Source organism: Pseudophryne corroboree (genome assembly GCF_028390025.1).
Source record: "Pseudophryne corroboree isolate aPseCor3 chromosome 3 unlocalized genomic scaffold, aPseCor3.hap2 SUPER_3_unloc_23, whole genome shotgun sequence".
Classification (NCBI taxonomy): domain Eukaryota; kingdom Metazoa; phylum Chordata; class Amphibia; order Anura; family Myobatrachidae; genus Pseudophryne; species Pseudophryne corroboree.
In genome coordinates this window covers 801,048-939,495 of record NW_026967512.1, presented here as the reverse complement: position 1 = coordinate 939,495, position 138,448 = coordinate 801,048, and the positions used below count along the sequence as shown (strand labels likewise).

At 47.7% G+C, this 138,448-nt stretch overlaps 1 protein-coding gene across 1 annotated transcript; it reads right to left on the bottom strand.

Moving 5' to 3' along the window:
- Positions 1-16,872: 16,872 nt before the first annotated feature.
- On the bottom strand, positions 16,873-83,167 carry LOC134983750 (zinc finger protein 268-like; the record flags this gene model as incomplete). The annotated part of the gene is made up of 3 exons (XM_063949393.1): positions 83,158-83,167; positions 81,631-82,766; positions 16,873-17,877 (listed from the first exon to the last, which is right to left on the bottom strand). Coding segments are annotated over exons 1-3 (2,151 nt in total), but the record flags the coding sequence as incomplete, so codon positions are not given.
- Between the last annotated feature and the right edge of the window lie 55,281 nt (positions 83,168-138,448).

Sequence of the window (138,448 nt, the reverse complement as noted above, 5' to 3'; positions counted from 1 at the left end):
CAAAAGAAAATACCTTGCCTGTCCGGCACTAACTAAACATAAGACGTTCCTAACTATCACTAAACAAAAACACAGAGTTCTCCAGTAAACACTGTATAGCTCACTTGTATAAGGAAGCTCCTTTCACAGAGATTCTGCAGTCTCTCCCCAGGCAATCTCTCTACACTAATCAAGCTAGCAGCCCTAAAAGGCTCTTACACAGCTGAAAGCCCTGATTAGCCCTCTGTGAGGCAAAAGACCCGAACTGGGCCCAATGTCTGGAACTTGCCCTATCTCTCTTTCAGGGCCCTTATCCAGCTTTTCCAATACACTGAAAAGGTTCTGACAAAACAAAACATTTTCCTAGAAGTTTTCTAATACATATAAGACAAGAACCTGGGACAAACATACCTGCCCTCAAACACTATTCCAGTGTTCTTGTCACAATGTGTATGTGTCTTGTCCAGATTCCAAGGTGTCAAATCTGCTAATAGTAAAGCTCTAATACCATAAGTACACTTAATATATTGAACTATTTTGTTCCAGAATTTCTTTATAACTCCACACTCCCAGAAGTTGTGAAAGAATGTAGCTGAAGAGTGAGAACACTTCAAGCATCTTCCAGATTCTTCCGGAACAAAATGTTTCCTCTGAGCATGTAAGATGTATGCTCTGTAACTTGTTTTAATGTGTACCTCCTGTAAATAGGAAGCTTGTAATAATCGTAACGTCTTGTCAGACTGATCAAATATACCTGTTGAGTCACCTATAGTGGGAATAAACTGTGTCCATGACAGCACGACCTGACTTTGTATTTTTACATTATTCGTAGCAACCAGCTTATGATGTAACAGTCTTGTTTTGTATGGTCGAGTCCCTGCTCCTTGCAGTGTAGAGAACAAAGGGTCTGAGCGTGACAAATTAGTCATATCTACTGACAGTGATAAAATATAATGCCTAATCTGTAAGTATGCGTATAGAGAGGATCTATGTACACCATACCGTTCCTGTACACCTATAAAGGAAAGCATAACCCCTCCTGGACCGAACACGTCTGTTATCTTTTTAATACCTTTTAGTTGTAGACGGTAAAAGACCGCATCACCCAATCCAGGCAGAAACATAGGATTACCCCACAAGGGTAACAAATGAGAATACTTAGGATTGCTATTTAATCTCTTGTTTAGAGCCTTCCAGGAAGCGTATGTGTCCCGGAACAGCAAATGGTTGCGGGCGGTAAGGGGGATTTTAGATTCGGGCATATGCAGTAAAGCCCCTGGGGAAAATGGAGCCATCACAGCGCAATCCAAGGGATACAATGTGTACACACTTCTCTGTAATATGTATGGATAATGGACAGAGTGTGAAAATGGCAGAACATCTGGCAAGCCGATCCCCCCTATTGCACGTGGTCATTTCAGATGCGCATTAGAAATCCTACTCTTTCCTCCCTTCCAGATACATTTACTAAATCATTTCTGGACGAATATGACATCCGCTGTGAACAGACGTATCGGTAACATCTGAATCAGATATGATAGCTGGGGGAAGAGTACCGATTTAATCACTGCGTTCCGTCCTGACATTGACAACGGCAGAAATCTCCATGTGTGAATTTCTCTGGACATGGAAGTATTGTAGGGGTGTAGTTGAGACTATATAAGTCATGTATATTTACAGGGATCTGAATACCCAAGTATTTTATTGCTGTAGTGGCTACCCTTAGATTGTGGAGTGGACCCAGTGAGGCCAGATATGTGGGTTCTCCATTTAAAGGGATGAGTTCAGATTTTTGATATTTACTTTATAACCCGAGAATTTACCAAAGTCAGTAATCAAACTAAATGCCACAGGCAATGTTTCATGAGGATTCCAGGCGAATAGTAACAGTGGCATCATGAAGCGGGTACGGGGGGTGCGCCCGGGTGTCACCCTTCCATGGGTGACATCCGGGCAGCGCAGCACAGCGCACTCAAACCCGCACCCCCATCACATCTACTGGGACATGTCCGCGGCAGCGGCACAATCACGCCGGCAGCCCCGCCGACTGTACACACCTACAATCACCATCGCGGCCAGGTTCGTCCGATGGCCACACAGACAAAAGCAGTGGCTCTTCCTGCTTCAGCGCTGCGTGCTGAGAGACAGAATGAAGGGGTGGGGGGGGGGTAGAATGCAGGCTGAGAGACAGAATGAAGGGGTGGGGGGAGAATGCAGGCTGAGAGACAGAATGAAGGGGTGGGGGGAGAATGCAGGCTGAGAGACAGAATGAAGGGGTGGGGGGAGAATGCAGGCTGAGAGACAGAATGAAGGGGGGGGGGAGAATGCAGGCTGAGAGACAGAATGAAGGGGTGGGGGGGGGAATGCAGGCTGAGAGACAGAATGAAGGGGTGGGGGGAGAATGCAGGCTGAGAGACAGAATGAAGGGGTGGGGGGAGAATGCAGGCTGAGAGACAGAATGAAGGGGTGGGGGGAGAATGCAGGCTGAGAGACAGAATGAAGGGGTGGGGGGAGAATGCAGGCTGAGAGACAGACTGAAGGGGTGGGGGGAGAATGCAGGCTGAGAGACAGAATGAAGGGGTGGGGGGGGAATGCAGGCTGAGAGACAGAATGAAGGGGTGGGGGGAGAATGCAGGCTGAGAGACAGAATTAAGGGGTGGGGGGAGAATGCAGGCTGAGAGACAGAATGAAGGGGTGGGGGGAGAATGCAGGCTGAGAGACAGACTGAAGGGGGGGGGGAGAATGCAGGCTGAGAGACAGACTGAAGGGGTGGGGGGAGAATGCAGGCTGAGAGACAGAATGAAGGGGTGGGGGGAGAATGCAGGCTGAGAGACAGAATGAAGGGGGGGGGGAGAATGCAGGCTGAGAGACAGAATGAAGGGGTGGGGGGGGGAATGCAGGCTGAGAGACAGAATGAAGGGGTGGGGGGAGAATGCAGGCTGAGAGACAGACTGAAGGGGTGGGGGAGAATGCAGGCTGAGAGACAGAATGAAGGGGGGGGAGAATGCAGGCTGAGAGACAGAATGAAGGGGTGGGGGGAGAATGCAGGCTGAGAGACAGAATGAAGGGGTGGGGGGAGAATGCAGGCTGAGAGACAGAATGAAGGGGTGGGGGGAGAATGCAGGCTGAGAGACAGACTGAAGGGGGGGGGGGAGAATGCAGGCTGAGAGACAGACTGAAGGGGTGGGGGGAGAATGCAGGCTGAGAGACAGAATGAAGGGGTGGGGGGAGAATGCAGGCTGAGAGACAGAATGAAGGGGAGGGGGGAGAATGCAGGCTGAGAGACAGAATGAAGGGGTGGGGGGGGAATGCAGGCTGAGAGACAGAATGAAGGGGTGGGGGGAGAATGCAGGCTGAGAGACAGAATGAAGGGGGGGGGGGAGAATGCAGGCTGAGAGACAGAATGAAGGGGTGGGGGGGGAATGCAGGCTGAGAGACAGAATGAAGGGGGGGGGGGAGAATGCAGGCTGAGAGACAGAATGAAGGGGTGGGGGGGGAGATGCAGGCTGAGAGACAGAATGAAGGGGTGGGGGGAATGCAGGCTGAGAGACAGAATGAAGGGGTGGGGGGAGAAAGGCTGAGAGACAGAATGAAGGGGTGGGGGGAGAATGCAGGCTGAGAGACAGAATGAAGGGGTGGGGGGAGAATGCAGGCTAAGAGACAGAATGAAGGGGTGGGGGGAGAATGCAGGCTGAGAGACAGAATGAAGGGGTGGGGGGGGGAATGCAGGCTGAGAGACAGAATGAAGGGGTGGGGGGGGAATGCAGGCTGAGAGACAGAATGAAGGGGTGGGGGGGGAGAATGCAGACTGAGAGACAGAATGAAGGGGTGGGGGTAGAATGCAGGCTCAGAGACAGACTGAAGGGGTGGGGGGAGAATGCAGGCTGAGAGACAGAATGAAGGGGTGGGGGGAGAATGCAGGCTGAGAGACAGAATGAAGGGGTGGGGGGAGAATGCAGGCTGAGAGACAGAATGAAGGGGGGGGGGAGAATGCAGGCTGAGAGACAGAATGAAGGGGGGGGGAAGAATGCAGGCTAAGAGACAGAATGAAGGGGTGGGGGGAGAATGCAGGCTGAGAGACAGAATGAAGGGGTGGGGGGGGGAATGCAGGCTGAGAGACAGAATGAAGGGGTGGGGGGGGGGAATGCAGGCTGAGAGACAGAATGAAGGGGTGTGGGGGGGGAGAATGCAGACTGAGAGACAGAATGAAGGGGTGGGGGTAGAATGCAGGCTCAGAGACAGACTGAAGGGGTGGGGGAGAATGCAGGCTGAGAGACAGAATGAAGGGGTGGGGGGAGAATGCAGGCTGAGAGACAGAATGAAGGGGTGGGGGGAGAATGCAGGCTGAGAGACAGAATGAAGGGGTGGGGGGAGAATGCAGGCTGAGAGACAGAATGAAGGGGTGGGGGGAGAATGCAGGCTGAGAGACAGAATTAAAGGGGGGGGAGAATGCAGCAGAATGAAGGGGTTGGGGAGAATGCAGGCTAAAAGACTGAATGAAGGGGTGGGGGGAGAATGCAGGCTAAGAGACTGAATGAAGGGATGGGGGGAGAATGCAGGCTGAGAGACTGAATGAAGAGGGGGACGCAGACTGAGAGACAGAATGAAGGGGGGACGGACGCAGGCTGAGAGAGACAGAATGAAGAGGGGGACGCAGACTGAGAGACACACAGAATAAAGGAGGGGGAACGCAGACTCAGACACAGAATGAAGGAGGGGAGGAACACAGGCTCAGAGACACAAAATTAAGAAGGGGACACAGCTGGCATGTATCTGGCTGAACCTCTGTTATATTCCTACACAAACAGGCATCTTGCGGACCATATGATTTCCTAAAGACAATGGGGGTCATTCCGAGTTGTTCGCTCGTTATTTTTTTATCGCAACGGAGCGATTAGTCGCTAGTACGCATGCGCAATGTCCGCAGTGCGACTGCGCTAAGTAAATTTGCTATGAAGTTTGGTATTTTACTCATGGCATTACGAGGATTTTTCCTTCGTTCTGGTGATCGTAATGTGATTGACAGGAAGTGGGTGTTTCTGGGCGGAAACTGACTGTTTTATGGGTGTGTGAAAAAACGCTACCGTTTCTTGGAAAAACGGGGGAGTGCCTGGGCGAACGCTGGGTGTGTTTGTGACGTCAAACCAGGAACGACACTGACTGAACTGATCGCAATGGCAGAGTAAGTCTCGAGCTACTCAGAAACTGCTAAGAGAGGTCTAATCGCAATATTGCGAATCTGTCGTTCGCAATTTTGCTATGCTAAGATTCACTCCCAGTAGGCGGCGGCTTAGCGTGTGCAATGCTGCTAAAAGCAGCTTGCGAGCAAACAACTCGGAATGAGGGCCAATGTCTGACCAGGGAGGATACACTTCTTCAGAGGGTCCCCATTTCAGAGAAACCACCATAAAGGTAAGATGCATATGGAATGTAAATTAATGTTCCCAGAGTGACGAGAAATGGAGGCGTGTTAAATGTTATATCTGCCCCACATGCAGTGCACATTGGCCCTCATTCCGAGTTGATCGCTCGCTAGCTAAAAGCAGCAGTGCACACGCTAGACCGCCGCCCTCTGGGAGTGTATCTTAGCTTAGCAGAAGTGCGACCGAAAGGTTAGCAGTTCTGCTACTTAAAAATGTCATGCAGTTTCAGAGTGGCTCAAGACTTACTCCTACCTTGCAAAGACTGCAGTCTGTTTAGTTCCTGGTTTGACGTCATAAACACGCCCTGCGTTCAGCCAGCCACTCCCGTTTCTCCAGCCACTCCTGCGTTTTTACCTGACGCCTGCGTTTTTTAGCACACTCCCGGAAAACGCTGAGTTGCCGCCCAGAAACACCCACTTCCTGTCAAACAAACAACGAACACTCGAGCGACTGAAAAGCGTAGCTCGAGCTTGTGTAAAACTACAACGTTTTGTGTGAAAGTTCTTAGCGCATGCGCGCTGCATACCATGCGCATGCGCAGAATTGCCGTTTTTCCACCTGAACGCTGTGTTGCGAAAATCGGCAGCTAGCGATCAACTCGGAATGAGGGCCATAGTTTTGCCCGTTAGAGAAAACATTTGCTGTTGCGATCAGGTCTGAATTAGGCCCTTTGTTCGCAGCGGGAGGCTACGGCAGCAAGAATGTTAGAGGACACATCTGTAAGTGCGAGTCTGCAAATGCATTTTTTTTGTAATGAAACAGACTTCCGCATGAATGTGCATACCTGAAGGTGGCCATACATCAGAAAGATAAATCGCATGTGATAATCGCATGCGATTTCTCTTGAACTCCCCAGAAGCTCCCCGGCAGTTCTGAACTCACAATACCGCTGCTGAACCTGGACGAGCTGTGTGAAAAAATCCTGTGTGAGGCCGGCCCGGATGACGGATGTTGAAACAATGGGAGTTGCGGAAGAGTGGTTATTGTGAGCCGGAAGAAAACAACGAGAGGGCATCGGCCTTGGTGTTCTTAGAACCGGACCTGTAGGTGATGATGAACTTGAATCGTGTAAAACACAGAGCCCAATGCGCCTGCTGAGCATTTAGCCGCTTTGCTGATTAAATATACTGTAGATTCTTGTGGTCAGTGAACACAGTAATGATATGCTTAGCTCCTTCAAGCCAATACCTCCACTCCTCAAAAGCCCATTTGACTGCCAGCAACTCTCGATTACCAACATCATAGTTGGATTCTGCGGAGGAGAATTTCCTGGACATGAAGGCACAAGGGTGTAACACCAGAGACTTGGGGTCTTCCTGAGAAAGAATGGCTCCCACTCCAATCTCTGAGGCGTCCACCTCGACAATAAAGGGAAGATCAGGGTTGGGGTGTCTGAGAACTGGAGCTGAGACAAAGGCCTGTTTTAGGGCCCAGAAGGCAGACTCGGCTTGAGGCGACCAGTTGGACGGATCAGCTCCCTTTCTTGTTAACGCCACAATAGGAGCAACTAAATCTGAAAAGGCATGAATAAAACGCCTAAAATAATTTGCAAACCCAAAAATCTCTGAATAGCCTTCAAGTTAGTGGGTTGCATTCAGCTTAGGATAGCCTGGAGCTTCTTAGGTTCCATAAAAAAACCCTTAGGAGAAATAATATACCCTAAAAAGGACACCTCAGTAATGTGGAAATCACACTTCTCCAATTTAACATACAAATGGTTGTCCCGCAACCTTTGAAGCACTTGCCGCACATGGACAACATGCTGTTCAGGAGACTCTGAGAAAATCAAAATGTTGTCTAAATAAACAACCACGAATTTCCCTAGAAAGTTGCAGTGAACGTCGTTAATAAGATCCTGAAACACAGCAGGAGCGTTAGACAGACCGAACGGCATCACAAGATATTCGTAATGTCTGGACTTTGTACTGAAAGCCGTCTTCCACTCATCCCCAGAACTTATTCGGATGAGGTTGTAGGCTCCTCTGAGATCGATTTTAGAGAAAATAACCGCAGTGCGGAGCTGATCAAACAACACCGAAATCAACGGCAAGGGGTAGGTGTTTTTAATCTTATTCAAGGCCCGATAGTCTATGCATGGCCTTAGAGATCCGTCTTTTTTTTTTTCAACAAAAAAACCCTTACACTTAACGGAGATTTCGAGGGTCTAATAAACCCCTTCTTCAGGCTTTCCTGCACATAATCATCCAGGGCCCAGATAGTGCATAAAGTCTCCCTTTTGGCAGAGTGGCACCAGGGACAAGGTCAATTGTGCAGTCATATGACCGGTGGGGCGGCAGGATATTAGCATTACCCTTAGAGAAAACATCAGCAAAATCCTGAGATGCTGAAGGTATTAGTTCTGGAGTGACAGCCGCGACCCGGACTGGACGAGACATACATCCTTTAACTCAGAAGGAACCCCACCAGGAAATTTCCCCAGACCGCCAATCTATGGTGGGATTATGAAGGGCAAGACAGGGGTGACCTAAGACGACAGGTACAGCCGGACAATGGGTGAGGAAAAACTAAATTTTTTCGGAATGTAATGCCCCCACTGTCAATTGTACTGAAGGCGGGTGGGGGTTCGATGGGTTATTAACCCATTAGAAAGTGAACCACCATCTAGTCCATGCATAGTGATAGGTCTATTCAATTGAAGCTGTGGAACCCCTAGAGCCTGAGCCCAAGAACGATCCATAAAGTTCCCGGCAGCTCCACTATCAATGAAGGCTGAAACAAATTAACTGAGATTTCCTGAAGAAATTTTTTACTGGAACTAACAAAGAATCATTTGAGGAGATTAACTGCAGACCCAAGTGAACGCCCTCACCATTCACTTGGTAAGAGCGTTTCCCTGTTTATTTGGGCAGTTACGCGCAACATGTCCCTTGCCACTACAATATAAGCAGAGCCCAGAATTTAGCCTTCTGGCTCTCTCTTCTGGGGACAGCCGGGAGAGACCCACTTGCATGGGCTCCTCCACGTCTTCAGGGAGAGCATACACACATGGACTAGACCTGAAATTAGCACCTCTTTCAACCCTCCGCTCTCGGAGACGGTGATCAATCTTGATAGCAAGCTCCATGAGCTAATCTAAAGTCTCCAGAACTGGGTACTGAATGAGACTATCCTTGATTACTTCCGACAGACTGAGGCAAAACTGACTGCACAGGGCACGATCATTCCAGCCACAGTCGTTCGACCAACAGCGAAACTCTTCTACAATACGCCTCAGCGGGATTTTTACCCTGTTTAAGTGCACGTAGGTGGCTCTCGGCCGACGCTTCCCTATCTGGGTCATCATACATAAGGCCTAATGACTTAAAGAAGGCATCTACTGTTAGCAAGGCTGCCTAATAAGATTTCAACCCAAAAGCCCAGGTTTGTGGATCGCCTTGAAGCAGAGACATCACAATGCCCACCTGCTGAGACTCTGTACCTGAGGACTGGGGCCTTAAACGAAAATAAAGTTTACAGCCTTCCTTAAAGTTAAAGAAATCTTTTTGGTTACCCGAAAAGCGGTCAGGAAGGTGCATCTTAGGCTCAGGAATCATACCCAGGGAGGCTCGTAAAAGATCTTCCTGTGACCTCACCCGAAGGGTAAGATCCTGCACCATCTGAGTGAATTCCTGAATCTTATTGGCTAAAAGCTGGCTGGAATTCTGTCCTAGTACTGCCGGATTCATGAGGACAGAATTTCAAGGACACCCTGGTTTGAGTATCAGATTTAGTTTGTTTTTTGTTTGGTTTTTGGGCCGGTGATAATGTTACGTTCTCTGTGCTCTGAACGTAAGATTCTGAGTGGGTAAGTCCCGGGCACAGGAACGTGATGCTGTACTAAGAGGGAAGTTCAACAGCAACCCCTAGGACCCTAACTCCGTTGTTCCACCCGTGTGGTCAGTCTACGCATGTGAGACTATGTTTTCTTGTGCCCGCGGCAGCCGTGTTTGAAGGGCGGATTAAGTCTGCCCACCTCCGATGCCCCCCGGTCTTGAGGTCTTAATTGGAGACAAGGTGTTAACTGAGAAGGGGTGAGAACAAGGGGACCTCTAACTAAATAAAACACAGAGCTAGGGGCTACTACAGAACTCAAACATAATGTATGTGTGGCACGGCCGCCAATGGAAAAAGAGAACAAAGGTAACTCTGTCCACACCCTACACGGCACCTTCGTGTACCAAGGAGGACAGCTAGGGCGGAAAACATCCGCAAAAGCACCTGCAACAAGCATAACGTAAATACTACGGCCGCTACTCACAACACCGGGGGGAACTACCGCAGGTTCACGAGAACCCCAACATCACAGACACTGGTTTCTACTGACTGGAGGACTGGAAGGACTCCAACGACAGACTTCTGAACACCAGGACACAGGACCACTGGAACCAGGTAGACCAGATCACAGAACACCGAATAGGGAATTCTCCAGAGCAGGAACAGCTCACAGGAAGCTATCACCAGCGTCTGTATAAGGCACTGAGGGAGAATATAACAGGTATCTGCACCAATCACTGCAGAGAACCTAATTTGATAATGCCGTGCAGCTGCCCTGCTGCACAACCACACGCTGACAGGTGATAATTAATTATATGGCAACGGGGAACGCGGCCCACCTGTGGCATCCCCATTGCCAAGGGCCCAGCAGCTTAGTGCACACAGCGTCCTGGCGTTGCCAAGCGCCGTGCGGGGAGCAGGAGCTGCCGCGCCTAACACTGTGGTGTACCTATGCTGTGTTAGGAGTGCTGTCCTGGCTGTCACTGGTGTTTCATGTGCTGCAGCTGTACATGGCTGTTGCTGTCCTGGCTGTCACTGTGTTGTACAGGGTATAAGGGCACTGTCCTCCTGTATGCTGGAAAATATAGGGGTGCTGCTGTTCAAATAACATTACACTGGCCCTGTATGCTATAAAATTAAGCGGTACAGTTGTTAAAAATTAAAATCACACTGCTGTATGCTGTAAAATATAGGGGTGCTGCTGGCTATATATGTTGTTAAACCTCAGGGGTGCAGTTGTTAAAAATTAAAAGCCCACTGCTGTATGCTGTAAAATATAGGGGTGTTGATGTTCAAATAACATTACACTGGTCCTGTATGTCATAAAAATTCAGGGGTGCAGTTGGTAAAATTAAAAGCCCACTTTTGTATGCTGTAAAATATAGGGGTGTTGCTGGTCAAATAACATTACACTGCCTTTCTATGCTGTAAGTATACAGGGGTGCTGTGAAAATAAATGGGCACTGTTCTGTGTGCTGTAATAATAAAGGGTGCTGTCCTGTGAAATGGAGAACAATTTGGAGTAAAAAATTGTGCAAGATCAGGAGCCACTTCCAGTTCCTAGTACTAGTGCTTCATCTGCTAAGGTAGATGCCCAATGTTATAGATGGTGTGTAAAATCCAAGAAGCAAAAATTAATAATCAGAAGAATAAAAAAATTGACGAGAAACGTAAAATTGGCAGAATTTGCAATATGCCATTCACGACACGAAGTGGCAAGGTAAGGCTAAGGCCTTGGCCTATGTTCATGACTGGTGGCTCAGCTTCTCATGAGGATGGAAGCCCTCCAGCCTCTCGAATAAAATTAAGCTTGTTAAAGCACAGGAAAACACATCTGTGAGTTCAGAGATATCGCAAATACCCAAGGAGAGTCCAAGTGTGTCCGCGGTTGCGATATCTAGGCCTGACCTTCCCAAGACTGTATGTAAATAGGATACTACCATCATTTGCACGCCCCCTGCAAGTGCTGGGAGGAGCACCACCAGTCCAGTTGCTGATATTGAGATTGAGGATATCACTGTAGATGTACACCAGGATGAGCAGGATATTGGTGTAGCTGGCACTGAGGAGGAAGTTTATTATAAGGATTCTGATGGAGATGTGGTTGGTTTGAATAAGGCACCAGTGGAGACAGTTGTTGTCCATGGGATGAGAAAGCACATTGACATGCCTTGGAAAAATACAAGAAAGCCACCTCTTCGGTGTCAAATTATTTCTCCACAAATGTGGACAACAGGTGTCAAGCCATATGTTGCCTTTGTCAATCTGTAATAAGTCGGGGTAAGGATGTTCACCACCTAGGAACATCCTCCCTTATACGTCACCTGCTGCGCATTCATCTGAAGTCATTGTCAAGTTCAGAAACTTTGGGTAATAGCGTAAGCAGTCCACTGACACCTAAATCCCTTCTTCCTGTTGTTCCCAAGCTCCTGCAAGTCACACCACCAACTCCCTCAATGTCAATTTCCTCCTCAGTCAGGAACATCAGTAGTCCTGCAGGCCATGTCACTGGCATGACTGACGAGTCCTCTCCTATCTGGGATTCCTCCGGGGGATCCTTGAGTGGTACGCCTACTGCTGCTGCCGCCGCAGCTGTTGTTGCTTTTGGGAGCCGATCGTCATCCCAGAGGGGAAGTCAGAAGACCACTTGTACTACTTCATCTAAGCAATTGACTGTCCAACAGTCCTTTGCGAGGAAGATGAAATATGACAGCAGTCACCCTGTTGCAAAGCGGATAACTGAGGCCATAACAACTATGCTGGTGGCAGACGTGCGTCCGGTATCTTCCATTAGTGCAGTGGGATTTAGACAGCTGATGGACATTCTGTGTCCCCGATACCAAATTCCGTCTAGATTCCACTTCACTAGGCAAGCGATTCCCGGACTGTACAGAGACATTAAGAAAAGTGTCCTCAGTGTCCTGAAAAATGAGGTTGTACCCAGTGTCCACTTAACCATGGCCATGTGGACTAGGGCAGACTAAGAACTACATGACTGACAGCCCACTGGGTAGATTTATTGCATACTGCAGCAACAACAGCGGCGGCACCACTAGCAGCATCTCACAAACGCCAACTCGTTCCTAGGCAGGCTATGCTATGTATCACCGACAATCTCTTACGGAAACAGAGGGACATCATCACACAATGGCTTACACCACTTAGACTCTCCTAGAGATTTGTGATATCTGACAACGCCGCCAGTATTGTGCGTGCATTACATCTGGGCAAATACCAGCACATCCCATGTTTTGCACATACAATTAATTTGGTGGTGCAGAATTTTTTTTAAATGACAGGCGTGTAGGAGATGCTGTCGGTGGCCCGAAAAATTGCGGGCCACTTTCGACATTCAGCCACTGTGTGCCAAAAACTGGAGCGCCAGCAAACACTCCTGAACATGCCCTGTCATCACCTGAAGCAAGAGGTGGTAAAGAGGGAGAATTCAACACTCTATATACTTCAGAAGATGGAGGAGCAGCAAAAGGCCATTCAAGCCTATATGTCCACCTACGATACAGGCAAAGGAGAGGGAATACACCTGACTCAAGCGCAATGGAGAATGATTTCCGTGTTTTGCAAGTTTCTCAAACCCTTCAAACTTGCCACACGTGAAGCCAGTTCAGACTCTGCCAGCCTAAGTCAGGTCATTCCCCTCATCAGGCTTTTGCAGAAGCAGCTGGAGAAATTGAAGGAGGAGCTAAGATGGAGCGATTCCATTAAGTATGTGGGACTTATGGATGGAGGGTTTATATCTAAAGAAGCCTTAATGTGTGGCACACTCTTTTTTGTTTCATGAATAAATGAAAACCTAACTTTTATTATTTTAATTTAAGATAGATTTTTCAGTAGGCATGACATAAGGCAATTGATTGTCAGCTGGGAAAGACAAATTAATGAAAGATATAAAATAATTTATATACCAGCACTACCTATGGGTAAGTGGGTAGAGCAATAATTGATATAAGCAAGTGAAATATAAAAAGGATTTAAACACAGGTTTTATTTATCAAATTTATGAGATCCTTTCACAACGGGATTGTGATCTCAGAAAAAAACTCTTTTAAAGCTGCTCCCTGCAGAGCGTTACTACTGCATACAACCTAAGTGCTCCCTGCAGAGCATTACTACTGTATACAACCTAAGTGCTCCCTGCAGAGCGTTACTACTGCATACAACCTAAGTGCTCCCTGCAGAGGGTTACTACTGCATACAACCTAAGTTCTCTCTGCAGAGCGTTACTACTGCATACAACCTAAGTGCTCCCTGCAGAGTGTTACTACTGCATACAACCTAAGTGCTCCCTGCAGAGCGTTACTACTGCATACAACCTAAGTGCTCCCTGCAGAGTGTTACTACTGCATACAACCTAAGTGCTCCCTGCAGAGGGTTACTACTGCATACAACCTAAGTGCTCCCTGCAGAGCGTTACTACTGCATACAACCTAAGTGCTCCCTGCAGAGCGTTACTACTGCATACAACCTAAGTGCTCCAGTTGTGAAAGGATCTCATAAATTTGATAAATAAAACCTGTGTTTAAATCCCTTTTATATTTCACTTGCTTATATCAATTATTGCTCTACCCATATACCCATACATAGGTAGTGCTGGTATATAAATTATTTTATATCTTTCATTAATTTTTTGTCTTTCCAGGCTGACAATCAATTGCCTTATGTCATGTCTATTGAAAAATCTTTCTTAAATAAAAATAAAGTTGTTTTAATTTATTCATGAAACATAAAGAAAAAAGAGTGCACCACACATTAAGGCTTCTTTAGATATAAGTCCACTAGCGTTTTTTTCTAAACCCCCTAACCAGTCATTGCAATTTGCTTAATGGCGCACCTCCAACCAGATTAGCTAATCTTTGGTATTAACACTTTCGGATTATTCCCTCTATCGGTTGGTTCATACATAGAAGGATCATAAAACAATTATCATTTGGGCATGTGCATAGTCCCTCAGACTTAACGTCTTCCCTGGAAATACTTGTGGATGGAGCCCTTCATTCGCTTTGCCAGGATTCAAGGGTGGTCAATCTGTTGAAATCAGAGCACTACATTTTGGCCACTGTGCTCAATCCTAGGTTTAAAGCCTACGTTGTATCTCTCTTTCCGGACACAAGTCTGTAGAGGTGGAAAGACCTGCTGGTGAGAAAATGGTCTACTCAAGCGGAACGTGACCCGTCAACAGCTCCTCCTTCATTTTCTCCAGCAACTGGGGCTGCGAGGAAAAGGATAACATTTCCGAGCCCACCCGCTGGACACAAAAGTAACAATACAAGTGACACATTAACAGGAAATTGTTTCTGTCATCATAGCGACAATTATCTGGAAATAAGATAATACACAGACACATAAAAAGACTCAACGGAAATCTTTTGTTTTTAAACAACTTTATTTCATATATTTAATACACAGATTTTTCTCTATTTTTTAAACTTAAAAAATACTTTACTCTGCACAACATGGATAAAATGTCCTTTAAAGAACAGAAACTATTCAAGTTACATTGTAGTATTGCAGGTAAGTAAAACAGATGCATATCAGGAGAGCCAAAGGTCTATGCGGGTCATTGAGACCCAGCAACAATAGCGGCCCGCAGCAGTTTGCTGGTGGTGACAAAATTCACATGCGCAGCAGCCGCGCAGACACTCATTGTGGCCGCATCCCTGAGGTGTGAACGCAGGGGGGCCGGGACCATTTTCCGGGGGGGGGGGGGGGGGGGGGGGCTGTGTGATGTCACATCTGTGTTCATCTCTGATTAACCCCCTATAAGCTTCCAGAGTGCACCTCATATCTCATCTTTTCCAAGTTACTACAAATGATATGAGATCGGTAGCAGCACTACTTTCAGGATTATTACACAGAACACACATAAAGGCTGACACAGCAAATAACAGTAACACATACAAGGGATTCATTAGAAATAAGGAAGTATAATCATCATTAAGTCTAATTATCAACTAGTTCTGTGCGGCACCCATACACCTCTTTACAGCCTCCAGCATCCCCTGGTACTGCACTGCAGCCATCAGCCTTGTCCCCCCCCCCCCTACTGCCACCACCGTCTACTTCCACTACGGCCACCGCCCTGTCTCCCCCCACTACTGACACAACCGTCTCCCCCCACTACAATCACCACCCTGTCTCCTCCCCACTACTGTCACCGTCTCTCCTCACTATTGCCACCATCTCCCCCACTATTGCCACCACCTTATCTCCCCCCACTACTGCCACCACCCCATCTCCAACTAGCCCCCCACCTCCTCCCACTACTGCCACTACCCAGTCTCCCCCAACTGCATCTGCTGTCTCCCCCCACTACTGCCACCACCGTTTCCCCCAATACTGCCACTGACATGTCTCTCCCCCACAACAGCATCTGCCCTGTCTCCCCCCACTACTCCCACCACCGTCTCCTTCCACTACTGCCACCGCCCTGTCTCCCATACTACTGCCACCCACCCTGCCTCCACCCACTACTGCCTTGTCTCCCCACTGACACCTCAGCACTGCTTGGGGACAATATTACCCACAGACAGCGCCTCCGGCAGCCCCCGCTACAGCACTAGTGCCACCACCCTGTCTCCCCCTCTGACATCTCAGCACTGCTTGGGAATTCTTGGTACTGCTGGTAACAATCCATCTGCAGCTGGAAGTAAGAAAGCAGGGCAGTAAGGAGGCAGAAGCTGCTTCTGGTACCATGGACTCTGGTCATGTAGGGCTGGGAGAGTCAGTAAGATTATGTAGTCACCATCTTACAGGCAGCCGGTGAAGGGAGTAGAGAATGGGTGTTATGTGGCTGGAACAGGCTGGTTAGGTAACAGCCTGGCTGCTGCATTCTGTACAAGCTACAAGCGGTGCAATTCTTTGGCTGGGAGACCCAGGTAGATGACATTGCAGTAGTCTATGTGTGATGATACAAATACATGTATGACTGTAGGTAGATCTTCTGAGGGAAATAAGTGCTGGAGTCTGGCTATGTTCCTCAGATGAGGATCCAATTGTGGCAGATACCTGATGTCTAAGTTCCACTCCACCATCCATGACACCAAGATTCCACACAGGATCAGCATTTTGTAACTCTGACCCCCCAAGCGTAAGTCTGGTTGGTTTGCAAAGCTGAGCTGTAGCCCTGCCATTTGTTGGTGAGCTTCTACCATAAGGACCTGTTTCACCAGGACTGAGTCACAACCAACTGGCATCACCCACACCTGGAGCTCAGCTAGACAACCATTTAGGATTGGTACTGGGTTCTCAGTACCCGGAGCAAAAGACAGGTCATCTGCACAGCAGTGGTAGATGATGGCATAACATCTGATTATTTCACCCTGCGGTAGTATGTATATTGCAAAAAGCAACGGAGATAGGATAAGAACCTTGAAGAACAATGCATGGCAATGATAAGTATACTCCAGAAGATTAAAATGGTTCCTCACCTGAGTGATGTCTATTGTGTGTAACAAGAGCTGATTTATTTCTCAGAGTGTAGAAATGGCCTCTCACCTGTGTGAGTTCGCTGATGTCTAACAAGATGTGATTTTTGTGTAAAACATTTCCCGCACACAGAGCAAGAAAACAGCTTCTCACCTGTGTGACTTCTGTGATGTATAACAAGATGTGATTTACTTACACAACATTTCCCACACTCAGAGCAAGAAAACAGCTTCTCACCTGTTTGACTTCTCTGATGTATAACAAGATCTGATTTGTGTGCAAAACATTTCCCACACTCAGAACATGCAAATTCCTTCTCACCTGTGTGACTTCTCTGATGTGTAACAAGTTGTGATTTCTGTGTAAAACATTTCCCGCACTCAGAACATGGAAATGGCTTCTCACCTGTGTGACTTCTGTGATGTCTAACAAGATCTGATTTCAGTGCAAAACATTTCCCGCACTCAGAGCAAGAAAATGGCTTCTCACCTGTGTGACTTCTGTTATGTATAACAAGATGTGATTTGTGTGCAAAATATTTTCCACACTCAGAACATGGAAATGGCTTCTCACCTGTGTGACTTCTGTTATGTCTAACAAGAACTGATTTGTGTGCAAAACATTTCCCACACTCAGAACATGGAAATGCCTTCTCACCTGTGTGACTTCTCTGATGTATAACAAGTTGTGATTTCTGTGTAAAACATTTCCCACACTCAGAACATGGAAATGGCTTCTCACCTGTGTGACTTCTCTGATGTGTAACAAGTTGTGATTTCCATGTAAAACATTTCCCACACTCAGAGCAAGAAAATGGCTTCTCACCTGTGTGACTTCTGTGATGTATAACAAGATGTGATTTGTCTGCAAAATATTTTCCACACTCAGAACATGGAAATGGTTTCTCACCTGTGTGACTTCTGTTATGTCTGACAAGAACTGATTTGTGTGCAAAACATTTCCCACACTCAGAACATGGAAATGCCTTTTCACTTGTGTGACTTCTCTGATGTGTAACAAGTTGTGATTTCTGTGTAAAACATTTCCCACACTCAGAACATGAAAATGCCTTCTCACCTGTGTGACTTCCCTGATGTGTAACAAGTTGTGATTTCTGTGTAAAACATTTCCCACACTCAGAGCAAGAAAATGGCTTCTCACCTGTGTGACTTCTGTTATGTATAACAAGATGTGATTTGTGTGCAAAATATTTTCCACACTCAGAACATGGAAATGGTTTCTCACCTGTGTGACTTCTGTTATGTCTAACAAGAACTGATTTGTGTGCAAAACATTTCCCACACTCAGAACATGGAAATGGCTTCTCACTTGTGTGACTTCTCTGATGTGTAACAAGTTGTGATTTCTGTGTAAAACATTTCCCACACTCAGAACATATCAGTGGCCTTTCACTTAACTTACCTGTGTGTGGGTTAATAGGCTTTGTGTTCTGTGTAAAACATTTGGCATCTATAGAACAGTGAAACACTGTATCTACTCTCAGAGCTGTAACAGATGCACCAATATCAAAGTGATCAGGAGAACATTTCCCAGGATCAGGGGGATCAGCTGATAGAGCTGGATGTATAACTGGGGTAATGGGTTTATCTCCTGGAGAATCCTGTCTACTGTCATTATCTCTTATGTCACAATCCGGGGATAACATTAGATGTCCTTCTGAGATATTCCTGCTTGTGTGTCCATCTGCTGGAAATAAAATACATTATGGAAATGTGACATTTTCTGTAACAATATTAATCTTGTAAACAATAGGAGAAGACGACTCTCTGGGACACTTAATTGTAAATGTGTGTATAATGGCCCTCATTCCGAGTTGTTCGCTCTGTAAATTTCTTCGCATCGCAGCGTTTTTCTGCTTAGTACGCATGCGCAGTGTTCGCACTGCGACTGCGCCAAGTAATTTTGCTATGAAGTTAGGATTTTTACTCACGGCTTTTTCATCGCTCCGGCGATCGTAGTGTGATTGACAGGAAATGGGTGTTACTGGGCGGAAACACAGCGTTTTAGGGGCGTGTGGATAAAAACGCTACCGTTTCCGGAAAAAACGCAGGAGTGGCTGGAGAAACGGGGGAGTGTCTGGGCGAACGCTGGGTGTGTTTGTGACGTCAAACCAGGAACGACAAGCACTGAACTGATCGCAGATGCCGAGTAAGTGTGGAGCTACTCAGAAACTGCTAAGAAGTTTGTAATCGCAATATTGCGAATACATCGTTCGCAATTTTAAGATGCTAAGATACACTCCCAGTAGGCGGCGGCTTAGCGTGTGCAACTCTGCTAAATTCTCCTTGCGAGCGATCAACTCGGAATGAGGGCCAATAAAACATAACTTAATGAAGGCTTTATAATAATGTGTCTCAGATGATCATTGTGTCCACCCTCCTGAGAACACTCACAATAACAAATGTAATATTATAATAAGACTTAGATATCTCTCTCTCTTGTACTGGTAACTAACCATGAAGTAAAAATGGAGATGTAGTCACTCGCCAAGTCCTATGTCAGCACCAATGTAAAACAATGGATGGGGAACATATCGTATGAATTGGAGATTCTAGATGAATAATAACATCAGTCATATGAGTTGATGGATCAGAGAAATGTCTCCTAACGTTACTCCTGGAAGCATTGGTAAGGTAGTATTCCTTTATGTGTGCGCTCATACGCTGGTAAGCCTGTACATGTGTTACTCACCCTTATAAAAGGTATATTGCTACAGCAGAGTAGGTGTGGAACAAGGTACTTTACATGCAATACACCATATGATACCCTGTAATCATCATCTGCTAGTTTATAATCTACTTTCTCTTACGTCCTAGAGGATGCTGGGGTCCATTTAGTACCATGGGGTATAGACGGGTCCTTTGGGAGCCACTGGCACTTTAAGAGTTTAATAGTGTGGGCTGGCTTCTCCCTCTATGCCCCTCCTACCAGACTCAGTTTAGAAAATGTGCCCGGAGGAGCCGGTCACAGCTAGGGGAGCTCCTAGGAGTTTTCTTAGTTTTTTATTTTCTAGAGTTAGTTAGGTTACAGGAAGGCTAATGGCAACAGCCTCCCTGCTTCGTGGGACTTAGGGGGGTTCGGGAACAGGAACCAACTTCCTATAGAGTTAATGGTTCTCTACTCCGCTGACAGGATACTGAGCTCCTGAGGTTGCTGATCGCAAGCCCACGAGGCGACTACTCACTCCTGCAGCACGGCCGCCACTCCCTAACAAAGCCAGAAGAAAGAAAAGTGGTGAGTACAGCGCCAGCGTCTCGGTTAGCGGCAGGGTATGGCGGCACAAGGGTGGGAGCGCAGCTGACAGGCTACGCTCCAGGAAGGGTCAGCAACACACAGTGTAGGTGCTTTGAGGGGCGTCCTGAGCCAGCGCGGATAAACCTTACACTGGTCACACAGCTTCAGAACTATTGTGAGGACTAGCCTCAAAGAAAATTCCTTTTTTGGAGCACTCTTTTAAAATAATAAATAAATAATATATAATATGATATATTGTGAATTAATGATTAAATATTAAAACTTAACTTTTATTTCTATACCAATCTAAAATAGAGAGGAGAGAAGAATGTTCACACACATTGCATGTCAGACACTATCATAAGTATCATATGAGTTCAAAGATGTTTGATATCCAGTGCAGGATAACCCTTTCAGCTTTCTACTGGTCACACAGCTAACAGGCGCTATTCCCCCTGTTATCACTAAAATCCTCAGACCAGTATAAACAATTAGTGCGGGAAGCCACTCGCCATTACAATGGGTGGGGCTTCCTCTCAGGGCGGATTCAGCACTCACCAGCGCCATTTTCTCCCTGCAGATCATAGGAACTAGGACATTGACAGGGAGCGCTGCCCTCCATATTAAGGTCAGTCAGCGCCGGGCTTTTATCATAATAGCTGCCTACAGGGGCGCTGTGTGGCTGCTCCTTATACTCTGTGACTCTCTGAAGGTACTCTGGGGGAAACTGTGTCTGACATTTTCCTGTGTGTGTGTGTGTGTGTTTGTGTGTGTATATCCACATTACTATGTCTAAGGACTCTGTCTCCTGTGCTGCAGAGTGTGTATCTTCTCCTGAGGAGTCTATTCCATGTACTCAGGACTGCAATGTGCTGTCTCAGCCTTCTGACTCCGAACCCCCATGGGTGGATTCTTTAAGGGGAATGATATCCCAGATTTCAACAAGGATGTCACATACTGAGAAAGAGACGCAGGTTTTGAGACAATCTGTAGTGGGTTTGAAGTATTCAGCTCCCACTACTTCATGTAAAACCCCACCTACATACCCCAAAAAACGTACACTTGCCCAGATAATGCAAGCTGACACTGATACCGACTCTGATACAGGGGACGGTGATGGGGATATGCAGGGGGGGGGGGGATGCATCCCTTGCTAAAGGGTTGCAGCTAAAGATTGAAGCCATTAGGGATATTTTGCATATTTCTGAGAAGGTTCCGGAACAAGTAGAGGAATCTTATTTTACAGTAAATAAGAAGTCCTCGCTTACCTTCCCTGCTTCTAAGGAGTTAAGCTCCTTGTTTGAAAAATCCTGGAAAAACCCAGAGAAAAAATTCCAGATCCCTCTAAGAATTCTCATTGCTTTCCCTTTCCCTGAAGAGAATAGGAAGAAGTGAGAAAACCCACCTATAGTAGACGCTTCTGTATCTAGGCTGTCTAAAAAGGTGGTTTTACCTGTCCCTGGTTCAACGGCCTTAAAGGAGCCGGCTGATCGCAAGATTGAGACTACACTCAAATCACTATACATTGCTACAGGCGTGGTTTTAAGGCCCACTATTGCTTGTGCGTGGATTTCTAAAGCCATAGTAAAGTGGTCAGGCACCTTACTAGAGGACTTAGATACTATGGATAGGAGTGACATTGACTTGTTTTTGTCACATACAGGATACTGCAGGTTTCATGGTGGAGGCCATGAAGGACATTGGCCTGCCACTTCCATGGCTCTCTCGGCATGCAGAGGTCTCTGGCTACGCCAATGGACTGTGGATGCAGAATCCAACAAAAGTGTGGAGAACCAGGTCAGGCAGTATTTGGGAACGCATTGGATGCATGGATTTCCACGGCGACTGCGGGTAAGTCGACATTTCTTCCCTCCGCAGCAGCCTCAGCTAGGAAATCTTATCCTACACCTACACTGCAGTCCTTTCGAGCCACAAAATGTAAAAAATCCAAACCCCCTCCCACCTTCTTTAGAGAAGGTCGGGGAAGATCTAAAAAACCTGCACCAACAGGTTCCCAGGAACAGAAACCAGGTTCTGCTTCCTCCAAATATTCAGCATGATGGTGGACCTCTCAGCCTGGAGATCAGGCAGGTGGGAGCAAGACTAAAAGATTTCAGTCACGTCTGGGCGTCATCATGCCTAGACCCCTGGGTGATGGATATTGTTACCCAGGGGTACAGACTGGAGTTTCAGGAATTCCCACCTCACAGATTCTTCAAATCAGGCTTACCAGCGACGCTGACATAAAGTGCTATTCTACAGGAAGCCATTCAAAAATTGGTACGAACAAATGTCATTGTTTCAGTTCCACTTCACCCAAAAACCAAGGGTTATTACTCAAACCTGTTTGTGGTACTGAAACCAGATGGTTCGGTAAGGCCTATATTGAACTTGAAGTCGTTGAACTCCTACTTGAGGGTTTTCCAATTCAAGATGGAGTCCCTGAGAGCGGTGATCTCAGGTTTGGAGGAGAGGGAATTCCTAGTATCCCTAGATATCAAGGATGCGTACCTTCATATTCCGATCTGGCCGCCTCACCAGGCCTATCTACGGTTTGCACTACAGGACTGTCACTATCAGTTCCAGACGTTGCCATTTGGCCTCTCCACAGCTCTGAGGGTGTTCACCAAGGTTATGGCGGAGATGACGCTCCTCCTATGCAAACAGGGAGTGAACATAATTCCATATCTGAATGATCTGCTGATAAAGGCATCTTCCAAGGAGAAGCTGTTGCAGAGTATTGCGCTCTCAACTCAACTACTCTGAGATCATGGGTGGATCCTGAATCTTCCAAAGTCACATTTGGAACCGACAAGGAGACTGACCTTCCTGGGGACGATACTCGACAGGGAAGTGCAGAGGGTGTTTCTACCAGTGGAGAAAGCGTTGTTGATCCAATCAATGGTCCGGGATGTCTTGAAACCTCCCCGGGTATCGGTTCGTCGGTGCATTCGCCTTCTGGGGAAGATGGTAGCCTCCTACGAGGCTCTACTATATGGAAGATTCCATGCACGGTTCTTCCAGCTGGATCTCTTGGACAAGTGGTCGGGATTGCATCTTCACATGCACCAGCGGATACGCCTGTCGCCGAAAAGCCAGAATTTCACTACTCTGGTTCCGGCAAACTTCTCACCTGCTGGAGTGCCGTAGGTTCGGGATTCAGAATTGCATTCTTCAAACCACGGATGCAAGCCTCAAAGGTTGGGGAGCAGTCACCCAGGGGGAAAACTTCCAAGGAAAATGGTCAAGCCGGGAATCAGTCCTTAAAATAAACATTCTGGAACTAAGGGCCATATACAATGGCCTTCTACAAGCGGCTCATCTTCTGCAAGATCGAGCTATTAAGGTTCAGTCAGACAATCTAACGGCGGTGTCCTACATAAAATGACAGGGCGGAACGAAGAGCAGGGCTGCAATGTCAGAGGTAACAAGAATCCTCCTCTGGGCAGAAAAAAACGCGCTGGCGGCGATCTTCATTCCGGGAGTGGACAACTGGGAAGCGGACTTCCTCAGCAGACACGATCTCCATCCAGGAGAATGGGGCTTCCACCCAGAGGTATTCGCAGAGGTAACGTGCCGATGGGGTGTACCTCAGATAGACATGATGGCCTCTCGTCTCAACAAGAAGCTTCGGAGGAACTGTTCCAGGACACGAGACCCACAGGCAGTGGCGGTGGACACCCTGGTGACTCCGTGGGTGTTCCAGTCAATGTATGTGTTCCCTCCACTTCCACTGATCCCAAGGATTCTCAAACTAATAAAAAGATCAAGAGTTCCGGCGATCCTCATTGCTCTGGACTGGCCAAGGCGGGCTTGGTACGCACATCTTCTGGCTTTACCGCTGGAGGATCCGAGGCCTCTTCCTCTTCGCGAGGACCTTCTACTACAGGGGCTGTTCACCTATTAAGACTTACAGCGGCTACGTTCGACGGCATGGAGGTTAAACGCCAGATCTTAGTTCGGAAGGGTATTCCGAATAAGGTTATTCCTACTCTGATCCAAGCTAGGAAGGGGGTAACGTCTAAGCATTACCATCGGATTTGGAAAAAGTATGTGTCTTGGTGTGAATCCTAGACGTTTCCTACGGTGGAGTTTCAACTGGGACATTTTCTCCTCTTTCTGCAAGCAGGTGTGGATGTTGGCCTACGCTTGGGCTCCATCAAGGTCCAGATTTCGGCCTATTTTCTTTCAGAAACAATTGGCTGCTATCCCTGAGGTTCAAACTTTCTTGAAAGGAGTTCTGCACATCCAACCACCCTTTGTGCCTCCTATGGCATCTTGGGATCTAAATGTGGTGCTGCAGTTCCTGCAATTGGATTGGTTCAAACCTTTACAGGAGGTGGACGTAAAGTTTCTTACTTGGAAGGCGGTCACGTTGTTGACCATGGCTTCTGCCAGATGTGTGTCAGAATAGGGGGCATTGTCGCACAAGAGCCCCTACTTGATTTTCCATGAGGATAGAGCGGAGCTCAGAATGCGTCAGCAATTTCTCCCTAAGGTTGTGTCGGCTTTTCATATCAACCAACCTATTGTGGTGCCAATGGCTACTGACACCTCAATTACCTCAAAGTCCTTGGATGTCGTGCGGGCTTTGAAAATCTATGTGAAGAAAACTACTCGTCACAGGAAGTCAGACGCACTATTTGTACTTTATCATCCCAACAAGATTGGGTGTCCTGCTTCTAAGCAGACAATTTAACGCTGCATCAGGCTTACTATCCAGCATGCTTATTCCATGGCAGGATTGCCAATTCCAAAATCTGTTTATGCTTACACTACCCGTAGAGTGGGTTCTTCCTGGGCAGCTGCCTGGGGTGTCTCGGCTATTCAGCTTTGCCAAGCAGCTACTTGGTCAGGGTCGAACACATTTGCTAAGTTTTACAAGTTCGATATTTTGGCTTCTGAGGACATCAAGTTTGGTCAATCAGTTCTGCAGGAAACTCAGCACTCTCCCTCTTGTTCTGGGAGCTTTGGTACATCCCCTTGGGACCAAATGGAACCCCAGCATCCTCTAGGACGTAAGAGAAAATAGGATTTTAATTACCTACCGGTAAATCCTTTTCTCGTAGTCCGTAGAGGATGCTGGGTGCCCGCCCTATGCTTCGTATTTCTGCAGTGTTACTTGGTTCAGTATTGTTGGTTCAGCCGTTGCTGAATTGTTCCAAGTTGGTTAGTTTGGCTTTCCTTTTTGTTATGTGTGAGTTGGTGGGAATCTCACCACTATCTGTGTATTTCCTTCTCTCGAAGTATGTCTGTCTCCTCGGGCACAGTTTCTAGACTGAGTCTGGTAGGAGGGACATAGAGGGAGGGGCCAGCCCATACTATTAAACTCTTAAAGTGCCATTGGCTCCCAAAGGACCCATCTATACCTCATGGTACTAATTGGACCCCAGCATCCTCTACAGGCTACGAGAAAAGGATTTACTGGTAGGTAATTAAAATCCTATTTTTACATCCCCATCATCAGTGTCTTATTTCTATATTCTCAATATTAATAAGGATGATGTGTGTACAGTAAGTATGATATAGAGAATTACATATCAGAATCTATACAGCTGCCGCCATACTTCTGCTTCTCATACGTGTGCTACTGGCAGCAGTGAACATCTGAGTGAGAGTGCAGGTAACACAGCAGAGTCTGATGAGAAAGAGATTGGATCTGCCTTTGCAGGGATGTACCACACCTGTCACCCCTGTTAGTATATAAAATAATAAATAAGAGGGGTGTGGTCCATCCAGACATGCTTTCTGGAGATCTCCTCACTAAGTGGCTTCTTATCTACCTGTTAGGGTCTCCTGCCCTGTGCTACCACGTCGTCATGGCAACCGGGAGACAAGTGCTAGCGGAATAACCTGAGCACAGCTGATACTCCGGTTCGGGTCTTTTGCTGTGCAGTGGTTACAGGCTCTGTGCACGGCAGGGGATCCGGTGCTGGTTTTTGTGCTCACAGTCTGTGAGGTCTGAGTGGGGCGTGGACAGCACCTGGTTTATAAACCCTCTTCTCAGGTTAAGCAGATGCTGCTGAATCTTTGTTGGTTAGTCAGTTCCTGAAAGTTAGCCAGTACTGTGTAGCTTTGTATTTGTTGTTGCTTACTGCAAATAGGCCTGGGGATTTGGTACTACACTCTGCCAATCCAGACCTAGCAGTAAGACTGGAGTCAGTCGTTTAACTTGCTGGGGTTCTTTTGCTACTCTGTGAACTTAGCGGCTGTATTCTCAGACTTGCCTGCCTAAATCCTTTCTCACTGTGCAAGGTGTTCAGGTATCAGTTTAGTGGAAGTAAGCTGAACCTGTGAGGATTAGGATTGTGGAGAATCTCCTTGTGTCTATTATTCCATCTCTGACCAAGGAGTTTACTGCCACACCCATTGGTAACCCTTTAGGCTTTTGCTGTTGCCCTTAGCAACAGCATTTTGGGTTCTCTACGTATTAAAACACAACATCTTGCTTTTTCCATCTGATCATTCCTAATACTAGGGAGACACCCAGTTTCTTAGCCTCTGGGCTTCTCTGTTCACTTTGTGTTTATTTTGTTACCTTATCGCCTTCTGTGTATGTAATGTCATATTCCCCCGTCTGTCTGTGAGTTCATTTGTTTTGCATCCCTCTCCGTTCAGACACCAGTGCATTCCTGCAGGCACTGGTGTGCATAACAGTTCAGACACCAGTGCATTCCTGCAGGCACTGGTGTGCATAACAGTTCAGACACCAGTACATTTCTGCAGGCACTGGTGTGCATAACATATTCAGCAGCCTAATACTCCTGTTGAAATTTTGTGGGAATATGGAGCATACCCCTCAAAATACGTTGCAACAGGTGGTCGATCAGGTGCAGGTCCTGACTCGACAATTTAATGATTTGTCCATTAAAATGCACACCTCCCAGGCCGCTGGCGGAGCTCCCGCAGCAGCAGCACCTTCAGGGGTTAAGGAGCCGAAAGTAAATCTTCCGGATCGTTTTTCTGGAGATCGCTCGCAGTTCTTTTGTTTCAAGGAGAGCTGCAAGCTATATTTCCAGCTTAGGCCCCAGTCTTCTGGGTCGGAGATTCAGCGGGTGGGCATAGTGATTTCCTTGCTACAAGGAGACCCACAGGTCTGGGCATATGGGTTGCAGCCTGACTGTCCATCGCTTAAAAGTGTTGATGCTTTTTTTACGGCACTGGGCATGTTGTATGATGACCCTCACAAGACGGCCTCAGCCGAGGCTCAGATTTCGATCCTTAAGCAAGGGCGAAGGCCAGTTGAGGTTTACTGTACGGAGTTTCGGAGGTTGGCCCATGACACCCAGTGGAATGACCCAGCCCTGAGACACCAGTACCGAAGAGGTCTTTCTAACCAGATAAAAGACCAACTGGTACAATATCCCTTGCCTGATAGCTTGGATCAGCTCATGCAGTTATCCATCCGGGTGGATAGACGGCTGAGAGAGCGTAGGCTTGAAAGGGAGACCGAGGTTTCCTTCTTTCCCAAGGGAACCTCGGACTCTGAGGATTTTTCCGAGGAGCCTATGCAGATTGGGGCTACCCGCCTCTCCTCGCGTGAGAAGACGCGGAGGAGACAGCAGGGGTTGTGTTTGTACTGTGGGAATAAGGGTCATGTGGTAGTATCATGCCCAGAAAAGCCGGAAAACTTCAGGGCCTGAGGGTGATGGGAAATATCCTGTCAGGCCAGAAGTCAGAATTTCCCAAGAAGACTTATCATTCCGGTGACCTTGAAGATCCTCGGTCAAACTGTCAAGACTGAGGCCTTTGTGGACAGTGGGGCCGACGGGGTTTTTATGGACCGCCAATTCGCCCTGAAACACTCTGTTCCCTTAGTACCCTTGGCATCGGAAATTGAGATTTGTGGGTTAAACGGGGAACCATTATCCCAGGGTAAAATTACCTCTTGCACTAGCCAGATTTCTTTGTTTATTGGAGCCACACACTCTAAAGAATTGTCCTTTTATGTGACTGTCTGTACTTTTGCCCCATTGGTGTTGGGGTTACCCTGGTTAAGGGCCCACAATCCTCAATTTGACTGGGTCTCTGGGGAGATTCTTAGTTGGGGTACTGATTGTTTCAGGAGTTGCTTGAGCCTTCCAGTCAGGCTCTCGCAGCTAAGTTTGCCAGGATTGCCAGGGTGTTATGCAGATTTTGCGGACGTGTTCTCCAAAAAAGTTGCAGAGGCACTACCTCCCCATCGCCCCTATGACTGTGCCATTGATTTGTTGCCGAATGCTAAGCTTCCCAAGAGCAGGTTGTACTCCCTGTCACGTCCTGAGACTCAGGTTATGGCAGAGTACATTCAGGAGAACCTGGCTAAGGGATTTATCAGACCTTCACAGTCTCCAGTTGGGTCGGGGTTCTTCTTCGTGGGTAAAAAGGAGGGTTCGTTGCGACCCTGCATCGACTTCAGGGAATTGAACCGTATCACGATTAAAAACTCATACCCACTGCCTCTCATTTCGGTCTTGTTTGACCAGCTTCGTACTGCCACCATTTTTTCTAAGATTGACCTACGTGGTGCGTACAATCTAATCCAAATAAGAGAGGGGGATGAATGGAAGACTGCCTTTAATACCCATTCAGGGCATTATGAATATTTGGTGATGCCTTTTGGGCTCTGTAATGCCCCGGCAGTCTTCCAGGATTTCATGAACGATGTGCTCAGGGAATATTTGGATAGATTCTTAGTTGTATACTTAGATGACATCCTAATCTTCTCCCATTCCCTGGAGGAACATCGGAAGCATGTACGCTTAGTCCTCCAGAAACTCAGAGACCACCGGCTTGGGGCGAAGCTGGAGAAGTGCGAATTTGAAGTTCAGCAAATCGCATTTCTAGGATATATTATCTCCCCAGAAGGTTTCCAAATGGAGGGTTCCAAGGTACAGGCAGTCCTGGATTGGGTGCAGCCCACTAGTTTGAAGGTGCTTCAGCGTTTCCTGGGCTTTGCGAATTTTTATAGACGATTTATCGCTGGATTTTCGTCTATAGTGGCGCCCTTGGTGGCACTCACTAAGAAAGGGGCGGATGTTGCTCACTGGTCTTGTGAGGCCAAAGCGGCTTTTGCCCGTCTCAACAGGGCATTTGTCTCGGCCAAGGTGCTGCGACACCCAGATCCAGAGCGTCCTTTTGTGGTGGAGGTGGATGCCTCTGAGATGGGTACTGGGGCAGTGCTCTCTCAGATGGGAGTGTCTGATAATCGCCTTCATCCCTGTGCTTACTTTTCCCGTAAATTTTCGCCTGCCGAGATGAATTATGACGTGGGTAACCGGGAATTGTTGGCTATTAAGGATGCACTCGAGGAGTGGAGACACTGGCTTGAGGGGGCTAAGTTTGTGGTCTCAATTCTCACGACCATAAGAATTTGGCATATTTAGAGTCAGCGAAGCGTCTCAATGCCAGGCAGGCACGATGGGCTTTGTTTTTTGCTCGCTTTAATTTTTTGATAACATATCGCCCTGGGTCAAAAAACATCAAGGCTGATGCGCTCTCGCTGAGTTTTGCACCAATCCAGGAGACCACCGAGGAGCCGTTGCCCATTGTGTCCCCATCATGTATTAAAGTGGGCAATACCCAGGACCTCTTGTCATTAGTCCTTAGAGCACAGGAGCAGTTTCCTCCAGACCTTCCGGTAGGTCTTTTGTTTGTGCCTCCTAGGTTAAGACAGCGAGTGTTCCTGGAATTCCATGCCAAGAAGTCGGCAGGTCACCCGGGTATTGCCAGAACTCGGGAGTTGCTATCTAGGGCGGTGTGGTGGCCCTCGGTGGCTAAGGATGTGGATCAGTGGGTTCGGGCATGTGACATCTGTGCCCGAAATAAGACTCCTAGAGGGGTTCCTGTTGGCCCATTACATCCACTCTCTATTCCATCTAAGCCATGGACCCACATTTCAATGGATTTTGTGGTGGACTTGCCCAAATCCTCGGGGATGACAGCCATCTGGGTTGTCGTTGACAGGTTTTCGAAGATGGCGCACTTTGTTCCACTGGTTGGGCTGCCATCGGCCAGACGCCTGTCTGAATTATTTATGCTGCATGTTGTGCGTCTCCACGGGTTGCCACTTGATGTGGTCTCTGACCGCGGATCCCAGTTTGTGGCCAAATTCTGGAGGGCATTTTGTTCCGATCTCCAGATTTCTGTCAGCTTGTCGTCAGGCTACCATCCGCAGTCTAATGGGCAGACTGAAAGGGTGAACCAGTCCTTGGAGCAGTTCCTCAGGTGTTATGTCTCCAAGTGTCAGACTGACTGGGTTGCTCATCTGTCCATGGCGAAGTTTGCCTATAACAACGCGGCTCACTCTGCTACAGGGATCTCTCCCTTCCTTTGTGTGTATGGGCATCATCCTAAGGCCAATTCTTTTGACCCCCTGGACTCCACGCCTGGTGGTTCCTCTGTGGCTTCTGTCCTTAGAGGTATTTGGAGGAAAGTGAAGAAAGCCCTTGTGTCTGTGTCATTAGTGACCAAAAGGGTTTTTGATAAGCGGAAAAGACCCTGCAGCTTCAAATTAGGGGAGGAGGGTAACTATCTGGTCACTGCAGATGTGACCTCCCTTTATACCATTATAGACCATAAACAGGGTATAGAGGCAGTCGATCCTTTTCTAAGCCTATCTGAGCATTCTGATGAGATTAAAGAATTCATCATAGAGGGTGTGCAATTTATCCTTGAGAACAACTTTTTCCTTTTCAAGGACCAGTTCTACCTCCAAAAAACGGGGACAGCGATGGGCACCAGGTTCGCCCCGAGCTACGCCAACCTATTTATGGGTTTGTGGGAGGCCGAAGCCATCTGGTCTTCCGACGTGCTCGGGTCGAGCCTAGTGTCCTATGTCCGCTATATTGATGACGTCTTTTTTGTTTGGCGTGGTAATGTAGAGACTCTACACGCTTTTTGTGATAGACTCAATTCCAATGATAAGAATATCAATTTATCATTTCAAATAGATCAACTTACGGTCAACTTCCTTGATATTACAATCTATATCAAGGACGGACAAATTAACACTAAGACCTTTTCCAAACCTACAGATTCCGGTACTTATATTTCTACAGATAGTTGCCACCATGACAGTTGGCTTAATTCTATTCCAATAGGCCAATTTAAGAGATTAAAAAGGAATTGTAGCGATAATGTTATGTTCCAACAACAAGCAGAGATTCTAACTAAAAAGTTTGAAGCCTGTGGCTATGGAAAAGACAATATCAATAGGGCTATGGAGGCGGTTAATACAATAGACCGTCAAGAACTGTTAAAAAAAAACACCACAAGAAAAGAAAAAGATGAAAAATATGAATGGGCGTTCGTCACAGAATATACTACCCAACATAGAAATATTGAAAGGATCATGAAGAAGCACTGGAATCTTATTAAACATGATCCGGTAATAGGGCCACTTGCCCCAGATAAACCGGTTCACATTTACCGGAGGGCTCCTAACCTTAGATCAAAATTAGTCTCCAGTGCCATACAGACCATTCCAAACACACCGAGAATAATGTCAAAGGGCTTTTACAGATGCGGCAGTTGTATGGCCTGTCGCAACATTAAAAGTATGGGCTGTAGCAAAATTGAAAAAATACAAATTAATGAAAAAACTGTGGAAATAAAAGATTTTATCACTTGTGACACAAGCAATGTCGTTTACGCCATTAGTTGCAAATGTAACTTGACATATATAGGACGGACATCTCGTCCCCTAAAAACAAGACTAGGGGAACATATCCGAAATATAAAAAAGGGACTTGAAACCCATTCCCTGTCCGCTCACTTTAAATTGAAACATGACTGCCGGATTTCTGAAATTAGTGGTTTCTATGGTCTAAGACATATAAAAAGTAATAAACGCCACAACAATACGGCCAATTTGTTGGCAAAAACAGAGATGAATTATATCTTTAATTATAGCACTTTAGCCCCCACAGGCCTAAATGGTGATTTCGAATTAAAATGGTTCATGTAAATCACTCCAATCTCCTGATACCATGTGGGTTTCCACATAGTATTCTGCACTATTTTTACTTAGACACTTTATATTCCATATAGATTCATTGTAATATTTTAAAATTTGATTTATTCATTGCGATTTATTCATTACAGCATCACTTATATGTATTGCTTATCCTAATTTGTCCTGATTCACCAATTATATTAGGGATATATGTTCCTCTTGTAATTCATATCACTGCTCGTTGCACTTTAGATAACTTAAACGATCACTCTTAAGTTGTAATTAAACTTATTTATTGCTAATTCTTAATTATTAACTTATTAAGACACCATTAAGGTTTCACTTATGTAGACTATTTTTTTCAGAATTATTTTTTTCAAACTACATTTCCCATGATTCCCGGTTTTTGACTTTAACAAACATCGGCATACTATGTTGCCGTGGCGACTGTTTGCGTGTCCCACAGTCACTGTGACATCGTGATGCTGCAGAGGACGGCCCTGCATGAGAGATGTGCTGCAGAGAAGGTTTAAACTACATCTCCCATGAACATCGGTATCCGCGATGACAACTTCCGGTTTCAAGTGACGAGTTCCGGTCTTTGCTCGAATTTATGGAATCACAAAACTACAACTCCCATAAGCATGATGGACTCTCCTCCAAGTGTTATCTCCGGCGGAACTTATGGCAAAGTGGATCAATAAAAGACTACATCCCCCATAAACACCAGACAAACGGCGTCACTTCCGCCGGAAGTCCACGGCCGCAATTATTTTTATAGTTTTGTTTAAAATACAACCTTTTCACAGTTAGAATTTTGTTAAATATAATGTGATTGTATAGTTCATTTAATTATTATGGCCCTAACATGTCTTTGGTATGAAAATGGCAAGACAAACCGTTTTAATAATTAATTAATAATTAATTAATATGTCACTTCCTGCTCTCTTTTGATTGGCTCCTAGCCTTTTAAATACCAAGCTACCAACACACTCCATTATGTCTTGATAAAGGCCCTGGTGAGGGCTGAAACATGTTGACAGCAGGAGTGTGAGTAGCTTACCACCATCTGGATTTTATCTTTATTTTTTTTATTTTTTATATTTATTCTCTTTGTGCAAGTGATTTTCAAAAGAAATTCCTCTTTGCCATTTTTATCCCATTGTTACATGTGCGGCTGCATATGTTTTTTTCATATGTTTTTTTCATATTTTGTATTTTTTGTCATCGTGTTTCCCATGTACTGTGAATAAAAATTGTAACCCCCTTCCTCTATTTTTGTTGTGGGAGTTACAATTTTTTTTCTGGAGAACCACTAAACCAAAGCAAGAAAGATTCTCCTATTCTGGAACCTAAAAGATACCTTTATGGGAGTCACTCAGTACCTCAAACTGTGAGTTGGGGTACGCTACATTTTGATAAATCTATTGTTTGGCTAAAGGAGAGAAAGATACCTTGATGGGTTTCCCACCTTCCTTCTGAGTGTGAGTGTTGGGTACGCATCTGTATGGTTTATCACATCTTTGAGTGGCTGTAGCGCTATAAGACTAACACCGGGTGTAATACAAGGGAAAAAGTCTGCATCCTTAAAGAAACCCTGATGTGCTTTATAGTCCCAGTTCAAGGTGCGAGTGGGGTACGCTTTGGAATCATTTTTAGTTAATCAGAGGTACTTAAGCCACACCTCACCTAAAACTTCCAATAGGGTTAAACAGAACATACTACACATTGGTTTTTTTCTTTGCCATTTTATTCCATGTTATCCTGTTTGGAGCTGTTGTGGTCAGATCTGTGATTTGGAATACACTACACCAGGACCGCGACTTCTTCTTTAAGAAGATAAAGATACCTTGATGAGTTTCATATCCGCCTTTCCAGTGTGAGTGTTGGGGTACGCATCAACTTCTCACACCTAACTCATCTATAGTCTTACTTGGTTGAACTCCTTGAGATCTGCACTGGGTGTTTGGAAAACGGTAGAAGCCACCACTCTTATAAAGAAACCCTGATGTGCTTGTATATCCCCGCTTAAAGTGTGAGTGGGGTACGCTTTGGATTCTATATAGTTCCCTAGAAGATTAAACAATTCTCTATAAAAGGCACTTATATTTACCTTGGTTTTTACAAAAGCTTACTACTCATTGGTTTTTTTATTATATCTGTTTTTTTCATACCACCTTTGTTGGAGTCCCTAGACCTAAATGGTCTGAATCTAAGAAGAATACCAGATAAAAAGAACATTCCATCCAACCCAAAAAGGAACGTTCGGGTGATGTTGTATTAATGTTTTCAGCGCTTGTGATGTATTGCAGTTTTCTAAATTCTGTTTTTTGTATCAAATTAGGAGACTTCGTCTGGTTGTCTACCAAGAATTTGAAGTTGAGACAGCCATCTCATAAGTTAGGCCCCCGGTTCATCGGCCCTTATAAGATCACCAGGGTTATCAATCCGGTGGCATTTCAGTTAGATCTGCCCCGTTCTTTGGGTATCAATAAAACATTTCATTGTTCCCTTTTAAAATGGGCGATTAGTAATCCTTCTTCCAGTGGAAGACCTTCCCCTCTTCTGATACGTGGCCAAAGGGAGTTTGTTGTTGAAAGGATTCTTGACTCCAAGATGGTTCGGGGTCGGCTGTCATTTTTGGTGCACTGGAAGGGGAATGGCCCGGAGGAGCAGTCGTGGGTGCGCAGTTGTGATCTTCATACCCCAGACTGATACGCTCTTTCTTCTCGCAGTTCCCCGATAAACCCGGTGGTAGGGGTTCTTTGACCCCTCGTCAGAGGGGGGGTACTGTAAGGGTCTCCTGCCCTGTGCTGCCACGTCGTCATGGCAACCGGGAGACAAGTGCTAGCGGAGTAACCTGAGCGCAGCTGATACTCCGGTTCGGGTCTTTTGCTGTGCAGTGGTTACAGGCTCTGTGCACGGCAGGGGATCCGGTGCTGGTTTTTGTGCTCACAGTCTGTGAGGTCTGAGTGGGGCGTGGACAGCACCTGCTTTATAAACCCTCTTCTCAGGTTAAGCAGATGCTGCTGAATTTTTGTTGGTTAGTCAGTTCCTGAAAGTTAGCCAGTACTGTGTAGCTTTGTATTTGTTGTTGCTTACTGCAAATAGGCCTGGGGATTTGGTACTACACTCTGCCAATCCAGACCTAGCAGTAAGACTGCAGTAAGACTGGAGTCAGTCGTTTAACTTGCTGGGGTTCTTTTGCTACTCTGTGAACTTAGCAAGTTTGCGGCTGTATTCTCAGACTTGCCTGCCTAAATCCTTTCTCAATGTGCAAGGTGTTCAGGTATCAGTTTAGTGGCAGTAAACTGAACCTGTGCACTGCAAGTGAGGATTAGGATTGTGGAGACTCTCCTTGTGTCTATTATTCCATCTCTGACCAAGGAGTTTACTGCCACACCCGTTGGTAACCCTTTAGGGTTTTGCTGTTGCCCTTAGCAACAGTATTTCGGGTTCTCTACGTATTAAAACACAACATCTTGCTTTTTCCATCTGAGCATTCCTAATACTAGGGAGACACCCAGTTTCTTAGCCTTTGGGCTTCTCTGTTCACTTTGTGTTTATTTTGTTACCCTATCACCTTCTGTGTATGTAATGTCATATTCCCCAGTCTGTCTGTGAGTTCATTTGTTTTGCATCCCTCTCCGTTCAGACACCAGTGCATTCCTGCAGGCACTGGTGTGCATAACAGTTCAGACACCAGTGCATTCCTGCAGGCACTGGTGTGCATAACAGTTCAGACACCAGTACATTCCTGCAGGCACTGGTGTGCATAACACTACCATACCTGATAACTCTCAGCCACCGCTGGGACCAAGACCCAATCTATTAATTCCACCACGCCTACTGCCCTACAGCTGCTCGCTCCACTCACTCCGGGCACCGTTCACTGCCGCAGCCTAGTGAAGCCTATGAAGCCAAGAGCTGTATTCTGGGGCTAAGTGCGCCCAGTCTTTCCTGCACGCTCCAGACACCTGACTTGGAGGCACTTTTGGCTCAGGTGGGAGTACTTGCTCTCCAGATAACACTGGTGCGCAGCTCCCGCTACTGCTGGGGACAGAACGGGCTGTACACAGTCACCGAAGCCCAGCGGTGATATTGGGAAGTGAGATGGCTGCCATTTTGGATCCTGGTCCTTGCCCATTGCATGGTTTGCCTTCTGCCTTCAATAAGGTTTAATATAAATAAGTGTCCTGACGGCTGGACCGGGGTCATTACACTAAATTGCAGCATTTGCCTGGAGGTGAAACTACCTTCTATTTATATGGTACCACTATAATCTACTTCCTTTCAGTCTACATGCAGAGCCCAGTAACAAGTATCATCTGAGTACAGCTCATTACACTCTGATTACAACCTCACAGTATATTATTTTGTGGATTTATCCACTGAATATATTTTGCCATTTGTGTCTCTCTGTGCTGAGTACTTCACGTCTGTGATCACACTGACCTCTAGTGGAATTTCTCAGTCATTACTGTTATTTGAGTTGCATTACATCATGTTTACTTGTCACCCCGACTAAGAATGTCATTTTGAACTGATTCATCTTGATGTAACCTCCTGACAGCGTACTACTGCTCCTTTTATTTATAGATCGTTTGTATTTTCCTATCTCTGAGAGGTCAGTCTCTTTGTAGCTGGCTTACCATGCCTCAAAAAAAGGTTAAAAGGTACCAATTCGGCCCCGCCTGTCCATCTCCTTGGTACCTCAAATTCAGGTGGTCCTTCTGAGACCGCTACATCATCTGCTTCTTCTTGTCAGACGCACAACCCAGCTGTAATGGCTGAAGACGTTTTAAGACACTCTAGATTAGGGGTGGGCAAAATATGGCCCGCGGGCTGGATGCGGCCCGCAAACCAATCCTGTCTGGCCCACTGCCTCCCACCAGCAAGCAATGACAAGCGGCCCGAACGGCTGAGCTGCTTGTCATTGCTCTGAGCTGCAGTACCTCCAAGCTGCCGGCGGCCAGTGTCAACGGCTGGGTTAAGCCAAAAAGGGGCGGAGCTACGTGCCGAGGAGGGGGCGGGGCTACATGGGACCTAAGGGGGTGGGGCTACACGGGACAAGAGCCAGACTTGTACAGAATAGATCCATCCTTCCTGCCACTGCCAGCCAGCCAGATCAGTAAAGTTAATGGGAAAAGTGAGTGAGAGAAAGAAAGAAAGGGGTGTGTGTGTGATAGTGTGTGTATATTTGTGTGTGCAGGCAGTGGCGTCAGTCTGTTTTTAGGTTTGGGGGAGAGATCTTTAGCTCTCGCTGTGCCAACCCCTCCCGTGTTCTGTCACCCCCAAAGTGTTCTGTCATCGTGTCACCCCCCCTGTTCTGTCACCGTGTCACCCCCGTGTTCTGTCACAGTGTCATGTTCTGTCACCCCCCGTGTTCTGTCACCATGTCACCCCCACCGTGTTCTGTCACCCCACATCCCCGTGTTCTGTCACTGTGTCACACCTTTCCCCAGGGGCCATAAGACACTGGATAATTTGTTTTCTGCACAATAATTATCCTAAATAGAATGTTAATGTGTAAAAGGGGACTCTACCTGCTGTAATGTGTAAAAGGGGACTCTACCTGCTGTAATGTGTAAAAGGGGGCTCTACCTGCTGTAATGTGTAAAAGGGGGCTCTACCTGCTGTAATGTGTAAAAGGGGCTCTACCTGCTGTAATGTGTAAAAGGGGACTCTACCTGCTGTAATGTGTAAAAGGGGGCTCTACCTGCCGTAATGTGTAAAAGGGGGCTCTACCTGCTGTAATGTGTAAAAAGGGGCTCTACCTGCTGTAATGTGTAAAAAGGGGCTCTACCTGCTGTAATGTGTAAAAGGGGGCTCTACCTGCTGTAATGTGTAAAAGGGGGCTCTACCTGCTGTAATGTGTAAAAGGGGACTCTACCTGCTGTAATGTGTAAAAGGGGGCTCTACCTTCCATACTGTGTAAAAGGGGCTCTATCTGGTGTAATGTGTGTAAGTGGCGCTGTGTGGCGCAATTTGAATAATGGAGACTATTGTGCATCCTAATATGAATCTGTATTATTTTTTACCCACACCCCTTCCGCATGAAGCACGTCCCTATATTTTTGGCAAGTGGGGAGATCAGCTATTTTGTATGTGGCCCTCGGATACTGAAAGGAAATGTCAAGTGGCCCCTCAGCTGAAATAATTGCTCACCCCTGCTCTAGATGGTCCTGTTGCTCTATGCTCTATACATTCTATGCTATCTGCATTTAAGTGCTGAAATAACCTCAGAACTTAACTCTAATATTCAAGCTTTGAGGTCCAGTATCAGTGAGATTGGCACTCGTACAGACTAAGATGAAAGAGATTGTTGTCTCTCACACAGATCTGATTTCAGCACATGACACCCTTCAGAAAGACATGGGCCCTCATTCCGAGTTGATCGCTCGCAAGGCGAATTTAGCAGAGTTGCTCACGCTAAGCCGCCGCCTACTGGGAGTGTATCTTAGCATCTTAAAATTGCGAACGATGTATTCGCAATATTGCGATAACAAACTACTTATCAGTTTCAGAGTAGCTTCAGACTTACTCGTCATCTGCGATCAGTTCAGTGCTTGTCGTTCCTGGTTTGACGTCACAAACACACCCAGCGTTCGCCCAGACACTCCTCTGTTTCTCCGGCCACTCCTGCGTTTATTCCGGAAACTGTAGCGTTTTTATCCACACGCCCCTAAAACGCCGTGTTTCCGCCCAGTAACACCCATTTCCTGTCAATCACACTACGATCGCCGGAGCGAAGAAAAAGCCGTGAGTAAAAATCCTATCTTCATAGCAAAATTACTTGGCGCAGTCGCATTGCGAACATTGCGCATGCGCACTAAGCGGAAAATCGCTGCGATGCGATGAAATTTACCGAGCGAACAACTCGGAATGAGGGCCATGGTCTCTATTTGTGATAAAGTCATTGATTTAGAAGACAGGTCTCGGTGAAATAATATCAGAATAAATAGGATTTTAATACCTACCGGTAAATCCTTTTCTCCTAGTCCGTAGAGGATGCTCGGGTCCACTTCAGTACCATGGGGTATAGACGGTTCTGCAGGAGCCATGGGCACTTTAAGACTTTTCAAGGGTGTGAACTGGCTCCTCCCTCTATGCCCCTCCTCCAGACCTCAGTTATAGGAACTGTGCCCAGGGAGACAGACATTTAGAGGAAATGATTCACTTTTATACTAATGGTGAGATTTATACCAGCTCACACCTCAACCATGTAGCACAACATGGCATTCAACATGACACACGCCAACAGGCATGAACCATTTACAGCAACATGCTAAAAACAAATGAAACACAACTTGTGTAACTATAAAGAACAAACTGCAGGTAAAGTATGCACTGGGTCGGGTGCCCAGCATCCTCTACGGACTAGTAAAAAAGGATTTACAGGTAGGTATTAAAATCCTATTTGCTCATACGTCCTAGAGGATGCTGGGGTCCACTTCAGTACCATGGGGTTATACCAAAGCTACAGTACGGGCGGGAGAATGCGGATGACTCTTCAGCACCGACTGACCAAACTTGAGGTCCTCATCGGCCAAGTGTCAAACTTATAAAATTTAGCAAATGTGTTTGACCCTGACCAAGTAGCTGCTCAGCAAAGTTGTAAAGCCGAGATGCCCCGGGGAGCAGCCCAGGATGAGCCCACTTTCCTAGTAGAATGGGCCTTCACCGACTTCAGTATCAGCAATCCTGCCGTGGAGTGAGCGTGATGAATCGTACCTCTGATCCAGCGCGCAATAGTCTGCTTAGAAGCAGGACACCCAATCTTGTTGGGAGCATACGGGGCAAACAGAGCCTCTGTTTTCCATATCTGAGCTGTTCTTGCGACATAAATCTTCAAAGCTCTAACCACATCTAGAGACTTTGACTCAGTGAAAATGTCAGTAGCCACTGGCAACACAATAGGTTGGTTTATGTGGAAAGATGAAACCACCTTTGGAAGAAATTGTTGGCGAGTTCTCAACTCTGCCCTACCTTCATGGAATATAAGGTAAGGGCTCTTGTGAGACAAAGCCCCCAACTCCGACACCCGCCGTGCGGATGCCAAGGCCAAAAGCATCACCACTTTCCTAGTGAGAAACTTCAACTCTATCTCCTGCAGAGGTTCAAACCAATCCGAGTGAAGGAACTGCAACACCACATTCAGGTCCCATGGTGCCACTGGAGGCACAAATGGAGGCTGGATGGGCAGAACCCCTTTCATGAAGGTCTGAACTTCTGGAAAGGAGGCCAATTGTTTTTGAAAGAAAACTGATAAGGCCGAAATCTGGACCTTGACTGACCTCAATCTAAGGCCTGCATCCACACCAGCCTGCAGGAAAATGGAGAAAACGTCCCAACTCAAACTCTTCCGTAGGAGCTTTCTTGGATTCACACCAAGACACATATTTTCTCCAAATACGGTGGTAATGTTTAGACGTTACTCCTTTCCTCGTCTGAATAAGAGTGGGGATGACTTCCTTGGGAATAGCCTTTCGGGCTAGGATCCGGCGCTCAACAGCCATGCCGTCAATCGTAGAGGCGGTAAGTCTTGATACACGCACGGCCCCTGCTGCAGCAGGTCCTCGCGAGGAGGAAGAGCCCGAGGATCTTCTATGAGCAACTCCTGAAGATCTGGATACCAAGACCTCCTTGGCCAGTCTGGGGCAATGAAGATTGCTCGAACTCTTGTTCTTAATATTTTGAGAACTTTTGGAATCAGTAGAAATGGAGGGAAAACATATACCGACCGAAACACCCACTGGGTCACCAGTGCATCCACTGCTATTTCTTGAGGGTCTCTCGACCTGGAACAATATTTCTTGTTTGGACGAGATGCCATCATGTCTACTTGAGGAACTCCCCAAAGACTTGTCACCTCTGCGAAGACTTCTTGGTGGAGGTCCCACTCTCCTGGATGGAGATCGTGTCTGCTGAGGAAGTCTGCTTCCCAGTTGCCCACTCCCGGAATGAAAATTGCTGACAGAGCTCTTACATGTCTTTCTGCCCAGAGGAGAATCCTTGTCACCTCTTCCATTGCCGCTCTGCTTTTTGTTCCGCCTTGCATGTTTATGTACGCGACTGCTGTTACATTGTCTGACTGGATCTGCACGGGATGATCTTGAAGATGTACCACTTGTAGAAGGCCATTGTAAATGGCTCTCAATTCCAGAACGTTTATGTGAAGGCAGGCTTCCTGACTTGACCATTTTCCTTGGAAGCTTTCCCCCTGTGTGCAAGCTCCCCAGCCTCGGAGACTTGCATCAGTGGTTATTAGGACCCAGTCGTGAATCCCAAACCTGCGTCCCTCTAGTAGGCGAGAACTGTGTAGCCACCACAGGAGCGAAATCCTGGCTTTGGGGGACAGGATTATACTGGTGCATGTGTAGGTGGGATCCGGACCACTTGCCCAACAGGTCCCACTGGAATACTCTGGCATGAAATCGGCCAAACTGTATGGCCTCGTAGGCCACTACCATTTTCCCCAACAACCGAATGCATTGATGGATCGACACGCTTGTTGGTTTCAATATTTGTCTGACCATTTTCTGGATTTCCAAAGCCTTTTCCATTGGAATAAATACTCTCTGTACTTCTGTGTCCAGAAGCATCCTTAAAAAGAACAATTTTGTCGTTGGTTTCAACTGCGACTTTGGAAAATTCATGATCCAACTGTGTTGTTGGAGTATTGACAGGAAGAGTGCGATGTTCTGCACCAACTGTTCCCTGGATCTCGCTTTTATCAGGAGTTCATCCAGATAAGGAATTATATTGACTCCTTTTTGACAAAGGAGGACCATCATCTCCGCCATCACCTTCGTGAATACCCTCGGTGCCTAGGAGAGTCCGAACGGCAACGTCTGGAACTGGTAATGGCAATCATGTACTGCAAATCTCAGATAAGCTTGGTGAGGATGATAAATGGGAACATGCAAGTAAGCATCCTTTATATCTACTGACACCATGAAGTCCCCCTCCTCCAGACTGGAAATCACTACCCTCAGCGATTCCATCTTGAACTTGAACCAAATCAGGTAGAGATTCAGATTTTTCAGGTTTAAAATCAGTCTGACTGAGGCGTCCGGCTTCGGAACTACGAAGAAGCTTGAATAAAAACCTTCTCCTTGCTGTGACAAGGGTACCAGGACAATGACCTGATCCTGACATAATTTTTGAATTGCCGTTGTTACTGCCTCTCTTTCTGGAAGAGAAGCTGGCAAGGTCGATTTGAAAAATCGGCATGGGGGGACGTCTTAAAACTCTAGTTTGTACCCATTTGTAAGACCCATGGGTCCAGGCCAGATTGAATCCAGATTTAACTGAAAAGTTTCAGACATGCTCCCACCTGAGCGAACTCCCGCAAGGAGCCCCAGCGTCATGCTGCAGATTTGGCAAAAGCAGGTGTGGACTTCTGCTCCTGCGATCCGGGAGACACTGCAGATTTCTTTCCTTTTCCCCTTCCTCTACCTGCAAAAGAAGGGGGAACCTTTGGCCATTTTGTATTTGTTGGGCCGAAAGGACAGCATGTGAGAGTGATGTGTCTTTTTCGCCGGTGTAGGAGCATAAGGCAAGAATGTCGACTTACCTGCGGTAGCCGGCGAGACTAACACATCCAGCCCATCACCCAACAAGGCCTCACCTTTATATGGGAGAGCCTCCATATTTCTTTTGGATTCTGCATCAGCATTCCACTGGCGAATCCACAACGTGCTCCGAGCCGATACTGCCATTGATCCCAAGAGACCAATATATTTCATGGTTTCTAGTACGTACGCAGCAGCGTCTTTGATATGACCTAACGTTAGGAGTATCTCGTCTCCATCTATTGTGTCAATGTTTAATGACAAGTTTTCTGACCACTTCTCAATAGCACTACTCACACATGCACAGACAATGGTAGGCCTGAGTAGTGTCCCATTGGCCACATCAATAGATCACCTCACTCGTGCCTGTCGGCTCCTTAAGTGAAGCCATTCCAGGCGCAAGGAGAAACACCTTTTCTCTTTTATGACAGGGTCCTGTCTAAAATGCGGGGTGACTCCCACCTTTTGGAAAAAGGTAAGCTGCCTGAATTCCTTTTGGGAACCTGAAATTTCTTTTCAGGTTAAATCAGACTCCCTCCAAGAGACTGTTCAACTCTTGAAGGTGGAGGGAAAATTACATTACTTCTTTACTAAAGTAAACCCTCTCCTTGTGGTAAAAGAGGGGGCTTCGTAACTTCTAACACCACCTTTATAGCTAAAACATGTTTTGAATGCTTTTTTGCTAACTTAGGACCTATTCCCCTGGAATCACTAGTGTCAACACAGGAATCAGAGTCCGTGTCAGTATCAGTTTGTATTACTTGTGCAAATTTGTATGTGACCCAGAGGGGTCCCTGTGGATGAAAGGCAGAACTATTAAAATCACATCCTAAACAGATTATTTTCTGTATGAGATTCAGTCCAACCTATTACTGATATGATTCACACTATCATGTAACCTTTCACCCAGTCAGGCTCTTGATGTCATATTACACCGCTGTGTCCCTAACATGTCTCCCATAGAGGAAGAGTTCCCTGCCACAGACATGTCACACACGTGCACAACCACACCAGACACTCCGGGACTTATAGCGGACAGACCCACAGTAAAATCTGTCAGAGGGACACAGATAGGATTTGCCAGTTCACAACCCAGCACCAGTAACACAATGTCTGTGAACACAAAATGCCCACTGACATGCAGCGCTTTTATAATGTTAATCACACAATTATATAGCACCAAATTCACTGTGCCCCCCCCTGTTTTGCACCCTGATACTTATTCAGCAGTGGAGGAGGACCAGCGTTCTTCTCTGCAGTCTGGAAGAGAGGAAATGGCACTGAGCAGTGTGCTGGCTGACTGAGAAGGAAGCTCCTCTCTTCAATAGCGTGTTACTCCTCAGCTTTTATGAGGTCATTTTTTATACTGGCGGAGGTAGGACTGTGCCTCAGCAACTTAACATAGAAACATAGAATTTGACGGCAGATAAGAACCACTTGGCCCATCTAGTCTGCCCCTTTTTTTTTTATCCTTTAGGCAATCTCAACCCTTTTTGAACCTGAATTCTTTGTAAGGATATTCATATGCCTATCCCAAGCATGTTTAAATTGCTCTACAATCTTAGCCTCTACCACCTCTGATGGGAGGCTATTCCACTTATCCACTACCCTTTCTGTGAAGTAATTTTTCCTTAAATTTCCCCTGTACCTCCCCCCCTCCAGTCTCAATGTATGCCCTCGAGTTCTAATACTTCTCTTCCTTTGAAGAATGTTTCCCTCCTGAACTTTGTTAAGACCCTTGATATATTTGAAAGTTTCTATCATGTTCCCCCTTTCCCTTCTCTCCTCCAAACTATACATGTTAAGATCTTTCAGCCTTTCCGGGTAAGTTTTGTGATGTAGGCCATGCACCATTTTAGTTTCCCTTCTTTGCACACTCTCTAATGTATTTATATCTTTCTGGAGATATGGTCTCCAGAACTGGACATAGTATTCCAGATGGGGACGCACCAATGACCTATACAGTGGCATTATCACTTCTTTTTTCCTGCTACTGATTCCTCTCCCTATGCAACCAAGCATCTGACTTGCCTTCCTCATTGCTTTGTTGCATTGCTTTCCTGCCTTCAAGTCACTTGAAATAGTGACTCCTAAATCCCTTTCCTCCTCAGTAGTTTCCATTATAGTACCCTTGATACTATATTTAGCCTTTGGGTTTTTGAGACCCAAGTGCATGATTTTGCATTTTTTAGCATTAAACTGTAGTTGCCACATTTTTGACCATTTCTCAAGCCTACCTAGGTCATCAATCATTTGTTTTACCCCTCCCGGTTTGTCTACCCTGTTGCATATCTTTGTAACATCTGCAAAAAGGCATACCTTCCCTTCAATACCATCTGCAATGTCACCAACAAAGATATTAAAGAGAACTGGACCAAGTACAGATCCCTGGGGTACTCCACTGGTAACATTTCCCTCCATAGATTGAACTCCATTCACTACAACTGTCTGTTTCCTATCCTGCAACCAGGTTCTTATCCATTTAACCGTTTTATAATCCACCCCCACACTTTCAAGTTTATTTAGCAGTCTGCGATGTGGGACAGTGTCAAATGCCTTACTAAAGTCTAGATATGCTACATCTACAGCTCCCCCTTGATCTATTATTTTCATCACAGAGTCAAAAAAGTCAGTAAGATTTGTTTGGCATGATCTACCACCATTAAGTCCATGCTGTTTTGGATCCTGTAAGTGGTTGAATTTAAGATATTCCACAACTCTTTCTTTTAATAGTTTTTCCATTACTTTCCCTACTACTGATGTAAGGCTTACTGGTCTGTAGTTACTTGCTTCTTCCTTGCTTCCACTTTTGTGCAGTGGAACTACATTTGCTCTTTTCCAGTCCTCTGGAATAGCACCTGTATTTAGTGACTGGTTAAATAATTCTGTTAAAGGTGTAACCAGCACATCTTTTAGCTCTTTGAGTATCCTTGGGTGTATCCCATCTGGTCCCATTGATTTATCCACTTTTAGTTTTGAAAGTTCTGTTAGGACCTTCTCCTCTGTAAATGTACTTTCATCTGCCTTATTTTTATGAATGTCCTTGCAACTTAACTGTGACCCTATCCCTTCCTCTGTAGTAAATACTGAGCAAAAATAATTATTTAGGTGATCTGCTATTGCCTTGTCTCCCTCCACCAAATGCTCACTCTCTGTCTTAAGTCTTATTATTCCTCCATTTGATTTGCTTCTTTCGCTTATATACTTTAAAAAAGTTTTGCCCCCTTTATCTACTGACTGGGACATTTTCTCCTCAGCTTCTGCCTTTGCACGTCTGATCACTTTCTTAGCATCCTTCCGTCTGTCCAGATACACCTCTTTGTCATTATTATTTTGAGTCTGTTTGTATTTCCTAAAAGCCATCTTTTTTGCTTTCACACTAGTTGCTACTTCTTTTGTGAACCACACTGGCTTTCTTTTCCTGGTGTTTTTCCTAACCCTTTTGATACAAAGGTCTGTTGCACTTAGTATTGCACTTTTCAGTTTTTCCCACCTCTCCTGCACTCCTTCCAAGTTCCTCCAGTCCACCAATGAATCACTTAAACATCTCCCCATTTTTGCAAAGTCAGCATTTCTAAAATCCAACACCTTTATTTTTGTGTGACAGGTGTGACAGGGAATTTATGCCCCTTATTTATGCCAGTTTCCATAGGTTTCATGCTGCCCAGGGCTCCCACCGCCCCGCACCCTGCAGTGCCTGTGTATGTGTGGGAAACACGGCGCGATGCGCTCCTGCCAGCCGCGCGGTACCTTTAGCCGTCACTTTCTTGATTGAAGATCTGTCTGCTAACACTCACCTGTCTTCTGACTTCTGGCTCTGTGAGGGGGGTGACAAACGTGCTGTGGGAGTGAGCATCTAGGTACGGCTAGCATTCAGTTCCCTTCAGAAGCTAATGGTGTCCTGTCAGCGAGAAGCAAAGCCATGGAATTATTTAGGAAGTTGGTTCCTGCTTCTGCCACCTCAGTCCCACGAAGCAGGGAGTCTTATGCCAGCAGTTCTCCCTGAAAATAAAAAACCTAACATAAGTCTTTTCAGAGAAACTCAGTAGAGCTCCTCAGAGTATATCCAGGATGCCTGGGCACATTTCTAAAACGGAGGTCTGGAGGAGGGGTATAGAGGGAGGAGACAGTTCACACCCTTGAAAAATCTTGAAGTGCCCATGGCTCCTGCGGAACCGTCTATACCCCATGGCACTGAAGTGGACCCCAGCATCCTCTAGGACGTATGAGAAATTGGCGTTTCGGATTCTGCTACAAATGCTGAGCTTTATGATAATGCCACGGTTCTCTTTTCAGAAACTTTCACCGAAGGCTTCTGCCGCTGACCTTCTTATTGATAGGATCCATAGACTCCCAAAGTCCACACAGGCCCCTATCCAAGCACAGAGGGACAGTCTGCTCAGGGTGCACTTTTTTCATATTAAAGAACACATTCTACAGGCTACTTTGCCTTCCTCATCCACAGCTGAGTGCCTGGATAATCTGCAGATATTTCTCCTGTGACGCTGGCCAAAAGGCGTCTATTCCACCCAAGGAAATGTACAATACAAATTGGTATTTCCTACTAAGGTTATTGTAATGCGAAACAGCGCCTTCACAGTGATACCTTCACCCGAGGATGGCCCTGGTATTCTGAAAAAATAGGATTTTAATACCTACCGGTAAATCCTTTTCTCGTAGTCCGTATGGGATACTGGGATGGTCTTAGTACCATGGGGTATAGATGGAGTCCATTGGAGCCTGGCACTTTAAAACTTCTACAGAGTGTGCTGGCTCCTTCCCTCTATGCCCCTCCTGTAGACTCTTTCTAGGAAAACTGTGCCCGAGGAGACGGACATACTTTGAGAGGAGGAAAAGAGACAAGAAAGTGGTGAGAACGAACCAGCACACAACATAACAAGAGGATAGCAACACTAACTACAACTTGAAAATAGGGACAGCAAAAGCAGACCCAAACTACAACACAAAAGAACAACTCGTGCTGGAAAATATCAAAGCACAGAGGCGGGCGCCCAGTATCCCCTATGGACTACGAGAAAAGGATTTACCGGTAGGTATTAAAATTCTATTTTCTCTAATGTCCAAGGGGATACTGGGATGGTCTTAGTACCATGGGGAAGTTCCAAAACTCCAAACCAGGCGGGAGAGTGCAGAGACCCCATCAAAACTGATTGACCAAACTGAAGATTCTCAGATTCTCAGTAGCTAAGGTGTTGAACCTTTAAAAACTTTACAGCGTGTTCGAACCCAACCAAGTAGCTGCCCAGCATAACTGCAAAGCCGAGACACCCCGGGCAGCCACCTAGGAAGAACCCACTGACCGTGTGGAGTGGACCTGAACAGACCTCGGCAGCGGCAAAGCCGCCAATGAGTGAGCCTGCTGGATCGTAAGCTTGATCCAACACACAATAGACTGCTTTGAAGCATCATAGAGAACAAAAAGCGGGTCTGATTTTCTGAGATGAGCTGGCCTCTTGACATAAATCTCCAAAACCCGAACCACGTCCAAGGACATTGGTGTAATAGACATGCCAGTGACAACCAGAACCATCGGCTAATTTATATGAAATGCTGACACCACCTTAGGCAAGAATGTCTAGCGAGTTTTAAGCACCGCTCTATCCTCATGAAATACCAGAGAAGGACTCTTAAAGGATAAGGCCCCTAATTCCAAAACACACCTCACTGAGGCCAAGGCCAACAACATGATAGCCTGCAATGTCAAATACTCCATGTCCACCTTGTGGAAAGGTTCAATCAAACCGATTGGAGAAGGGCCAGAACCAAATTGAGAACTCACGGCGCTGTGAGAGGCACAAAGGGTGGTCAACTATGAAGGACACCTGTCAAGAACATCTGGACCACTGGAAGAACAGCCAATTGTTCCCTGGAAGAAAAAGACAAGGCTAAGATTTGAGCTGTTATGGAGCCTAAACGTAGGCCCACATCAACAACAGCCTGCAGGAAATGCAAGAAATGTCCCAGATGAAAATCCACAGCAGAATACTGTTGACCCTCAAACCTAGAGACACATTTCTTCCATATGCGATGGGTCACTGCTATGGTGGCCAATCCCGGGATCAGTGGGATCCCGGGATTTAGGGCCCAAAATTGCCGGTATTCAATCCCGGGGTTTGAGGGATCAGTGTTGAGCGTCCACAAGACACTCAGATGCTGCCCAGCGTCCTCCTTCTGGACCCCCAGCGCAGCGTGAGAGGTCACGCTGCGTGTTCAGCCGCCAGCAGCTTTCAAAGGATGTTCCCCTCCCGCCCGCCCCCGGTATATGGTGAGTTATATGTGCGGGGCAGGGTGGGGCGAGGGGGCGGCCACCTAGCTAAAAGCCAATCCCGGGTATCCCGGTATTGGCCATTTTTCAATCCCGATACCCGGGATTGAGAAAAATGCCCCCCAACCATGGAGGCTTGCATCCATTGTCAACAGAATCCAATCCTGAATTCAGAACTGTCGACCCTCCAGGAGGGAGATCAGTAACCACCATAAGAGGGAAATCCTGGCGTTTTGTGAATGGCATATCATCTGGCGCATGTGCAGATGTGACCCAGACCATTTGTCCAGCAGATCCAGCTGGAATGGTCATGCATGGAATCTTCCTTACCGAATTGTGTCGTAGGAGGACATCATCTTTCCCAGTAAGCTTATGCAAAGATGTACCGAGATTTTGTTCAACTTCAAAATGGAACAGACCATCGTCTGAATTATCTTTGAGTTGTCCATAGGAAGGAACACCTTCTGAGACACCGTATCCAATATCATTACCAGGAACTGAAGCCTCTGCATAGGTTCTAGGTGGGATTTCTGCAGATTGAGAATCCACCCATAATCCGTGAGTAGTCGTGTTTGAAGGCTGATCTTTTCCATCAACTGTGCTCTGAATATAGCCATTATGAGGAGATCGTCCAAGTATGGAACGATGTTCACTTCCTGCTTGTGGAGTTATAGCAACATCTCTGCCATCACCCCTGATAACACCCTCAGTGCCGTTGATAGACCGAAAGGCAAGGCCTGGACCTGGTAGTGACTGTCCTGCAGTGCAAACCTGAGGTAAGTCTGAAGAGGCAGCCATAATGGGATGTGAAGATATGCATCCTTAATATTCAGAGATACCAGGAATTCCCCTTCTTCCATGTCACGCTTGGCTTGAGTTGGGGATCTGACGACTGAAAATTGACTGAGGGAGCAGCTATCGGCAAAGGAAGGAAACAAGGTGGCTGAATGCAGTTCTTACTCATGGATTGAAGATTTAGGCCCGAAGATGTAGAGGGGTAGGCAATGAGGACAATGACCCGGAATGATACACTGAAGAAAGAGGAATCCAGTTTTAATGAGACCTCAATCATACACAACGACTAGGGGGTAAATTTACTAAGGTGGGAGATTTTTAGAACTGGTGATGTTGCCCATGGCAACCAATCAGATTCTACTTACCATTTATCTAGCTGCTTCTAGCAGATAATAGATATAATCTGATTGGTTGCTATGGGCAACATCACTAGTTCTAAAAATCTCCCACCTTAGTAAATTTACCCCACGGAGAGAAGTCTGAGTGAATTCTGAAAAACGAAAGGTTAGTGACTTGTAAACGATGCTGAAGAAGTGACTTGTGATTTTTAAACAATGCTGAAGAGAGGATCACTGTGAGCACCATCATCAAATGGAGACCCTCTACCAGATAGATGGCCCAGTGGGCAGGTGGACTGGGAGCAAAGGACTGCAATAACAGAACTGACCACCAGGCGGAACCAGGATACCAGGGGTTAACCTGGGAGCGCAGAGCGCAGGGCACCTTACAGCAGCAAGTAACTTGAAGTACTGGCAACATAGCTAAGCATCAACCCCTTTTTATAAAAGAAGCCTGTACCGGATTGGCTGGACGCGAACTGGGATACCTATTGACTTTGATTGGTCTCTAACATGGTGGCTCCCTGCACAGAGGACACATGTGGAACCAGCACACAGCCACTACCTCTGGCCTCAGCCTCCCAGACGCCACACTCCAGCAACAGAATACTTGGAAACAGACACCTCCGGCTACCATGCTCCGCTCCCCAGGACCCAGACCCCGGCCTCCAGGTGCCCGGCAGCCGCACCAGAGGAGCTTGCTGCTGTAGGTCCTATCCATCGCAGCGACACCAGCCAGCTAAGAGGAAGGCCACAGGGACCAGAACCGGTGGTAAGACTCCGGATGCTGACAGTACCCCTCTTTTTAGGGTGATCTCCGAACACCCACGCTGCTTAGTGGGATTCTTGGCATGAAAGGCACAAATCAGTCTTGGAGCATGAACATCCTCTGCAGCCACCCAAGATCTTTCCTTCGGACCATATCCTCTCCAGTCTATGAGATACTGGAGACGACCATGGGGGTAATTCTGAGTTGACGCAGCAGGAAATTTTTTTAGCAGTTGGTCAAATCCATGTGCACTGCAGGGAAAGCAGATATAATATGTGCAGAGAGAGATAGATTTGGGTGTGGTGAGTTCAATCTGCAATCTAAATTGCAGTGTAAAAATAAAGCAGCCAGTATTTACCCGGCACAGAAACAAAATAACCCACCCAAATCTAACTCTCTCTGCAAATGTTATATCTGTTCCCCCTGCAGTGCACATGGTTTTGCCCAACTGCTAACAAATTTCCTGCTGCGATTAACTTGGAATTACCTCCCATACCTCTTGCGGAAGTCAAGAAACTTATGAACCTCGAATTCCTAATTTTGAGCAGCTTGAACCTTGGGAGGTTAAGGGAAAGCTGCCCTAAATTATTTAGTTCAAGAGGCTTTAGTAGAGAAATGTGAAAGGTATTGGGAATTTTCAAATAGGGAGACAGTTTCACCTTGTAAGAAACAGAATTCAACACTGTTTTAATAGGATACGGACCGATGAATCTTGGAGCAAACTTTTTGGTAGGACCTTTGAGTCTGAGGTTTCTGGTGGATATCCAAACACGATCTCCCACTTTGAGACTAGGAACATCCCTATGTTTCCGATCAGCGTAGGTCTTTTATTTCTGGGAAGTCTTAAGTAGCGCCTTATGAATTTGTCTCGAAAATCTTAGTGAACTTACGAAGAGCGGATTCAGCAGCAGGAACCTCAAGAGGTGGGAGAGATTAGAAGGAAGGAACTCGTGGATGAAAACTATAAGGAGTGGAATTGGTAGAAGAATGATATAGATTATTGTATGCAAACTCAGCAAATGGGAGGTAATTTATCCAGTCTTCCTGAGCAGGAGACATGAACATCCATAAGAAAGTTTCCAGATCTTGGTTGACTCTTTCAGTCTGTCCGTCAATCTGGGGATGGTAGGCTGAGAACTTGATTTCTAGGACAGAGCTGAGAGCTTTCCAGAACTTGGCGACGAATTGAGGACCCTGATCAGAAACTATTTCCTGTGGAAGGCCATGCAAATGAAAAATCTATGAGAAAAACAATTTGGATAGCTGAGGAGCAGAGGGAAGACCGATGAGAGGTATGAAGTGAGCCATTTTCAAAAATCATTCCACAATGACCCAAATGGTGTTGTGCCCTCTGGAGACTGGCAAATCGGTTATGAAATCCATAGAGATGTGAGTCCAAGGGTTTTGATGTGTTGGAAGTGGATGAAGAAGACCCAAGGGAGATGTTCGTGGGCTTTTATGTTGAACACACTTGGAACAGGCTGCTACAAATTCAAAGACATCCGTTTTAAGATGAGGCCACCAGTAGAATCGCTGAATGAACTTGAGAGTCTTAAGACCACCGGCATGACCCATGAAAGATGAAGAATGAGCCCACGTAAGCAATTTCCTGGAAAATTCTGGTGCTACAAAAGTTCTCCCCGGAGGAGGTAGAGGAACAGTATGAGTTGAAGCAAATGAAGCCGGATTTAGAATAAATTGTTTCTCAGAGGAGTTGAGTGAATCATTTGTTTGAAAAGAACCAGAAATTGCATCTGCTCTTTGATTTAAGGTTCCTGGGTGGTTAAAGAGTTTGAAGGAGAACCGAGAGAACAAGAGAGCCCACCTGGCTTGCCATGGGTTTAAACAACGAGTTTACACAATGGGTTTTAGCCATCATGGAAGGACTTGGAGGAGAAGATGGAATGGAAGAAGATTCTGAATGATCAGGACTGGGACTCAATGTTAGTTGATTAGGAAGACGAAAAGGTCTCAAGTCAGTTTGAGAGGTTTCCTGTTGAGGACGAGGTTTAGCTTTCTTATGAGATGATTTTCCAGTTCTGCCCATTCTTCAGCATAACATTACGGAGATTAGAGAACAAGGTCCGGAGGCCAGTAGCGACATAGCAGAAGTATTGAAGTGTGGAAGTAGGGAGGCATCAGTGAGCATAGACCCCCAGTGGCCATCGGTTACAGAAACATTGTGAGGTCAGTTGTTTATGGGTAATAGAAAGAAGATGCCATCCTTGAGCGATAAAGTGATACGTCGTAGCTATACTGATGACCCAAGAGCTCTAATTGGATCTTACGGGGATCGAGGGGAGCATTAGGAAAAAAAACCCAGCAGCAGTCAAACAGTACAGAGGATGTAGTCAGCACAGTCTGCCACCAGTGGGAGTCGACAGAGCAGGAGTGGAGGCCAGGCAATAATAATAATAATAAAAGCAGTTCAGACGACCACTCACTACCCAGGTAGGGCCGCAACGGTAGAAGTCCCTGATAGAAATCACTGAGTCTGTAGTGAAGGGCACTGATCATTATTATTATTATTATTATTATTATTATCCTTTATTTATATGGCGCCACAAGGGTTCCGCAGCGCCCAATTACAGAGTACATATGCACATAATCAAAACAGGAAAACAGTGACTTACAATTGAAGACAATTTAGGACAAGTACAGGGTAACTAAGCATAACTACACCAGTAAATGACAGAGATAAGTTCCAGGTGGCCAAAAAAACTGCGTGATTTGGGCAGTTGAGGATTATTAAAGTAAGAAAAGGATAAGCACATGAGGGAAGAGGGCCCTACTCGTGAGAGCTTACATTCTAAGGGGAGGGGTAGACAGACAGGGGTGACACAGATGGGGTACATAGAGAACGTGGAACAGAGGGTTAGGATGAGATTTGGCTGGGTTTGGTAAAGAAATTGGTCTTAAGAGCCCGTTTTAAGTTTTGTAGAGCGGTGGAGAGTCTGAGGGGGACTGGTAAAGAATTCCAGAGGAAGGGAGCAGCACGTGAATAATCTTGTCGATAGGAGTGGGAGGAAGTAATCAGAAGACAGGAGAGCCGGCGTGCATTAGCAGAGCGAAGAGGATGGGTGGGCGAGTAAAGGGAGATAAGGTCAGAGATGTAAATGGGAGAGGAGTAGGTGAGTGCTTTGTAAGTGAGTGTGAGAAGTTTGAATTGGATTCTGAAAGGGAAGGGAAGCCAGTGAAGGGCTTGTAGGAGAGGGGAGGTGGACGTAGTGCGTTTGGTGAGGAAGATAAGCCGGGCAGCAGCATTGAGGATAGATTGGAGTGGAGAGAGGTAATTGTCAGGGAGGCCAGTTAGGAGGAGATTACAGTAGTCCAGTCTGGAAATAATCAGTGAGTGAATAATGATCTTAGTGGCATCCTGGGTGAGAAAAGGTCTGATTCTGGAAATGTTTTTGAGATGAAAATGACAGGTTTGTGAGAGGTGCTGAATGTGTGGTTTGAAGGAGAGGGAGGAGTCAAGGATTACACCAAGACAGCGTACTTGGGGGCTAGAGGAGATAGTCGTGCCATCAATGGATAATGAGATAGTGGGAGGTGAGGTTGTGCGGGAGGGTGGGAAGATGATCAGCTCAGTCTTAGACATGTTGAGTTTAAGAAAGCGCTGGGACATCCAGGAAGAGATAGCAGAGGAGAGGTAGATTTGAGTGTCATCAGCATAGAGGTGATACTGGAAATTAAAAGAACTAATGAGTTCACCTATAGAGAGAGAAAAGGAGAGGACCAAGAACAGAGCCTTGGGAGACACCAACAGTTAGTGGAAGTGGGGGCGAGGTAGCATAATGAGAGGAGACATAGAAGGAACGATCAGAGAGGTAGGAGGACAGCCAGGAGAGGGCAGTATCACGCAGACCAATGGAGTGAAGGATTTGCAGAAGGAGAGGGTGGTCCACAGTGTCAAAAGCAGCAGAGAGGTCAAGAAGAATAAGCAGAGAGTAGTGGCCCTTAGATTTGGCGGCATGGAGGTCATTGCAGACTTTTGTGAGGGCAGTTTCAGTGGAGTGGAGAGAGCGGAAACCAGACTGGAATGGGTCAAGCAGTGAGTGAGAGGAAAGAAAGACAGTGGGGCGATTATAGACAATACGCTCAAGAAGTTTGGAGGCAAAGGGGAGGAGAGAGATGGGTCCACTTAGTATGAGTTTCCAATTGTTCCTTTATCCATAATATAATGTCAATACTAATGGTAGTCTAACTAATATAAATGTATGATCAATATAGTTTTAAGCGTTCTAGCATACGCAGCAATGTTAAATGTTTTTAGTGCACACATTATTATGTTTTAATCATTGCACATTTCGTATCATTCCAGCCCGGGGCGAGGGTTCCGTCATGCACCTGGTTGCCAGGACACGCTGGTCGCCTAGGCGACGCTACCAACCCTGGTCTCCAGGAAGCCGACGTCTCCGCGACTCCAGGGCGGAAGTACGTCATCACGCAGCACTGTAAAGCCAGGCCGGGGTGTGTCCCAAGCCTGGGGCCGGGAGCTCGTCCCGTTCGCTGGTCTTCTTCTTCTGTATAAAAGGTATGTTGTGTTCACTTATTTTGTTGTATCACCTTGAAAAAGGGGCGTTGTGGCCCCGAAACGTCGGACACTGAGTGATGAAATAAATGCACTTTACTGACTGTGAGTAGACCCGTGAGCGCCGCCGCTGCTGGGCTTGTTATATATATATATATATATATATATATATATATATATATATATATGGCGAAGTTTCCCCAGGGCGCTAATGAATTCCTTTGGTATATCTAAATTTCTTACTTTTAATAAAACTTCATAATTCACTTATATTAGAACTTTCATAAAATCAATTCTGTTTATTTAACAAAGTACAATTGGATACATTATGTCACAATATGTCTACAGTGACCAATAACAAAGTTTTGTACAGATGTTTATGTTGATTCCAGTATATTTCAATCACAAAACAACAGAGAAGTCTTCCTCAAAGACAAGACAATTGCTGCTGTCTTAACCCAACGCGTTTCGTCCTATGGACTTCATCAGGGGTTGTACTTATAATCAAAGGATCACTATAAGAATGAGCAACTTAACGTATCTTCAATGATACATAAAAACACTTAAAAGTGATATCGTACTAGATCTCACCACATGGGATATCTAATCAGTGGATGATTGAATATTTATCCATTTTGCTGAACCCAGTTATATTTCTGAGGGCAATTGCGTTTTTGACCAATTGCGTTGAAAATTAGTACATAGAGCAGCTTTTCACATCCAAGCGTGAATTTTTACATAAAACTGAAAGCTGTGAATGAGCCTCTCTATATTCAGTAATGTTCCTAGCTGCTACACCACTCTGTGTACCTAGCAACGGAGCTTGGCGGGGCTGCACACCAGGAAAGTTATAATTACAGGAAGTTCCGTAGTGGCGTGGAACGCACGCTAGGACGATCATTGGAACGCAATTAAATAATTAACAAGTATATCTGTGAAAAGGCTTATTATTTTTTAGAAATTCCATGGGCATGATAAATTCTTAAACCTAATACTAGTTAATTATGCACTTATTATAAATTATGAGGGATCTTTAATAAAATAATACCACAAATAGAAAATTTAATAACAGGAAGTGATGTCATTAGCAGTGAGGTTTAAAAACCCAGCATTTTCAATTCCAGTTTGTGCAGCAGCTAGGAACATTACTGAATATAGAGAGGTAAGCCCTTTGATCCTATGGTCCTTTATATATTTATTCTGGTGTGTAACAAGAAATGTTGGCAATTGTAAAAATGTGTGAGGACCACTTTCAGTCTTAAGAGTATAGATTGTGGTTCCATGACTAAGGATGTATAGAAATAAATGAATACATTTCATCTGGGTGAATATGTTAATAGATAACGGGCTAAAACAGTTCTAAAATCTCTGTTAAATGAAGGTATCCGTTCTCATTATGGAATTGATTAAAATTAAAATCTATTATGAGGCATACTATGAATTTATACGGACATAAAGGTTTATATATGGTTTACCTAGTCCTCTTTTGTACTGGATACGAATTAATATCGTTGGAACTCTTTCCAGTATATATCAATATATTTTTTGATCAGAGCTGAAGTGGTTTAAAGTCCATCTTTTCTTCTTCTTCTATATACTTTGTTCCATTATAGGCTCATTCACAGCTTTCAGTTTTATGTAAAAATTCACGCTTGGATGTGAAAAGCTGCTCTATGTACTAATTTTCAACGCAATTGGTATGTATGAAAAACTATGGGTTAACATTCCTGATGTGTAGTATACCTATATAACACTGGAAGTGTGTCTTCCATCATAGGTCAAAAACGCAATTGCCCTCAGAAATATAACTGGGTTCAGCAAAATGGATAAATATTCAATCATCCACTGATTAGGTATGTACGAATATGTCAATCGGGTAGGACATTTCCCCCGCTTTAGTTTACAAATGATGTATATGACGAAATATCTTGAAGAGCTTCATTCAGCTTGATAGTAATATAAACAATAGGTTTCTTTAATAAATTGAACAAATGTTATAGTGTAATGTAAACACAGACTAAATGGGAAAAACTATATGTTTATTATTTAGTCTTGTTCAGTCTTGTTATCCTATACCCCTCCTCATTCATATTTCTTTTATCATTTAAATCTACAGATATCCCATGTGGTGAGATCTAGTACGATATCACTTTTAAGTGTTTTTATGTATCATTGAAGATACGTTAAGTTGCTCATTCTTATAGTGATCCTTTGGTATGTATTAATTATAATTGTAAAGGAAATAAGTACAATTTTGATAAAATGTTATACTTATGAAACACTTTCTACATTGTTTAGATTATAAGTACAACCCCTGATGAAGTCCATAGGACGAAACGCGTTGGGTTAAGACAGCAGCAATTGTCTTGTCTTTGAGGAAGACTTCTCTGTTGTTTTGTGATTGAAATATACTGGAATCAACATAAACATCTGTACAAAACTTTGTTATTGGTCACTGTAGACATATTGTGACATAATGTATCCAATTGTACTTTGTTAAATAAACAGAATTGATTTTATGAAAGTTCTAATATAAGTGAATTATGAAGTTTTATTAAAAGTAAGAAATTTAGATATACCAAAGGAATTCATTAGCGCCCTGGGGAAACTTCGCCATTCCTATTCCAAATTTAAGTACCCTCATCTAACAGGAGGTACTTCCCCCGAAGGTGCAGCTGGCCACTTTTAGCGCGATAAAGGTCTTATTTTCTTTCTGTAAATAAGACATTGTTAAAGAAGTTGTTGAGACGTATATGAATGTCATGTCAAAATACATAGATCGGTCAGTTAAGACAACTGAATTTATTAAAGCCAACATACATCATTTTGCAGAAATAAATGAAACTGAGCCGTGACTAGGCATGTTAGGCAATGGTTTGAAACGTGTTTTAAATTTAAATGCCTGTAAAAAAAACCACGAATTAAACCTTGTTTAACATACAAGAACTCACAGTTATTCCGACGTGCAAAGGTGAAACAGGCTGTAACAACATTAACCAGATTGAGAAAGCGCAAGCGGCACAGGGAACATGTGGTAGGCGGGACGCAGAGTGCAATGTATGTAGATATAGATCAATCGCCACCCCAAGCATTACCGATTGACGAATCACAGGCTGACAATATTGAGCGCATTGGAAGCCCCATATATGATGATGCAAGCTGTGTAGAGTCACCCGGTAATGACGAAGGTCGTCATCATGTACACTTAAAAGCAATTAACAGTTATGAACGACAACGACCGCATTTCAGAGCCATTGAGTACCACAATCACTATCGGTTTGTTAATTTGGACAGGGTTACATCATTTGTAGAGGGGGTTCGAGCTATTCATACGGCTATACAGGCCATGCTCGATGGTGTCCTTGCGGGCGTGGATCCTGCCGACCGCGTTCAGCTTAGATTGGAGGGGAGTGGGTTACACAACGCCATCTATTCGCATCGTAAGCCGCAAGAAACATTAGACGCTGCCAGTTTTTTTGAATCAGATTACAAACACGCTTCAAAGTAACGCTGAATTCTTATTATCCACAGGCTTAAGATTTGTGATCAGTATTTTTAGGAACTGCACAGAAAGTGGTTTGACTGGTAGAAGTTTACACCGCTTGCCCCAAAGTTTAATAATAAATAAAAGAAAGAGATATCTCTATGACTTCAGACGCATCGGTAATAACCTGTGTTTGGCCGCTAGCGTCTGTAAACTTCTGGATAAAGGTAACAATGCCAATGATCATGTAATACAGGAGAGAGCGATCCAACTACATAAAGCTTTGAATCTGCCGCTTGATAAAGCGGTCAGCTTCAGCGATGCTGCAATTTTTGAAAATTATTTAAATGTTTCGATCAATCTCCTCTATTACAATCAAGGGGATTGGAAATACTACTGTACGGACAGCCGTTACAAAGACACGCTGTTTGTGCTATATCACGATTGTCACTTTTATGGGATACTCGATATCAAAGCGTTTCTTGGAGCCCGATATTATTGCATCCGTTGTCATAGCGCTTACCATCATAGAAATAATCACAATTGTCTTTTCTTTTGTAAGGCTTGTCACAGGCCGGATTGTATTGACGATGGTGTGACGGCTTTAAGGTGTTCGGTGTGTAGGGTATTTTGTCAATCAACCGAGTGTTTAGAGCTACACAAAGCTTTAGCTCTTGATCACAAAATATCCTGTCTTGAACATGTATATTGTGACAAGTGTTGTCTCTACAGGCGAACAGATCATAACTGCCGAGGCCTAAAGTGTCCCATTTGTAAGGTGTTCGTTGATGGGTTTTCGAACCATTTGTGCTATATACAAACCATCAAGCCGGAAGAGCCCACAAAGAAATACATCTTCTATGATTTTGAGTGTATGCAGGAGACGGGTGTGCACATACCAAACTACTGTTACGCTTTAACATTAACGGGGAAGAAAGACTGGGAGTTTAAGGGTGTTGCGTGTATCGAAGACTTTGTAAAGACGTTCATGAAACCAAAATTTGAGCATTACACATTCATAGCCCATAATGCAGGTCGCTATGATGCGTATTTTGTGCTGCACCAGCTGATTAAGGAGAAATTAAAGATGGAATTATTATCTAGAGGCGGCAACATAATGTGCATCACGGTAAAAGATTTGAAGATAAGATTTATCGACTCTTTACATTTTTTACCCATGCGGCTTAGCAAGTTACCAAAGGCGATGGGGTTTGACGGTACCAAAGGTTATTTCCCACATTTTTTTAACACAGTTGATAACCAAAATTACATAGGCGCTATGCCATCAATAGAGTATTTTGGTCCACAATACATGATGCCTGATGAATTATCTGAGTTTACAGCCTGGTATAAACAGCATGTACACAAACCGTTTAACTATCAAAAAGAGCTTGTACGATATTGTAAAGAAGATGTGAAAATATTACAAAAAGCTTGTGATGCTTTCAGATCGGCTGTTATAGCCATGACAGAACAGGAATTTCTAATAACATAGAAAAATAAAAAGGTTGTGGTTAAACATCACATCGAAGCTTTTCAATTAGTCACGTTGGCTTCCGTATGCATGGCCATGTACCATTGTACATTTTTACAGGAAAAGACACTGGCCCTTGTACCGGGTGATAACTATCACAAGACTCAGAAGCGTTACTCAACGCCAGCCATACAGTGGTTAATGTACATAGAGCACAAAGAAGGTGTGAGTATAAGACACGCTTTACAAGGGGGTGAGAAGAAAGTTGGTAAATACAGCCTGGATGGTTACGCCGTGATTAACGGCACACCAACTGCTTTTGAATTCCAAGGTTGTTTTTATCACGGCTGTGGTGCTTGTTACAACGCCGATGATAAAAACAAACTGACTAAAACGACCTACGGTCAATTACACCACAAGACGCAGGTAAAGCTGCACTACCTTAAACGTTGTGGATTTCAGATACGTGAAATCTGGGGTTGTGAATGGAAGTCTATGCTAGATTCTGATGTGGATCTACAGGCTTTTCTGAAGGGTAAATAATTACCCGAACCCTTGGAGCCACGTGATGCTCTTTATGGCGGGCGCACAAACGCCATAAAGCTGTACACAAAACAGGTTGTGATGAAAAAATTCACTATTTTGATTTCACCAGTCTGAACCCGTTTGTTAATAAAACCAAAACGTATCATGTACAGCATCCACGCATTATTTATAAGGATTTTGGTGATGTCACAAAGTATTTCGGTTTTGCCAGGGTTAAAGTTTACCCACCTCGTGGTCTATTCTTTCTGGTTCTGCCTGTTAAAATGGGCGGCAAGTTAATGTTTCCATTATGTCGCACATGCGCTGAGTCTGGACAGACTGAGTCGTGCGTTCATGATTCAGAAAAACGTGCACTCATCGGTACATGGTGTACCGTGGAACTAAACTTGGCTGTAGAAATGGGGTACATGGTGTGTAAAATCTATGAGGTGTGGCATTTTGATGAGAACTCTGACAAATTGTTTTCAGGCTACATTAAAACGCACCTCAGGGATAAACAAGAGGCCTCTGGTTATCCCGAATGGTGTAGAAACGCAGAGAAACGCCAAGAGTATATAGACGCCTATCAAAAAAATGAAGGCGTGTCTTTATGACCCGATCACATAGAAATCAACCCCGCTAAAAGATACATTTCAAAATTGTTTTTAAATTCCTTATGGGGTAAATTTGGTCAACGTAGCAACATGCCCAATACGTGTCTAGTGACCGATCCCGACAAACTTTTTGAATACGCGTTCTTACCGTACTATGACGTGTCCGCTTTGGATTTTGTTGACGATGATACAGTTATGGTAAATTGGAAGTATGCCAAAGATCATTACACCAGGGGCGCAATTTCAAATGTAACTATAGCCATCTTCACAACGGCTTATGCCCGTGTTGAACTGTACAAACTACTGTATAGATTACAAGATAGATGTATTTATCACGACACAGATTCTGTAATTTTTGTCAGTAGACCCGGTGACTGGAGCCCGCCATTGGGTGATTATTTAGGCGAGTTGACCAGCGAACTACCCACAGGCACCCATATAACAGAATTTGTCTCAGCCGGTCCCAAGTCATACGGCTATCGACTAAACAACGGAAAGACCTGTTTAAAAGTTAAAGGTATAACGCTCAATGTTGATAATGTGCAGCATGTTAACTTTGACAGCCTGAAAGAACTGGTCTTAGATTATCCTTTAAACCCCGAAGGCGATGACCAGAAAAAGGTTGTGATCCGTCAACCCGGTATAGTACGTGTGAAAAATTGCTGGCAGATAGAGACGCGTACTTTGCAGAAGACGCAAAGGTGTGTTTATACTAAACGGTCTCTTACGGACAACTTCACAACACTGCCGTTCGGCTATTAAGATGGACACCATATTTCAGCACCCTTTCTCATGTATTTTAGCGGGTCCGTCCAATTCAGGTAAAAGTTATTTTGTGAAAACACTGTTGCAACACGCTGCAACACATATGACTCATGTACCTGATAATGTTGTTTGGTTTTACACCTGTTGGCAACCTATATACGACCAACTTCTGTGTGATTACCCCGGTATTCGTTTTATAGAGGGCTTACCAGAATCTTTTAGCGATGATCAACTTTTTCCCCCTGATAAGATTAATTTAACAGTGATTGATGATTTGATGGATGCGTCAAGTAATAATTCTGAGGTTGAGAAAGCTTTCACAAAGTATGTTCACCATCATAATCTCAGTATCCTGTACCTTGTTTAAAACATATTTTGTCAAGGTAAAAAGAGTAGAACTATACATTTAAACACAAAATATATGGTCCTGTTCAAAAACCCCAGGGATAAAATGCAGGTGGGCATTCTGGCTAGACAAATGTACCCATCGAAACATCGTTTTTTTCTCGAATCCTATGAATCCGCGACGGCAGCCCCTTATGGGTATTTACTGGTTGATTTAAGAAAAAACGCTCTTGACGATTATCGTTTAAGAAGCGGCTTATTCCCACCAGACACGCCTGTCGCTTTTGTCATTAAGAAGCGTGGTTCTATAAAGCTATAACCGTACAACCTTTAGTCATTTGTTGTCATTCTAACAACGGTGAACATGTCGGGGCAGATAAGACGTAATTGGGTGCTTTTAAAAACGTTAATTAAAGCAACACAAATCCAAAGAAATGCTATTTTATCCAAAGCTTCAAACGATTTAGTCACGGCTATTTGTGAGATAGCGCTCAACACGCTTAAAGGTAAAATACCGCTGTCTCAACGACAGTTGAACTACCTTAAAAAGAAGCGAGCGCTTATAAAATCACTTTGTAATAAGAAATGTGCCATTGGAAAAAAGAAGAGGTTGGTTAAACAGTCGGGTGGTTTTATCGGTTCGCTGCTTGGTTTTGCTATACCGCTAATTACAGGACTATTGTCTAATCGCTGATGGAGTACGCTGAGAAAATGTATCTGGTGCCTCAGAATCAGATAGAACGTTTACATAATAAACCGAACAGCGACGACATACGTAAAACAGCAACACACGGTCTAGATGTAGAGATCGTGAAAATACTACAGAATAATGATTTATCAGAATATGAAAAAGCAAAGCGATATACAATGTTGTTGCAGAGATACCTGGTGTTGAGTAAGCAGGCTGATAGTGAAATGTCAACTTTAGCTCTTTTATCACCCGTTGCAAAATCTGTTGATGAATCAAATAATACGACACAGCCTATTGCCCCCGATGCTGTTTATCATGAGCTTTTGAGCGGTGTTAATGACCGGTATAAGAAAAACTGTGAAATACTATTGAGTAAAATGACACGCTCTAAACACATCACAGACTGGAACAGTAAAGGGGAGTTTCTGTACAAAGGCGTCACTGTGCCTGGTTCCAACATGTTAGATTTAATAAGAAGCATCACGCAAAGTAACGGTGTGTCGATCCGTAATATACCGAATGGTTGGCCTGAATTTATGCGGGCAATGTCTGAATTGAATATTCCCTCAACCGTCATAGCCAATGCGGGGAATAGAATGTGTTTAGAACGATTAAAAGCTGAGAAGCAGGATGACTCTGATGGCGCTGTGACATCGCCCATGTCGTTACAAACCCTTAACAAAGGTCGAATAAATGTTTTAAGTCCCCCAGGTTTAACAACACCGCACGGTTACTTACTGCCTAGGAAAAGATCCGTAAATCTATTTCAGGATTCACAGTGGCTGAAACTATAACATATAACTAATTTATATTATTTTTATACACTGTATTTTGTGTTGGTATTTTGCGCCACAATGTTTAACTTATGTCAATAATATTTTATGTAATGTTTTAAATGCTTCTTTACCGTGTTATATATATATATATATATATATATATATATATATATATATATATATATACACATATATCAATAAAATATGCTTATGCTTTATAAAACAACGTTTTGTTCTTTGTTTCTATTGCTGTAAACGGAAGAAATTTCAAGCACACGATATAAAGTTTAATAAACAACGTTGTTTATTAGAAAAACATCATAGATATGATGCGTTGTACATAAAACGTATCAAACAGAATGTTGATTACAAGTTACACAAACAATACAACGTTGTGCGTAACACGCTTCACACACAGCGTTGTGCGTGAAACGTTTTATGTACAACGCTTCATAGTTATGACGCGTTGTACATAAAACGCTTCACGCACAGCGTTGGTTACAAGTTACACAATTCTGTATATATCTATATGCATAATGACTCAGACAATGGCTTCTTGGGAGTCGTCTTACAAAATTTGAAACAAAACAATCATTACGTTTTGTGTCATCACTAAAACGGGCCAGTACAGCCACATATTTGTATTTTTTACACATGTAAAATATAAAGTATATGCAATATTGACCGCAAACGGTACTGTTAAAATTTTGCAACTGCTTATTTTGGTGATAAACACTTTTTGAATTCAAGTTTAAAAAATGTATTATTGCTTTTGGGAATAGGGGGCTGTCAGGGGCTAACCCGTAAGAATCAAAAAAGTAACATTCACGCTTTTCGTTAAAATAAGCGGCCAACCAGTGCTCACCCGGCTGCCCGCTGCTATGCGTATTGATTACAAACGCGCAGGGATATTGCGACAGTTTACTGACCGGCAACATATCGCACGGATACGTTCCTTTAAAAATATGCCTTGTGCTTTGCACGGCGTACAGAATACAGTTTATCTGTAATGTGTTCATTTTTTCAGCAGCGTAGTGTTAGTTTATTTCATTTATAGATAATCGTACAGCACATCGCGCCTTTGATTAATCTCGATGATGTTATCAAATAGAGCGTATATTATCACATTGACTGTCCGGTCCAACGCGGCTGCAAAACGGAATTCGGCACGTAGATTGCCTGTTCTTATCAGGGAATGGTGTTCTCCACACTCCTGTTCTGGTGAAAGGTCAAAAGCAAATAGCGTGTAGCCCCTGAGGTACTCTTCGCGGTCAATCAGTATACCATTGTCAGATTTCTGCTTATTTGTGATCTGTATGAGTGACATATACTCTCTTACAGCATTACCGCTTTCAAAGTCGGGTTGAAATGGCTTGGCGGGGTGCGGCGTTCCATCCAGATAAAGGGACACAAAACTTACATTTTTATGTTCAAAGCACAGGGGGTTCCGGTTATGGATTCCTGAAAATGATTCGTTATCCACGAAACCGGCTATAACTGTTTTCGGCACTTGTCCTAAAAATAAATTTTCTAGATTAAAAACTCTACTGCCTGTTGGTACGCTGTAGATTTTCATCCCAACGCGGTCAATCGCGTATTTCGCGTTACCGTTTAACAGAGCCTGCGCGTGCCCAATCCGCACGGCCGGTGAGACCTGAACTCTTTTCACGAACAGGGATGCAGCTGTGATCTGTATTTTAAAGGCATCCGCCTCAGACGACATTAAGCAGAATGCGTCTTTGTTTCTGGTTAGTTTAATCTTCAGATCAACGGCGTTTAAAATTAGTTTATGTTGATGGAAAAGGTCGCAGTGAAGCGGGCCTAACAGTTCAACAGTGCGACTCTGCGCTGTTGCGCCTGCTCGTTTTTTGAATCCCGTATTCGGGCCGTCCAGCGCCGTGTTGTTAAATTCACCATCCACATCTTTGTAAAATAGTCCTGTTGTGTGTTTTGTTGACAATGCGTCCGAGCTGTAATTTAATATAGTCTCAATGTATGCGCGGTATGCGTAAAGATTGTTGGATTGTGATATGAGCCTGTCGCCCAAAGTTACATCCACTTGGTTGAATAAAGTCGCTATTGGGTAATTAATAAGCGCGACCCGCGCACCTTGCGGTATCGGCGTGTTATCGGTTCGTACGATCTTACATGTCACGTACAACAGCGTATTGTTCAGATCGTAGTAGTGTTCACCGCTGGCTGCTATATAAAATTCAAGCGGAGCTGTGTCGGATAACGCCGCTAAAGGTTGAACTTCGACGTATAGACTTTTCTCTATGCTAGTTTGTGTCGGGGGCACGTCAAAAAGATCCAGCTCTGTTTTTGCACATTCAACGGATTCGTGGTGTATGAAAGACATGTTTAAACAATATCACCAACGGCACTCTTCGGCTTTCTCTTCTTCTTTGAGTTGCGTCGTCTCTGTTTTTTATTTAAAAAGGGTATGTCCCAAGGCGGAAGCTTTATCATACGCTTCCGTTTTCTTTTAGACACGCCTTTTCTTGTATATATTAGTCCTGAACCGTCTTGCTTTGCTTGGTTCGCCTCGTGTATCTTATTCACAACGGCCGTTGTGGCTTGCCCGATAACATCTTTCGCTATATTACGAACCGCTGTCTTCATATGCGGTTTAGCCAACTCTAAACCTCTCCGGAAAAGAGGAACAGCTTTTCTGAAAAGACTTCGAAAAATACCGCCTAAACCGCAGCCGTACATGTATGCGCTGCCGTGAAAACCTGGTAATCCATTACCGGCTTGAGATTTATAATATTGCGCATAGAGTCCCGGATCGCCATAATTTTTAACAGCGACCATTCTGCTTAGTTAATAAAATTCAGTTTTGCGACGTCTGAAGTGTAGCTTCACGATCGCTTTCCCAAACTTAAATGCCATGTTCTCGTTTTGGTCATTCTTTATCTCTATGGCTATCGTGTCAAAATGTGTTTTGCACAATGGTACGTAATCGGGTTTCTCGTATCGTATTGTGACAACCTCATTGTTATAACCCTTCATTTCAACAGTGCGAAGTAGCGGTACATAACTATCCCCGACCCGTTGGTGTTCGATAATGTCTGTGTACACGTACATCGTATATTGGCCGCCTTTGATGTCGGCGCATGGTTTAGAAATATTAGTTTTAGGTTGTAAACCCAGTATCCATGTCAGCTTAGAACCGGCGTGGATTTGATACAACAGTTTACTGTCACATGTTACAACGCGTGCAAATGGATCATACGTTAGTCTTAATCCAACGTCCAGTTTCAGTTGTACAATTTCAGCGTTGATTACGTTTAGTAACGCTTCGATTGTTTCATAAAAACCGGGTTTAATGCACAAACTCGCGACTCTCGCCACCGGCTGTTCCGCCGTACCATCCCATGATAATTGTAGTCTACAATCTTGTAAATCCAATGTATTCCACGTATGCGGGTATTGTATCTCAGTAAGTGCCACTTCCCATTCGCCATTTAAGTCTATCGGTTTAGCCAACTTTGTCGTATAGTTAGAAATCTTATTTTGCGGGAAGGTAACAGCCGATGCGTTGCTGGGTAAGGTTATGTAGAACGACTTGTCATCCATCGCACGTCTTGTTAGATACTGATGATCTTTATATGTCTTTTATCACCGATGCTGCGACCCAACTGTTAAATTTTGCGGGGTACCCGCGCCACTTGACTAACGCGTATTTACGGCCTCTGACCGTCTTATTTTTTAAAATCTTTTCCACTTTGTAAACTCTGTTATAGTTTTTTGGTATGCTTTGAAGCTCTTCGGGGTAAAAACTACCTGTTATAACTTCACCATACAGATCTGCCAACTTATAAAGCGGTTTAATCCCTTTAGTGTTCACACTATGTACAACAAAAATCTCCTCAGAAAAGCTCTGTTCGTAACCTTTCTGAAATATGTCCTTATATTTAGAAATACGGACGTGGTCACCGATTCCTAAACAAACTGGGGCTTTCTTACTTCTAAAGTAATCACCGTAGGTCGTTTTGAAGACACTCAATGCGTTAGAGTCATTCACATCGTTTGGAGCGCACTTAATCGTTCTATGGTATGTGTTATTATAGCTGCGTATGAAGTCTTGTAAAACGTCTATATATCTGTAGGTATTCTTTGCCGTGAAATAGCGCCACATGCGTGTTTTTAAAATCCTATTGAAGCGCTCTATAACAGCCGCTTTCACATCGTTATTGGTCGTGAAATGATTTATACCGTATTTTTCTAACACCTTTTTTAGGTTTCTGTTTAGAAACTCTTTACCATTATCGGTTTGTAGCTTCATCGGCACATCGCCGCGCTGGAATATTTTTTCAAAAGCATTAGCGACCGTTGCTGCATTCTTAGCGGTCAGACTTTCACCCCACACCCTCTTACTGAATATATCTATGATTGTTAATATGTATTTAACGCCATCGTTGTATTTTGACAAATCTATCAGCGAGACCAAATCGCATTGCCACTGTTGGTTTATACCCGATACACAAATCATGTTCCTTTTATAGTTTTTTCTTGCTGGCTTGTGCAGCGTGTATGCGTCTTGTTCTTGTAACCACTTTCTTACGTCAGGTCTTTTAAATTTATTTTTAACCGACCCATAATATTTATCAATGCCGCTAAAACTACCTGGTTTTAACACTGTGTAATATGCATCTTTCATCCGCCTGATTTGACGCGCTGCGTTGGTGACATTCTGCGACTGGTGTTGCGTGACACTCTGTGACTGGTGTTACGCAACAATTTTTAATACGGTTTAATATCGAACACTATAAATTTATATAAAAGCGATATAAAACACTATCATTTAATATTAAAAGGGGGTGGAGCCTAGGAGAAAGGGGTGTCACCACCTGTCAAGTTTGACAGAAAGGTTGTCTTTATCTACTCATCTGTTATCCTGATGTTTACATGCCTGTATCCTCTCCTGTCACTCTGAGACGCTGTCACAGTAAACGCCATATTACACCTGGCATGGCGTCTCCCGCGGCCTCCGCCGCCGTCCCTGAGCTTCTGCATGCAGAGTGTCTGAGTGGCGATTACGTCAGCCGCGGCCTCCGCTGTGTCCGCGTGGTTGGATGTGCACCTGTCAGCCTGGCGCCTCCTGTCTCCGGTGGTCGGCGCCGCCATTACTGTTTTCATTTCCACATGGATTACAAACCAAACTTCCCTCCAAGTGTCTGCATGGGCGCAGCCATCTTGGATTCTGTCAGCTGATTATTTCCACCAATCTGTTCTCAGTATTGATAATCTGCATAATTGCCTAGCCAATCCCTTCCGTGCTGCGGGTATAAGTATGTTGTACCTGAGCAAGGAAGGCGTCAGTGCTTTGGTTGTCAAACCTAGTTCCTGTTTGTCTCTCTCCTGTGATTGTCTTCCAGGTTCCAGCTCCTGTCTCAAGACTTCCACCATAGAGACCCGCACCAGCATTCCACCTGCAGTGTAGCCTGACTCTCTGCTCCATTTTGGATTCATCTGTTTCCAGCTACAACATTACCTGCTTCCAGCCCAGCTTCCAGCAGAGTACAGCTTCTCTTAAAGGGCCGGTGTTTTTTCTACAGTTTACCACTCTCCACCGGTATTATTATTTCTTTGCTCTCAAGCTCTACATTTCATTCATATTGCATCGCTCTCAAGCTTCATTTATTATTTTACTGGTTCAAGCCAGTACCCACTCCGTGCCAACATCTGTCTGGTTCCAACCAGAACTCACAGCAGCTATTTTATTTACAGCAGTCCAGCTTTCCCTGGAACACCAGCTGGTACGATCCTGGGCTTTCTTCATTGCTACAGTCGGGCCTGGTAAGGACTTTCCAACTCGCAGATAATAAGAACTGTCTCATACTACCAGAGCTCTGTGGCCCCTGCCACCCTGTAGTACCCAGGAACTGTATTATTTCTCTGCTGATTTTATGTTTCTTTTACTGCTACTGTGATGCATGGAGTTTGTCATAAATAAACATCATTGACTTTTATTCAAGTTGTCGTGGTCACGCCTTCGGGCGGTTATTCCTCATGTTACTTACATGTCCAGGGGTCTGATACAACCTCCCAGGTTCCGGTACATCTCAGCCCCTACAACTGAGGCTGCCTCCCGTCAGCTCAGGCCCTCAGTTGTGACAGTAAGCACTGACCTAATGAATCCAGCCGGAGACCAGGATCAAGCGGCCAGGCCGATGCAAGAACTGGCAGCCCGACTAGAACATCAGGAGGCTGCACAGGGCCACATCATCCGCTGTCTCCAGGATCTCTCTACTCGGCTGGATGGGATTCAGACAACTCTCCATGGATCAGGCGCGTCTGGTGCGTCAACCACAGTGACTCCAGCTATAACCCCACCCACCTTACCCATTTCTGCTCCACGTCTTCATCTTCCAACGCCAGCAAAATTTGACGGATCTCCAAGATTCTGCAGGGGATTTCTCAATCAGTGTGAGATTCAGTTTGAGCTACAACCTGGCAATTTTCCCAGTGACCGTACAAAAATTGCCTACATTATTTCTCTTCTCAGTGGCTCAGCCCTTGATTGGGCATCACCGTTATGGGAGAGGTCTGACACCCTGCTATCTTCTTATACTGCATTCGTGTCAACATTCAGGCGCATCTTCGACGAGCCAGGCCGGGTAACCTCAGCTTCATCCGAGATTCTCTGTTTACGCCAGGGATCACGTACTGTAGGACAATATCTTATACAGTTCCAGATCCTGGCATCCGAACTGGCATGGAACGACGAGGCCCTGTATGCTGCATTTTGGCATGGCTTATCTGAGCGTATTAAAGATGAGTTAGCTACCAGAGACTTACCTTCTAAGTTAGATGAGCTAATCTCACTCTGCACGAAAGTTGATTTACGTTTCAGAGAGAGAGCAACTGAGCGTGGAAGATCATCTGCTCCAAAATCTTCTGCTCCTCCTCCTCGCCAACTGTCACCAACTAAAGATGAGCCCATGCAAATTGGCCGTTCCCGTTTAACTCCTGCTGAGCGCCGAAGACGTCTCTCCGAGTCTCTCTGTCTTTATTGTGCAGCTCCATCTCACACCATCAATGCCTGTCCCAAACGTCCGGGAAACTCCAAATCCTAGCTCGCCAAGGAGAGGGCCGGCTAGGAGTAATGATCTCCTCTCCATCTCCTCAAGATTGTAATCTCCCAGTCTTGCTTCAAGTTGCTCAACGTTATCGGAACGTTATTGCCCTCCTTGATTCCGGAGCAGCTGGGAACTTTATTACCGAAGCCTATGTTAAACGGTGGTCCCTACCCACCGAGAGACTTCCTTCGTCCATTTCTTTAACTGCCGTGGATGGCAGCAACATTTTTGATGCAGTTATTTGTTTAAGGACTCTACCAGTTCGTCTGAGAGTGGGAGTTCTTCATTCCGAACTAATTTCTTTTTTAGTGATTCCAAGAGCCACGCATCCTGTGGTCCTGGGCCTCCCATGGCTCCGTCTTCACAATCCTACAATTGATTGGACGACTACGCAAATCCTGGCATGGGGTTCCTCCTGTGCTGAGACATGTTTGTTTAAAGTATTGCCTGTCTGTTCTTCCTCCCCCAGGTCGTCTGATGTTCCACCTCCTCCATATCAAGATTTCACGGATGTGTTCAGTAAAGCTTCTGCCGATATCCTTCCTCCTCATAGAGAATGGGACTGCCCGATTGATCTCGTTCCAAGGAAGGTTCCACCTCGAGGCCGAACTTATCCGTTGTCTCTGCCTGAGATGCATTCTATGGAGGAATACATTAAAGTGAACCTAGCAAAGGGGTTCATTCGACCTTCTTCTTCTTCTCCAGCCGGCGCAGGCTTCTTTTTTGTAAAGAAGATAGATGGTGGTCTGCGGCCGTGCATCAACTACAGAGGTTTGAACGACATTACCATCAAGAACCGTTATCCTTTACCCCTGATTACTGAGCTCTTTGACAGAGTTAGCGGAGCTACCATCTTTACAAAGCTGGACTTGAGAGGTGCATACAATCTCATCCGGATCCGTGAGGGTGACGAGTGGAAGACCGCCTTTAACACCCGTGACGGACATTATGAGTACCTCGTCATGCCCTTCGGATTGAGCAATGCTCCAGCTGTCTTCCAGCATTTTGTCAATGAGATCTTCAGAGACATTCTATACCGTCATGTCGTGGTCTATCTTGACGATATCCTCATTTTTGCCAACGATTTAGAGGAACATCGTTTTTGGGTTAAAGAGGTTCTGTCCCGTCTCCGTGTCAATCATCTCTATTGCAAATTAGAGAAATGCGACTTTGAAGTCAAGTCCATTCCGTTTCTAGGGTACATTGTGTCCGGTTCCGGACTAGAGATGGATCCTGAGAAACTACAAGCAATCCAAAATTGGCCGGTACCCTTAACCCTCAAAGGGGTCCAGAGGTTCTTAGGGTTCGCCAACTATTACCGAAAGTTTATACAAGACTTTTCCACCATTGTGGCGCCTATTACTGCTTTCACTAAGAAGGGTGCTAACCCGTCCAAGTGGTCTGAAGAAGCCATGCAAGCATTTCATCTTTTAAAACAAAGGTTCATCTCTGCGCCTGTTCTGAAACAGCCTGACATCGACTCTCCTTTCATCTTAGAGGTGGATGCCTCCTCCGTTGGAGTAGGAGCGGTGTTATCTCAGAGGGCTAAAGATGGCCATTTACACCCTTGCAGTTTCTTCTCCCGGAAGTTCTCCCCAGCTGAGCGCAACTATGCCATTGGCGACCAGGAGTTGCTAGCCATCAAGCTCGCTCTAGAGGAGTGGAGATATCTGTTGGAGGGAGCTTCTCATTCTATCACCATACTTACAGACCACAAGAAGCTTTTATATCTGAAAGGCGCACAATGTCTCAACCCTCGTCAGGCCAGATGGGCACTTTTCTTTTCCAGGTTCGACTTTAAGCTCCAGTTCTGTCCGGGCTCTCAGAATCGCAAGGCCGATGCCCTTTCCTGCTCATGGGAGCAAGAAAATGAGTCAGAGTCTTCAGACAAGCATCCTATTATAAATCCGTTGGCATTCTCCACGGTAGGGATGGACTCTACGCCCCCATCAGGGAAAAGTTTTGTGAAACCGATGCTAAGGAAGAAGCTCATGCATTGGGCCCATGCTTCCCATTTTGCCAGACATACAGGTATCCAAAAAACCCTGGAGTTTATCTCTAGGTCCTATTGGTGGCCAACTCTGAAAAAGGACGTCTTGGAGTTTATTGCATCTTGCCCAAAGTGTGCTCAACATAAGGTATCCCGCCAGTCGCCTGCGGGGCAACTGGTTCCACTATCTGTTCCCCGTCGACCTTGGACCCATATGTCGATAGATTTTATTACAGATTTACCCATGTGCAACAAGTTCAATACCATCTGGGTGGTAGTTGACCGGTTCACCAAGATGGCACACTTCATTCCTCTCACCGGTCTTCCGTCAGCTTCGAAGTTGGCTCAAGTATTTATACAAGAGATCTTCCGACTCCACGGTCTTCCTGAAGAAATTATCTCATATCGAGGAGTTCGATTCACAGCCAAATTCTGGCGAAGTTTATGTCAAGTCCTCCAAGTCAAGCTAAAGTTTTCCACGGCTTACCATCCTCAGACCAATGGTCAAACCGAGAGGGTGAATCAGGACTTGGAGGCTTTCCTCCGCATCTATGTGTCCTCCTTTCAAGATGACTGGGTTCAATTACTTCCCTGGGCCGAGTTCTGTCATAACAACCAGTATCATTCTTCATCTGCTTCAACACCATTCTTCACTAACTTTGGATTCCACCCTAAAGTCCCTGAGTTCCAACCGCTTCCAGCAACTTCTGTTCCCGCAGTGGATATCACCTTGCATCAGTTTGCCAATATCTGGAAGAGCGTACGATCAGCTCTGCTCAAGGCATCGTTCAGGTACAAGAAGTTTGCGGATAAGAAGCGTCGAGCAGTTCCTGCTCTCAAGGTGGGTGATCGGGTATGGTTATCCACGAAGAATTTGAGGTTAAGAGTTCCCAGTATGAAGTTTGCACCTCGCTATATCGGTCCTTTCAAAATTGAACAAGTCATCAATCCTGTTGCTTACAGACTCCAGTTGCCTCCCTTCTTAAAAATACCCAGGACATTCCATGTTTCCTTGTTGAAACCGCTGATCTTGAATCAGTTTCATTCCTCACTTCCTCCAACTCCGAAAGTCCAAACTCAACGAGGCGTTGAGTATGAAGTGGCCAAGATTCTGGACTCACGTCACCGTTACGGTCAACTACAATATCTTATTGACTGGAAGGGTTATGGCCCTGAGGAACGTTCCTGGACCAATGCTTCTGATGTCCATGCTCCTGCCTTGGTCCGGAGATTCCATTCCAAGTTTCCTCAAAAGCCAAAGAAGTGTCCTGGGGCCACTCCTAAAGGGGGGGGTGCTGTCACGATCCGGGTATCTGGACGCCATTTCTTACCCATCAGATGCCTCCTAAGGCTGGCTCAGCGCTCCAGGACCGGATCCCATCTGTTATCCTGATGTTTACATGCCTGTATCCTCTCCTGTCACTCTGAGACGCTGTCACAGTAAACGCCATATTACACCTGGCATGGCGTCTCCCGCGGCCTCCGCCGCCGTCCCTGAGCTTCTGCATGCAGAGTGTCTGAGTGGCGATTACGTCAGCCGCGGTCTCCGCTGTGTCCGCGTGGTTGGATGTGCACCTGTCAGCCTGGCGCCTCCTGTCTCCGGTGGTCGGCGCCGCCATTACTGTTTTCATTTCCACATGGATTACAAACCAAACTTCCCTCCAAGTGTCTGCATGGGCGCAGCCATCTTGGATTCTGTCAGTTGATTATTTCCACCAATCTGTTCTCAGTATTGATAATCTGCATAATTGCCTAGCCAATCCCTTCCTTGCTGCGGGTATAAGTATGTTGTACCTGAGCAAGGAAGGCGTCAGTGCTTTGGTTGTCAAACCTAGTTCCTGTTTGTCTCTCTCCTGTGATTGTCTTCCAGGTTCCAGCTCCTGTCTCAAGACTTCCACCATAGAGACCCGCACCAGCATTCCAACTGCGGTGTAGCCTGACTCTCTGCTCCATTTTGGATTCATCTGTTTCCAGCTACAACATTACCTGCTTCCAGCCCAGCTTCCAGCAGAGTACAGCTTCTCTTAAAGGGCCGGTGTCCTTTCTACAGTTTACCACTCTCCACCGGTATTATTATTTCTTCGCTCTCAAGCTCTACATTTCATTCATATTGCATCGCTCTCAAGCTTCATTTATTATTTTACTGGTTCCAGCCAGTACCCACTCCGTGCCAACATGTCTGGTTCCAACCAGAACTCACAGCAGCTATTTTATTTACAGCAGTCCAGCTTTCCCTGGAACACCAGCTGGTACGATCCTGGGCTTTCTTCATTGCTACAGTCGGGCCTGGTAAGGACTTTCCAACTCGCAGATAATAAGAACTGTCTCATACTACCAGAGCTCTGTGGCCCCTGCCACCCTGTAATACCCAGGAACTGTATTATTTCTCTGCTGATTTTGTTTCTTTTACTGCTACTGTGATGCATGGAGTTTGTCATAAATAAACATCATTGACTTTTATTCAAGTTGTCGTGGTCACGCCTTCGGGCGGTTATTCCTCATGTTACTTACATGTCCAGGGGTCTGATACAACCTCCCAGGTTCCGGTACATCTCAGCCCCTACAACTGAGGCTGCCTCCCGTCAGCTCAGGCCCTCAGTTGTGACATGGCGGGTCTTAGCCAAATGTGCACGCGCGAAGCCAGAAGTGCACATGTGCTGCCTCGCTGTGTGATGAATGTGCTTTTCTATTTGCTGTCAGGCAATGACAAAGAGGCGTGGTGAAGGCGGTGCGGGGGCATGGCTTTGCAGGATAGTGAAGGGGTGTGAACAGCTGCAAAGCAAATCGCTGTTAGTGCACACTGGGCGTTCACAGCTGGTAAGTCTTGGGCTGCGCACGACTTGCAAACGCTCAGCGCGGGTGTCCTGTCCAGCATCATCCAGTGATTAGTTGCAAATCACACACACCTGTATGCAATTCATCCTCCTCCACAGCTCATTTCACCTCCAGCTCCCTCTGAGATGGTATGTAGGTTATGAAACCCTGCAACACACAATCTGCAACACACACAACACACCCTGCAACACACACGTGCAACACACACCACACCCTGCAACACACAATCTGCAACACACCCTGCAACACACATGTGCAACACACACCACACCCTGCAACACACACGTGTAACACACAATCTGCAACACAACACCATACCTCCCAACTGTCCCGATTTTCGCGGGACAGTCCCATTTTATGGGGACTGTCCCACTGTCCTACCCGTGGGCCGCAGTGTCCCGCAGTGGGGGGGGGGGGGCAGTTGGGAGGCTCTGTCTGTCGCTGCCCTACTTAGCAGAGCAGCGGTGAATAGACGCTGTGCGCACAGCGTCTATTCATTGAAGACTGAGGGAGAGGGGGCATGCCAGCGGCTCACAGAGCGCTGGCCATGACCCCTCAGTGACGAAAACAGGGGCGTGGCTCGCGATCGTGGGTCCTCCCGCGAAGCCACACCCCTTTTCTTAGGCCTCGCCCCTTTTAGGGGGCGTGCACGGCTTCGCCGCGCGTGTATCCCTCTTTGCAGATGGGAAAAGTTGTGAGGTATGCAACACACCCTGCAACACACATGTGCAACACAATCTATACACATTTGTTTCCAAATATTACATGTGTAGTGCACATGTACAACATGTGTTGTTTGACAAGCAATTGAATACAATACACACAACTGTTTGTTATTTGGAAGGCCCTCTTTCTGTGGTCACATTGCTTTGTGATGACACATTGCTTTGAGTTGTCTATCAAACTGCATTGTACAACCAGAATACACATACTGTATTTCTATATCCCACATACATGCCATGTTTTCTTGATTAATACATTTGTGTGTTCCATAAAACAACATTCCCACCATAATGCTCCTTTACGGTGACCATATGAACCCTTTTCCTGCCTCACACATGGATTACACAGGTTCTGGGGCTGGCTGACTTCACGCCTACATTTCAGCTGGTAACTGTGCTGCAGATCTGTAACAATTGTATTTCCTCTTTTCCATCTTGTGGAGACTTAATAAATTAGAATTGGGGAGGAAAAATAAGAAGTCATCTGTACCGTTGATGCACTTGGACAGAACCAATTATATCATAAGAAATAACCTTTATTAGATATACATTAAAATGAGACATACGTTAATATGTTTATCCCAAACTCGCAGTGAAACATAAGGTTTAAAATCACAAAACAAACATGTATGTGAATAGAAAAAATAAAGAAATGTGAAAGATTAAAAAACGTGTCCACGTGTGATTCTTTGCAGTACCGATTTCACAAAATAATTTCGCTATGTTGTAAATATTCAAATGACTTGATGGTGTGATGTTACAAAATATCTATTCAGTCTACAATATGACCACTAGAGCTTGTCATTGGTATATCATTCACTAAATATAAATGAACCCCCAGGAAATCATCCCTGTTCACAGAATTATAAGGGTAAGTGATTGTAACCGTCTTATCAACAAAAAGCTAAGGATTTGAAGTGCAGATTGGAAAAAAGTGGCTATGACAGTAAGAGAATTGAGCAAGCACTGGGTGATGTAGAGGTACTGGACAGAAAAACTCTATTAGGTAATGATATTAAACATCAGAAGGAAGGAAATTATGAATGGGCTTTTATTACAAGTTTTAACACACAACATAAGTTATTAGAAAGGTCTTTTAGAAAAAATTGGAACATCCTAAAAAAGGAGCCAATAGTTGGGGATGTAATTCTAGACCACCCTATTTTTATTTATAAAAAAGCCCCGAATCTGAAAAACTCCTTGGTAAGAAGTTATCTCCCACCAAAAAGGAGAGAAGGCAGGATTTTAACAAAAGGGTTTCACCGATGCGGGATTTGCATCAGGTGTAGGGAAATAAAATATGACGGTTCCAAGAAATTAGATTCAATATGCATTAATGGGAAAGCTGCCAAAATACATGATTTTATTACTTGTAATGTTAAGAATGTTTTATATTTTATTGAGTGCTCTTGTCATTTATTTTATATTGGCCGTACCACAAGACCACTGAAAGTACGAATAAGCGAACATTGCAGAAATATAAAAAATGGATGTAAAAAATGGATTGACTACACACGCTCTGTCTAACCACTTTAAAATCCATCACAACAAATCTCTAAAACACATCATTAGATTTGCGGGTTTTAAATTAATTAAATGCTCCAACAAACAAAGGGATATTATGTTGATTTTAGCTAAAAATGAAATGCAGGTTATATATGAACTTAATATACTACACCCATCTGGACTGAGTAATGATTTTGAATTGAAATGTTTTTTTTATAATGTTTTAATAAAATTTATTTTTATGCATTTATTTCTGGATATTTATGTATGTCTTTTAAATTCTAGCCTATCTGGACAGAAGCCAAGAAGAAACTCTCTTACAGTCCCCTATGTTTTAATTTTGATATTGGACGTATGATTTACGAGGGCTGATATGATTGTGAAGAGGCACTTCCGGGTTTGGTTGGCAATCCTGCTCCCAGAATGGTTGGCGGAAGCAGGGATCAACTAAACCACAGGACTTCTGGCCTTGGTTGGCGCAACAAGGCGGGCGGAAGTGAACGGCCGGGATCATCCGGCCTCAGTTCACCATGGATACCATTGGCGGGGCTGGCGGAAGCCGGTGCCCGAGACTTCCGGTTGGCGAACATGCACTGGGGAGGTTGGCGGAAGCGGGGACTAGACATCACCAATAAGGGAAAAAAATAGTCCTTTTGATAGATGCGATTGGCCTCCACAGCCTCACCGGAAGTGACACGACGCAATCATGATCAGCCCCTAATATGATTGGAGGAGAGTGTAACTATGGGAACACACAGCTGTTCAAAATAATTGCACAAAAACGAGGATTGGTTGAACATGTTTAAATTCTGGATCATCAGACTGCCCCTCATCTCACCTTGAAAAAGACCTCCAGCAAAGCAGGTGGAAACGCGTTGGTTATTGAGGGATCAGCAGTGGACCTTGCAGCTTCTGTGGTACATTTGGGTTGCAGAACTTTTGCCAAGAACGGAGTCCGGTCCGCTTATCCGGAGAGGCGATTGGACATTTTAAGAACTTGTTTGAAAACTATTTCATTGGTTCTCAGACCTGCTGGTAATTTTTCTGACTCCCCTCATACAGAGTCCTTTCTTGTTATATTTGCATATCTATGTCATATTTGTATGTCAGTATTAAAGTGTTGTTACTGTGCTACACATGATATTCCTTTCTCTTTTTCACATGTAAACCTGTGAATTGAAATATATTCATTGAGGAAAAATTACTCCTGGCTATCTATTTTCAAGATAAGAAAGTCTTTTATTGCTTCACCTTGTTCACTGTTATGCTGGATTTGTGATTTCACTTAGTCACTCTAATAAGTTACGCTCATCATTAGCGCCTGAGGTAATACATCCCCACCACCCATATATACCCTTGTTACTTTGGCGTTATCTGGAGAAAGACTCCGCGGGGTTTGTTTTACCTCTGGGCTGCTTCATTTTTGGTTTGTTGCGCGATTCCAGATTGTCCAATTAGAACATTCCTATATTGTATGCAGTATAGATATTGCCAGTCTGTACACCGTCATTCCCAGTGAGGCTGGTATATGCGCTGTACGAAAATTACTGACAGGCAACCCGTTATATGTTGGTCCAGATATTGAGTTTGTACTAGATCTTCTAACTATGACACTAACATATAATTATTTCAGTTTCTATGGCAGGTTTTACCTGCGGACAGCAGGTTGTGCAATGGGGTCCCCTGTGGCCCCGTCATATGCAAATGCTTACATGTTCTCTGCAGAGCAAGATATCTTTTTCAGTGACAGGTCTGTCTCGGAATCCATCATCATGTACGTACGGTACATAGATGACGTGTTTGTCATTTGGTCACAGTCAGAGATGTTCCGGGAATTTATGAATTTTCATAACTCTACGGAACATCCAATCAAATTTACCTTTAATATCAGCAAAGAGTGTGTCAATTTCCTTGATATACTAGTACAGTGTAAGAAGGGCATTTTGTCCACCGACCTGTATCACAAAAACACTGACCGCAATACGCTGCTTCACTTTGAAAGTTTTCACCCCCTCTCATGCAAATTGGGTTTACCCTATTCTCAGTTCCTGTGGGCGGTGAGAATTTGCAGTGATAAATCCAAAGCTACCATACAAATTGACAACATGATTAGCAAATTTAGACAGAGGGGATACCCTCTTGAAACGTTGTTTGCGCTAAGAACAAAGCTCTCAATATGAATCGGGATACTTTATTGGCCAAAAAGAGAAAAAAAATGGCAGCACCCGGTTTCCATGGGTTAATCACTATAATGTTAACAGTAGGGCAATTGCCAAAACTACCAAATCCCTGTGGCTCATGGTACAGACTGACAAGGATCTGAATCTTACAGGAACAGCCATCATGCCCACATACACGAGAGGTTGTAATTTACGTGACTGGCTAGTCAGATCTGATGTGACTGGTCTGCACTCCAAACAAAGTGAACAAAACATCTTTTTGTCTTTACGAAAGGTTGCTTTAGATGCCTTGATTGCACCACATGTAGATGTCTCCTTACTGGGAGCACGTTCAGGCATCCGTTCAGTGGCAGAAAATACACCATTAAGCATAGGGTCACGTGCACTACTAGATTTATTATATATCTTATCAGCTGCCCATGCGAATTGCATTATGTCGGCAAAACCGACTGTACACTAAGGGAACGTATGGCTAATCACAAATTGGTCATTCGAAAAGGCCATACAAAGTGGGACTAGCACCAGCCGGTTGCTCGACACTTTGCCCTAGCCAAACATAACATTGCCTGTTTAAAATATATCATTATAGATCACGAACCTGCGAATCTGAGAGGTGGAAATAAATCACTTTATTGCAGAAAGAATCCAGATGGATTCATGAGCTGCAAACTCTTTCTCCTAAAGGCCTTAACGAGTCTCTTGGTCTTCATTGCTTTTTATAATGATGTATAGATGTGGTCAGCAACCTTTATATTCATAATCACCTAGAAGTATGTATCTACATATGTGATCTGTATTTATTACATGGCATCTGTACTTGTTCCTGGTTTGTTTAAATTTTTTTGTGTATAACAATTCTTGTTTCTATGTTTCAGTTTGTATCTATTATGAAATCTCCGGTAGGCGGGGCGGCATGATGACGTCATCTGTGGGCGTCAGAACGCTGCAACCACGCCGAAAATTCATTGCACATGAGGGGGGATATAAGGTATGTCTGTTTGTATTTTCTGTGACCTGAGTGCCGCCCATTGCTTCGTCGCTGCACGGGTACCGGACTTTAACTCATGTCGTGGGAGTACTGCCACAAATTGACACATATATATATAATTGTGCCCAAGGCTGATTATTGCATCTACAACAGATATAGAAGGCTTATGTGACAGCCTGTGAGATACAGACGTTGGGTGACACTGGCACAGCTGCCCGTATATAAAGTGGCACTCATTATTAGGCAGAGCGGAGGTGTAGCAGGGACATGACAGTCAGATCGTATCCCTATTATTAGGTAATAAGCGCTCACCCCCGTCACCTCCAGGATGGTACTCCCACACTCCTCTGGGCAATCCAGTTCCAGAAACTACCACTCATGCTAGAAAGTGACCCCCCCCCTCCCCCATCCACACAATGAGAGCAGGTGATCTTACAGAACAGGTAACAGGGAAACAACAGAAACATAAAACTACAGGTATGAGATGTAATGTGACACAAATGATAGATGTGAGAGGTCACATAGAGCCGGGATCAGGATACGTTGTGTAATGAGAGGTCAGAGAGAAAGCTTCCCCCATGTTGGATGGTAACGCTGAACCCTTGCCCTTTGTAGGTGTGACTTCTCTCATGTCGAACAAGATTTGATTTTTGTATAAAACATTTCCCACACTCAGAACATGGAAATGGTTTCTCACCTGTGTGTATTCTCCCATGTGTAACAAGTTCTGATTTCTGTACAAAACATTTCCCACACTCAGAACATGGAAATGGCTTCTCACCTGTGTGATGTCTCTCATGTCTAATAAGTTGTGACTTAACTATAAAACATTTCCCACACTCAGAACATGGAAATGGTTCTTCACCTGTATGACTTGTCTCATGTCTAACAAGTTGTGACTTATGTATAAAACATTTCCCACACTCAGAACATGGAAATGGCTTCTCACCTGTGTGACTTCTGTGATGTGTAACAAGATATGATTTCTGTCCAAAACATTTCCCACACTCAGAACATTGAAATGGTTTCTCACCGGTGTGTTTTCTCTCATGTGTAACAAGATGTGATTTCTCTAGAAAACATTTCCCACACTCAGAACATGGAAATTGTTTCTCACCTGTATGACTTCTCTCATGTCTAACAAGATGTGACTTATCTATAAAACATTTCCCACACTCAGAACATGGAAATTGTTTCTCACCTGTATGACTTCTCTCATGTCTAACAAGATGTGACTTATCTATAAAACATTTCCCACACTCAGAACATGGAAATGGCCTATCACCTGTATGGATTTTCACATGTCTAAGAAGATGTGATTTCAGTGTAAAACATTTCCCACACTCGGAACATGGAAATGGTTTCTCACCTGTGTGACATCTCTGATGTATAACAAGATGTGATTTAAGTGCAAAACATTTCCCACACTCAGAACATGAAAATGGTTTTTCACCTGTGTGACTTCTCTCATGTATAACAAGAGCTGATTTTTGTATAAAACATTTTCCACACTCAGAACATGGAAATGGCTTCTCACCTGTGTGACTTCTCTCATGTCTTACAAGAAGTGATTTGTATGTAAAACATTTCCCACACTCAGAACATGGAAATGGCCTATGTCCTGCCTTAGCTGTCTGATGGGTAATAAGCTTTGTGTTCTGTGTAAAACATTTGGCATCTATAGAACAGGGAAACTCTGTATCTACTGTCAGAGCTGTAACAGATGCATCAATATCAGAGTGATCAGATGAACATTCCCCAGGATCAGGGGGATCAGCTGATAGAGCTGGATGTATAATTGGGGTAATAGGGTTAGCTCCTGGAGAATCCGGTCTACTGTCATTATCTTTTATGTCACAATCCGGGGATAACATTAGATGTCCTTCTGAGATATTCCTGCTTGTGTGTCCATCTGCTGGAAATAAAATACATTATGGAAATGTGACATTTTCCTGTAACATTAATCTTGTAAAGATTATAATGAAAAATGTCTGTTTACTATAAAATGAGTAGACGAGACCCAGGGTGTCCCATGGTACAATATATAATTATATAAATTACATTATTACATGTAAGCATTGCGGTTATATTTATTTTATTTTTAAACTAGGATGATTGGACTGGAGTATAACTAACACTGAGAGATCATGTGGGATTACTACAGGTGACATGAGCTGCTGCCATAATGTCTACTTGAAGAAGCCCAAATCTTTCTATCAGTAGCTGGAAGACTTCCTGATGTAGGGACCAGTCCCTTGGAACATCCTGCCTCAGTCTCAGCTATTCGGCCACTGTATACTCCTAGCCTGATACATGGAACGCTTGAGGTGACTCTCTCTACACAATATATCAGCTTTCCCACCTCTGCCATAATCCCATTGCTTTCCTGGCAAACCCGCTGTCTGAGAATACTCGGAGATGCTTCTCCAGTAACTACTGATGGAAACATTGATCTACTGTCCATACTGCTCTGACTTACAGGACATTTATGTGATGCTTCTCTTCCCGTAACTATATACCTTATACTATCGTCCTGTAACACACAGTGATATGATGTGAGGGGTAGAGCAGGAGTATAATAGGGGCTGCTGGCTTCTGATGTATGAGATACACCAGAGAGTGTGGGGAGGAGACTGTTCAGATCTCTGGGCTGGTAACACACACAGTGACATGATGTGAGGAGAGCAGGAGTATAATAGGGGCTGATGGCTCCTGATGTATGAGATACACCAGAGAGTGTGGGGAGGAGACTGGTCAGATCTCTGGGCTGGTAACACACAGTGACATGATGTGATGGGGAGAGCAGGAGTATAATAGGGGCTGATGGCTCCTGATGTATGAGATACACCAGAGAGTGTGGGGAGGAGACTGGTCAGATCTCTAGGCTGGAAACACACAGTGACATGATGTGAGGGGGAGAGCAGGAGTATAATAGAGGCTGATGGCTCCTGATGTATGAGATACACCAGAGAGTGTGGGGAGGAGACTGGTCAGATCTCTGGGCTAGTAACACACAGTGACATGATGTGAGGGGGAGAGCAGGAGTATAATAGGGGCTGATGGCTCCTGATGTATGAGATACACCAGAGAGTGTGGGGAGGAGACTGGTCAGATCTCTGGGCTGGTGACACACAGTGACATGATGTGAGGGGGAGAGCATGAGTATAACAGGGGCTGATGGCTCCTGATGTATGAGATACACCAGAGAGTGTGGGGAGGAGACGGGTCAGATCTCTGGGCTGGTAACACATAGTGACATGATGTGAGGGGGAGAGCAGGAGTACAATAGGGGCTGCTGGCCCCTGATGTATGAGATACACCAGAGAGTGTGGGGAGGAGACTGGTCAGATCTCTGGGCTGGTAACACACAGTGACATGATGTGAGGGGGAGAGCAGGTGCATAATAAGGGCTTATGGCTCCTGATGTATGAGATACACCAGAGAGTGTGGGGAGGAGACTGGTCAAATCTCTGTGCGGGTAACACACAGTGACATGATGTGAGGGGGAGAGCAGGAGTATAATAGGGGCTGATGGCTCCTGATGTATGAGATACACCAGAGAGTGTGGGGAGGAGACTGGTCAGATCTCTGGGCTGGTAACACACAGTGACATGATGTGATGGGGAGAGCAGGTGCATAATAAGGGCTTATGGCTCCTGATGTATGAGATACACCAGAGAGTGTGGGGAGGAGACTGGTCAAATCTCTGTGCGGGTAACACACAGTGACATGATGTGAGGGTGAGAGCAGGAGTATAATAGGGGCTGATAGCTCCTGATGTATGAGATACACCAGAGAGTGTGGGAAGGAGACTGGTCACATCTCTGGGCTGGTAACACACAGTGACATGATGTGAGGGGGAGAGCAGGAGAATAATAGGGGCTGATGGGTCCTGATGTATGATATACACCAGAAAGTGTGGGGAGGAGACTGGTCAGATCTCTGGGCTGGTGACACACAGTGACATGATGTGAGGGGGAGAGCAGGATTATAATGGGGGCTGATGGCTCCTGATGTATGAGATACACCAGAGAGTGTGGGGAGGAGACTGGTCAGATCTCTGGGCTGGTAACACACAGTGACATGATGTGAGGGGGAGAGCAGGTGCATAATAAGGGCTTATGGATCCTGATGTATAAGATACACCAGAGAGTGTGGGGAGGAGACTGGTCAGATCTCTGTGCGGGTAACACACAGTGACATGATGTGAGGGGGACAGCAGAAGTATAATAGGGGCTGATGGCTCCTGATGTATGCGATACACCAGAGAGTGTGGGGAGGAGACTGGTCAGATCTCTGGGCTGGTGACACACAGTGACATGATGTGAGGGGGAGAGCATGAGTATAACAGGGGCTGATGGCTCCTGATGTATGAGATACACCAGAGAGTATGGGGAGGAGACTGGTCAGATCTCTGGGCTGGTAACACACAGTGACATGATGTGAGGGGGAGAGCAGGAGTACAATAGGGGCTGCTGGCCCCTGATGTATGAGATACACCAGAAAGTGTGGGGAGGAGACTGGTCAGATCTCTAGGCTGGAAACACACAGTGACATGATGTGAGGGGGAGAGCAGGAGTATAATAGGGGCTGATGGCTCCTGATGTATGAGATACACCAGAGAGTGTGGGGAGGAGACTGGTCAGATCTCTAGGCTGGAAACACACAGTGACATGATGTGAGGGGGAGAGCAGGAGTATAATAGGGGCTGATGGCTCCTGATGTATGAGATACACCAGAGAGTGTGGGGAGGAGACTGGTCAGATCTCTGGGCTGGTAACATACAGTGATATGATGTGAGTGTGAGAGCAGGAGTATAATAGGGGCTGATGGCTCCTGATGTATGAGATACACCTGAGAGTGTGGGGAGGAGACTGGTCAGATCTCTGGGCTGGTAACACACAGTGACATGATGTGAGGGGGAGAGCAGGAGTATAATAGGGGCTGATGGCTCCTGATGTATGAGATACACCAGAGAGTGTGGGGAGGAGACAGGTCAGATCTCTGGGCTGGTGACACACAGTGACATGATGTGAGGGGGAGAGCATGAGTATAACAGGGGCTGATGGCTCCTGATGTATGAGATACACCAGAGAGTGTGGGGAGGAGACTGGTCAGATCTCTGGGCTGGTAACACATAGTGACATGATGTGAGGGGGAGAGCAGGAGTATAATAGGGGCTGCTGGCCCCTGATGTATGAGATACACCAGAGAGTGTGGGGAGGAGACTGGTCAGATCTCTGGGCTGGTAACACACAGTGACATGATGTGAGGGGGAGAGCAGGTGCATAATAAGGGCTTATGGCTCCTGATGTATGAGATACACCAGAGAGTGTGGGGAGGAGACTGGTCAGATCTCTGTGCGGGTAACACACAGTGACATGATGTGAGGGGGAGAGCAGGAGTATAATAGGGGCTGATGGCACCTGATGTATGAGATACACCAGAGAGTGTGGGAAGGAGACTGGTCACATCTCTGGGCTGGTAACACACAGTGACATGATGTGAGGGGGAGAGCAGGAGTATAATAGGGGCTGATGGGTCCTGATGTATGAGATACACCAGAGAGTGTGAGGAGGAGACTGGTCAGATCTCTAGGCTGGAAACACACAGTGACATGATGTGAGGGGGAGAGCAGGAGTATAATAGGGGCTGATGGCTCCTGATGTATGAGATACACCAGAGAGTGTGGGGAGGAGACTGGTCAGATCTCTGGGCTGGTGACACACAGTGACATGATGTGAGGGGGAGAGCATGAGTATAACAGGGGCTGATGGCTCCTGATGTATGAGATACACCAGAGAGTGTGGGGAGGAGACGGGTCAGATCTCTGGGCTGGTAACACATAGTGACATGATGTGAGGGGGAGAGCAGGAGTACAATAGGGGCTGCTGGCCCCTGATGTATGAGATACACCAGAGAGTGTGGGGAGGAGACTGGTCAGATCTCTGGGCTGGTAACACACAGTGACATGATGTGAGGGGGAGAGCAGGTGCATAATAAGGGCTTATGGCTCCTGATGTATGAGATACACCAGAGAGAGTGGGGAGGAGACTGGTCAGATCTCTGGGCTGGTAACATACAGTGATATGATGTGAGTGTGAGAGCAGGAGTATAATAGGGGCTGATAGCTCCTGATGTATGAGATACACCAGAGAGTGTGGGAGGAGACTGGTCACATCTCTGGGCTGGTAACACACAGTGACATGATGTGAGGGGGAGAGCATGAGTATAATAGGGGCTGATGGCTCCTGATGTATGAGATACACCAGAGAGTGTGGGGAGGAGACTGGTCAGATCTCTGGGCTGGTAACACACAGTGACATGATGTGAGGGGGAGAGCAGGAGTATAATAGGGGCTGATGGCTCCTGATGTATGAGATACACCAGAGAGTGTGGGGAGGAGACTGGTCAGATCTCTGGGCTGGTAACACACAGTGACATGATGTGAGGGGGAGAGCAGGAGTATAATAGGGGCTGATGGCTCCTGATGTATGAGATACACCAGAGAGTGTGGGGAGGAGACTGGTCAGATCTCTGGGCTGGTAACACATAGTGACATGATGTGAGGGGGAGAGCAGGAGTATAATAGGGGCTGCTGGCCCCTGATGTATGAGATACACCAGAGTGTGGGGAGGAGACTGGTCAGATCTCTGGGCTGGTAACACACAGTGACATGATGTGAGGGGGAGAGCAGGAGAATAATAGGGGCTGATGGGTCCTGATGTATGATATACACCAGAAAGTGTGGGGAGGAGACTGGTCAGATCTCTGGGCTGGTGACACACAGTGACATGATGTGAGGGGGAGAGCAGGATTATAATAGGGGCTGATGGCTCCTGATGTATGAGATACACCAGAGAGTGTGGGGAGGAGACTGGTCAGATCTCTGGGCTGGTGACACACAGTGACATGATGTGAGGGGGAGAGCATGAGTATAACAGGGGCTGATGGCTCCTGATGTATGAGATACACCAGAGAGTATGGGGAGGAGACTGGTCAGATCTCTAGGCTGGAAACACACAGTGACATGATGTGACGGGGAGAGCAGGAGTATAATAGGGGCTGATGGCTCCTGATGTATGAGATACACCAGAGAGTGTGGGGAGGAGACTGGTCAGATCTCTAGGCTGGAAACACACAGTGACATGATGTGAGGGGGAGAGCATGAGTATAATAGGGGCTGATGGCTCCTGATGTATGAGATACACCAGAGAGTGTGGGGAGGAGACTGGTCAGATCTCTGGGCTGGTAACACACAGTGACATGATGTGAGGGGGAGAGCAGGAGTATAATAGGGGCTGATGGCTCCTGATGTATGAGATACACCAGAGAGTGTGGGGAGGAGACTGGTCAGATCTCTGGGCTGGTAACACACAGTGACATGATGTGAGGGGGAGAGCAGGAGTATAATAGGGGCTGATGGCTCCTGATGTATGAGATACACCAGAGAGTGTGGGGAGGAGACTGGTCAGATCTCTGGGCTGGTAACACATAGTGACATGATGTGAGGGGGAGAGCAGGAGTATAATAGGGGCTGCTGGCCCCTGATGTATGAGATACACCAGAGAGTGTGGGGAGGAGACTGGTCAGATCTCTGGGCTGGTAACACACAGTGACATGATGTGAGGGGGAGAGCAGGTGCATAATAAGGGCTTATGGATCCTGATGTATAAGATACACCAGAGAGTGTGGGGAGGAGACTGGTCAGATCTCTGTGCGGGTAACACACAGTGACATGATGTGAGGGGGAGAGCAGGAGTATAATAGGGGCTGATGGCTCCTGATGTATGAGATACACCAGAGAGTGTGGGGAGGAGACTGGTCAGATCTCTGTGCGGGTAACACACAGTGACATGATGTGAGGGGGAGAGCAGGAGCATAATAGGGGCTGATGGCTCCTGATGTATGAGATACACCAGAGAGTGTGGGGAGGAGACTGGTCAGATCTCTGGGCTGGTAACACACAGTGACATGATGTGAGGGGGAGAGCAGGAGTATAATAGGGGCTGATGGCTCCTGATGTATGAGATACACCAGAGAGTGTGGGGAAGAGACTGGTCAGATATCTGGGCTGGTAACACACAGTGGCATGATGTGAGGGGAGAGCAGAAGTATAATAGGGGCTGATGGCTCCTAATGTATGCGATACACCAGAGAGTGTGGGGAGGAGACTGGTCAGATCTCTGGGCTGGTGACACACAGTGACATGATGTGAGGGGGAGAGCATGAGTATAACAGGGGCTGATGGCTCCTGATGTATGAGATACACCTGAGAGTATGGGGAGGAGACTGGTCAGATCTCTGGGCTGGTAACACACAGTGACATGATGTGAGGGGGAGATCAGGAGTATAATAGGGGCTGATGGCTCCTGATGTATGAGATACACCAGAGAGTGTGGGGAGGAGACTGGTCAGATCTCTAGGCTGTAAACACACAGTGACATGATGTGAGGGGGAGAGCAGGAGTATAATAGGGGCTGATGGCTCCTGATGTAAGAGATACGCCAGAGAGTGTGAGGAGGAGACTGGTCAGATCTCTAGGCTGGAAACACACAGTGACATGATGTGAGGGGGAGAGCAGGAGTATAATAGGGGCTGATGGCTCCTGATGTAAGAGATACACCAGAGAGTGTGGGGAGGAGACTGGTCAGATCTCTAGGCTGGAAACACACAGTGACATGATGTGAGGGGGAGAGCAGGAGTATAATAGGGGCTGATGGCTCCTGATGTATGAGATACACCAGAGAGTGTGGGGAGGAGACTGGTCAGATCTCTGGGCTGGTAACATACAGTGATATGATGTGAGGGTGAGAGCAGGAGTATAATAGGGGCTGATAGCTCCTGATGTATGAGATACACCAGAGAGTGTGGGAGGAGACTGGTCACATCTCTGGGCTGGTAACACACAGTGACATGATGTGAGGGGGAGAGCAGGAGTATAATAGGGGCTGATGGCTCCTGATGTATGAGATACACCAGAGAGTGTGGGGAGGAGACTGGTCAGATCTCTGGGCTGGTAACACACAGTGACATGATGTGAGGGGGAGAGCAGGTGCATAATAAGGGCTTATGGCTCCTGATGTATGAGATACACCAGAGAGTGTGGGGAGGAGACTGGTCAGATCTCTGTGCGGGTAACACACAGTGACATGATGTGAGAGGGAGAGCAGGAGTATAATAGGGGCTGATGGCTCCTGATGTATGAGATACACCAGAGAGTGTGGGGAGGAGACTGGTCACATCTCTGGGCTGGTAACACACAGTAACATGATGTGAGGGGGAGAGCAGGAGTATAATAGGGGCTGATGGGTCCTGATGTATGAGATACACCAGAAAGTGTGGGGAGGAGACTGGTCAGATCTCTGGGCTGGAGACACACAGTGACATGATGTGAGGGGGAGAGCAGGATTATAATAGGGGCTGATGGCTCCTGATGTATGAGATACACCAGAGAGTGTGGGGAGGAGACTGGTCAGATCTCTGGGCTGGTGACACACAGTGACATGATGTGAGGGGGAGAGCATGAGCATAACAGGGGCTGATGGCTCCTGATGTATGAGATACACCAGAGAGTGTGGGGAGGAGACTGGTCAGATCTCTAGGCTGGAAACACACAGTGACATGATGTGAGGGGGAGAGCAGGAATATAATAGGGGCTGATGGCTCCTGATGTATGAGATACACCAGAGAGTGTGGGGAGGAGACTGGTCAGATCTCTAGGCTGGGAACACACACAGTGACATGATGTGAGGGGGAGAGCAGGAGTATAATAGGGGCTGATGGCTCCTGATGTATGAGATACACCAGAGAGTGTGGGGAGGAGACTGGTCAGATCTCTGGGCTGGTAACACACAGTGACATGATGTGAGGGGGAGCAGGAGTATAATAGGGGCTGATGGCTCCTGATGTATGAGATACACCAGAGAGTGTGGGGAGGAGATTGGTCACATCTCTGGGCTGGTAACACACAGTGACATGATGTGAGGGGGAGAGCAGGAGTATAATAGGGGCTGATGGGTCCTGATGTATGAGATACACCAGAAAGTGTGGGGAGGAGACTGGTCAGATCTCTGGGCTGGTGACACACAGTGACATGATGTGAGGGGGAGAGCAGGATTATAATAGGGGCTGATGGCTCCTGATGTATGAGATACACCAGAGAGTGTGGGGAGGAGACTGGTCAGATCTCTGGGCTGGTGACACACAGTGACATGATGTGAGGGGGAGAGCATGAGTATAACAGGGGCTGATGGCTCCTGATGTATGAGATACACCAGAGAGTGTGGGGAGGAGACTGGTCAGATCTCTAGGCTGGAAACACACAGTGACATGATGTGAGGGGGAGAGCAGGAGTATAATAGGGGCTGATGGCTCCTGATGTATGAGATACACCAGAGAGTGTGGGGAGAAGACTGGTCAGATCTCTAGGCTGGGAACACACACAGTGACATGATGTGAGGGGGAGAGCAGGAGTATAATAGGGGCTGATGGCTCCTGATGTATGAGATACACCAGAGAGTGTGGGGAGGAGACTGGTCAGATCTCTGGGCTGGTAACACACAGTGACATGATGTGAGGGGGAGAGCAGGAGTATAATAGGGGCTGATGGCTCCTGATGTATGAGATACACCAGAGAGTGTGGGGAGGAGACTGGTCAGATCTCTGGGCTGGTAACACACAGTGACATGATGTGAGGGGGAGAGTAGGTGCATAATAAGGGCTTATGGCTCCTGATGTATGAGATACACCAGAGAGAGTGGGGAGGAGACTGGTCAGATCTCTGGGCTGGTAACATACAGTGATATGATGTGAGTGTGAGAGCAGGAGTATAATAGGGGCTGATAGCTCCTGATGTATGAGATACACCAGAGAGTGTGGGAGGAGACTGGTCACATCTCTGGGCTGGTAACACACAGTGACATGATGTGAGGGGGAGAGCATGAGTATAATAGGGGCTGATGGCTCCTGATGTATGAGATACACCAGAGAGTGTGGGGAGGAGACTGGTCAGATCTCTGGGATGGTAACACACAGTGACATGATGTGAGGGGGAGAGCAGGAGTATAATAGGGGCTGATGGCTCCTGATGTATGAGATACACCAGAGAGTGTGGGGAGGAGACTGGTCAGATCTCTGGGCTGGTAACACACAGTGACATGATGTGAGGGGGAGAGCAGGAGTATAATAGGGGCTGATGGCTCCTGATGTATGAGATACACCAGAGAGTGTGGGGAGGAGACTGGTCAGATCTCTGGGCTGGTAACACATAGTGACATGATGTGAGGGGGAGAGCAGGAGTATAATAGGGGCTGCTGGCCCCTGATGTATGAGATACACCAGAGAGTGTGGGGAGGAGACTGGTCAGATCTCTGGGCTGGTAACACACAGTGACATGATGTGAGGGGGAGAGCAGGAGAATAATAGGGGCTGATGGATCCTGATGTATGATATACACCAGAAAGTGTGGGGAGGAGACTGGTCAGATCTCTGGGCTGGTGACACACAGTGACATGATGTGAGGGGGAGAGCAGGATTATAATAGGGGCTGATGGCTCCTGATGTATGAGATACACCAGAGAGTGTGGGGAGGAGACTGGTCAGATCTCTGGGCTGGTGACACACAGTGACATGATGTGAGGGGGAGAGCATGAGTATAACAGGGGCTGATGGCTCCTGATGTATGAGATACACCAGAGAGTGTGGGGAGGAGACTGGTCAGATCTCTAGGCTGGAAACACACAGTGACATGATGTGACGGGGAGAGCAGGAGTATAATAGGGGCTGATGGCTCCTGATGTATGAGATACACCAGAGAGTGTGGGGAGGAGACTGGTCAGATCTCTAGGCTGGAAACACACAGTGACATGATGTGAGGGGGAGAGCATGAGTATAATAGGGGCTGATGGCTCCTGATGTATGAGATACACCAGAGAGTGTGGGGAGGAGACTGGTCAGATCTCTGGGCTGGTAACACACAGTGACATGATGTGAGGGGGAGAGCAGGAGTATAATAGGGGCTGATGGCTCCTGATATATGAGATACACCAGAGAGTGTGGGGAGGAGACTGGTCAGATCTCTGGGCTGGTAACACACAGTGACATGATGTGAGGGGGAGAGCAGGAGTATAATAGGGGCTGATGGCTCCTGATGTATGAGATACACCAGAGAGTGTGGGGAGGAGACTGGTCAGATCTCTGGGCTGGTAACACACAGTGACATGATGTGAGGGGGAGAGCAGGAGTATAATAGGGGCTGATGGCTCCTGATGTATGAGATACACCAGAGAGTGTGGGCAGGAGACTGGTCAGATCTCTGGGCTGGTAACACACAGTGACATGATGTGAGGGGGAGAGCAGGTGCATAATAAGGGCTTATGGATCCTGATGTATAAGATACACCAGAGAGTGTGGGGAGGAGACTGGTCAGATCTCTGTGCGGGTAACACACAGTGACATGATGTGAGGGGGAGAGCAGGAGTATAATAGGGGCTGATGGCTCCTGATGTATGAGATACACCAGAGAGTGTGGGGAGGAGACTGGTCAGATCTCTGTGCGGGTAACACACAGTGACATGATGTGAGGGGGAGAGCAGGAGTATAATAGGGGCTGATGGCTCCTGATGTATGAGATACACCAGAGAGTGTGGGGAGGAACCTGGTCAGATCTCTGGGCTGGTAACACACAGTGACATGATGTGAGGGGGAGAGCAGGAGTATAATAGGGGCTGATGGCTCCTGATGTATGAGATACACCAGAGAGTGTGGGGAAGAGACTGGTCAGATATCTGGGCTGGTAACACACAGTGGCATGATGTGAGGGGAGAGCAGAAGTATAATAGGGGCTGATGGCTCCTGATGTATGCGATACACCAGAGAGTGTGGGGAGGAGACTGGTCAGATCTCTGGGCTGGTGACACACAGTGACATGATGTGAGGGGGAGAGCATGAGTATAACAGGGGCTGATGGCTCCTGATGTATGAGATACACCAGAGAGTATGGGGAGGAGACTGGTCAGATCTCTGGGCTGGTAACACACAGTGACATGATGTGAGGCGGAGATCAGGAGTATAATAGGGGCTGATGGCTCCTGATGTATGAGATACACCAGAGAGTGTGGGGAGGAGACTGGTCAGATCTCTAGGCTGTAAACACACAGTGACATGATGTGAGGGGGAGAGCAGGAGTATAATAGGGGCTGATGGCTCCTGATGTAAGAGATACACCAGAGAGTGTGGGGAGGAGACTGGTCAGATCTCTAGGCTGGAAACACACAGTGACATGATGTGAGGGGGAGAGCAGGAGTATAATAGGGGCTGATGGCTCCTGATGTAAGAGATACACCAGAGAGTGTGGGGAGGAGACTGGTCAGATCTCTAGGCTGGAAACACACAGTGACATGATGTGAGGGGGAGAGCAGGAGTATAATAGGGGCTGATGGCTCCTGATGTATGAGATACACCAGAGAGTGTGGGGAGGAGACTGGTCAGATCTCTGGTAACATACAGTGATATGATGTGAGGGTGAGAGCAGGAGTATAATAGGGGCTGATAGCTCCTGATGTATGAGATACACCAGAGAGTGTGGGAGGAGACTGGTCACATCTCTGGGCTGGTAACACACAGTGACATGATGTGAGGGGGAGAGCAGGAGTATAATAGGGGCTGATGGCTCCTGATGTATGAGATACACCAGAGAGTGTGGGGAGGAGACTGGTCAGATCTCTGGGCTGGTAACACACAGTGACATGATGTGAGGGGGAGAGCAGGTGCATAATAAGGGCTTATGGCTCCTGATGTATGAGATACACCAGAGAGTGTGGGGAGGAGACTGGTCAGATCTCTGTGCGGGTAACACACAGTGACATGATGTGAGAGGGAGAGCAGGAGTATAATAGGGGCTGATGGCTCCTGATGTATGAGATACACCAGAGAGTGTGGGGAGGAGACTGGTCACATCTCTGGGCTGGTAACACACAGTAACATGATGTGAGGGGGAGAGCAGGAGTATAATAGGGGCTGATGGGTCCTGATGTATGAGATACACCAGAAAGTGTGGGGAGGAGACTGGTCAGATCTCTGGGCTGGTGACACACAGTGACATGATGTGAGGGGGAGAGCAGGATTATAATAGGGGCTGATGGCTCCTGATGTATGAGATACACCAGAGAGTGTGGGGAGGAGACTGGTCAGATCTCTGGGCTGGTGACACACAGTGACATGATGTGAGGGGGAGAGCATGAGCATAACAGGGGCTGATGGCTCCTGATGTATGAGATACACCAGAGAGTGTGGGGAGGAGACTGGTCAGATCTCTAGGCTGGAAACACACAATGACATGATGTGAGGGGGAGAGCAGGAATATAATAGGGGCTGATGGCTCCTGATGTATGAGATACACCAGAGAGTGTGGGGAGGAGACTGGTCAGATCTCTAGGCTGGGAACACACACAGTGACATGATGTGAGGGGGAGAGCAGGAGTATAATAGGGGCTGATGGCTCCTGATGTATGAGATACACCAGAGAGTGTGGGGAGGAGACTGGTCAGATCTCTGGGCTGGTAACACACAGTGACATGATGTGAGGGGGAGCAGGAGTATAATAGGGGCTGATGGGTCCTGATGTATGAGATACACCAGAAAGTGTGGGGAGGAGACTGGTCAGATCTCTGGGCTGGTGACACACAGTGACATGATGTGAGGGGGAGAGCAGGATTATAATAGGGGCTGATGGCTCCTGATGTATGAGATACACCAGAGAGTGTGGGGAGGAGACTGGTCAGATCTCTGGGCTGGTGACACACAGTGACATGATGTGAGGGGGAGAGCATGAGTATAACAGGGGCTGATGGCTCCTGATGTAAGAGATACACCAGAGAGTGTGGGGAGGAGACTGGTCAGATCTCTAGGCTGGAAACACACAGTGACATGATGTGAGGGGGAGAGCAGGAGTATAATAGGGGCTGATGGCTCCTGATGTATGAGATACACCAGAGAGTGTGGGGAGAAGACTGGTCAGATCTCTAGGCTGGGAACACACACAGTGACATGATGTGAGGGGGAGAGCAGGAGTATAATAGGGGCTGATGGCTCCTGATGTATGAGATACACCAGAGAGTGTGGGGAGGAGACTGGTCAGATCTCTGGGCTGGTAACACACAGTGACATGATGTGAGGGGGAGAGCAGGAGTATAATAGGGGCTGCTGGCCCCTGATGTATGAGATACACCAGAGAGTGTGGGGAGGAGACTGGTCAGATCTCTGGGCTGGTAACACACAGTGACATGATGTGAGGAAGAGAGCAGGAGTATAATAGGGGCTTATGGCTCCTGATGTATAAGATACACCAGAGAGTGTGGGGAGGAGACCGTTCAGATCTCTGTGCGGGTAACACACAGTGACATGATGTGAGGGGGAGAGCAGGATTATAATAGGGGCTGATGGCTCCTGATGTATGAGATACACCAGAGAGTGTGGGGAGGAGACTGGTCAGATCTCTGGGCTGGTGACACACAGTGACATGATGTGAGGGGGAGAGCATGAGTATAACAGGGGCTGATGGCTCCTGATGTATGAGATACACCAGAGAGTGTGGGGAGGAGACTGGTCAGATCTCTGGGCTGGTGACACACAGTGACATGATGTGAGGGGGAGAGCAGGATTATAATAGGGGCTGATGGCTCCTGATGTATGAGATACACCAGAGAGTGTGGGGAGGAGACTGGTCAGATCTCTGGGCTGGTGACACACAGTGACATGATGTGAGGGGGAGAGCATGAGTATAACAGGGGCTGATGGCTCCTGATGTATGAGATACACCAGAGAGTGTGGGGAGGAGACTGGTCAGATCTCTAGGCTGGAAACACACAGTGACATGATGTGAGGGGGAGAGCAGGAGTATAATAGGGGCTGATGGCTCCTGATGTATGAGATACACCAGAGAGTGTGGGGAGAAGACTGGTCAGATCTCTAGGCTGGGAACACACACAGTGACATGATGTGAGGGGGAGAGCAGGAGTATAATAGGGGCTGATGGCTCCTGATGTATGAGATACACCAGAGAGTGTGGGGAGGAGACTGGTCAGATCTCTGGGCTGGTAACACAGTGACATGATGTGAGGGGGAGAGCAGGAGTATAATAGGGGCTGATGGCTCCTGATGTATGAGATACACCAGAGAGTGTGGGAAGGAGACTGGTCACATCTCTGGGCTGGTAACACACAGTGACATGATGTGAGGGGGAGAGCAGGAGAATAATAGGGGCTGATGGGTCCTGAAGTATGATATACACCAGAAAGTGTGGGGAGGAGACTGGTCAGATCTCTGGGCTGGTGACACACAGTGACATGATGTGAGGGGGAGAGCAGGATTATAATAGGGGCTGATGGCTCCTGATGTATGAGATACACCAGAGAGTGTGGGGAGGAGACTGGTCAGATCTCTGGGCTGGTGACACACAGTGACATGATGTGAGGGGGAGAGCATGAGTATAACAGGGGCTGATGGCTCCTGATGTATGCGATACACCAGAGAGTGTGGGGAGGAGACTGGTCAGATCTCTAGGCTGGAAACACACAGTGACATGATGTGAGGGGGAGAGCAGGAGTATAATAGGGGCTGATGGCTCCTGATGTATGAGATACACCAGAGAGTGTGGGGAGGAGAGTGGTCAGATCTCTAGGCTGGGAACACACACAGTGACATGATGTGAGGGGGAGAGCAGGAGTATAATAGGGGCTGATGGCTCCTGATGTATGAGATACACCAGAGAGTGTGGGGAGGAGACTGGTCAGATCTCTGGGCTGGTAACACACAGTGTCATGATGTGAGGGGGAGCAGGAGTATAATAGGGGCTGATGGCTCCTGATGTATGAGATACACCAGAGAGTGTGGGGAGGAGACTGGTCACATCTCTGGGCTGGTAACACACAGTGACATGATGTGAGGGGGAGAGCAGGAGTATAATAGGGGCTGATGGGTCCTGATGTATGAGATACACCAGAAAGTGTGGGGAGGAGACTGGTCAGATCTCTGGGCTGGTGACACACAGTGACATGATGTGAGGGGGAGAGCAGGATTATAATAGGGGCTGATGGCTCCTGATGTATGAGATACACCAGAGAGTGTGGGGAGGAGACTGGTCAGATCTCTGGGCTGGTGACACACAGTGACATGATGTGAGGGGGAGAGCATGAGTCTAACAGGGGCTGATGGCTCCTGATGTATGAGATACACCAGAGAGTGTGGGGAGGAGACTGGTCAGATCTCTAGGCTGGAAACACACAGTGACATGATGTGAGGGGGAGAGCAGGAGTATAATAGGGGCTGATGGCTCCTGATGTATGAGATACACCAGAGAGTGTGGGGAGGAGACTGGTCAGATCTCTGGGCTGGGAACACACACAGTGACATGATGTGAGGGGGAGAGCAGGAGTATAATAGGGGCTGATGGCTCCTGATGTATGAGATACACCAGAGAGTGTGGGGACGAGACTGGTCAGATCTCTGGGCTGGTAACACATAGTGACATGATGTGAGGGGGAGAGCAGGAGTATAATAGGGGCTGCTGGCCCCTGATGTATGAGATACACCAGAGAGTGTGGGGAGGAGACTGGTCAGATCTCTGGGCTGGTAACACACAGTGACATGATGTGAGGGGGAGAGCAGGTGCATAATAAGGGCTTATGGCTCCTGATGTATAAGATACACCAGAGAGTGTGGGGAGGAGACTGGTCAGATCTCTGTGCGGGTAACACACAGTGACATGATGTGAGGGGGAGAGCAGGAGTATAATAGGGGCTGATGGCTCCTGATGTATGAGATACACCAGAGAGTGTGGGAAGGAGACTGGTCACATCTCTGGGCTGGTAACACACAGTGACATGATGTTAGGGGGAGAGCAGGAGAATAATAGGGGCTGATGGGTCCTGATGTATGATATACACCAGAAAGTGTGGGGAGGAGACTGGTCAGATCTCTGGGCTGGTGACACACAGTGACATGATGTGAGGGGGAGAGCAGGATTATAATAGGGGCTGATGGCTCCTGATGTATGAGATACACCAGAGAGTGTGGGGAGGAGACTGGTCAGATCTCTGGGCTGGTGACACACAGTGACATGATGTGAGGGGGAGAGCATGAGTATAACAGGGGCTGATGGCTCCTGATGTATGAGATACACCAGAGAGTGTGGGGAGGAGACTGGTCAGATCTCTAGGCTGGAAACACACAGTGACATGATGTGAGGGGGAGAGCAGGAGTATAATAGGGGCTGATGGCTCCTGATGTATGAGATACACCAGAGAGTGTGGGGAGGAGACTGGTCAGATCTCTAGGCTGGAAACACACAGTGACATGATGTGAGGGGGAGAGCAGGAGTATAATAGGGGCTGATGGCTCCTGATGTATGAGATACACCAGAGAGTGTGGGGAGGAGACTGGTCAGATCTCTAGGCTGGGTACACACACAGTGACATGATGTGAGGGGGAGAGCAGGAGTATCATAGGGGCTGATGGCTCCTGATGTATGAGATACACCAGAGAGTGTGGGGAGGAGACTGGTCAGATCTCTGGGCTGGTAACACACAGTGACATGATGTGAGGGGGAGAGCAGGAGTATAATAGGGGCTGATGGCTCCTGATGTATGAGATACACCAGAGAGTGTGGGGAGGAGACTGGTCAGATCTCTGGGCTGGTAACACACAGTGACATGATGTGAGGGGGAGAGCAGGAGTATAATAGGGGCTGATGGCTCCTGATGTATGAGATACACCAGAGAGTGTGGGGAGGAGACTGGTCAGATCTCTGGGCTGGTAACACATAGTGACATGATGTGAGGGGGAGAGCAGGAGTATAATAGGGGCTGCTGGCCCCTGATGTATGAGATACACCAGAGAGTGTGGGGAGGAGACTGGTCAGATCTCTGGGCTGGTAACACACAGTGACATGATGTGAGGGGGAGAGCAGGAGTATAATAGGGGCTGATGTCTCCTGATGTATGAGATACACCAGAGAGTGTGGGGAGGAGACTGGTCAGATCTCTGTGCGGGTAACACAGAGTGACATGATGTGAGGGGGAGAGCAGGAGAATAATAGGGGCTGATGGCTCCTGATGTATGAGATACACCAGAGAGTGTGGGGAGGAGACTGGTCAGATAACTGTGCGGGTAACACAGAGTGACATGATGTGAGGGGGAGAGCAGGAGAATAATAGGGGCTGATGGCTCCTGATGTATGAGATACACCAGAAAGTGTGGGGAGGAGACTGGTCAGATCTCTGGGCTGGTGACACACAGTGACATGATGTGAGGGGGAGAGCAGGATTATAATAGGGGCTGATGGCTCCTGATGTATGAGATACACCAGAGAGTGTGGGGAGGAGACTGGTCAGATCTCTGGGCTGGTGACACACAGTGACATGATGTGAGGGGGACAGCATGAGTATAACAGGTGCTGATGGCTCCTGATGTATGAGATACACCAGAGAGTGTGGGGAGGAGATTGGTCACATCTCTGGGCTGGTAACACACAGTGACATGATGTGAGGGGGAGAGCAGGAGTATAATAGGGGCTGATGGGTCCTGATGTATGAGATACACCAGAAAGTGTGGGGAGGAGACTGGTCAGATCTCTGGGCTGGTGACACACAGTGACATGATGTGAGGGGGAGAGCAGGATTATAATAGGGGCTGATGGCTCCTGATGTATGAGATACACCAGAGAGTGTGGGGAGGAGACTGGTCAGATCTCTGGGCTGGTGACACACAGTGACATGATGTGAGGGGGATAGCATGAGTATAACAGGGGCTGATGGCTCCTGATGTATGAGATACACCAGAGAGTGTGGGGAGGAGACTGGTCAGATCTCTAGGCTGGAAACACACAGTGACATGATGTGAGGGGGAGAGCAGGAGTATAATAGGGGCTGATGGCTCCTGATGTATGAGATACACCAGAGAGTGTGGGGAGAAGACTGGTCAGATCTCTAGGCTGGGAACACACACAGTGACATGATGTGAGGGGGAGAGCAGGAGTATAATAGGGGCTGATGGCTCCTGATGTATGAGATACACCAGAGAGGGTGGGGAGGAGACTGGTCAGATCTCTGGGCTGGTAACACACAGTGACATGATGTGAGGGGGAGAGCAGGAGTATAATAGGGGCTGATGGCTCCTGATGTATGAGATACACCAGAGAGTGTGGGGAGGAGACTGGTCAGATCTCTGGGCTGGTAACACATAGTGACATGATGTGAGGGGGAGAGCAGGAGTATAATAGGGGCTGCTGGCCCCTGATGTATGAGATACACCAGAGAGTGTGGGGAGGAGACTGGTCAGATCTCTGGGCTGGTAACACACAGTGACATGATGTGAGGAAGAGAGCAGGAGTATAATAGGGGCTTATGGCTCCTGATGTATAAGATACACCAGAGAGTGTGGGGAGGAGACCGTTCAGATCTCTGTGCGGGTAACACACAGTGACATGATGTGAGGGGGAGAGCAGGATTATAATAGGGGCTGATGGCTCCTGATGTATGAGATACACCAGAGAGTGTGGGGAGGAGACTGGTCAGATCTCTGGGCTGGTGACACACAGTGACATGATGTGAGGGGGAGAGCATGAGTATAACAGGGGCTGATGGCTCCTGATGTATGAGATACACCAGAGAGTGTGGGGAGGAGACTGGTCAGATCTCTGGGCTGGTGACACACAGTGACATGATGTGAGGGGGAGAGCAGGATTATAATAGGGGCTGATGGCTCCTGATGTATGAGATACACCAGAGAGTGTGGGGAGGAGACTGGTCAGATCTCTGGGCTGGTAACACACAGTGACACGATGTGAGGGGGAGAGCAGGATTATAATAGGGGCTGATGGCTCCTGATGTATGAGATACACCAGAGAGTGTGGGGAGAAGACTGGTCAGATCTCTAGGCTGGGAACACACAGTGACATGATGTGAGGGGGAGAGCAGGAGTATAATAGGGGCTGATGGCTCCTGATGTATGAGATACACCAGAGAGTGTGGGGAGGAGACTGGTCAGATCTCTGGGCTGGTAACACAGTGACATGATGTGAGGGGGAGAGCAGGAGTATAATAGGGGCTGATGGCTCCTGATGTATGAGATACACCAGAGAGTGTGGGAAGGAGACTGGTCACATCTCTGGGCTGGTAACACACAGTGACATGATGTGAGGGGGAGAGCAGGAGAATAATAGGGGCTGATGGGTCCTGATGTATGATATACACCAGAAAGTGTGGGGAGGAGACTGGTCAGATCTCTGGGCTGGTGACACACAGTGACATGATGTGAGGGGGAGAGCAGGAGTATAATAGGGGCTGATGGCTCCTGATGTATGAGATACACCAGAGAGTGTGGGGAGGAGACTGGTCAGATCTCTGGGCTGGTAACACATAGTGACATGATGTGAGGGGGAGAGCAGGAGTATAATAGGGGCTGCTGGCCCCTGATGTATGAGATACACCAGAGAGTGTGGGGAGGAGACAGGTCAGATCTCTCGGCTGGTAACACACAGTGACATGATGTGAGGGGGAGAGCAGGTGCATAATAAGGGCTTATGGATCCTGATGTATAAGATACACCAGAGAGTGTGGGGAGGAGACTGGTCAGATCTCTGTGCGGGTAACACACAGTGACATGATGTGAGGGGGAGAGCAGGAGTATAATAGGGGCTGATGGCTCCTGATGTATGAGATACACCAGAGAGTGTGGGGAGGAGACTGGTCAGATCTCTGTGCGGGTAACACACAGTGACATGATGTGAGGGGGAGAGCAGGAGTATAATAGGGGCTGATGGCTCCTGATGTATGAGATACACCAGAGAGTGTGGGGAGGAGACTGGTCAGATCTCTGGGCTGGTAACACACAGTGACATGATGTGAGGGGGAGAGCAGGAGTATAATAGGGGCTGATGGCTCCTGATGTATGAGATACACCAGAGAGTGTGGGGAAGAGACTGGTCAGATATCTGGGCTGGTAACACACAGTGGCATGATGTGAGGGGAGAGCAGAAGTATAATAGGGGCTGATGGCTCCTGATGTATGCGATACACCAGAGAGTGTGGGGAGGAGACTGGTCAGATCTCTGGGCTGGTGACACACAGTGACATGATGTGAGGGGGAGAGCATGAGTATAACAGGGGCTGATGGCTCCTGATGTATGAGATACACCAGAGAGTATGGGAAGGAGACTGGTCAGATCTCTGGGCTGGTAACACACAGTGACATGATGTGAGGGGGAGATCAGGAGTATAATAGGGGCTGATGGCTCCTGATGTATGAGATACACCAGAGAGTGTGGGGAGGAGACTGGTCAGATCTCTAGGCTGTAAACACACAGTGACATGATGTGAGGGGGAGAGCAGGAGTATAATAGGGGCTGATGGCTCCTGATGTAAGAGATACACCAGAGAGTGTGGGGAGGAGACTGGTCAGATCTCTAGGCTGGAAACACACAGTGACATGATGTGAGGGGGAGAGCAGGAGTATAATAGGGGCTGATGGCTCCTGATGTATGAGATACACCAGAGAGTGTGGGGAGGAGACTGGTCAGATCTCTGGGCTGGTAACATACAGTGATATGATGTGAGGGTGAGAGCAGGAGTATAATAGGGGCTGATGGCTCCTGATGTATGAGATACACCAGAGAGTGTGGGAGGAGACTGGTCACATCTCTGGGCTGGTAACACACAGTGACATGATGTGAGGGGGAGAGCAGGAGTATAATAGGGGCTGATGGCTCCTGATGTATGAGATACACCAGAGAGTGTGGGGAGGAGACTGGTCAGATCTCTGGGCTGGTAACACACAGTGACATGATGTGAGGGGGAGAGCAGGTGCATAATAAGGGCTTATGGCTCCTGATGTATGAGATACACCAGAGAGTGTGGGGAGGAGACTGGTCAGATCTCTGTGCGGGTAACACACAGTGACATGATGTGAGAGGGAGAGCAGGAGTATAATAGGGGCTGATGGCTCCTGATGTATGAGATACACCAGAGAGTGTGGGGAGGAGACTGGTCACATCTCTGGGCTGGTAACACACAGTAACATGATGTGAGGGGGAGAGCAGGAGTATAATAGGGGCTGATGGGTCCTGATGTATGAGATACACCAGAAAGTGTGGGGAGGAGACTGGTCAGATCTCTGGGCTGGTGACACACAGTGACATGATGTGAGGGGGAGAGCAGGATTATAATAGGGGCTGATGGCTCCTGATGTATGAGATACACCAGAGAGTGTGGGGAGGAGACTGGTCAGATCTCTGGGCTGGTGACACACAGTGACATGATGTGAGGGGGAGAGCATGAGTATAACAGGGGCTGATGGCTCCTGATGTATGAGATACACCAGAGAGTGTGGGGAGGAGACTGGTCAGATCTCTAGGCTGGAAACACACAGTGACATGATGTGAGGGGGAGAGCAGGAATATAATAGGGGCTGATGGCTCCTGATGTATGAGATACACCAGAGAGTGTGGGGAGGAGACTGGTCAGATCTCTAGGCTGGGAACACACACAGTGACATGATGTGAGGGGGAGAGCAGGAGTATAATAGGGGCTGATGGCTCCTGATGTATGAGATACACCAGAGAGTGTGGGGAGGAGACTGGTCAGATCTCTGGGCTGGTAACACACAGTGACATGATGTGAGGGGGAGCAGGAGTATAATAGGGGCTGATGGCTCCTGATGTATGAGATACACCAGAGAGTGTGGGAAGGAGACTGGTCACATCTCTGGGCTGGTAACACACAGTGACATGATGTTAGGGGGAGAGCAGGAGAATAATAGGGGCTGATGGGTCCTGATGTATGATATACACCAGAAAGTGTGGGGAGGAGACTGGTCAGATCTCTGGGCTGGTAACACACAGTGACATGATGTGAGGGGGAGAGCAGGAGTATAATAGGGGCTGATGGCTCCTGATGTATGAGATACACCAGAGAGTGTGGGGAGGAGACAGGTCAGATCTCTGGGCTGGTGACACACAGTGACATGATGTGAGGGGGAGAGCATGAGTATAACAGGGGCTGATGGCTCCTGATGTATGAGATACACCAGAGAGTGTGGGGAGGAGACTGGTCAGATCTCTAGGCTGGAAACACACAGTGACATGATGTGAGGGGGAGAGCAGGAGTATAATAGGGGCTGATGGCTCCTGATGTATGAGATACACCAGAGAGTGTGGGGAGGAGACTGGTCAGATCTCTGGGCTGGTAACATACAGTGATATGATGTGAGTGTGAGAGCAGGAGTATAATAGGGGCTGATGGCTCCTGATGTATGAGATACACCTGAGAGTGTGGGGAGGAGACTGGTCAGATCTCTGGGCTGGTAACACACAGTGACATGATGTGAGGGGGAGAGCAGGAGTATAATAGGGGCTGATGGCTCCTGATGTATGAGATACACCAGAGAGTGTGGGGAGGAGACAGGTCAGATCTCTGGGCTGGTGACACACAGTGACATGATGTGAGGGGGAGAGCATGAGTATAACAGGGGCTGATGGCTCCTGATGTATGAGATACACCAGAGAGTGTGGGGAGGAGACTGGTCAGATCTCTGGGCTGGTAACACATAGTGACATGATGTGAGGGGGAGAGCAGGAGTATAATAGGGGCTGCTGGCCCCTGATGTATGAGATACACCAGAGAGTATGGGGAGGAGACTGGTCAGATCTCTGGGCTGGTAACACACAGTGACATGATGTGAGGGGGAGAGCAGGTGCATAATAAGGGCTTATGGCTCCTGATGTATGAGATACACCAGAGAGTGTGGGGAGGAGACTGGTCAGATCTCTGTGCGGGTAACACACAGTGACATGATGTGAGGGGGAGAGCAGGAGTATAATAGGGGCTGATGGCACCTGATGTATGAGATACACCAGAGAGTGTGGGAAGGAGACTGGTCACATCTCTGGGCTGGTAACACACAGTGACATGATGTGAGGGGGAGAGCAGGAGTATAATAGGGGCTGATGGGTCCTGATGTATGAGATACACCAGAGAGTGTGAGGAGGAGACTGGTCAGATCTCTAGGCTGGAAACACACAGTGACATGATGTGAGGGGGAGAGCAGGAGTATAATAGGGGCTGATGGCTCCTGATGTATGAGATACACCAGAGAGTGTGGGGAGGAGACTGGTCAGATCTCTGGGCTGGTGACACACAGTGACATGATGTGAGGGGGAGAGCATGAGTATAACAGGGGCTGATGGCTCCTGATGTATGAGATACACCAGAGAGTGTGGGGAGGAGACGGGTCAGATCTCTGGGCTGGTAACACATAGTGACATGATGTGAGGGGGAGAGCAGGAGTACAATAGGGGCTGCTGGCCCCTGATGTATGAGATACACCAGAGAGTGTGGGGAGGAGACTGGTCAGATCTCTGGGCTGGTAACACACAGTGACATGATGTGAGGGGGAGAGCAGGTGCATAATAAGGGCTTATGGCTCCTGATGTATGAGATACACCAGAGAGAGTGGGGAGGAGACTGGTCAGATCTCTGGGCTGGTAACATACAGTGATATGATGTGAGTGTGAGAGCAGGAGTATAATAGGGGCTGATAGCTCCTGATGTATGAGATACACCAGAGAGTGTGGGAGGAGACTGGTCACATCTCTGGGCTGGTAACACACAGTGACATGATGTGAGGGGGAGAGCATGAGTATAATAGGGGCTGATGGCTCCTGATGTATGAGATACACCAGAGAGTGTGGGGAGGAGACTGGTCAGATCTCTGGGCTGGTAACACACAGTGACATGATGTGAGGGGGAGAGCAGGAGTATAATAGGGGCTGATGGCTCCTGATGTATGAGATACACCAGAGAGTGTGGGGAGGAGACTGGTCAGATCTCTGGGCTGGTAACACACAGTGACATGATGTGAGGGGGAGAGCAGGAGTATAATAGGGGCTGATGGCTCCTGATGTATGAGATACACCAGAGAGTGTGGGGAGGAGACTGGTCAGATCTCTGGGCTGGTAACACATAGTGACATGATGTGAGGGGGAGAGCAGGAGTATAATAGGGGCTGCTGGCCCCTGATGTATGAGATACACCAGAGTGTGGGGAGGAGACTGGTCAGATCTCTGGGCTGGTAACACACAGTGACATGATGTGAGGGGGAGAGCAGGAGAATAATAGGGGCTGATGGGTCCTGATGTATGATATACACCAGAAAGTGTGGGGAGGAGACTGGTCAGATCTCTGGGCTGGTGACACACAGTGACATGATGTGAGGGGGAGAGCAGGATTATAATAGGGGCTGATGGCTCCTGATGTATGAGATACACCAGAGAGTGTGGGGAGGAGACTGGTCAGATCTCTGGGCTGGTGACACACAGTGACATGATGTGAGGGGGAGAGCATGAGTATAACAGGGGCTGATGGCTCCTGATGTATGAGATACACCAGAGAGTATGGGGAGGAGACTGGTCAGATCTCTAGGCTGGAAACACACAGTGACATGATGTGACGGGGAGAGCAGGAGTATAATAGGGGCTGATGGCTCCTGATGTATGAGATACACCAGAGAGTGTGGGGAGGAGACTGGTCAGATCTCTAGGCTGGAAACACACAGTGACATGATGTGAGGGGGAGAGCATGAGTATAATAGGGGCTGATGGCTCCTGATGTATGAGATACACCAGAGAGTGTGGGGAGGAGACTGGTCAGATCTCTGGGCTGGTAACACACAGTGACATGATGTGAGGGGGAGAGCAGGAGTATAATAGGGGCTGATGGCTCCTGATGTATGAGATACACCAGAGAGTGTGGGGAGGAGACTGGTCAGATCTCTGGGCTGGTAACACACAGTGACATGATGTGAGGGGGAGAGCAGGAGTATAATAGGGGCTGATGGCTCCTGATGTATGAGATACACCAGAGAGTGTGGGGAGGAGACTGGTCAGATCTCTGGGCTGGTAACACATAGTGACATGATGTGAGGGGGAGAGCAGGAGTATAATAGGGGCTGCTGGCCCCTGATGTATGAGATACACCAGAGAGTGTGGGGAGGAGACTGGTCAGATCTCTGGGCTGGTAACACACAGTGACATGATGTGAGGGGGAGAGCAGGTGCATAATAAGGGCTTATGGATCCTGATGTATAAGATACACCAGAGAGTGTGGGGAGGAGACTGGTCAGATCTCTGTGCGGGTAACACACAGTGACATGATGTGAGGGGGAGAGCAGGAGTATAATAGGGGCTGATGGCTCCTGATGTATGAGATACACCAGAGAGTGTGGGGAGGAGACTGGTCAGATCTCTGTGCGGGTAACACACAGTGACATGATGTGAGGGGGAGAGCAGGAGTATAATAGGGGCTGATGGCTCCTGATGTATGAGATACACCAGAGAGTGTGGGGAGGAGACTGGTCAGATCTCTGGGCTGGTAACACACAGTGACATGATGTGAGGGGGAGAGCAGGAGTATAATAGGGGCTGATGGCTCCTGATGTATGAGATACACCAGAGAGTGTGGGGAAGAGACTGGTCAGATATCTGGGCTGGTAACACACAGTGGCATGATGTGAGGGGAGAGCAGAAGTATAATAGGGGCTGATGGCTCCTAATGTATGCGATACACCAGAGAGTGTGGGGAGGAGACTGGTCAGATCTCTGGGCTGGTGACACACAGTGACATGATGTGAGGGGGAGAGCATGAGTATAACAGGGGCTGATGGCTCCTGATGTATGAGATACACCTGAGAGTATGGGGAGGAGACTGGTCAGATCTCTGGGCTGGTAACACACAGTGACATGATGTGAGGGGGAGATCAGGAGTATAATAGGGGCTGATGGCTCCTGATGTATGAGATACACCAGAGAGTGTGGGGAGGAGACTGGTCAGATCTCTAGGCTGTAAACACACAGTGACATGATGTGAGGGGGAGAGCAGGAGTATAATAGGGGCTGATGGCTCCTGATGTAAGAGATACGCCAGAGAGTGTGAGGAGGAGACTGGTCAGATCTCTAGGCTGGAAACACACAGTGACATGATGTGAGGGGGAGAGCAGGAGTATAATAGGGGCTGATGGCTCCTGATGTAAGAGATACACCAGAGAGTGTGGGGAGGAGACTGGTCAGATCTCTAGGCTGGAAACACACAGTGACATGATGTGAGGGGGAGAGCAGGAGTATAATAGGGGCTGATGGCTCCTGATGTATGAGATACACCAGAGAGTGTGGGGAGGAGACTGGTCAGATCTCTGGGCTGGTAACATACAGTGATATGATGTGAGGGTGAGAGCAGGAGTATAATAGGGGCTGATAGCTCCTGATGTATGAGATACACCAGAGAGTGTGGGAGGAGACTGGTCACATCTCTGGGCTGGTAACACACAGTGACATGATGTGAGGGGGAGAGCAGGAGTATAATAGGGGCTGATGGCTCCTGATGTATGAGATACACCAGAGAGTGTGGGGAGGAGACTGGTCAGATCTCTGGGCTGGTAACACACAGTGACATGATGTGAGGGGGAGAGCAGGTGCATAATAAGGGCTTATGGCTCCTGATGTATGAGATACACCAGAGAGTGTGGGGAGGAGACTGGTCAGATCTCTGTGCGGGTAACACACAGTGACATGATGTGAGAGGGAGAGCAGGAGTATAATAGGGGCTGATGGCTCCTGATGTATGAGATACACCAGAGAGTGTGGGGAGGAGACTGGTCACATCTCTGGGCTGGTAACACACAGTAACATGATGTGAGGGGGAGAGCAGGAGTATAATAGGGGCTGATGGGTCCTGATGTATGAGATACACCAGAAAGTGTGGGGAGGAGACTGGTCAGATCTCTGGGCTGGAGACACACAGTGACATGATGTGAGGGGGAGAGCAGGATTATAATAGGGGCTGATGGCTCCTGATGTATGAGATACACCAGAGAGTGTGGGGAGGAGACTGGTCAGATCTCTGGGCTGGTGACACACAGTGACATGATGTGAGGGGGAGAGCATGAGCATAACAGGGGCTGATGGCTCCTGATGTATGAGATACACCAGAGAGTGTGGGGAGGAGACTGGTCAGATCTCTAGGCTGGAAACACACAGTGACATGATGTGAGGGGGAGAGCAGGAATATAATAGGGGCTGATGGCTCCTGATGTATGAGATACACCAGAGAGTGTGGGGAGGAGACTGGTCAGATCTCTAGGCTGGGAACACACACAGTGACATGATGTGAGGGGGAGAGCAGGAGTATAATAGGGGCTGATGGCTCCTGATGTATGAGATACACCAGAGAGTGTGGGGAGGAGACTGGTCAGATCTCTGGGCTGGTAACACACAGTGACATGATGTGAGGGGGAGCAGGAGTATAATAGGGGCTGATGGCTCCTGATGTATGAGATACACCAGAGAGTGTGGGGAGGAGATTGGTCACATCTCTGGGCTGGTAACACACAGTGACATGATGTGAGGGGGAGAGCAGGAGTATAATAGGGGCTGATGGGTCCTGATGTATGAGATACACCAGAAAGTGTGGGGAGGAGACTGGTCAGATCTCTGGGCTGGTGACACACAGTGACATGATGTGAGGGGGAGAGCAGGATTATAATAGGGGCTGATGGCTCCTGATGTATGAGATACACCAGAGAGTGTGGGGAGGAGACTGGTCAGATCTCTGGGCTGGTGACACACAGTGACATGATGTGAGGGGGAGAGCATGAGTATAACAGGGGCTGATGGCTCCTGATGTATGAGATACACCAGAGAGTGTGGGGAGGAGACTGGTCAGATCTCTAGGCTGGAAACACACAGTGACATGATGTGAGGGGGAGAGCAGGAGTATAATAGGGGCTGATGGCTCCTGATGTATGAGATACACCAGAGAGTGTGGGGAGAAGACTGGTCAGATCTCTAGGCTGGGAACACACACAGTGACATGATGTGAGGGGGAGAGCAGGAGTATAATAGGGGCTGATGGCTCCTGATGTATGAGATACACCAGAGAGTGTGGGGAGGAGACTGGTCAGATCTCTGGGCTGGTAACACACAGTGACATGATGTGAGGGGGAGAGCAGGAGTATAATAGGGGCTGATGGCTCCTGATGTATGAGATACACCAGAGAGTGTGGGGAGGAGACTGGTCAGATCTCTGGGCTGGTAACACACAGTGACATGATGTGAGGGGGAGAGTAGGTGCATAATAAGGGCTTATGGCTCCTGATGTATGAGATACACCAGAGAGAGTGGGGAGGAGACTGGTCAGATCTCTGGGCTGGTAACATACAGTGATATGATGTGAGTGTGAGAGCAGGAGTATAATAGGGGCTGATAGCTCCTGATGTATGAGATACACCAGAGAGTGTGGGAGGAGACTGGTCACATCTCTGGGCTGGTAACACACAGTGACATGATGTGAGGGGGAGAGCATGAGTATAATAGGGGCTGATGGCTCCTGATGTATGAGATACACCAGAGAGTGTGGGGAGGAGACTGGTCAGATCTCTGGGATGGTAACACACAGTGACATGATGTGAGGGGGAGAGCAGGAGTATAATAGGGGCTGATGGCTCCTGATGTATGAGATACACCAGAGAGTGTGGGGAGGAGACTGGTCAGATCTCAGGGCTGGTAACACACAGTGACATGATGTGAGGGGGAGAGCAGGAGTATAATAGGGGCTGATGGCTCCTGATGTATGAGATACACCAGAGAGTGTGGGGAGGAGACTGGTCAGATCTCTGGGCTGGTAACACATAGTGACATGATGTGAGGGGGAGAGCAGGAGTATAATAGGGGCTGCTGGCCCCTGATGTATGAGATACACCAGAGAGTGTGGGGAGGAGACTGGTCAGATCTCTGGGCTGGTAACACACAGTGACATGATGTGAGGGGGAGAGCAGGAGAATAATAGGGGCTGATGGATCCTGATGTATGATATACACCAGAAAGTGTGGGGAGGAGACTGGTCAGATCTCTGGGCTGGTGACACACAGTGACATGATGTGAGGGGGAGAGCAGGATTATAATAGGGGCTGATGGCTCCTGATGTATGAGATACACCAGAGAGTGTGGGGAGGAGACTGGTCAGATCTCTGGGCTGGTGACACACAGTGACATGATGTGAGGGGGAGAGCATGAGTATAACAGGGGCTGATGGCTCCTGATGTATGAGATACACCAGAGAGTGTGGGGAGGAGACTGGTCAGATCTCTAGGCTGGAAACACACAGTGACATGATGTGACGGGGAGAGCAGGAGTATAATAGGGGCTGATGGCTCCTGATGTATGAGATACACCAGAGAGTGTGGGGAGGAGACTGGTCAGATCTCTAGGCTGGAAACACACAGTGACATGATGTGAGGGGGAGAGCATGAGTATAATAGGGGCTGATGGCTCCTGATGTATGAGATACACCAGAGAGTGTGGGGAGGAGACTGGTCAGATCTCTGGGCTGGTAACACACAGTGACATGATGTGAGGGGGAGAGCAGGAGTATAATAGGGGCTGATGGCTCCTGATATATGAGATACACCAGAGAGTGTGGGGAGGAGACTGGTCAGATCTCTGGGCTGGTAACACACAGTGACATGATGTGAGGGGGAGAGCAGGAGTATAATAGGGGCTGATGGCTCCTGATGTATGAGATACACCAGAGAGTGTGGGGAGGAGACTGGTCAGATCTCTGGGCTGGTAACACACAGTGACATGATGTGAGGGGGAGAGCAGGAGTATAATAGGGGCTGATGGCTCCTGATGTATGAGATACACCAGAGAGTGTGGGCAGGAGACTGGTCAGATCTCTGGGCTGGTAACACACAGTGACATGATGTGAGGGGGAGAGCAGGTGCATAATAAGGGCTTATGGATCCTGATGTATAAGATACACCAGAGAGTGTGGGGAGGAGACTGGTCAGATCTCTGTGCGGGTAACACACAGTGACATGATGTGAGGGGGAGAGCAGGAGTATAATAGGGGCTGATGGCTCCTGATGTATGAGATACACCAGAGAGTGTGGGGAGGAGACTGGTCAGATCTCTGTGCGGGTAACACACAGTGACATGATGTGAGGGGGAGAGCAGGAGTATAATAGGGGCTGATGGCTCCTGATGTATGAGATACACCAGAGAGTGTGGGGAGGAACCTGGTCAGATCTCTGGGCTGGTAACACACAGTGACATGATGTGAGGGGGAGAGCAGGAGTATAATAGGGGCTGATGGCTCCTGATGTATGAGATACACCAGAGAGTGTGGGGAAGAGACTGGTCAGATATCTGGGCTGGTAACACACAGTGGCATGATGTGAGGGGAGAGCAGAAGTATAATAGGGGCTGATGGCTCCTGATGTATGCGATACACCAGAGAGTGTGGGGAGGAGACTGGTCAGATCTCTGGGCTGGTGACACACAGTGACATGATGTGAGGGGGAGAGCATGAGTATAACAGGGGCTGATGGCTCCTGATGTATGAGATACACCAGAGAGTATGGGGAGGAGACTGGTCAGATCTCTGGGCTGGTAACACACAGTGACATGATGTGAGGCGGAGATCAGGAGTATAATAGGGGCTGATGGCTCCTGATGTATGAGATACACCAGAGAGTGTGGGGAGGAGACTGGTCAGATCTCTAGGCTGTAAACACACAGTGACATGATGTGAGGGGGAGAGCAGGAGTATAATAGGGGCTGATGGCTCCTGATGTAAGAGATACACCAGAGAGTGTGGGGAGGAGACTGGTCAGATCTCTAGGCTGGAAACACACAGTGACATGATGTGAGGGGGAGAGCAGGAGTATAATAGGGGCTGATGGCTCCTGATGTAAGAGATACACCAGAGAGTGTGGGGAGGAGACTGGTCAGATCTCTAGGCTGGAAACACACAGTGACATGATGTGAGGGGGAGAGCAGGAGTATAATAGGGGCTGATGGCTCCTGATGTATGAGATACACCAGAGAGTGTGGGGAGGAGACTGGTCAGATCTCTGGTAACATACAGTGATATGATGTGAGGGTGAGAGCAGGAGTATAATAGGGGCTGATAGCTCCTGATGTATGAGATACACCAGAGAGTGTGGGAGGAGACTGGTCACATCTCTGGGCTGGTAACACACAGTGACATGATGTGAGGGGGAGAGCAGGAGTATAATAGGGGCTGATGGCTCCTGATGTATGAGATACACCAGAGAGTGTGGGGAGGAGACTGGTCAGATCTCTGGGCTGGTAACACACAGTGACATGATGTGAGGGGGAGAGCAGGTGCATAATAAGGGCTTATGGCTCCTGATGTATGAGATACACCAGAGAGTGTGGGGAGGAGACTGGTCAGATCTCTGTGCGGGTAACACACAGTGACATGATGTGAGAGGGAGAGCAGGAGTATAATAGGGGCTGATGGCTCCTGATGTATGAGATACACCAGAGAGTGTGGGGAGGAGACTGGTCACATCTCTGGGCTGGTAACACACAGTAACATGATGTGAGGGGGAGAGCAGGAGTATAATAGGGGCTGATGGGTCCTGATGTATGAGATACACCAGAAAGTGTGGGGAGGAGACTGGTCAGATCTCTGGGCTGGTGACACACAGTGACATGATGTGAGGGGGAGAGCAGGATTATAATAGGGGCTGATGGCTCCTGATGTATGAGATACACCAGAGAGTGTGGGGAGGAGACTGGTCAGATCTCTGGGCTGGTGACACACAGTGACATGATGTGAGGGGGAGAGCATGAGCATAACAGGGGCTGATGGCTCCTGATGTATGAGATACACCAGAGAGTGTGGGGAGGAGACTGGTCAGATCTCTAGGCTGGAAACACACAATGACATGATGTGAGGGGGAGAGCAGGAATATAATAGGGGCTGATGGCTCCTGATGTATGAGATACACCAGAGAGTGTGGGGAGGAGACTGGTCAGATCTCTAGGCTGGGAACACACACAGTGACATGATGTGAGGGGGAGAGCAGGAGTATAATAGGGGCTGATGGCTCCTGATGTATGAGATACACCAGAGAGTGTGGGGAGGAGACTGGTCAGATCTCTGGGCTGGTAACACACAGTGACATGATGTGAGGGGGAGCAGGAGTATAATAGGGGCTGATGGGTCCTGATGTATGAGATACACCAGAAAGTGTGGGGAGGAGACTGGTCAGATCTCTGGGCTGGTGACACACAGTGACATGATGTGAGGGGGAGAGCAGGATTATAATAGGGGCTGATGGCTCCTGATGTATGAGATACACCAGAGAGTGTGGGGAGGAGACTGGTCAGATCTCTGGGCTGGTGACACACAGTGACATGATGTGAGGGGGAGAGCATGAGTATAACAGGGGCTGATGGCTCCTGATGTAAGAGATACACCAGAGAGTGTGGGGAGGAGACTGGTCAGATCTCTAGGCTGGAAACACACAGTGACATGATGTGAGGGGGAGAGCAGGAGTATAATAGGGGCTGATGGCTCCTGATGTATGAGATACACCAGAGAGTGTGGGGAGAAGACTGGTCAGATCTCTAGGCTGGGAACACACACAGTGACATGATGTGAGGGGGAGAGCAGGAGTATAATAGGGGCTGATGGCTCCTGATGTATGAGATACACCAGAGAGTGTGGGGAGGAGACTGGTCAGATCTCTGGGCTGGTAACACACAGTGACATGATGTGAGGGGGAGAGCAGGAGTATAATAGGGGCTGATGGCTCCTGATGTATGAGATACACCAGAGAGTGTGGGGAGGAGACTGGTCAGATCTCTGGGCTGGTAACACATAGTGACATGATGTGAGGGGGAGAGCAGGAGTATAATAGGGGCTGCTGGCCCCTGATGTATGAGATACACCAGAGAGTGTGGGGAGGAGACTGGTCAGATCTCTGGGCTGGTAACACACAGTGACATGATGTGAGGAAGAGAGCAGGAGTATAATAGGGGCTTATGGCTCCTGATGTATAAGATACACCAGAGAGTGTGGGGAGGAGACCGTTCAGATCTCTGTGCGGGTAACACACAGTGACATGATGTGAGGGGGAGAGCAGGATTATAATAGGGGCTGATGGCTCCTGATGTATGAGATACACCAGAGAGTGTGGGGAGGAGACTGGTCAGATCTCTGGGCTGGTGACACACAGTGACATGATGTGAGGGGGAGAGCATGAGTATAACAGGGGCTGATGGCTCCTGATGTATGAGATACACCAGAGAGTGTGGGGAGGAGACTGGTCAGATCTCTGGGCTGGTGACACACAGTGACATGATGTGAGGGGGAGAGCAGGATTATAATAGGGGCTGATGGCTCCTGATGTATGAGATACACCAGAGAGTGTGGGGAGGAGACTGGTCAGATCTCTGGGCTGGTGACACACAGTGACATGATGTGAGGGGGAGAGCATGAGTATAACAGGGGCTGATGGCTCCTGATGTATGAGATACACCAGAGAGTGTGGGGAGGAGACTGGTCAGATCTCTAGGCTGGAAACACACAGTGACATGATGTGAGGGGGAGAGCAGGAGTATAATAGGGGCTGATGGCTCCTGATGTATGAGATACACCAGAGAGTGTGGGGAGAAGACTGGTCAGATCTCTAGGCTGGGAACACACACAGTGACATGATGTGAGGGGGAGAGCAGGAGTATAATAGGGGCTGATGGCTCCTGATGTATGAGATACACCAGAGAGTGTGGGGAGGAGACTGGTCAGATCTCTGGGCTGGTAACACAGTGACATGATGTGAGGGGGAGAGCAGGAGTATAATAGGGGCTGATGGCTCCTGATGTATGAGATACACCAGAGAGTGTGGGAAGGAGACTGGTCACATCTCTGGGCTGGTAACACACAGTGACATGATGTGAGGGGGAGAGCAGGAGAATAATAGGGGCTGATGGGTCCTGAAGTATGATATACACCAGAAAGTGTGGGGAGGAGACTGGTCAGATCTCTGGGCTGGTGACACACAGTGACATGATGTGAGGGGGAGAGCAGGATTATAATAGGGGCTGATGGCTCCTGATGTATGAGATACACCAGAGAGTGTGGGGAGGAGACTGGTCAGATCTCTGGGCTGGTGACACACAGTGACATGATGTGAGGGGGAGAGCATGAGTATAACAGGGGCTGATGGCTCCTGATGTATGCGATACACCAGAGAGTGTGGGGAGGAGACTGGTCAGATCTCTAGGCTGGAAACACACAGTGACATGATGTGAGGGGGAGAGCAGGAGTATAATAGGGGCTGATGGCTCCTGATGTATGAGATACACCAGAGAGTGTGGGGAGGAGAGTGGTCAGATCTCTAGGCTGGGAACACACACAGTGACATGATGTGAGGGGGAGAGCAGGAGTATAATAGGGGCTGATGGCTCCTGATGTATGAGATACACCAGAGAATGTGGGGAGGAGACTGGTCAGATCTCTGGGCTGGTAACACACAGTGTCATGATGTGAGGGGGAGCACGGAGTATAATAGGGGCTGATGGCTCCTGATGTATGAGATACACCAGAGAGTGTGGGGAGGAGACTGGTCACATCTCTGGGCTGGTAACACACAGTGACATGATGTGAGGGGGAGAGCAGGAGTATAATAGGGGCTGATGGGTCCTGATGTATGAGATACACCAGAAAGTGTGGGGAGGAGACTGGTCAGATCTCTGGGCTGGTGACACACAGTGACATGATGTGAGGGGGAGAGCAGGATTATAATAGGGGCTGATGGCTCCTGATGTATGAGATACACCAGAGAGTGTGGGGAGGAGACTGGTCAGATCTCTGGGCTGGTGACACACAGTGACATGATGTGAGGGGGAGAGCATGAGTCTAACAGGGGCTGATGGCTCCTGATGTATGAGATACACCAGAGAGTGTGGGGAGGAGACTGGTCAGATCTCTAGGCTGGAAACACACAGTGACATGATGTGAGGGGGAGAGCAGGAGTATAATAGGGGCTGATGGCTCCTGATGTATGAGATACACCAGAGAGTGTGGGGAGGAGACTGGTCAGATCTCTGGGCTGGAAACACACACAGTGACATGATGTGAGGGGGAGAGCAGGAGTATAATAGGGGCTGATGGCTCCTGATGTATGAGATACACCAGAGAGTGTGGGGACGAGACTGGTCAGATCTCTGGGCTGGTAACACATAGTGACATGATGTGAGGGGGAGAGCAGGAGTATAATAGGGGCTGCTGGCCCCTGATGTATGAGATACACCAGAGAGTGTGGGGAGGAGACTGGTCAGATCTCTGGGCTGGTAACACACAGTGACATGATGTGAGGGGGAGAGCAGGTGCATAATAAGGGCTTATGGCTCCTGATGTATAAGATACACCAGAGAGTGTGGGGAGGAGACTGGTCAGATCTCTGTGCGGGTAACACACAGTGACATGATGTGAGGGGGAGAGCAGGAGTATAATAGGGGCTGATGGCTCCTGATGTATGAGATACACCAGAGAGTGTGGGAAGGAGACTGGTCACATCTCTGGGCTGGTAACACACAGTGACATGATGTTAGGGGGAGAGCAGGAGAATAATAGGGGCTGATGGGTCCTGATGTATGATATACACCAGAAAGTGTGGGGAGGAGACTGGTCAGATCTCTGGGCTGGTGACACACAGTGACATGATGTGAGGGGGAGAGCAGGATTATAATAGGGGCTGATGGCTCCTGATGTATGAGATACACCAGAGAGTGTGGGGAGGAGACTGGTCAGATCTCTGGGCTGGTGACACACAGTGACATGATGTGAGGGGGAGAGCATGAGTATAACAGGGGCTGATGGCTCCTGATGTATGAGATACACCAGAGAGTGTGGGGAGGAGACTGGTCAGATCTCTAGGCTGGAAACACACAGTGACATGATGTGAGGGGGAGAGCAGGAGTATAATAGGGGCTGATGGCTCCTGATGTATGAGATACACCAGAGAGTGTGGGGAGGAGACTGGTCAGATCTCTAGGCTGGAAACACACAGTGACATGATGTGAGGGGGAGAGCAGGAGTATAATAGGGGCTGATGGCTCCTGATGTATGAGATACACCAGAGAGTGTGGGGAGGAGACTGGTCAGATCTCTAGGCTGGGTACACACACAGTGACATGATGTGAGGGGGAGAGCAGGAGTATCATAGGGGCTGATGGCTCCTGATGTATGAGATACACCAGAGAGTGTGGGGAGGAGACTGGTCAGATCTCTGGGCTGGTAACACACAGTGACATGATGTGAGGGGGAGAGCAGGAGTATAATAGGGGCTGATGGCTCCTGATGTATGAGATACACCAGAGAGTGTGGGGAGGAGACTGGTCAGATCTCTGGGCTGGTAACACACAGTGACATGATGTGAGGGGGAGAGCAGGAGTATAATAGGGGCTGATGGCTCCTGATGTATGAGATACACCAGAGAGTGTGGGGAGGAGACTGGTCAGATCTCTGGGCTGGTAACACATAGTGACATGATGTGAGGGGGAGAGCAGGAGTATAATAGGGGCTGCTGGCCCCTGATGTATGAGATACACCAGAGAGTGTGGGGAGGAGACTGGTCAGATCTCTGGGCTGGTAACACACAGTGACATGATGTGAGGGGGAGAGCAGGAGTATAATAGGGGCTGATGTCTCCTGATGTATGAGATACACCAGAGAGTGTGGGGAGGAGACTGGTCAGATCTCTGTGCGGGTAACACAGAGTGACATGATGTGAGGGGGAGAGCAGGAGAATAATAGGGGCTGATGGCTCCTGATGTATGAGATACACCAGAGAGTGTGGGGAGGAGACTGGTCAGATAACTGTGCGGGTAACACAGAGTGACATGATGTGAGGGGGAGAGCAGGAGAATAATAGGGGCTGATGGCTCCTGATGTATGAGATACACCAGAAAGTGTGGGGAGGAGACTGGTCAGATCTCTGGGCTGGTGACACACAGTGACATGATGTGAGGGGGAGAGCAGGATTATAATAGGGGCTGATGGCTCCTGATGTATGAGATACACCAGAGAGTGTGGGGAGGAGACTGGTCAGATCTCTGGGCTGGTGACACACAGTGACATGATGTGAGGGGGACAGCATGAGTATAACAGGTGCTGATGGCTCCTGATGTATGAGATACACCAGAGAGTGTGGGGAGGAGATTGGTCACATCTCTGGGCTGGTAACACACAGTGACATGATGTGAGGGGGAGAGCAGGAGTATAATAGGGGCTGATGGGTCCTGATGTATGAGATACACCAGAAAGTGTGGGGAGGAGACTGGTCAGATCTCTGGGCTGGTGACACACAGTGACATGATGTGAGGGGGAGAGCAGGATTATAATAGGGGCTGATGGCTCCTGATGTATGAGATACACCAGAGAGTGTGGGGAGGAGACTGGTCAGATCTCTGGGCTGGTGACACACAGTGACATGATGTGAGGGGGATAGCATGAGTATAACAGGGGCTGATGGCTCCTGATGTATGAGATACACCAGAGAGTGTGGGGAGGAGACTGGTCAGATCTCTAGGCTGGAAACACACAGTGACATGATGTGAGGGGGAGAGCAGGAGTATAATAGGGGCTGATGGCTCCTGATGTATGAGATACACCAGAGAGTGTGGGGAGAAGACTGGTCAGATCTCTAGGCTGGGAACACACACAGTGACATGATGTGAGGGGGAGAGCAGGAGTATAATAGGGGCTGATGGCTCCTGATGTATGAGATACACCAGAGAGGGTGGGGAGGAGACTGGTCAGATCTCTGGGCTGGTAACACACAGTGACATGATGTGAGGGGGAGAGCAGGAGTATAATAGGGGCTGATGGCTCCTGATGTATGAGATACACCAGAGAGTGTGGGGAGGAGACTGGTCAGATCTCTGGGCTGGTAACACATAGTGACATGATGTGAGGGGGAGAGCAGGAGTATAATAGGGGCTGCTGGCCCCTGATGTATGAGATACACCAGAGAGTGTGGGGAGGAGACTGGTCAGATCTCTGGGCTGGTAACACACAGTGACATGATGTGAGGAAGAGAGCAGGAGTATAATAGGGGCTTATGGCTCCTGATGTATAAGATACACCAGAGAGTGTGGGGAGGAGACCGTTCAGATCTCTGTGCGGGTAACACACAGTGACATGATGTGAGGGGGAGAGCAGGATTATAATAGGGGCTGATGGCTCCTGATGTATGAGATACACCAGAGAGTGTGGGGAGGAGACTGGTCAGATCTCTGGGCTGGTGACACACAGTGACATGATGTGAGGGGGAGAGCATGAGTATAACAGGGGCTGATGGCTCCTGATGTATGAGATACACCAGAGAGTGTGGGGAGGAGACTGGTCAGATCTCTGGGCTGGTGACACACAGTGACATGATGTGAGGGGGAGAGCAGGATTATAATAGGGGCTGATGGCTCCTGATGTATGAGATACACCAGAGAGTGTGGGGAGGAGACTGGTCAGATCTCTGGGCTGGTAACACACAGTGACACGATGTGAGGGGGAGAGCAGGATTATAATAGGGGCTGATGGCTCCTGATGTATGAGATACACCAGAGAGTGTGGGGAGAAGACTGGTCAGATCTCTAGGCTGGGAACACACAGTGACATGATGTGAGGGGGAGAGCAGGAGTATAATAGGGGCTGATGGCTCCTGATGTATGAGATACACCAGAGAGTGTGGGGAGGAGACTGGTCAGATCTCTGGGCTGGTAACACAGTGACATGATGTGAGGGGGAGAGCAGGAGTATAATAGGGGCTGATGGCTCCTGATGTATGAGATACACCAGAGAGTGTGGGAAGGAGACTGGTCACATCTCTGGGCTGGTAACACACAGTGACATGATGTGAGGGGGAGAGCAGGAGAATAATAGGGGCTGATGGGTCCTGATGTATGATATACACCAGAAAGTGTGGGGAGGAGACTGGTCAGATCTCTGGGCTGGTGACACACAGTGACATGATGTGAGGGGGAGAGCAGGAGTATAATAGGGGCTGATGGCTCCTGATGTATGAGATACACCAGAGAGTGTGGGGAGGAGACTGGTCAGATCTCTGGGCTGGTAACACATAGTGACATGATGTGAGGGGGAGAGCAGGAGTATAATAGGGGCTGCTGGCCCCTGATGTATGAGATACACCAGAGAGTGTGGGGAGGAGACAGGTCAGATCTCTCGGCTGGTAACACACAGTGACATGATGTGAGGGGGAGAGCAGGTGCATAATAAGGGCTTATGGATCCTGATGTATAAGATACACCAGAGAGTGTGGGGAGGAGACTGGTCAGATCTCTGTGCGGGTAACACACAGTGACATGATGTGAGGGGGAGAGCAGGAGTATAATAGGGGCTGATGGCTCCTGATGTATGAGATACACCAGAGAGTGTGGGGAGGAGACTGGTCAGATCTCTGTGCGGGTAACACACAGTGACATGATGTGAGGGGGAGAGCAGGAGTATAATAGGGGCTGATGGCTCCTGATGTATGAGATACACCAGAGAGTGTGGGGAGGAGACTGGTCAGATCTCTGGGCTGGTAACACACAGTGACATGATGTGAGGGGGAGAGCAGGAGTATAATAGGGGCTGATGGCTCCTGATGTATGAGATACACCAGAGAGTGTGGGGAAGAGACTGGTCAGATATCTGGGCTGGTAACACACAGTGGCATGATGTGAGGGGAGAGCAGAAGTATAATAGGGGCTGATGGCTCCTGATGTATGCGATACACCAGAGAGTGTGGGGAGGAGACTGGTCAGATCTCTGGGCTGGTGACACACAGTGACATGATGTGAGGGGGAGAGCATGAGTATAACAGGGGCTGATGGCTCCTGATGTATGAGATACACCAGAGAGTATGGGAAGGAGACTGGTCAGATCTCTGGGCTGGTAACACACAGTGACATGATGTGAGGGGGAGATCAGGAGTATAATAGGGGCTGATGGCTCCTGATGTATGAGATACACCAGAGAGTGTGGGGAGGAGACTGGTCAGATCTCTAGGCTGTAAACACACAGTGACATGATGTGAGGGGGAGAGCAGGAGTATAATAGGGGCTGATGGCTCCTGATGTAAGAGATACACCAGAGAGTGTGGGGAGGAGACTGGTCAGATCTCTAGGCTGGAAACACACAGTGACATGATGTGAGGGGGAGAGCAGGAGTATAATAGGGGCTGATGGCTCCTGATGTATGAGATACACCAGAGAGTGTGGGGAGGAGACTGGTCAGATCTCTGGGCTGGTAACATACAGTGATATGATGTGAGGGTGAGAGCAGGAGTATAATAGGGGCTGATGGCTCCTGATGTATGAGATACACCAGAGAGTGTGGGAGGAGACTGGTCACATCTCTGGGCTGGTAACACACAGTGACATGATGTGAGGGGGAGAGCAGGAGTATAATAGGGGCTGATGGCTCCTGATGTATGAGATACACCAGAGAGTGTGGGGAGGAGACTGGTCAGATCTCTGGGCTGGTAACACACAGTGACATGATGTGAGGGGGAGAGCAGGTGCATAATAAGGGCTTATGGCTCCTGATGTATGAGATACACCAGAGAGTGTGGGGAGGAGACTGGTCAGATCTCTGTGCGGGTAACACACAGTGACATGATGTGAGAGGGAGAGCAGGAGTATAATAGGGGCTGATGGCTCCTGATGTATGAGATACACCAGAGAGTGTGGGGAGGAGACTGGTCACATCTCTGGGCTGGTAACACACAGTAACATGATGTGAGGGGGAGAGCAGGAGTATAATAGGGGCTGATGGGTCCTGATGTATGAGATACACCAGAAAGTGTGGGGAGGAGACTGGTCAGATCTCTGGGCTGGTGACACACAGTGACATGATGTGAGGGGGAGAGCAGGATTATAATAGGGGCTGATGGCTCCTGATGTATGAGATACACCAGAGAGTGTGGGGAGGAGACTGGTCAGATCTCTGGGCTGGTGACACACAGTGACATGATGTGAGGGGGAGAGCATGAGTATAACAGGGGCTGATGGCTCCTGATGTATGAGATACACCAGAGAGTGTGGGGAGGAGACTGGTCAGATCTCTAGGCTGGAAACACACAGTGACATGATGTGAGGGGGAGAGCAGGAATATAATAGGGGCTGATGGCTCCTGATGTATGAGATACACCAGAGAGTGTGGGGAGGAGACTGGTCAGATCTCTAGGCTGGGAACACACACAGTGACATGATGTGAGGGGGAGAGCAGGAGTATAATAGGGGCTGATGGCTCCTGATGTATGAGATACACCAGAGAGTGTGGGGAGGAGACTGGTCAGATCTCTGGGCTGGTAACACACAGTGACATGATGTGAGGGGGAGCAGGAGTATAATAGGGGCTGATGGCTCCTGATGTATGAGATACACCAGAGAGTGTGGGAAGGAGACTGGTCACATCTCTGGGCTGGTAACACACAGTGACATGATGTTAGGGGGAGAGCAGGAGAATAATAGGGGCTGATGGGTCCTGATGTATGATATACACCAGAAAGTGTGGGGAGGAGACTGGTCAGATCTCTGGGCTGGTGACACACAGTGACATGATGTGAGGGGGAGAGCATGAGTATAACAGGGGCTGATGGCTCCTGATGTATGAGATACACCAGAGAGTGTGGGGAGGAGACTGGTCAGATCTCTAGGCTGGAAACACACAGTGACATGATGTGAGGGGGAGAGCAGGAGTATAATAGGGGCTGATGGCTCCTGATGTATGAGATACACCAGAGAGTGTGGGGAGGAGACTGGTCAGATCTCTAGGCTGGAAACACACAGTGACATGATGTGAGGGGGAGAGCAGGAGTATAATAGGGGCTGATGGCTCCTGATGTATGAGATACACCAGAGAGTGTGGGGAGGAGACTGGTCAGATCTCTAGGCTGGGAACACACACAGTGACATGATGTGAGGGGGAGAGCAGGAGTATAATAGGGGCTGATGGCTCCTGATGTATGAGATACACCAAAAAGTGTGGGGAGGAGACTGGTCAGATCTCTGGGCTGGTAACACACAGTGACATGATGTGAGGGGGAGAGCAGGAGTATAATAGGGGCTGATGGCTCCTGATGTATGAGATACACCAGAGAGTGTGGGGAGGAGACTGGTCAGATCTCTGGGCTGGTAACACACAGTGACATGATGTGAGGGGGAGAGCAGGAGTATAATAGGGGCTGATGGCTCCTGATGTATGAGATACACCAGAGAGTGTGGGGAGGAGACTGGTCAGATCTCTGGGCTGGTAACACATAGTGACATGATGTGAGGGGGAGAGCAGGAGTATAATAGGGGCTGCTGGCCCCTGATGTATGAGATACACCAGAGAGTGTGGGGAGGAGACTGGTCAGATCTCTGGGCTGGTAACACACAGTGACATGATGTGAGGGGGAGAGCAGGAGTATAATAGGGGCTGATGTCTCCTGATGTATGAGATACACCAGAGAGTGTGGGGAGGAGACTGGTCAGATCTCTGTGCGGGTAACACAGAGTGACATGATGTGAGGGGGAGAGCAGGAGAATAATAGGGGCTGATGGCTCCTGATGTATGAGATACACCAGAGAGTGTGGGGAGGAGACTGGTCAGATAACTGTGCGGGTAACACAGAGTGACATGATGTGAGGGGGAGAGCAGGAGAATAATAGGGGCTGATGGCTCCTGATGTATGAGATACACCAGAAAATGTGGGGAGGAGACTGGTCAGATCTCTGGGCTGGTGACACACAGTGACATGATGTGAGGGGGAGAGCATGATTATAATAGGGGCTGATGGCTCCTGATGTATGAGATACACCAGAGAGTGTGGGGAGGAGACTGGTCAGATCTCTGGGCTGGTGACACACAGTGACATGATGTGAGGGGGACAGCATGAGTATAACAGGGGCTGATGGCTCCTGATGTATGAGATACACCAGAGAGTGTGGGGAGGAGATTGGTCACATCTCTGGGCTGGTAACACACAGTGACATGATGTGAGGGGGAGAGCAGGAGTATAATAGGGGCTGATGGGTCCTGATGTATGAGATACACCAGAAAGTGTGGGGAGGAGACTGGTCAGATCTCTGGGCTGGTGACACACAGTGACATGATGTGAGGGGGAGAGCAGGATTATAATAGGGGCTGATGGCTCCTGATGTATGAGATACACCAGAGAGTGTGGGGAGGAGACTGGTCAGATCTCTGGGCTGGTGACACACAGTGACATGATGTGAGGGGGAGAGCATGAGTATAACAGGGGCTGATGGCTCCTGATGTATGAGATACACCAGAGAGTGTGGGGAGGAGACTGGTCAGATCTCTAGGCTGGAAACACACAGTGACATGATGTGAGGGGGAGAGCAGGAGTATAATAGGGGCTGATGGCTCCTGATGTATGAGATACACCAGAGAGTGTGGGGAGAAGACTGGTCAGATCTCTAGGCTGGGAACACACACAGTGACATGATGTGAGGGGGAGAGCAGGAGTATAATAGGGGCTGATGGCTCCTGATGTATGAGATACACCAGAGAGTGTGGGGAGGAGACTGGTCAGATCTCTGGGCTGGTAACACACAGTGACATGATGTGAGGGGGAGAGCAGGAGTATAATAGGGGCTGATGGCTCCTGATGTATGAGATACACCAGAGAGTGTGGGGAGGAGACTGGTCAGATCTCTGGGCTGGTAACACATAGTGACATGATGTGAGGGGGAGAGCAGGAGTATAATAGGGGCTGCTGGCCCCTGATGTATGAGATACACCAGAGAGTGTGGGGAGGAGACTGGTCAGATCTCTGGGCTGGTAACACACAGTGACATGATGTGAGGAAGAGAGCAGGAGTATAATAGGGGCTTATGGCTCCTGATGTATAAGATACACCAGAGAGTGTGGGGAGGAGACCGTTCAGATCTCTGTGCGGGTAACACACAGTGACATGATGTGAGGGGGAGAGCAGGATTATAATAGGGGCTGATGGCTCCTGATGTATGAGATACACCAGAGAGTGTGGGGAGGAGACTGGTCAGATCTCTGGGCTGGTGACACACAGTGACATGATGTGAGGGGGAGAGCATGAGTATAACAGGGGCTGATGGCTCCTGATGTATGAGATACACCAGAGAGTGTGGGGAGGAGACTGGTCAGATCTCTGGGCTGGTGACACACAGTGACATGATGTGAGGGGGAGAGCAGGATTATAATAGGGGCTGATGGCTCCTGATGTATGAGATACACCAGAGAGTGTGGGGAGGAGACTGGTCAGATCTCTGGGCTGGTGACACACAGTGACATGATGTGAGGGGGAGAGCATGAGTATAACAGGGGCTGATGGCTCCTGATGTATGAGATACACCAGAGAGTGTGGGGAGGAGACTGGTCAGATCTCTAGGCTGGGAACACACACAGTGACATGATGTGAGGGGGAGAGCAGGAGTATAATAGGGGCTGATGGCTCCTGATGTATGAGATACACCAGAGAGTGTGGGGAGGAGACTGGTCAGATCTCTGGGCTGGTAACACAGTGACATGATGTGAGGGGGAGAGCAGGAGTATAATAGGGGCTGATGGCTCCTGATGTATGAGATACACCAGAGAGTGTGGGAAGGAGACTGGTCACATCTCTGGGCTGGTAACACACAGTGACATGATGTGAGGGGGAGAGCAGGAGAATAATAGGGGCTGATGGGTCCTGATGTATGATATACACCAGAAAGTGTGGGGAGGAGACTGGTCAGATCTCTGGGCTGGTGACACACAGTGACATGATGTGAGGGGGAGAGCAGGAGTATAATAGGGGCTGATGGCTCCTGATGTATGAGATACACCAGAGAGTGTGGGGAGGAGACTGGTCAGATCTCTGGGCTGGTAACACATAGTGACATGATGTGAGGGGGAGAGCAGGAGTATAATAGGGGCTGCTGGCCCCTGATGTATGAGATACACCAGAGAGTGTGGGGAGGAGACAGGTCAGATCTCTCGGCTGGTAACACACAGTGACATGATGTGAGGGGGAGAGCAGGTGCATAATAAGGGCTTATGGATCCTGATGTATAAGATACACCAGAGAGTGTGGGGAGGAGACTGGTCAGATCTCTGTGCGGGTAACACACAGTGACATGATGTGAGGGGGAGAGCAGGAGTATAATAGGGGCTGATGGCTCCTGATGTATGAGATACACCAGAGAGTGTGGGGAGGAGACTGGTCAGATCTCTGTGCGGGTAACACACAGTGACATGATGTGAGGGGGAGAGCAGGAGTATAATAGGGGCTGATGGCTCCTGATGTATGAGATACACCAGAGAGTGTGGGGAGGAGACTGGTCAGATCTCTGGGCTGGTAACACACAGTGACATGATGTGAGGAGGAGAGCAGGAGTATAATAGGGGCTGATGGCTCCTGATGTATGAGATACACCAGAGAGTGTGGGGAAGAGACTGGTCAGATATCTGGGCTGGTAACACACAGTGGCATGATGTGAGGGGAGAGCAGAAGTATAATAGGGGCTGATGGCTCCTGATGTATGCGATACACCAGAGAGTGTGGGGAGGAGACTGGTCAGATCTCTGGGCTGGTGACACACAGTGACATGATGTGAGGGGGAGAGCATGAGTATAACAGGGGCTGATGGCTCCTGATGTATGAGATACACCAGAGAGTATGGGGAGGAGACTGGTCAGATCTCTGGGCTGGTAACACACAGTGACATGATGTGAGGGGGAGATCAGGAGTATAATAGGGGCTGATGGCTCCTGATGTATGAGATACACCAGAGAGTGTGGGGAGGAGACTGGTCAGATCTCTAGGCTGTAAACACACAGTGACATGATGTGAGGGGGAGAGCAGGAGTATAATAGGGGCTGATGGCTCCTGATGTAAGAGATACACCAGAGAGTGTGGGGAGGAGACTGGTCAGATCTCTAGGCTGGAAACACACAGTGACATGATGTGAGGGGGAGAGCAGGAGTATAATAGGGGCTGATGGCTCCTGATGTAAGAGATACACCAGAGAGTGTGGGGAGGAGACTGGTCAGATCTCTAGGCTGGAAACACACAGTGACATGATGTGAGGGGGAGAGCAGGAGTATAATAGGGGCTGATGGCTCCTGATGTATGAGATACACCAGAGAGTGTGGGGAGGAGACTGGTCAGATCTCTGGGCTGGTAACATACAGTGATATGATGTGAGGGTGAGAGCAGGAGTATAATAGGGGCTGATAGCTCCTGATGTATGAGATACACCAGAGAGTGTGGGAGGAGACTGGTCACATCTCTGGGCTGTTAACACACAGTGACATGATGTGAGGGGGAGAGCAGGAGTATAATAGGGGCTGATGGCTCCTGATGTATGAGATACACCAGAGAGTGTGGGGAGGAGACTGGTCAGATCTCTGGGCTGGTAACACACAGTGACATGATGTGAGGGGGAGAGCAGGTGCATAATAAGGGCTTATGGCTCCTGATGTATGAGATACACCAGAGAGTGTGGGGAGGAGACTGGTCAGATCTCTGTGCGGGTAACACACAGTGACATGATGTGAGAGGGAGAGCAGGAGTATAATAGGGGCTGATGGCTCCTGATGTATGAGATACACCAGAGAGTGTGGGGAGGAGACTGGTCACATCTCTGGGCTGGTAACACACAGTAACATGATGTGAGGGGGAGAGCAGGAGTATAATAGGGGCTGATGGGTCCTGATGTATGAGATACACCAGAAAGTGTGGGGAGGAGACTGGTCAGATCTCTGGGCTGGTGACACACAGTGACATGATGTGAGGGGGAGAGCAGGATTATAATAGGGGCTGATGGCTCCTGATGTATGAGATACACCAGAGAGTGTGGGGAGGAGACTGGTCAGATCTCTGGGCTGGTGACACACAGTGACATGATGTGAGGGGGAGAGCATGAGCATAACAGGGGCTGATGGCTCCTGATGTATGAGATACACCAGAGAGTGTGGGGAGGAGACTGGTCAGATCTCTAGGCTGGAAACACACAGTGACATGATGTGAGGGCGAGAGCAGGAATATAATAGGGGCTGATGGCTCCTGATGTATGAGATACACCAGAGAGTGTGGGGAGGAGACTGGTCAGATCTCTAGGCTGGGAACACACACAGTGACATGATGTGAGGGGGAGAGCAGGAGTATAATAGGGGCTGATGGCTCCTGATGTATGAGATACACCAGAGAGTGTGGGGAGGAGACTGGTCAGATCTCTGGGCTGGTAACACACAGTGACATGATGTGAGGGGGAGCAGGAGTATAATAGGGGCTGATGGCTCCTGATGTATGAGATACACCAGAGAGTGTGGGGAGGAGATTGGTCACATCTCTGGGCTGGTAACACACAGTGACATGATGTGAGGAAGAGAGCAGGAGTATAATAGGGGCTGATGGCTCCTGATGTATGAGATACACCAGAGAGTGTGGGGAGGAGACTGGTCAGATCTCTGGGCTGGTGACACACAGTGACATGATGTGAGGGGGAGAGCAGGAGTATAATAGGGGCTGATGGCTCCTGATGTATGAGATACACCAGAGAGTGTGGGGAGGAGACTGGTCAGATCTCTGGGCTGGTAACACACAGTGACATGATGTGAGGGGGAGAGCAGGAGTATAATAGGGGCTGATGGCTCCTGATGTATGAGATACACCAGAGAGTGTGGGGAGGAGACTGGTCAGATCTCTGGGCTGGTAACACACAGTGACATGATGTGAGGGGGAGCAGGAGTATAATAGGGGCTGATGGCTCCTGATGTATGAGATACACCAGAGAGTGTGGGGAGGAGATTGGTCACATCTCTGGGCTGGTAACACACAGTGACATGATGTGAGGAAGAGAGCAGGAGTATAATAGGGGCTTATGGCTCCTGATGTATAAGATACACCAGAGAGTGTGGGGAGGAGACCGTTCAGATCTCTGTGCGGGTAACACACAGTGACATGATGTGAGGGGGAGAGCAGGATTATAATAGGGGCTGATGGCTCCTGATGTATGAGATACACCAGAGAGTGTGGGGAGGAGACTGGTCAGATCTCTGGGCTGGTAACACACAGTGACATGATGTGAGGGGGAGAGCAGGAGTATAATAGGGGCTGATGGCTCCTGATGTATGAGATACACCAGAGAGTGTGGGGAGGAGACTGGTCAGATCTCTGGGCTGGTAACACACAGTGACATGATGTGAGGGGGAGAGGAGGAGTATAATAGGGGCTGCTGGCCCCTGATGTATGAGATACACCAGAGAGTGTGGGGAGGAGACTGGTCAGATCTCTGGGCTGGTAACACACAGTGACATGATGTGAGGGGGAGAGCAGGAGTATAATAGGGGCTGATGGCTCCTGATGTATGAGATACACCAGAGAGTGTGGGGAGGAGACTGGTCAGATCTCTGGGCTGGTAACACACAGTGACATGATGTGAGGGGGAGAGGAGGAGTATAATAGGGGCTGCTGGCCCCTGATGTATGAGATACACCAGAGAGTGTGGGGAGGAGACTGGTCAGATCTCTGGGCTGGTAACACACAGTGACATGATGTGAGGAAGAGAGCAGGAGTATAATAGGGGCTTATGGCTCCTGATGTATAAGATACACCAGAGAGTGTGGGGAGGAGACCGTTCAGATCTCTGTGCGGGTAACACACAGTGACATGATGTGAGGGGGAGAGCAGGATTATAATAGGGGCTGATGGCTCCTGATGTATGAGATACACCAGAGAGTGTGGGGAGGAGACTGGTCAGATCTCTGGGCTGGTGACACACAGTGACATGATGTGAGGGGGAGAGCATGAGTATAACAGGGGCTGATGGCTCCTGATGTATGAGATACACCAGAGAGTGTGGGGAGGAGACTGGTCAGATCTCTGGGCTGGTGACACACAGTGACATGATGTGAGGGGGAGAGCAGGATTATAATAGGGGCTGATGGCTCCTGATGTATGAGATACACCAGAGAGTGTGGGGAGGAGACTGGTCAGATCTCTGGGCTGGTGACACACAGTGACATGATGTGAGGGGGAGAGCATGAGTATAACAGGGGCTGATGGCTCCTGATGTATGAGATACACCAGAGAGTGTGGGGAGGAGACTGGTCAGATCTCTAGGCTGGAAACACACAGTGACATGATGTGAGGGGGAGAGCAGGAGTATAATAGGGGCTGATGGCTCCTGATGTATGAGATACACCAGAGAGTGTGGGGAGAAGACTGGTCAGATCTCTAGGCTGGGAACACACACAGTGACATGATGTGAGGGGGAGAGCAGGAGTATAATAGGGGCTGATGGCTCCTGATGTATGAGATACACCAGAGAGTGTGGGGAGGAGACTGGTCAGATCTCTGGGCTGGTAACACAGTGACATGATGTGAGGGGGAGAGCAGGAGTATAATAGGGGCTGATGGCTCCTGATGTATGAGATACACCAGAGAGTGTGGGAAGGAGACTGGTCACATCTCTGGGCTGGTAACACACAGTGACATGATGTGAGGGGGAGAGCAGGAGAATAATAGGGGCTGATGGGTCCTGATGTATGATATACACCAGAAAGTGTGGGGAGGAGACTGGTCAGATCTCTGGGCTGGTGACACACAGTGACATGATGTGAGGGGGAGAGCAGGAGTATAATAGGGGCTGATGGCTCCTGATGTATGAGATACACCAGAGAGTGTGGGGAGGAGACTGGTCAGATCTCTGGGCTGGTAACACATAGTGACATGATGTGAGGGGGAGAGCAGGAGTATAATAGGGGCTGCTGGCCCCTGATGTATGAGATACACCAGAGAGTGTGGGGAGGAGACAGGTCAGATCTCTCGGCTGGTAACACACAGTGACATGATGTGAGGGGGAGAGCAGGTGCATAATAAGGGCTTATGGATCCTGATGTATAAGATACACCAGAGAGTGTGGGGAGGAGACTGGTCAGATCTCTGTGCGGGTAACACACAGTGACATGATGTGAGGGGGAGAGCAGGAGTATAATAGGGGCTGATGGCTCCTGATGTATGAGATACACCAGAGAGTGTGGGGAGGAGACTGGTCAGATCTCTGTGCGGGTAACACACAGTGACATGATGTGAGGGGGAGAGCAGGAGTATAATAGGGGCTGATGGCTCCTGATGTATGAGATACACCAGAGAGTGTGGGGAGGAGACTGGTCAGATCTCTGGGCTGGTAACACACAGTGACATGATGTGAGGAGGAGAGCAGGAGTATAATAGGGGCTGATGGCTCCTGATGTATGAGATACACCAGAGAGTGTGGGGAAGAGACTGGTCAGATATCTGGGCTGGTAACACACAGTGGCATGATGTGAGGGGAGAGCAGAAGTATAATAGGGGCTGATGGCTCCTGATGTATGCGATACACCAGAGAGTGTGGGGAGGAGACTGGTCAGATCTCTGGGCTGGTGACACACAGTGACATGATGTGAGGGGGAGAGCATGAGTATAACAGGGGCTGATGGCTCCTGATGTATGAGATACACCAGAGAGTATGGGGAGGAGACTGGTCAGATCTCTGGGCTGGTAACACACAGTGACATGATGTGAGGGGGAGATCAGGAGTATAATAGGGGCTGATGGCTCCTGATGTATGAGATACACCAGAGAGTGTGGGGAGGAGACTGGTCAGATCTCTAGGCTGTAAACACACAGTGACATGATGTGAGGGGGAGAGCAGGAGTATAATAGGGGCTGATGGCTCCTGATGTAAGAGATACACCAGAGAGTGTGGGGAGGAGACTGGTCAGATCTCTAGGCTGGAAACACACAGTGACATGATGTGAGGGGGAGAGCAGGAGTATAATAGGGGCTGATGGCTCCTGATGTATGAGATACACCAGAGAGTGTGGGGAGGAGACTGGTCAGATCTCTAGGCTGGAAACACACAGTGACATGATGTGAGGGGGAGAGCAGGAGTATAATAGGGGCTGATGGCTCCTGATGTATGAGATACACCAGAGAGTGTGGGGAGGAGACTGGTCAGATCTCTGGGCTGGTAACATACAGTGATATGATGTGAGGGTGAGAGCAGGAGTATAATAGGGGCTGATAGCTCCTGATGTATGAGATACACCAGAGAGTGTGGGAGGAGACTGGTCACATCTCTGGGCTGGTAACACACAGTGACATGATGTGAGGGGGAGAGCAGGAGTATAATAGGGGCTGATGGCTCCTGATGTATGAGATACACCAGAGAGTGTGGGGAGGAGACTGGTCAGATCTCTGGGCTGGTAACACACAGTGACATGATGTGAGGGGGAGAGCAGGTGCATAATAAGGGCTTATGGCTCCTGATGTATGAGATACACCAGAGAGTGTGGGGAGGAGACTGGTCAGATCTCTGTGCGGGTAACACACAGTGACATGATGTGAGAGGGAGAGCAGGAGTATAATAGGGGCTGATGGCTCCTGATGTATGAGATACACCAGAGAGTGTGGGGAGGAGACTGGTCACATCTCTGGGCTGGTAACAAACAGTAACATGATGTGAGGGGGAGAGCAGGAGTATAATAGGGGCTGATGGGTCCTGATGTATGAGATACACCAGAAAGTGTGGGGAGGAGACTGGTCAGATCTCTGGGCTGGTGACACACAGTGACATGATGTGAGGGGGAGAGCAGGATTATAATAGGGGCTGATGGCTCCTGATGTATGAGATACACCAGAGAGTGTGGGGAGGAGACTGGTCAGATCTCTGGGCTGGTGACACACAGTGACATGATGTGAGGGGTAGAGCATGAGCATAACAGGGGCTGATGGCTCCTGATGTATGAGATACACCAGAAAGTGTGGGGAGGAGACTGGTCAGATCTCTGGGCTGGTGACACACAGTGACATGATGTGAGGGGTAGAGCATGAGCATAACAGGGGCTGATGGCTCCTGATGTATGAGATACACCAGAAAGTGTGGGGAGGAGACTGGTCAGATCTCTGGGCTGGTGACACACAGTGACATGATGTGAGGGGGAGAGCAGGAATATAATAGGGGCTGATGGCTCCTGATGTATGAGATACACCAGAGAGTGTGGGGAGGAGACTGGTCAGATCTCTAGGCTGGGAACACACACAGTGACATGATGTGAGGGGGAGAGCAGGAGTATAATAGGGGCTGATGGCTCCTGATGTATGAGATACACCAGAGAGTGTGGGGAGGAGACTGGTCAGATCTCTGGGCTGGTAACACACAGTGACATGATGTGAGGGGGAGCAGGAGTATAATAGGGGCTGATGGCTCCTGATGTATGAGATACACCAGAGAGTGTGGGGAGGAGATTGGTCACATCTCTGGGCTGGTAACACACAGTGACATGATGTGAGGGGGAGAGCAGGAGTATAATAGGGGCTGATGGGTCCTGATGTATGAGATACACCAGAAAGTGTGGGGAGGAGACTGGTCAGATCTCTGGGCTGGTGACACACAGTGACATGATGTGAGGGGGAGAGCAGGATTATAATAGGGGCTGATGGCTCCTGATGTATGAGATACACCAGAGAGTGTGGGGAGGAGACTGGTCAGATCTCTGGGCTGGTGACACACAGTGACATGATGTGAGGGGGAGAGCATGAGTATAACAGGGGCTGATGGCTCCTGATGTATGAGATACACCAGAGAGTGTGGGGAGGAGACTGGTCAGATCTCTAGGCTGGAAACACACAGTGACATGATGTGAGGGGGAGAGCAGGAGTATAATAGGGGCTGATGGCTCCTGATGTATGAGATACACCAGAGAGTGTGGGGAGAAGACTGGTCAGATCTCTAGGCTGGGAACACACACAGTGACATGATGTGAGGGGGAGAGCAGGAGTATAATAGGGGCTGATGGCTCCTGATGTATGAGATACACCAGAGAGTGTGGGGAGGAGACTGGTCAGATCTCTGGGCTGGTAACACACAGTGACATGATGTGAGGGGGAGAGCAGGAGTATAATAGGGGCTGATGGCTCCTGATGTATGAGATACACCAGAGAGTGTGGGGAGAAGACTGGTCAGATCTCTAGGCTGGGAACACACACAGTGACATGATGTGAGGGGGAGAGCAGGAGTATAATAGGGGCTGATGGCTCCTGATGTATGAGATACACCAGAGAGTGTGGGGAGGAGACTGGTCAGATCTCTGGGCTGGTAACACATAGTGACATGATGTGAGGGGGAGAGGAGGAGTATAATAGGGGCTGCTGGCCCCTGATGTATGAGATACACCAGAGAGTGTGGGGAGGAGACTGGTCAGATCTCTGGGCTGGTAACACACAGTGACATGATGTGAGGAAGAGAGCAGGAGTATAATAGGGGCTTATGGCTCCTGATGTATAAGATACACCAGAGAGTGTGGGGAGGAGACCGTTCAGATCTCTGTGCGGGTAACACACAGTGACATGATGTGAGGGGGAGAGCAGGATTATAATAGGGGCTGATGGCTCCTGATGTATGAGATACACCAGAGAGTGTGGGGAGGAGACTGGTCAGATCTCTGGGCTGGTGACACACAGTGACATGATGTGAGGGGGAGAGCATGAGTATAACAGGGGCTGATGGCTCCTGATGTATGAGATACACCAGAGAGTGTGGGGAGGAGACTGGTCAGATCTCTGCGCTGGTGACACACAGTGACATGATGTGAGGGGGAGAGCAGGATTATAATAGGGGCTGATGGCTCCTGATGTATGAGATACACCAGAGAGTGTGGGGAGGAGACTGGTCAGATCTCTGGGCTGGTGACACACAGTGACATGATGTGAGGGGGAGAGCATGAGTATAACAGGGGCTGATGGCTCCTGATGTATGAGATACACCAGAGAGTGTGGGGAGGAGACTGGTCAGATCTCTAGGCTGGAAACACACAGTGACATGATGTAAGGGGGAGAGCAGGAGTATAATAGGGGCTGATGGCTCCTGATGTATGAGATACACCAGAGAGTGTGGGGAGAAGACTGGTCAGATCTCTAGGCTGGGAACACACACAGTGACATGATGTGAGGGGGAGAGCAGGAGTATAATAGGGGCTGATGGCTCCTGATGTATGAGATACACCAGAGAGTGTGGGGAGGAGACTGGTCAGATCTCTGGGCTGGTAACACAGTGACATGATGTGAGGGGGAGAGCAGGAGTATAATAGGGGCTGATGGCTCCTGATGTATGAGATACACCAGAGAGTGTGGGAAGGAGACTGGTCACATCTCTGGGCTGGTAACACACAGTGACATGATGTGAGGGGGAGAGCAGGAGAATAATAGGGGCTGATGGGTCCTGATGTATGATATACACCAGAGAGTGTGGGGAGGAGACTGGTCAGATCTCTGGGCTGGTGACACACAGTGACATGATGTGAGGGGGAGAGCAGGATTATAATAGGGGCTGATGGCTCCCGATGTATGAGATACACCAGAGAGTGTGGGGAGGAGACTGGTCAGATCTCTGGGCTGGTGACACACAGTGACATGATGTGAGGGGGAGAGCATGAGTATAACAGGGGCTGATGGCTCCTGATGTATGCGATACACCAGAGAGTGTGGGGAGGAGACTGGTCAGATCTCTAGGCTGGAAACACACAGTGACATGATGTGAGGGGGAGAGCAGGAGTATAATAGGGGCTGATGGCTCCTGATGTATGAGATACACCAGAGAGTGTGGGGAGGAGACTGGTCAGATCTCTAGGCTGGAAACACACAGTGACATGATGTGAGGGGGAGAGCAGGAGTATAATAGGGGCTGATGGCTCCTGATGTATGAGATACACCAGAGAGTGTGGGGAGGAGACTGGTCAGATCTCTGGGCTGGTAACACACAGTGACATGATGTGAGGGGGAGCAGGAGTATAATAGGGGCTGATGGCTCCTGATGTATGAGATACACCAGAGAGTGTGGGGAGGAGACTGGTCACATCTCTGGGCTGGTAACACACAGTGACATGATGTGAGGGGGAGAGCAGGAGTATAATAGGGGCTGATGGGTCCTGATGTATGAGATACACCAGAAAGTGTGGGGAGGAGACTGGTCAGATCTCTGGGCTGGTGACACACAGTGACATGATGTGAGGGGGAGAGCAGGATTATAATAGGGGCTGATGGCTCCTGATGTATGAGATACACCAGAGAGTGTGGGGAGGAGACTGGTCAGATCTCTGGGCTGGTGACACACAGTGACATGATGTGAGGGGGAGAGCATGAGTATAACAGGGGCTGATGGCTCCTGATGTATGAGATACACCAGAGAGTGTGGGGAGGAGACTGGTCAGATCTCTAGGCTGGAAACACACAGTGACATGATGTGAGGGGGAGAGCAGGAGTATAATAGGGGCTGATGGCTCCTGATGTATGAGATACACCAGAGAGTGTGGGGAGGAGACTGGTCAGATCTCTAGGCTGGGAACACACACAGTGACATGATGTGAGGGGGAGAGCAGGAGTATAATAGGGGCTGATGGCTCCTGATGTATGAGATACACCAGAGAG